The following is a 144,179-nucleotide window of genomic DNA, read 5'->3' as shown; positions in this document are numbered from 1 at the left end:
AAGTATATTTAAAAGATCAAGATAAATAAAATATAGATAAAAAGTATATATATAAAAAAAGAATAATTTACCACATTGCATGCTATTTATCTATCATTCAACATATATTTTGCTTTCACGTCACTTCAAAATAATATTTAAATGAATACAGCTACACTATAATTTTGATTAAATATTTATTTATTATAAAACTATTAAAAAAAATTTTGTAAAAAGAACTAAAATATTTTATAAAATATTTTGCATGGCTTCCTGTAGGCCCTGCACTGCTGTGGCGACAATTTGTAGCCCCTCCACTAGTTGGGTAAAGAGATCCCGAAGAAAGGGCTCTGTTTGTGTCCCGTGATCGCGATCTATAAAAAGACAAAATAAAATATGTTCTTATAATTCATTATCAATATACAATTGTTAAAACCTAATATTAACGTTTCTTACATTCTTCTCCAGCCACCTCCTCATCTGGCAGCGCCGGCGATAACGCTGGGGCAGGATCCTCCCCCAGTACTTGGTCGTCTGTCAGAGATGAAACACAAACACAAATCATTGTTAGTATGAGGAATATGTGACAAGGCCTAGATTATACACAAAATTGTTGTATAAGAAATCATACAAACATTTTAATTCTAAAAATACAATCCATTACATTAACCTGCACCCTGAAAAAACCTGTCTAAAAACTGAAGGAACCTGTCTAAAAAAAATTTTTTAATGTGAAATACTGCAAACATAGTATTATGCTTGAAAATTACCTTGGATATAAGGGACGTCCTTAATCTGTACCTGAATCATTGTCTGGATGACCCTCAAGCAGTGTCAATGGCAGCGGGGGAGAAGAGTGGTTGCTCCTAGGGGTAGCCATTGACATTGGCCTGACGTACCGGGGGATTCTTTCTCTCGGCCACATGAGATCTGTGAAAATATAAAGTAGTATGTCAACATTAGATACATGTGATATTTTTATTTTGTGTAATGTATCTGCAGCTGTAATGCATGTAGCCTTTATTTCCTCTGATGAAAATAACAACCTAGATTAATTAACATTAACTGTTTTATTGGTGGCTGACATAAAATTTGTGTCTGCCATTAAGCCACCAATCAGCAAAAACAACCCATATTTTGAAATTAAAATGGGCCTACAACTAAACTTATATTCTTGAATTTTCAAATAAACATATTAACAGAATGAAATAAAATTAATAGGATTACATTACAAAGTCGATTAAAATTAAATGCTCTATCCTGAAATAATTAAATAATTTTTTCTGCGTCATTGAAATATACATAATTTATAATACACAATATAAGAAGTGCTACTTACAGACTCTAATGAGTGATTGGAAGTCCCGGTAGCGCTCGTTTTCGCATTTCCGAAGGTCCGAAAACCTCCAGAGACAACTCCGACGCGACCCCCTTATGCCGGACACCCTTCGCATCTGCCGCATCATCTCCTAGACTATGCGGTCCCTATCCTCATGTTGGATGCCCCGGACTCCTCCTATCCTCCGCGGGAAGTAGCGGTCCATCCCGTACATCAAGATGACAAGCTCACCATCACTAAATATTGGAGGTCGCTCCATCTTGAACTCCAAAAAAAAAATGCAATCATTTTTAAGTGCGACACAACTATCCCAATTAGAGAGCAATCTGATTGGTTATTGACAGTGTTTGATTGATGGATTATATTCATCATGTGTTCATGACCATTGCTATGTAATCCACATTAAAACTGTAATCATATTATATAATATGCGTCACCACTGACTAAGTTATGAAAGCTATATCCTCTAACATCTTTATCTTTCTCCCTTGCTAATAAATCCTTTATAAAACAAATATGAAAGTATACTTAGTTACATAAGTGTATTGAATCAATGTTAACTAATTTGATTGAAGAAGTTATTGATTATATAACAATATTAAAAAAATATATTTTTTTTAAAGTTCATTTTCTAAATTACTTATCTGAACATTTAATATTATATGCGTCCAAAATGACGGATGTAATAAAATAATTGAATAACTGTCAATAAAGCTAATACTGTAACACATTTTAATTGATGATTGTCTAATTGTTAATGGCTGATTGTCTATGTACTGGCTAACTATAAAAGGGGAATGAAAAGGGAGTCTATTAAGTCCTACAAAGCTTGGGTGATAGCTGTAGTTCTTAGTGTGATTTTGCAGTGTTTTTTTCTGTTGACTTTTCTGTACTGTATTTTTGTTATTTTGATATGGCGTCTGGAAAGACAAAATCCGGGCACAATATCAAATTTACTTTTTATCAGAATCGTATTTTAGTTACCCATGATTTAGAGCACTATGATTTTATAATTGGTTCCAAAGCCCAACAGACCTCTCTCTCTCCAGAAAACAACAGATCTGGAGAGATATAGCTGACAGTGTCTCATCCAATGGTGCTTATGCCAAATTGGTGGAGCACTGTAAGAAAAGATTCTCGGACATTAAGAGAATCTTGAAGGCCAAGCTGGCCATTGAGAAACAGTCTGCACATACTACAGGCGGTGGCGTGCCGTATACAGCTGAGTTGTCTTCATACGAGCTGATGGAGAAGCTGGGGGCAAATATGACGCTCGGTCTGGATTTGGTTGGGCATGATACTGATGAGGTGGCAGGTAATTAAAGTTCTATTACATGCGTTCTTCATGTCGCAAAAGTGTTTTGAAGGGACAGTCAAGGCAAAAATAAACTTTTATCACCAATTTTGCTTTGTTCTCTTGGTATTCTTAGTTGAAAGTTTAACCTAGGAAGTTCATATGCTAATTTCTTAGACCTTGAAGCCCACCTCTTTCAGATTGCATTTTAACAGTTTTTCACCACTAGAGGGTGTTAGTTCACATATTTCATATAGATAACACTGTGCTCGTGCACGTGAAGTTATCTGGGAGCAGGCACTGATTGGCTAGACTGCAAGTCTGTCAAAAGAACTGAAAAAAGGGGCAGTTTGCAGAGGCTTAGATACAAGATAATCACAGAGGTTAAAAGTATATTATTATAACTGTGTTGGTTATGCAAAACTGGGAAATGGGTAATAAAGGGATTATCTATCTTTTAAAACAATAAAAATTCTGGTGTAGACTGTCCCTTTAAGGAAAATATAGGCCTTTTCTTTGATTGACATCATGATATACAATTATATTAGTACTCAAGTTTTTTTTTAATCTTTTTTCCAGCATCTACCAGTGCTGCTGCTGCTGCAGGTATAGCTGCTGCTGATGCTGCCACTGATGGGGATGACACACTCCCATTGGCCGTCAGTATCCATACTGAATCCAGCCACAGCTTCTCCTCGGCCGCCACACAGCCTGACATTATGTGAAGCACCCCTCATGGAGCAAGCATTGGCCGAACCACAGGTATGTTTTTAAATGTTAGATTTTGTTTAATTCAAATTCTCTTACTTGTATGATTTGAAATTGATTGTTAACTGTATATACACATTAGTTTTTTTCAGCTGAGGTCCGAAGGGCTTTGGGACACCCTCCAACATCTTTGATCTCCTCCTCAGGTAACAAAAACAAGATCAAACATTAATCTTATGTAGTGATGTCGCGAACCTAAAATTTTGCGTTCGCGAACAGCGAACGCGAACTTCCGCAAATGTTCGCGAACCGGCGAACCGGGCGAACCGCCATTGACTTCAATGGACAGCGAATTTTAAAACCCACAGGGACTCTTTCTGGCTGCAATAGTGATGGAAAAGTTGTTTCAAGGGGACTAACACCTGGACTGTGGCATGCCGGAGGGGGATCCATGGCAAAACTCCCACGGTAAATTACATAGTTGATGCAGAGTCTGTTTTTAAGCCATAAAGGGCATAAATCACCTAACATTCCTAAATTGTTTGGAATAACGTGCTTTAAAACATCAGGTATGATGTTGTATCGATCAGGTAGTGTAAGGGTTACGCCCGCTTCACAGTGACAGACTAAACTCCCCGTTTAACGCACCGCAAACAACCGCAAACAGTCCATTTGCACAACCACGAGATCGATAGATTTGATAGATAGATACATAGATTACATAGATCAATAGATGCAATATACATTTGATAGATACCAATTACATAGATCAAAAGATGCAATATACATTTGAAAGATACGAATTACATAGATCAAAAGATGCAATATACATTTGATAGATACAAATTACATGGATGAAAAGATGCAATATACAGTTGATAGATACGAATTACATCAATAGATGCAATATACATTTGATAGATATGAATTACATAGATCAAAAGATGCAATATACATTTGATAGATATGAATTACATAGATCAATAGATGCAATATACATTTGATAGATGCAAATTCCATAGATCAATAGATGGGATATACATTTGACAGATACGAATTGCATAGATCAATAGATGCAATATACATTTGATAGATACGAATTCCATAGATCAATAGATGCAATATACATTTGATAGATACGAATTGCATAGATCAATAGATGCAATATACATTTGATAGATGCGATTGATAGTTAGATAGATTTGATAGATAAATAGCTAATTTGAAAGATATATAATTTCCCAGACAGAGAATTACAAAGACGTGCGGTCTGCGACCCATGGTAAGGTTACTTCCTTTTGCACAATCGAGTATACCAGTTGCAGAGGTTCTGACCCTGCATTCTGGCTGCACCTCTCCCTGCAAGAGAGATCTGTTACAGAGTCTGTGGGCCTGAATGCAAAGAGCCTGAAAGGAGCAGCAAGGCAGATCAAAAGATGCAATATACATTTGATAGATACGAATTACATAGATCAAAGGATGCAATATACATTTGATAGATACGAATTACATAGATCAATAGATGCAATATACATTTGATTGATACGATTTACATGGATCAAAAGATGCAATATACATTTGATAGATACGAATAACATAGATCAAAAGATGCAATATACATTTGATCGATACGAATTACAGAGATCAATAGATGCAATATATATTTGATTGATACGATTGATAGTTATATAATTTCCCTGACAGAGTATAACAATAAGACATGCAGTCTGTGACCCATGGTAAGGTTACTTCCTTTTGCACATTTGAGTATACCAGTTGCAGAGGTTCTGACCCTGCATTGTGGCTGCACCTCTCCCTGCAAGAGAGATCTGTTACAGAGTCTGTGGGCCTCTATGCAAAGAGCTGGCCTGCCTGAAAGGAGCAGCAAGGCAGATCAAAAGATGCAATATACATTTGATAGATACGAATAACATAGATCAAAAGATGCAATATACATTTGATCGATACGAATTACAGAGATCAATAGATGCAATAGATATTTGATTGATACGATTGATAGTTATATCATTTCCCTGACAGAGTATAACAATAAGACATGCGGTCTGTGACCCATGGTAAGGTTACTTCCTTTTGCACATTCGAGTATACCAGTTGCAGAGGTTCTGACCCTGCATTGTGGCTGCACCTCTCCCTGCAAGAGAGATCTGTTACAGAGTCTGTGGGCCTCTATGCAAAGAACTGGCCTGCCTGAAAGGAGCAGCAAGGCAGATCAAAAGATGCAATATACATTTGATAGATACGAATAACATAGATCAAAAGATGCAATATACATTTGATCAATACGAATTACAGAGATCAATAGATGCAATATATATTTGATTGATAAGATTGATAGTTATATAATTTCCCTGACAGAGTATAACAATAAGACATGCGGTCTGTGACCCATGGTAAGGTTACTTCCTTTTGCACATTCGAGTATACCAGTTGCAGAGGTTCTGACCCTGCATTGTGGCTGCACCTCTCCCTGCAAGAGAGATCTGTTACAGAGTCTGTGGGCCTCTATGCAAAGAGCTGGCCTCCCTGAAAGGAGCAACAAGGCATATCAAAAGATGCAATATACATTTGATAGATACGAATAACATAGATCAAAAGATGCAATATACATTTGATCGATACAAATTACAGAGATCATTAGATGCAATATATATTTGATTGATAGTTATATAATTTCCCTGACAGAGTATAACAATAAGACATGCGGTCTGAGACCCATGGTAAGGTTACTTCCTTTTGCACATTCGAGTATACCAGTTGCAGAGGTTCTGACCCTGCATTGTGGCTGCACCTCTCCCTGCAAGAGAGATCTGTTACAGAGTCTGTGGGCCTCTATGCAAAGAGCTGGCCTGCCTGAAAGGAGCAGCAAGGCAGATCAAAAGATGCAATATACATTTGATAGATACGAATAACATAGATCAAAAGATACAATATACATTTGATCGATACGAATTACAGAGATCAATAGATGCAATAGATATTTGATTGATACGATTGATAGTTATATCGTTTCCCTGACAGAGTATAACAATAAGACATGCGGTCTGGGACCCGTGGTGTGTTAAGTACTAAGTAGTACTATTCTTAGCAGTTTAATACCTGTTACTCCCCCTATCGGGGGAGGTCTATATGGCCTTGAATTTCGGAACAGGGAAATGGAAGAAGATGCTTGATCTGTCCTCCTACTTCAAATTTTGCCGAAACACAAGTGGCTGTCACAAAACAGTCCGGCCACGAGATCAATAGTTATGATAGATAGATCCATAGATTACATAAATCAATAGATGCAATATACATTTGATAGATACCAATTACATAGATCAAAAGATGCAATATACATTTGATAGATACGAATTACATAGATCAAAAGATGCAATATACATTTGATAGATACGAATTACATGGATCAAAAGATGCAATATACGGCCTAGATTTGGAGTTTGGCGGTAGCCGTGAAAACCAGCGTTAGAGGCTCCTAACGCTGGTTTTAGGCTACCTCCGGTATTTGGAGTCACTCAAAAAAGGGTCTAACGCTCACTTTTCAGCCGCGACTTTTCCATACCGCAGATCCCCTTACGTCAATTGCGTATCCTATCTTTTCAATGGGATTTTTCTAACTCCGGTATTTAGAGTCGTGTCTGAAGTGAGCGTTAGAATTCTAACGACAAAACTCCAGCCGCAGAAAAAAGTCAGTAGTTAAGAGCTTTCTGGGCTAACGCCGGTTCATAAAGCTCTTAACTACTGTACCCCTAAACCGAGGCCCCCCCACATCGCCGCCACTCGATTTAATTTTTTTAACCCCTAATCTGCCGACCGCCACCTACGTTATCCTTATGTACCCCTAATCTGCTGCCCCTAACACGGCCGACCCCTATATTATATTTATTAACCCCTAACCTGCCCCCCACAACGTCGCAGCCAGCTACCTACAATAATTAACCCCTAATCTGCCGACCGCAAAGCGCCGCTACTTAAGTTATCCTTATGTACCCCTAATCTGCTGCCCCTAACACCGCCGACCCCTATATTATATTTATTAACCCCTAATCTGCCCCCCTCAACGTCGCCTCCACCTGCCTACACTTATTAACCCCTAATCTGCCGAGCGGACCGCACCGCTACTATAATAAAGTTATTAACCCCTAATCCGCCTCACTAACCCTATAATAAATAGTATTAACCCCTAATCTGCCCTCCCTAACATCGCCGACACCTAACTTCAATTATTAACCCCTAATCTGCCGACCGGAGCTCACCGCTATTCTAATAAATGTATTAACCCCTAAAGCTAAGTCTAACCCTAACACTAACACCCCCCTAACTTAAATATAATTTAAATCTAACGAAATTAATTAACTCTTATTAAATAAATTATTCCTATTTAAAGCTAAATACTTACCTGTAAAATAAATCCTGATATAGCTACAATATAAATTATAATGATATTATAGCTATTTTAGGATTAATATTTATTTTACAGGTAACTTTGTATTTATTTTAAGCAGGTACAATAGCTATTAAATAGTTAAGAACTATTTAATAGCTAAAATAGTTAAAATAATTACAAAATTACCTGTAAAATAAATCCTAACCTAAGTTACAATTAAACCTAACACTATACTATCATTAAATTAATTAAATAAAATACCTACAATTACCTACAATTAAACCTAACACTACACTATCAATACATTAATTAAATACAATACCTACAAATAACTACAATGAAATAAACTAACTAAAGTACAAAAAATAAAAAAGAACTAAGTTACAAAAAATAAAAAAATATTTACAAACATACGAAAAATATTACAACAATTTTAAACTAATTACACCTACTCTAAGCCCCCTAATAAAATAACAAAGACCCCCAAAATAAAAAATGCCCTACCCTATTCTAAATTACTAAAGTTCAAAGCTCTTTTACCTTACCAGCCCTGAACAGGACCCTTTGCAGGGCATGCCCCAAGAAGTTCAGCTCTTTTGCCTGTAAAAAAAAACATACAATACCCCCCCAACATTACAACCCACCACCCACATACCCCTAATCTAACCCAAACCCCCCTTAAATAAACCTAACACTAAGCCCCTGAAGATCATCCTACCTTGTCTTCACCTCACCGGGTATCACCGATCGGTCCTGGCTCCAAAATCTTCATCCAACCCAAGCGGGGGCTGGCGATCCATCATCCGGTGGCTGAAGAGGTCCAGAAGAGGCTCCAAAGTCTTCATCCTATCCGGGAAGAAGAGTAGATCCGGACCGGCAACCATCATCTTCCAAGCGGCATCTTCTATCTTCATCCGATGAGGACCGGCTCCATCCTGAAGACCTCCACCGCGGACCCATCTTCATCCGGCGACGTCCAACTGAAGAATGACAGTTCCTTTAAGGGACGTCATCCAAGATGGCGTCCCTTGAATTCCGATTGGCTGATAGGATTCTATCAGCCAATCGGAATTAAGGTAGGAATATTCTGATTGGCTGATGGAATCAGCCACTCAGAATCAAGTTCAATCCGATTGGCTGATCCAATCAGCCAATCAGATTGAGCTCGCATTCTATTGGCTGTTCCGATCAGCCAATAGAATGCAAGCTCAATCTGATTGGCTGATTGGATCAGCCAATCGGATTGATCTTGATTCTGATTGGCTGATTCCATCAGCCAATCAGAATATTCCTACCTTAATTCCGATTGGCTGATAGAATCCTATCAGCCAATCGGAATTTGAGGGACGCCATCTTGGATGACGTCCTTTAAAGGAACCGTCATTCGTCATTTGGACGTCGCCGGATGAAGATGGGTCCGCGGTGGAGGTCTTCAGGATGGAGCCGGTCCTCATCGGATGAAGATAGAAGATGCCGCTTGGAAGATGATGGTTGCCGGTCCGGATCTACTCTTCTTCCCGGATAGGATGAAGACTTTGGAGCCTCTTCTGGACCTCTTCAGCCACCAGATGATGGATCGCCAGCCCCCGCTTGGGTTGGATGAAGATTTTGGAGCCAGGACCGATCGGTGATACCCAGTGAGGTGAAGACAAGGTAGGATGATCTTCAGGGGCTTAGTGTTAGGTTTATTTAAGGGGGGTTTGGGTTAGATTAGGGGTATGTGGGTGGTGGGTTGTAATGTTGGGGGGGGGGTATTGTATGTTTTTTTTTACAGGCAAAAGAGCTGAACTTCTTGGGGCATGCCCCGCAAAGGGCCCTGTTCAGGGCTGGTAAAGTAAAAGAGCTTTGAACTTCAGTAATTTAGAATAGGGTAGGGCATTTTTTATTTTGGGGGTCTTTGTTCTTTTATTAGGGGGCTTAGAGTAGGTGTAATTAGTTTAAAATTGTTGTAATATTTTTCGTATGTTTGTAAATATTTTTTTATTTTTTTGTAACTTAGTTCTTTTTTATTTTTTGTACTTTAGTTAGTTTATTTCATTGTAGTTATTTGTAGGTATTGTATTTAATTAATGTATTGATAGTGTAGTGTTAGGTTTAATTGTAGGTAATAGTATGTATTTTATTTAATTCATTTAATGATAGTATAGTGTTAGGTTTAATTGTAACTTAGGTTAGGATTTATTTTACAGGTAATTTTGTAATTATTTTAACTATTTTAGCTATTAAATAGTTCTTAACTATTTAATAGCTATTGTACCTGGTTAAAATAAATACAAAGTTACCTGTAAAATAAATATTAATCCTAAAATACTTATAATATAATTATAATTTATATTGTAGCTATATTAGGATTTATTTTACAGGTAAGTATTTAGCTTTAAATAGGAATAATTTATTTAATAAGAGTTAATTAATTTTGTTAGATTTAAATTATATTTAAGTTAGGGGGGGGTGTTAGTGTTAGGGTTAGACTTAGCTTTAGGGGTTAATACATTTATTAGAAAAGCGGTGAGCTCCGGTCGGCAGATTAGGGGTTAATAATTGAAGTTAGGTGTCGGCGATGTTAGGGAGGGCAGATTAGGGGTTAATACTATTTATTATAGGGTTAGTGAGGCTGATTAATAACTTTATTATGATAGCGGTGCGGTCCGCTCGGCAGATTAGGGGTTAATAAGTGTAGGCAGGTGGAGGCGACGTTGTGGGGGGCAGATTAGGGGTTAATAAATATAATATAGGGGTCGGCGGTGTTAGGGGCAGCAGATTAGGGGTACATAAGGATAATGTAAGTAGCGGCGGTTTATGGAGCGGCAGATTAGGGGTTAAAAATAATATGCAGGGGTCAGCGATAGCGGGGGCGGCAGATTAGGGGTTAATAAGTGTAAGGCTAGGGGTGTTTAGACTCGGGGTACATGTTAGGGTGTTAGGTGCAGACGTAGGAAGTGTTTCCCCATAGCAAACAATGGGGCTGCGTTAGGAGCTGAACACGGCTTTTTTGCAGGTGTTAGGTTTTTTTTCAGCTCAAACAGCCCCATTGTTTCCTATGGGGGAATCGTGCACGAGCACGTTTTTGAGGCTGGCCGTGTTCATAAGCAACTCTGGTATCGAGAGTTGAAGCTGCGTTAAATATGCTCTACGCTCCTTTTTTGTAGCCTAACGCAGCCTTTATGTGGACTCTCAATACCAGAGTTATTTTGATGGTGCGGCCAGAAAAAACCAGCGTTAGCTACGTGGGTCGTTACCGACAAAACTCTAAATCTAGCCGTTAATTTGATAGATATGAATTACATCAATAGATGCAATATACATTTAATAGATACGAATTACATAGATCTAAAGATGCAATATACATTTGATAGATACTAATTACATAGATCAAAAGATGCAATATACATTTGATAGATACGGATTACATGGACCAAAAGATGCAATATACATTTGATAGATACGAATTACATCAATAGATGCAATATACTTTTGATAGATACGAATTACATAGATCTAAAGATGCAATATACATTTGATAGATACGAATTACATGGATCAAAAGATGCAATATACATTTGATAGATACGAATTACATCAATAGATGCAATATACATTTGATAGATACGAATTACATAGATCTAAAGATGCAATATACATTTGATAGATACGAATTACATACATCAAAAGATGCAATATACATTTGATAGATACGAATAACATAGATCAAAAGATACAATATACATTTGATAGATACGAATTACAGAGATCAATAGATGCAATATATATTTGATTGATACAATTGATAGTTATATAATTTCCCTGACAGAGTAAAACAATAAGACATGCGGGCTGTGACCCATGGTAAGGTTACTTCCTTTTGCACAATCGAATACAGGTTGGGGTCCGGGATTGCCTTTTTGTGCTGTCTGATTCTTTCAGGTATACCAGTTGCTAAGGTTCTGACCCTGCATTCTGTTACAGAGTCTGTGGGCCTGTATGCAAAGAGCTGGCCTGCCTGAAAGGAGCAGCAAGGCAGAGGGATCGATTCCTGCTTATAAGAAACCAGAGGGCATGCTACCTGCTGGAAGTGTGCAGTGAGGCAGAGGGATCTATTCCTGCCTAGAAGCAGACAGGCAGAGGGGACGCTACCTGCCTGGGAGCCCACTGAGACCAGCCCAGCTGGGGGAGATACAGCCGCTGACTTGACCCCGGTCTCAGCCACGATAGCCCTGGTCCCACTATTTGGAGGCAGAGGGATCTATTCCTGCCTAGAAGCAGACAGGCAGAGGGGACGCTACCTGCCTGGGAGCCCACTGAGACCAGCCCAGCTGGGGGAGATACAGCCACTGGCTTGACCCCGGTCTCAGCCACGATAGCCCTGGTCCCACTATTTGGAGGCAGAGGGATCTATTCCTGCCAAGAAGCAGCCTGGCAGGGGGATTTATTCCTGCCTAGAAGCAGACAGGCAGAGGGGACGATACCTGCCAAGAAAGAGCTGCAGGGCAGAGAGGACGCTACCTGACTTGGAGTCCACTGAGACGAGCCCAGCTGGGGGAGATACACCCGCTGGCTTGACCCCGGTCTCAGCAACTATATCTCTGGTCCCACTATCCGGTGGCCACCCCTGGGTTTGGACAGAGGAAGGGAGACCCCCTAGTGGAGTACCGCTACATCCGGGAGATGGAAAAAGATGCTTGGACACCCAGTACAGGTCGTTCTCCTTCAGCCTTTTTATACGAGGGTCCCCAACCCTCAACAGGCACAACAGCATGAAATACCACATATGCCATCCTTTTGCACAATAGAGTACAGGTATGGCATCGATTTTAGGAACCCGGAGATAATTTTTAGGAACCGGGAGATGGAAAAAGATGCTTGGACACCCAGTACAGGTCGTTCTCCTTCAGCCTTTTTATACGAGGGTCCCCAACCCTCAACAGAAACAACAGCATGAAACACCACATATGCCATTCTTTTGCCCAATCGAGTACAGGTATGGCATCGATTTTAGGAACCCGGAGATAATATTTAGGAACCGGGAGATGGAAAAAGATGCTTGGACACCCAGTACAGGTCGTTCTCCTTCAGCCTTTTTATACGAGGGTCCCCGACCTTCAACAGAAACAACAGCATGAAACACCACATATGCCATCCTTTTGCACAATCGAGTATAGGTATGGCATTGATTTTAGGAACCCGGAGATAATTTTTAGGAACCGGGAGATGGAAAAAGATGCTTGGACACTTAGTACAGGTCGTTCTCCTTCAGCCTTTTTATACGAGGGTCCCCGACCCTCAACAGAAACAACAGCATGAAACACCACATATGCCATCCTTTTGAACAATCCAGTACAGGTATGGCATTGATTTTAGGAACCCGGAGATAATTTTTAGGAACCGGGAGATGGAAAAAGATGCTTGGACACCCAGTACAGGTCGTTCTCCTTCAGCCTTTTTATATGAGGGTCCCCGACCCTCAACAGGCACAACAGCATGAAACACCACATATGCCATCCTTTTGCACAATAGAGTACAGGTATGGCATCGATTTTAGGAACCCGGAGATAATTTTTAGGAACCGGGAGATGGAAAAAGATGCTTGGTCAGTCCTCCTACTTCAAATTTGGGGCACTGCGCGTGCAATGTACTGTGCCACCAGATATGAGTGGTGTGTTAAGTAGTACTATTCTTAACAGTTTAATCACTGTTATGTGCCTTTTTTTTGGTTTGGGTTTTGTAGCTACAGTGCAGCACCAGAGGCCAGAAAAATTAGGCATGTAAAAATGCCTGAAAAATTAGGTATTGTTGCAGCCACTGCTGTAGCAGCAGCCAGAAAAATTGATGTTTGTTTGACAGTTGGAAAGTGCCTTAAAACATTGTGGCTTGAACCCTAGTTGTTGGCGGGTAAGTCACGCAAGTCATCCGGCATTCGAAGATAAAATACAGCAGCGTGTGTACCATTTGTAGCCCAAGGCAGCTCATCTCATCAGGCCTTTTTTACTCTAATGTATCGCACAATGTCAGTCCCTTTGGGATCCATCCCTCATTCATTTTAATAAAGGTGAGATAATCAAGACTTTTTTGACCTAGGCGACTTCTCTTCTCAGTGACAATACCTCCTGCTGCACTGAAGGTCCTTTCTGACAGGACACTTGAAGCGGGGCAGGCCAGAAGTTCGATTGCAAATTGGGATAGCTCAGGCCACAGGTCAAGCCTGCACACCCAGTAGTCAAGTGGTCCATCGCTCCTCAGAGTGTCGAGATCCGCAGTTCATGCTAGGTAGTCTGCTACCTGTCGGTTGAGTCTTTCTCTGAGGCTGGATCCCGAAGGGCTTTGGCGATGCATAGGAGATAAAAAGGTCCACATGTCCTCCATCAACAACACGTCTGAAAAGCGTCCTGTCCTTGCCGGCGTGGTCATGGGAGGAGGAGGAGGATTACTTTCATCTCTTCCCCTGTTAGATTCCCATTGTGCTGTGACATCACCCTTATACGCTGTGTAAAGCATACTTTTTAATTTATTTTTTAACTGCTCCATCCTTTCCGATCGGAATTTCCAATCGGAATTAAGGTAGGAATATTCTGATTGGCTGATGGAATCAGCCACTCAGAATCAAGTTCAATCCGATTGGCTGATCCAATCAGCCAATCAGATTGAGCTCGCATTCTATTGGCTGTTCCGATCAGCCAATAGAATGCAAGCTCAATCTGATTGGCTGATTGGATCAGCCAATCGGATTGATCTTGATTCTGATTGGCTGATTCCATCAGCCAATCAGAATATTCCTACCTTAATTCCGATTGGCTGATAGAATCCTATCAGCCAATCGGAATTTGAGGGACGCCATCTTGGATGACGTCCTTTAAAGGAACCGTCATTCTTCATTTGGACGTCGCCGGATGAAGATGGGTCCGCGGTGGAGGTCTTCAGGATGGAGCCGGTCCTCATCGGATGAAGATAGAAGATGCCGCTTGGAAGATGATGGTTGCCGGTCCGGATCTACTCTTCTTCCCGGATAGGATGAAGACTTTGGAGCCTCTTCTGGACCTCTTCAGCCACCGGATGATGGATCGCCAGCCCCCGCTTGGGTTGGATGAAGATTTTGGAGCCAGGACCGATCGGTGATACCCGGTGAGGTGAATACAAGGTAGGATGATCTTCAGGGGCTTAGTGTTAGGTTTATTTAAGGGGGGTTTGGGTTAGATTAGGGGTATGTGGGTGGTGGGTTGTAATGTTGGGGGGGGGGGTATTGTATGTTTTTTTTTACAGGCAAAAGAGCTGAACTTCTTGGGACATGCCCCGCAAAGGGCCCTGTTCAGGGCTGGTAAAGTAAAAGAGCTTTGAACTTCAGTAATTTAGAATAGGGTAGGGCATTTTTTATTTTGGGGGTCTTTGTTATTTTATTAGGGGGCTTAGAGTAGGTGTAATTAGTTTAAAATTGTTGTAATATTTTTCGTATATTTGTAAATATTTTTTTATTTTTTTGTAACTTAGTTCTTTTTTATTTTTTGTACTTTAGTTAGTTTATTTCATTGTAGTTATTTGTAGGTATTGTATTTAATTAATGTATTGATAGTGTAGTGTTAGGTTTTAATTGTAGGTAATAGTATGTATTTTATTTAATTAATTTAATGATAGTATAGTGTTAGGTTTAATTGTAACTTAGGTTAGGATTTATTTTACAGGTAATTTTGTAATTATTTTAACTATTTTAGCTATTAAATAGTTCTTAACTATTTAATAGCTATTGTACCTGGTTAAAATAAATACAAAGTTACCTGTAAAATAAATATTAATCCTAAAATAGCTATAATATAATTATAATTTATATTGTAGCTATATTAGGATTTATTTTACAGGTAAGTATTTAGCTTTAAATAGGAATAATTTATTTAATAAGAGTTAATTAATTTCGTTAGATTTAAATTATATTTAAGTTAGGGGGGTGTTAGTGTTAGGGTTAGACTTAGCTTTAGGGGTTAATACATTTATTAGAAAAGCGGTGAGCTCCGGTCGGCAGATTAGGGGTTAATAATTGAAGTTAGGTGTCGGCGATGTTAGGGAGGGCAGATTAGGGGTTAATACTATTTATTATAGGGTTAGTGAGGCTGATTAATAACTTTATTATGATAGCGGTGCGGTCCGCTCGGCAGATTAGGGGCAGCAGATTAGGGGTACATAAGGATAATGTAAGTAGCGGCGGTTTATGGAGCGGCAGATTAGGGGTTAAAAATAATATGCAGGGGTCAGCGATAGCGGGGGCGGCAGATTAGGGGTTAATAAGTGTAAGGCTAGGGGTGTTTAGACTCGGGGTACATGTTAGGGTGTTAGGTGCAGACGTAGGAAGTGTTTCCCCATAGCAAACAATGGGGCTGCGTTAGGAGCTGAACGCGGCTTTTTTGCAGGTGTTAGGTTTTTTTTCAGCTCAAACAGCCCCATTGTTTCCTATGGGGGAATCGTGCACGAGCACGTTTTTGAGGCTGGCTGTGTTCATAAGCAACTCTGGTATCGAGAGTTGAAGCTGCGTTAAATATGCTCTACGCTCCTTTTTTGTAGCCTAACGCAGCCTTTATGTGGACTCTCAATACCAGAGTTATTTTTATGGTGCGGCCAGAAAAAAACAGCGTTAGCTACGCGGGTCGTTACCGACAAAACTCTAAATCTAGCCGTTAATTTGATAGATATGAATTACATCAGTAGATGCAATATACATTTAATAGATACGAATTACATAGATCTAAAGATGCAATATACATTTGATAGATACGAATTACATAGATCAAAAGATGCAATATACATTTGATAGATACGGATTACATGGACCAAAAGATGCAATATACATTTGATAGATACGAATTACATCAATAGATGCAATATACTTTTGATATATACGAATTACATAGATCTAAAGATGCAATATACATTTGATAGATACGAATTACATAGATCAAAAGATGCAATATACATTTGATAGATACGAATTACATGGATCAAAAGATGCAATATACATTTGATAGATACGAATTACATCAATAGATGCAATATACATTTGATAGATACGAATTACATAGATCTAAAGATGCAATATACATTTGATAGATACGAATTACATACATCAAAAGATGCAATATACATTTGATAGATACGAATAACATAGATCAAAAGATACAATATACATTTGATCGATACGAATTACAGAGATCAATAGATGCAATATATATTTGATTGATACAATTGATAGTTATATAATTTCCCTGACAGAGTAAAACAATAAGACATGCGGGCTGTGACCCATGGTAAGGTTACTTCCTTTTGCACAATCGAATACAGGTTGGGGTCCGGGATTGCCTTTTTGTGCTGTCTGATTCTTTCAGGTATACCAGTTGCTAAGGTTCTGACCCTGCATTCTGTTACAGAGTCTGTGGGCCTGTATGCAAAGAGCTGGCCTGCCTGAAAGGAGCAGCAAGGCAGAGGGATCGATTCCTGCTTATAAGAAACCAGAGGGCATGCTACCTGCTGGAAGTGTGCAGTGAGGCAGAGGGATCTATTCCTGCCTAGAAGCAGACAGGCAGAGGGGACGCTACCTGCCTAGGAGCCCACTGAGACCAGCCCAGCTGGGGGAGATACAGCCGCTGGCTTGACCCCGGTCTCAGCCACGATAGCCCTGGTCCCACTATTTGGAGGCAGAGGGATCTATTCGTGCCTAGAAGCAGACAGGCAGAGGGGACGCTACCTGCCTGGGAGCCCACTGAGACCAGCCCAGCTGGGGGAGATACAGCCACTGGCTTGACCCCGGTCTCAGCCACGATAGCCCTGGTCCCACTATTTGGAGGCAGAGGGATCTATTCCTGCCAAGAAGCAGCCTGGCAGGGGGATTTATTCCTGCCTAGAAGCAGACAGGCAGAGGGGACGATACCTGCCAAGAAAGAGCTGCAGGGCAGAGAGGACGCTACCTGACTTGGAGTCCACTGAGACGAGCCCAGTTGGGGGAGATACACCCGCTGGCTTGACCCCGGTCTCAGCAACTATATCTCTGGTCCCACTATCCGGTGGCCACCCCTGGGTTTGGACAGAGGAAGGGAGACCCCCTAGTGGAGTACCGCTACATCCGGGAGATGGAAAAGATGCTTGGACACCCAGTACAGGTCGTTCTCCTTCAGCCTTTTTATACGAGGGTCCCCAACCCTCAACAGGCACAACAGCATGAAATACCACATATGCCATCCTTTTGCACAATAGAGTACAGGTATGGCATCGATTTTAGGAACCCGGAGATAATTTTTAGGACCCGGGAGATGGAAAAAGATGCTTCGACACCCAGTACAGGTCGTTCTCCTTCAGCCTTTTTATACGAGGGTCCCCAACCCTCAACAGAAACAACAGCATGAAACACCACATATGCCATTCTTTTGCACAATCGAGTACAGGTATGGCATCGATTTTAGGAACCCGGAGATAATTTTTAGGAACCGGGAGATGGAAAAAGATGCTTGGACACCCAGTACAGGTCGTTCTCCTTCAGCCTTTTTATACGAGGGTCCCCGACCTTCAACAGAAACAACAGCATGAAACACCACATATGCCATCCTTTTGCACAATCGAGTATAGGTATGGCATTGATTTTAGGAACCCGGAGATAATTTTTAGGAACCGGGAGATGGAAAAAGATGCTTGGACACCCAGTACAGGTCGTTCTCCTTCAGCCTTTTTATACGAGGGTCCGCGACCCTCAACAGAAACAACAGCATGAAACACCACATATGCCATCCTTTTGAACAATCCAGTACAGGTATGGCATTGATTTTAGGAACCCGGAGATAATTTTTAGGAACCGGGAGATGGAAAAAGATGCTTGGACACCCAGTACAGGTCGTTCTCCTTCAGCCTTTTTATATGAGGGTCCCCGACCCTCAACAGGCACAACAGCATGAAACACCACATATGCCATCCTTTTGCACAATAGAGTACAGGTATGGCATCGATTTTAGGAACCCGGAGATAATTTTTAGGAACCGGGAGATGGAAAAAGATGCTTGGTCAGTCCTCCTACTTCAAATTTGGGGCACTGCGCGTGCAATGTACTGTGCCACCAGATATGAGTGGTGTGTTAAGTAGTACTATTCTTAACAGTTTAATCACTGTTATGTGCCTTTTTTTTTGTTTGGGTTTTGTAGCTACAGTGCAGCACCAGAGGCCAGAAAAATTAGGCATGTAAAAATGCCTGAAAAATTAGGTATTGTTGCAGCCACTGCTGTAGCAGCAGCCAGAAAAATTGATGTTTGTTTGACAGTTGGAAAGTGCCTTAAAACATTGTGGCTTGAACCCTAGTTGTTGGCGGGTAAGTCACGCAAGTCATCCGGCATTCGAAGATAAAATACAGCAGCGTGTGTACCATTTGTAGCCCAAGGCAGCTCATCTCATCAGGCCTTTTTTACTCTAATGTATCGCACAATGTCAGTCCCTTCGGGATCCATCCCTCATTCATTTTAATAAAGGTGAGATAATCAAGACTTTTTTGACCTAGGCGACTTCTCTTCTCAGTGACAATACCTCCTGCTGCACTGAAGGTCCTTTCTGACAGGACACTTGAAGCGGGGCAGGCCAGAAGTTCGATTGCAAATTGGGATAGCTCAGGCCACAGGTCAAGCCTGCACACCCAGTAGTCAAGTGGTCCATCGCTCCTCAGAGTGTCGAGATCCGCAGTTCATGCTAGGTAGTCTGCTACCTGTCGGTTGAGTCTTTCTCTGAGGCTAGATCCCGAAGGGCTGTGGCGATGCATAGGAGATAAAAAGGTCCACATGTCCTCCATCAACAACACGTCTGAAAAGCGTCCTGTCCTTGCCGGCGTGGTCATGGGAGGAGGAGGAGGATTACTTTCATCTCTTCCCCTGTTAGATTCCCATTGTGCTGTGACATCACCCTTATACGCTGTGTAAAGCATACTTTTTAATTTATTTTTTAACTGCTCCATCCTTTCCGACTTGCGTGAATTCGGTAACATTTCAGTAACTTTATGCTTATACCGGGGGTCTAGTAGCGTGGACACCCAGTACAGGTCGTTCTCCTTCAGCTTTTTTATACGAGGGTCCCTCAACAGGCACAACAGCATGAAAGACCCCATTTGCACAAGGTTGGATGCCGAGCTAATCATGTCCCGTTCCTCGTCCTCACTGATCTCACTGAAGGTATCTTCTTCCCCCCAGCCACGTACAACACCACGGGTACCAGATAGGTGACAACAACGACCACCCTGGGATGCCTGTTGTGCTTGGTCTTCCTCCTCCTCCTCCTCAAAGCCACATTCCTCCTCTGACTCCTCTTCCTCACAATCCTCTTCCTGCATTGCCGCTGTTCCAGCATGCGATGCTGATAAGGCTGTTTCTGGTGGTGATGGAGACCACAACTCTTCCTCTTCACGCTCATCTACGGCCTGATCCAGCACTCTTCGCAGGGCACGCCCCAGGAAGAAAACAAATGGTATGATGTCGCTGATGGTGCCTTCGGTGCGACTGACTAGGTTTGTCACCTCCTCAAAAGGACGGATAAGCCTACAGGCATTGCGCATGAGCGTTCAGTAACGTGGCAAAAAATCCCCAGATCCCCAGAGGCTGTCCTAGCACCCCGGTCATACAAATACTCGTTAACAGCTTTTTCTTGTTGTAGCAGGCGGTCGAACATTAGGAGTGTTGAATTCCAACGTGTCGGGCTGTCGCAAATCAAGCACCTCACTGGCAGGTTGTTTTGCCGCTGGATATCTGACAAGTGCGCCATGGCTGTGTAGGAATGCCTGAAATGGCCACACACCTTCCTGGCCTGCTTCAGGACGTCCTGTAAGCCTGGGTACTTATGCACAAACTGTTGTACAATCATATTACACACATGTGCCATGCACGGCACACGTGTCAACTTGCCCAATTTCAATGCTGCCACCAAATTACTTCCATTGTCAGAAACAACTTTGCCAATCTCCAGTTGGTGCAGAGTCAGCCACTGATCCACCTGTGCATTCAGGGCGGACAGGAGTGCTGGTGCGGTGTGACTCTCGGCTTTCAGGCAAGTCAACCCCAAGACGGCGTGACACTGCCGTATCCGGGATGTTGAATAGTACCTGGGGAGCTGGGGGGGTGCCGTTGATGTGGAGCAAAACACAGCAGCAGAAGACGACTCAGCCGAGGAAGAGGTTATGGAAGAGGATGGAGTAGGAGGAGTAGAGGAGGTAGCAGCAGGCCTGCCTGCAAGTCGTGGCGGTGTCACCAACTCCTCTGCAGAGCCACGCATTCCATGCCCTGACCATGCTTTGCAGACCAGCTATCAGTGGTCAGATGGACCCTTGCCCCAATGCTGTGTGCCAGACATGCCATTACTTTCTTTTGCACAATCGAGTATAGGTTGGGGATTGCCTTTTGTGAAAAGAAATTTCAGCCGGTTTCCTTCCACTGCGGTGTCCCAATAGCAACAAATTTTTTGAACGCCTCAGACTCCACCAGCTTGTATGGTAAAAGCTGGCGGGCTAAGAGTTCAGACAAGCCAGCTGTCAGACACCGGGCAATTGGGTGACTTTGGGAAATTGGCTTCTTACACTCAAACATGTCCAGCTAAAATAGTTAAAATAATTACAAAATTACCTGTAAAATAAATCCTAACCTAAGTTACAATTAAACCTAACACTATACTATCATTAAATTAATTAAATAAAATACCTACAATTACCTACAATTAAACCTAACACTACACTATCAATACATTAATTAAATACAATACCTAAAAATAACTACAATGAAATAAACTAACTAAAGTACAAAAAATAAAAAAGAACTAAGTTACAAAAAATAAAAAAATATTTACAAACATAAGAAAAATCTTACAACAATTTTAAACTAATTACACCTACTCTAAGCCCCCTAATAAAATACCAACCCCCCCAAAATAAAAAATGCCCTACCCTATTCTAAATTACTAAAGTTCAAAGCTCTTTTACCTTACCAGCCCTGAAAAGGGCCCTTTGCGGGGCATGCCCCAAAGAATTCAGCTCTTTTGCCTGTAAAAAAAAACACATACAATACCCCCCCACAACATTACAACCCACCACCCACATACTCCTAATCTAACCCAAACCCCCCTTAAATAAACCTAACACTAAGCCCCTGAAGATCTTCCTACCTTGTCTTCACCTCACCGGGTATCACACCGATCCGTCCTGGCTCCGATATCTTCATCCAACCCAAGAGGGGGCTAGACATCCATCATCCGATGGCTGAAGAAGTCCAGAAGAGGGTCCAAAGTCTTCATCCTATCCGGGAAGAAGAGTAGATCCGGACCGGCAACCATCTTCTTCCAAGCGGCATCTTCTATCTTCATCCGATGAGGACCGGCTCCATCCTGAAGACCTCCACCGCGGACCCATCTTCATCCGGCGACGTCCAACTGAAGAATGACGGTTCCTTTAAGGGACGTCATCCAAGATGGCGTCCCTCGAATTCCGATTGGCTGATAGGATTCAATCAGCCAATCGGAATTAAGGTAGGAATATTCTGATTGGCTGATGGAATCAGCCAATCAGAATCAAGTTCAATCCGATTGGCTGATCCAATCAGCCAATCAGATTGAGCTCGCATTCTATTGGCTGATTGGAACAGCCAATAGAATGCGAGCTCAATCTGATTGGCTGATTGGATCAGCCAATCGGATTGAACTTGATTCTGATTGGCTGATTCCATCAGCCAATCAGAATATTCCTACCTTAAAGGGACATTATACACTCATTTTTTCTTTGCATAAATGTTTTGTAGATGATCTATTTATATAGCCCATAAAGTTTTTTTTAAAAAAAATGTATAATTTTGCTTATTTTTAAATAACATTGCTCTGATTTTCAGACTCCTAACCAAGCCCCAAAGTTTTATGTGAATACTGTCAGCTACCTTCTCCAGCTTGCTCCTGTTTGTGTAAAGGGTCTTTTCATATGCAAAAGAGGGGGAGGGGGGGGAGTGTCTTATTTGCCACTTGCAGTGGGCTTTCCAACTACCTTTTCAACAGAGCCAAACTGACAGCTTCTAAGTAAGTTAGATTAGGGGTATGTGGGTGGTGGGTTGTAATGTTGGGGGGGGGGTATTGTATGTTTTTTTTACAGGCAAAAGAGCTGAATTCTTTGGGGCATGCCCCGCAAAGGGCCCTGTTCAGGGCTGGTAAGGTAAAAGAGCTTTGAACTTTAGTAATTTAGAATAGGGTAGGGCATTTTTTATTCTGGGGGGCTTTGTTATTTTATTAGGGGGCTTAGAGTAGGTGTAATTAGTTTAAAATTGTTGTAAGATTTTTCTTATGTTTGTAAATATTTTTTTATTTTTTGTAACTTAGTTCTTTTTTATTTTTTGTACCTTAGTTAGTTTATTTCATTGTAGTTATTTTTAGGTATTGTATTTAATTAATGTATTGATAGTGTAGTGTTAGGTTTAATTGTAGGTAATTGTAGGTATTTTATTTAATTAATTTAATGATAGTATAGTGTTGGGTTTAATTGTAAATTAGGTTAGGATTTATTTTACAGGTAATTTTGTAATTATTTTAACTATTTTAGCTTTTAAATAGTTCTTAACTATTTAATAGCTATTGTACCTGGTTAAAATAAATACAAAGTTACCTGTAAAATAAATATTAATCCTAAAATAGCTATAATATAATTATAATTTATATTGTAGCTATATTAGGATTTATTTTACAGGTAAGTATTTAGCTTTAAATAGGAATAATTTATTTAATAAGAGTTAATTAATTTCGTTAGATAAAAATTATATTTAACTTAGGGGGGTGTTAGTGTTAGGGTTAGACTTAGCTTTAGGGGTTAATACATTTATTAGAATAGCGGTGAGCTCCAGTCGGCAGATTAGGGGTTAATAATTGAAGTTAGGTGTCGGCGATGTTAGGGAGGGCAGATTAGGGGTTAATACTATTTATTATAGGGTTAGTGAGGCGGATTAGGGGTTAATAACTTTATTATAGTAGCGCTCAGGTCCGGTCGGCAGATTAGGGGTTAATAAGTGTAGGCAGGTGGAGGCGACGTTGAGGGGGGCAGATTAGGGGTTAATAAATATAATATAGGGGTCGGCGGTGTTAGGGGCAGCAGATTAGGGGTACATAGGGATAATGTAAGTAGCGGCGGTTTACGGAGCGGCAGATTAGGGGTTAATAATAATATGCAGGGGTCAGCAATAGCGGGGGCGGCAGAATAGGGGTTAATAAGTGTAAAGTTAGGGGTGTTTAGACTCGGGGTACATGTTAGAGTGTTAGGTGCAGACGTAGGAAGTGTTTCCCCATAGGAAACAATGGTGCTGCGTTAGGAGCTGAACGCGGCTTTTTTTGCAGGTGTTAGGTTTTTTTTCAGCTCAAACAGCCCCATTGTTTCCTATGGGGGAATCGTGCACGAGCACGTTTTTGAGGCTGGCCGCGTCCGTAAGCAACTCTGGTATCGAGAGTTGAAGTTGCGTTAAATATGCTCTACGCTCCTTTTTTGGAGCCTAACGCAGCCTTTATGTGGACTCTCAATACCAGAGTTATTTTTATGGTGCAGCCAGAAAAAAGCCAGCGTTAGCTACGCGGGTCCTTACCGACAAAACTCTAAATCTAGCCGTAAGTTTGCAGCAGAGGAGAAGCCTGTCCAAATATAAAGGCATATACTACTGTGTACATAATTTATAATAAATGTACTAGTATAATTTGTATTTAAATATTTTTCTAATAAAAAAAATGTTTGAAGGTTTTTCTTACTGAAGCAGAGTGATTAGATTGGGAACATATTATTTGATGATCTTGTAAAGAGAAAAAAAAACAGCAGATATCAGTTGTGTGAATGTGATGCTTTCTAATTACACACTCATGCTGGCTGATATAAACTAACCTTAGGGGGGCATAGTGGTATTGAAAACCTGTAAAATAGTTATTGTTGGCTGCCATCACACGCTTACATTATATAGAGCTCTTTATAAAATATAATAAATAAGTCAAAACAGATTTTTTGTAAGTCAGAGCAACAATAAATTAAAGCCCCACAATGGTTAAGATGAAAGGATCACTGTGCTCCAATGTAATCTTCTGGCAAGACAGTTAGTGTGCAGGTTCCGGCAGACAGTAAATAGACGCTCTATTTAGTTTAGCATGAAGTCCCACAAGGAGCAGACAAAGCAAACAAACAGAGGGCAGGGGACAAATACTTACAGATATTTCTGCTAGTAAGTGCAGGCAGGGAGGGGTGTGATGTGACCTGTGACACTCACTAATCTGCCCCAGAATTTATAACGCGTAATGTGTTTTTTTTATCGACTGCTGGTATTTAAATGCTAATGCAGAGATTGTTCTGCTGCTTCTCTGTATAGTGGTGATGTTCCCTCAGCAGAAAGGTGACAATGAAAAAGCATTTATAAAGAAGTAGCGACATAGCACATAGGTCAAAACATAGCTTTCGAAACAAAACCCTATTTTATACATTTATGTAAAGTTCCCAAGCATAGCATGTCCCTGCAACAAGAAGGCAGCCGACTCTAAGGATAATGTATCATTATGATTAATTTATATTTCTGTTTACGTTCTAAAGCAGAAATATTCAGCAGTGGTGTCAGAACAGCAAATAGTTTTATGACAGGCATTCAGCTGAGCCTGAGCAGAAGGGAGTGAGGTTAATAGGAGAGGGCTTACCACATCTGAGATGTGCAGAGTCTGCCAGATAGCAATGCCTGTTGCCGCGGGTCCAGCACAACCAGTCAGGACTCAGAGTCTCAGAGCAAATGTGTGCGCCAAACAGCCGCAGAGTCTCAGAGCAAATGTGCGCGCCAAACAGCCGCCAGCCAATGGGAAGATCTTCCGGCTGAGCTGCACCAATGGATCTATTATTTGGTGAGCTGCGGCAACGGGCTGACTGAGACTCTGTACAGTAATCCATATGAATAGCAGGCTGAGGCAGATGAAAAAAAAATAAACAATAAAATAAAAAAAAAGTTTGTGCTCAAGGCAGCTGGAGCCCCTCTGAGGGCTGGGGCCCGGTCGCAGCCGCGACATCTGCACCAACGGTAGTTACGCCGCTGCTTCTACTCATGTGTTCATACCATCGGCGTTTGTGATGTGAGACAATGTGCCTTCGCAAAGCAGTTGTACCTAGGTGGGTGTTGGACTTCCCACAACTCAGTTTCTTTTGGCACAGGTTGCAAATGGCGTCGCTGTTGTCAGAGGCAGACACACAAAAAAATGCCACACTGCTGAGCTCTGCGATGATGGCATTCTGGTGGTGGCAACAGCATGCGTTGATTGGCGTGCTGTCTGGCTGACTCTGGGTGCCGATGCATGCTGTCTGACTGTGCCACTAGCTCCTTGCGACGACCTCCCCCTGCTTCCAACTCGTCTCCTCCTCCTCCTCTCTGTCTGCCCATCTTAACTTTCCCCCTCTTCTTCTTCTCTTCTAGCTGGCACCCACGTGACATCCACGGACGCATCATCATCAACCGCTTCACTTGTATCTGACAAATCAACAAAGGAAGCAGCAGCGGGTACAACACCACCATCATCATCACACCGTACGTCCATGTCTGTAATGCTGCCTGACTGAGACATATCACTGTTATCTACATCCTCTGTCAATGATGGTTGCGCATCACTCATTTCTTCCAACTGATGTGTCATTAACTCCTCTGACAGATCAAGTGAAGCGGCTGTGGTGCTAGTGTTGGTGGTGGCGGCAGGCGGGCGAGTGGCACTGGTCACTTGAGAGGTGCCCGCAGCTAAGCTGGAGGTAGATGGTGCGTCAAGGTTAGGAGCGGAAGCTGTAGAAGATTGGGTGTCCTGTGTTAGCCATTCAACTAGGTCCTCCTCAGAACTTTTCGCGTTCATGGCACGTGGCTTCTGAACACTGTGCATTATTGTAGGGTCAAAGGGAATCACAGCACCATGACGGCACCTGCGGGGTGGCCTGCCTCTGCCTGTCATTTTTTTTTTAAATGTAGACTTACACTACTATTAAACAAAATATGAGTGGTGCCACTGGGCAAGTGGGCACAGTATATGCTGTGAGCCTGACACAAAAAAAGCAGACTGATGTTTCACAATCCAAAAAGTTTATTTTTTTTAAATGTACACTTACACTACTATTAAACAAGATATGAGTGGTGGCACTGAGCAAGTGGGCACAGTATACGCTGTGAGCCTGACACAAAAAAGCAGACTGATGTTTCACAATACAAAAAGTTTATTTTTTTTAAATGTACACTTACACTACTATTAAACAAGATATGAGTGGTGGCACTGGGCAAGTGGGCACAGTATACACCGTGAGCCTGACACAAAAAAGCAGACTGATGTTTCACAGTCAAAAATGTTTATTTTTTAAATATTTAAACTACTGTTACAACAAATATGAGTGGTGCCACTAACTTGGCAAGTGAGCCTGGCACACACGCTGGCAGGCAGGCAAATGCAATAAGATTACAATAGTAGACTGATGTTTCACAGTCCAAAATATTTTTTTTTTAATATTTACACTACTGTTACAACAAATATGATTGGTGGCAGTAGTTGGCAAGTGGGCCTGGCACACATGCTGGCAGGCAGGCAACTTCAATTAGATTACACTAGCAGACTGATGTTTCACAGTCCAAATTTTTTTTTTTTAAATATTTACACTACTGTTATAACAAATATGATTGGTGGCACTAGTTGGAAAGTGGGCCTGGCACACACGCTGGCAGGCAGGCAGCTGCAATTAAATAACACTAGCAGACTGAAGTAAATTTTTTTTTTTTTTAAATTTACACTAATGTTACAGCAGATAGGAGTGGTAGCATTGAGGATGGAAGTAGGCACAGTATATGCTGGGAGCCTGACACACAGGCTGGCACTAGTGGCAGGCTGGCCTGGCAACTAAAATTAAATAACACTAGCAGACTGATGTAAAAGTTTTTTTAAAAAAAAGTTACACTAGACTTCCGGGCGGCGTTCCAAGATGGCCACAGACTCCTGAGGCTCCGAGTATCTAGAAGTTAAAAGTGGCTGGAACCTTCGCCATCCTTCTCTCTCTTGGCAGTGTTTGTGCCCGAGAACTTTACTGGATTGAGGCATACTATCCCTCGGCCCCCGAGAAGCAAGAAACCGTTTTGGTGTAGTGGCGAGTGATCTCCCGCCACATTGTACATAGATCCTACATAATGGAGAGGCTCATCACCAAAGAAATGTGTACGGATGCCTATGCCCTGGACGAAATAAAGGCCATTTTATTGCCCAAATTTGACCGGCTCCTCCTGTCCTGCTCTAACCTAAGCACTTTGGTGAGAGCAACAGTACAACCGCGCCGACAGGTGAAGTCTGTCTCCGAACCCACCCTACAGAGCGTGAAGGGTGGCTTAGTATCGTGCCCACAGGCAGACATCAGCTCTCTAGCCTCAGCTCCCTCACGGAAGGGAGCAGCGGTGACAATTCTAGCAGCCAAGGCATCACCTTCCCGCATGGAACGTTGGATCTCTACCATAGCACCAGCTGGGGATTCAAAATTCAACTCACTGCTACCCGCTATGACTACTGCAGCGCCAACCATAGAGCCCAGACCAAGAAGCTTAGAAATGGAGACTGGTCACAATACCGCTTACCATGCTAACAATGTGGCTGAAGTTCCTGTCGCACCACCTTTTGTTGTTCTGCCGCACTTAATTCTCACTGTGAGATTGCCTCTCTCCCCTTCGCAAAACAGTTGCACCCTTCTGATGTATGTCTGCCACGCTCCACTCCGTGTTGGGATCGGATGATCAGCTTATGGTCACAGTCCCATTTACCAGCTGACTATGCAACAAACTTCTATGTGAACAGAGGCTTTCGCCTACCCTTTGTACATCTGTGTAACTTTCAGCACATTTGATTGCCCAGATGCATTTGTTCAACACCAGCCAATACAAGAAACCAATAGACAGCGGCTACCTTATCTTGTTTTCTAAACCTGATTATGTATGTGCTTTTGTCCTATTCCATTTTATTCTCACTTACACACCACTTCTCATATGCTTAAAGAATTGAGTTCACTGTACCCACTAGCAGGCATAATTTCTTACTATGACACACGGGGGCTGAAAGCATTTATGAGCAGTAGCTGAACTATCCTATTGTTATGTATATCAACCTCTCTATTATGCTCCGGTGTTGTTTACTTGATTTGCTTTGCAGTGTTAATCAGCCTATTGATAGTGTTTTGTTTGGCTGGCACTTAACAATACGATCCTTGCTAACATCATTCTTATTAGATGTATCTTGGTGAATCAAAACGTTGCTACACACTGAGGTCTCAACATATGTATATATATAACCCCTGCTTGGAGTTTTTGTCAGACATACTTAATCATTTTAAGCAGCCTGTGTATACACTCAACTCACCCATATTTACCAAGAAACTATTAAGTAATGCCTGCAATATTAAGGCGGCCACACTGTTTAACTTATATGTGTAGCTTAGCAGCCTCATTTCATTGTTTTGTTCTGTGCTATGTGCTATATTGTTAGCTACGATTCTGAACTGTTGCATAATCATAGTGCTGTTTACTGAGAACTGCGGTGTGTTATAACTCTCATAGGCCTAGATTTAGAGTTCGGCGTTATCCGAAAAAACCAGCGTTAGAGGCTCCTAACGCGGGTTTCTTACGCACTCCGGTATTTAGAGTTTATTTACCGCCACTCAAAATACACCTAACGCTCACCTTTCTACCGCCACCTCAGACCCAGTAGTAAACATATACCGCAAAAAAAAACATCCACGAATCACAAAACAAATATTACACAAAGTACACTTACACTCATACAAACACAACACTATCTTTATTTTTCTTATTTTTTATTTTTTCGTTAAAATACAAAGGATTAAAGTTGCGAGATCTCTGGTGTTTGAAAAAAATCCACACAAATCCATTTTCCCATTGACTTACATGGACATACGGGAAAAGACCCTCATATACCTACATCTAACGAATAACATTATCACAAACATACACTCATCGATGCATACAAACAATATACACTACATGACATACACAAAATATTTATTTATTACAAAAAGAACAGGATTTATTTACTTTTTCACACAAGATCATGACGTCACTCACTTTACGAGGAAAACCAGTCTTAGAAAAAAAAAATAGAAATCTTTGGAGCCTCCATTGACTTCTATTGGGAAGACGTGCTCGTGCACGCGAAACCCTCATTTCCCTAACGCACGCAAATAGCGTAGACTGAAAAACTCCAAATACCAGCGCTAGAAAATACATGATTTCATGCGTTAGACCCAGCTATGATAAATAGATCAAGAAATGACTATTTCCCTATGGTGGACTTATGTTTTTTAATATTAAATATTCACCACACCATAAATCTTTTTAACACTTTTAGATTACATCAACTACAAATCCCCATCACTAGTAACACATTATTATTTCAATAAAATTACATTTACAATTAAAATAAAATTCAATACACATTTGTGGATTCACAAACACTACACAATGGGAAACATCTCTCATTTACCTTTATTATTGCATTTCAGTTATTCAACTCATATGCTTGCAGCAACAGCATATCTACATAGGCTTAACACATGATCAGTCATGGATGCACATACATTACGTTTAACATTCACTCATACATGTGCATTCAAATGATGGGGGAAAAACACATTACATTCTCTCTAGGAATCACAAAACACAACATATGGATTTTACTGTACTTTTAACATCATGATTCCATCACCAGAAACCATTAGGAATTACGTACAACACGAACATCATTACACCAGATTACAGATGTCACTTTATGGGAAGGAACAACAATGCCAGACCGCTATATAGAAGTCAGCATATGTGGGACACAATCACAATATATACGTACATGTACATAACACGCATCACCCATCACGCAACCACAAAGCACACATTTAGATTTTATTCAGCACACAATAACAATGTAGCACAATACAACAACACAATGAGGATTTCACAACTACATAGGCAGGTTAATAATATCATGACGTCATTACAAGATTCAACCATACACATCACAGATTCACCACTGTACCGCCCCTTTAGGAACTTTAACACTCAATACTACAATACAACATATACGTAAACCACACTTTTGAACAGCATTATTATGGAGATTTCAATGGGACAATTAAGAAATATTGTCAGATCGCAAATCAATTATATATACAATACTACAGATGGCAGCCGGAAGTTATTCAGTATTCGTGCAATTTTTATGGGACGCATACAATATTGTCAGATATAAAATCACTTATATATACAATACTACAGATGGCAGACGGGAAGTTCTGAATTATTATTGCCATTTGGAAGGGACGCATACAATATTGACAGCTCGGCAATCACTTATATATACAATACTACAGATGACAGCCGGAAGTTATTCAGTATTAGTGCCATTTTAATGGGACGCATACAATATTGACAGCTCGGCAATCACTTATATATATAATACTACAGATGGCGGACGGGAAGTTCGCAATTATTATTGCGATTTTAAAGGGACGCGTACAATATTGACAGCTCGGCAATCACTTATATATACAATACTACAGATGACAGCCGGAAGTGCTTCAGTATTAGTGCGATTTGAATGGGACGCATACAATATTGACAGCTCGGCAATCACTTATATATACAATACTACAGATGGCAGACGGGAAGTTATTCAGTATTAGTGCGATTTGAATTGGACGCATACAATATTGACATATCGGCAATCACTTATATATACAATACTACAAATGACAGCCGGAAGTTCTTCAGTATTAGTGCGATTTGAAAGGGACGCATACAATATTCACATCTCGGCAATCACTTATATACACAATACTACAGATGACAGCCGGAAGTTATTCAGTATTAGTGCCATTTGAAAGGGACGCATACAATATTGACAGCTCGGCAATCACTTATATATACAATACTACAGATGGCAGACGGAAAGTTCGGAATTATTATTGCGATTTTAAAGGGACGCGTACAATATTGACATCTCGGCAATCACTTATATATACAATACTACAGATGGCAGCTGCTACTTTATCGTTTAAAAACAATATTGCAGCAACATTGATCGATCACATTCGATGCACATTATACACAACTATGCACTTTCATTCATGTTAGCCTGGACGTGTGCTTGTTACTATAAGATCGCGTTTAATAAATATTTATTACGCATATGAACAAACATTACAAACATGCACTGTATGTGTGATATTTGACACTTTCACATTGAGAATCATTGTTTGAAACTAACATTTCAGCAAACAACAAATAAACGCCCACTGTGAAAGCATTCGCGCCGCTCACATACAAACAAGTGAATACAATTAGCAATCATTACAAACTCACTACCATTGGACTAATTGTACTATAAATCCCCCAAACAACATGGCCAATGCATCACTTGTGATCCACATCAGATCAAGTGCTTACCTTGTTACGCTGTTTTGAAAGATGGATGACGATGACATGGTAGACGCTGCTGGTGGTGCTATTGGCGAACTAGCTGTTGGTCGAATCAGGCAGCCTCGGCGGCTCAGACCGAGACGAAGGGGTCGTCTGGTTCGAGGTCCTCGTGTCTACAGGGTGAGACCAACCTTGGAAAACATGAGTGACTTTGAGGTTTTTGATAAGTATCGGCTCGATCGCGAACAGCTCATTGGCCTTTACGAGCTTCTTAAACCTCATTTGGAGCCACGTATACAAATAAGGACTGCTGTTCCCCCCATGAGTAAGATGCTAAGCTGTCTATACGTCCTGGCCTCAGGGAGTTTTCAATCCGGAGAACTGTACATGCATGGCCTGGCTCAAGGTACATTCTCTGGGGTGTTTGATAACTTTCTGAACGCCATGGTACGTATCAGTAAGCAATACATAGGATTCCCACAGAATGATGGTGATTGGAGGCGCCTGAAGCGGGAATTCTTTGATATTGCTCAATTGCCCAATGTCTTGGGAGCCATTGATTGTACCCACATTGCGCTGCGTGCTCCAATTGATGACTTGCCCTTCAGAAATCGCAAACATTTTCATAGCCTCAACGTGCAGTATGTTTGTGACGCACGGATGAGGATTATGCATGTGTATGCGAATTTTGGAGGGGCTTGTCATGATGCCCGCATCCTCTCTCTGTCGTCCCTGTGGAGACAGTTTGAGGAAAGACAAATGCCCCCTGGTTATCTCGTTGGTGAGTATTTGTGCACAACATGGTTAATTATTTTGACAATTGCCCCTGTATTTTTTAACTGTTAGCGTCATGTTCAGCTATAGGATTAAATTTAACCATTTGTTATTTACCGACGCTAATGTCTAGTTTTATTGAAAAGCAGATATGTAGCATGTCTTACCTTAAGTGTTCAGATAGAGAATGCAATGTAACCATGTAGTTAGCATTTTACACAAGGTTTGGTTTAGGAGAAATACGCATATGTAGCATGTCTTAGATGAAATGGCAAGATATTATCTCATGCAATTTAACCCTGTCATTGTCTTTTTCCGCTAATGTCTAGTTTTATAGAAATGCAGATATGTAGCATGTCTTACCTTAAGTGTTCATATAGAGAATGCAATGTAACCATGTAGTTAGCATTTTACACAAGGTTTGGTTTAGGAGAAATACGCATATGTAGCATGTCTTAGATGAAATGGCAAGATATTATCTCATGCAATTTAACCCTGTCATTGTCTTTTTCCGCTAATGTCTAGTTTTATAGAAATGCAGATATGTAGCATGTCTTACCTTAAGTGTTCAGATAGAGAATGCAATGTAACCATGTAGTTAGCATTTTACACAAGGTTTGGTTTAGGAGAAATACGCATATGTAGCATGTCTTAGATGAAATGGCAAGATATTATCTCATGCAATTTAACCCTGTCATTGTCTTTTTCTGCTAATGTCTAGTTTTATTGAAATGCAGATATGTAGCATGTCTTACCTTAAGTGTTCAGATAGAGAATGCAATGTAACCATGTAGTTAGCATTTTACACAAGGTTTGGTTTAGGAGAAATACGCATATGTAGCATGTCTTAGATGAAATGGCAAGATATTATCTCATGCAATTTAACCCTGTCATTGTCTTTTTCTGCTAATGTCTAGTTTTATTGAAATGCAGATATGTAGCATGTCTTACCTTAAGTGTTCAGATAGAGAATGCAATGTAAACATGTAGTTAGCATTTTACACAAGGTTTGGTTTAGGAGAAATACGCATATGTAGCATGTCTTAGATGAAATGGCAAGATACAGATTTATATATAAATTTATTTTTATTTTTTTATGTTCTGACAACTTTTAATATGGATTATGGTTGTTAAAAAATATATTTATACAACAATATACTAGTTTAAGTATTCTGTTTGAATTATGTTCTGTTCTAAATTTATAGGTGATTCTGGGTACATGAGCCGGCCTTGGCTCATTACCCCCTTGCGTAGCCCAACTGATGTGTCTGAGGAGCGCTACAATAGGGCTCATAAGAGAACCAGGGCGGTGGTTGAAAGGATGTTCGGGCTCCTGAAGATGAGATTCAGGTGCCTGGACCGTTCTGGAGGAGCACTCCAGTACAACCCAAAGAAGGTGGCTAAGATCGTTGTAGCCTGTAGCGTCCTGCATAATATTGCACAGCGGGCTGGGATGCTGCAGGCCGTCCCGGTGGACAGAGACCTCCTCAGAGATGAGGAGGATGATCCTGTTCTAGAGGGGGAATTCCAGGACGAGGGACTTGATGTCAGAGCAGACGTCATCAACCGCCACTTTAGACGGTAAATAATAGAAGTTACACTGGAGTATTTTCAATAGATGTGAACTCTAGGGAAATGACAAGTAGAGAATTGTGCAAACATGGTTAGTATTGATCAAATGTTAGAATAATCTTTATTTCTCATAATATAGGTGATGCTCTGGGCATTGGGTCCTATAGCGAGTCTTTGCCACCTGGTTTTTAAAGAGGACATCAGATGGTAAGTAGAAATGTATGGACTGTTGCTGGCATGATTTGTACACAAATACATCATATGGCATACATTTTTAAAAATATAACTTTGTTTACACATTACTTAAAATGTACATAATCAGAAAGGGATACTCTAGAATGACTATGGTTCAATGTCACACAGAGGTTTGTTCTGCTCAATATGACTCATCTTCACACTTGATAGAAAATAACACAGGTTCATACACAGGCTTAGTAAGCTAGTGATAGATATTTATTATGAAATGGGGGGTGGGAGAGGGGTACAGAACTGATTCACACACTTGTATGAAATCTTTATATATAATTTCTTACATTAGGGAGATGACTTAATCTAAAGACTGAAAGGGAACAATTTGAAGCCTGACAGTGAAGATTTCCAAGACTGACAGTGGGGAAAAAGCCAAGATTGAAATTGAAGTATACCAATGGGATCATGTCTGGCATTATATTTCAATTCTGCTGACCTTGAAAACCATACAAATACATGTTCACATGGTAAGTGCAAACTATTTGATAGAATAAGGCTGTGGAGACATCCTATTGGAGACACTTAGATGATTTTCTATTTTGTAGATGGTATTTCCCAGTCCTCTATTTAATGAACTGATGAATAATACACCTATTGAAGATCAACTGTTTACCCCTGAATTGACTTTCAAAGACCATGCATTGTCCAGGTTGGTGTACCAATGCATGCTAGTGAAGACTGTAGAATATTAGTAGCTTACATCCATTAGTCATATTTAGTTCTTAATTAGATATTTAGGGATCACAATCAGACACTTAGATGATTTTACTTTTTTAGATGGTATTTCCCAGTCCTCTATTTAATGAACTGATGAATAAGACACCTATTGAAGATCAACTGTTTACCCCTGAATTGACTTTCAAAGACCATGCATTGTCCAGGTTGGTGTACCAATGCATGCTAGTGAAGACTGTAGAATATTAGTAGCTTACATCCATTAGTCATATTTAGTTCTTAATTAGATATTTAGGGATCACAATCAGACACTTAGATGATTTTACTTTTTTAGATGGTATTTCCCAGTCCTCTATTTAATGAACTGATGAATAAGACACCTATTGAAGATCAACTGTTTACCCCTGAATTGACTTTCAAAGACCATGCATTGTCCAGGTTGGTGTACCAATGCATGCTAGTGAAGACAGTAGAATATTAGTAGCTTACATACATTAGTCATATTTAGTTCTTAATTAGATATTTAGGGATCACAATCAGAAAAAGGAATACATATTATAGTTGATATAGAGGTATTTGAATGGACATGAAATATTACATTTATGTTCAGCATACATATATTGTTTACATGTGATATACATTATTATGTATAATTTTAATTTCTGATATTTAAATATAATTTTTAATAAACAATATAATGGTGTATGTATTTCATTAATTTAAAATCAATGTAATGATTATCTTTAAAAAATGTTGATCAAAGTTAGAGCATAGACACCATATGATTTTAAATGTATTTTATGAATATTTTACAACGTGTGTATTAACTTTGTTCCATTTTTATTATTTGTCATTTCAGATTGGCATCTGATGACTTCCTGGAATATTTAATTATTTTCTATTAAATATATGTTTATTTTTAACAGATTCTAATATATATCAATATAATCTGTAAATAAATAAAACTTGGACTCCCATGACTGGTAGTTGGCTATTTGACAAGCACATGCATAAGAGAAAATAATGCATTAATAGTAGAAAATAAAAATCTTAAGAGAATATTAAAATATATCTTTTAACATTAATTGGGGAGTCATATTCTTCAATGCTTTTATATTGAAAAAGTATATATTAAAAATATTTAGGATATGTATTAATATTATGATTGTTTTAACATTTAATAAGGTGAAGTGGTTCAATTACATGAAAGTGACAGTGTTGTTGAATGTAAAAAGAATTGTATAAGATCATGTATCTTCCTTAGGTATCTCAAAACATTATTAGAAAATATTTTACAATTATTACATTTATAAATGGTAGGTCATTTAACTTGATATTTTTAAAACATTAGTTATTGGATGCCAGGTTAATCTATGTAATTTTCTAGTGGAGTCATTTAACTATACTTAGTAATATTATGTATTTATTACAATCTTACCTCTTGGGTTAGACATCAAATATCTATATAGAATGTAATTTCCCCTTTAGTTTATTTTGTCAATGTTAAATCAAAATACAATATGTTTGGGTCCTTAAAGGGGTCATTCAAAATGTATATTTGGTATACATTGTTACAAATATCATACAAGAATTTAAACATATTTAGAATGTACTATAGAATTACATTCAGTCTTTAAATATACTTGTTAAAATAAAAATAAATGCACATATCTTAGTCAATGATATAAGGCATCTATATGCAAACAACAATCAGCATCAAAATAGCCTATGTAGAGATGTATTTAATCCACGAATATATATAATTACAATATAATGATTGAATAACAAAACATATTAAGTTGGTCAAATATAAGATTATGATACAAAATGCATACATAACATATAGCTTAATGTCCCTCTACGCTGAAGGCTAAAAAAGACCTCATTTAATAAATATATTTCAGTCAGTGTGTAAAACAATCTAGAAGTTAATCTAAATTTGCTTTACTCATATGTTAGACTCATTTAGCAAAAGGAAGGTGCCTAGGTTTATGATATATTAAGCATTATTGTGAAATGTTTATTTAAAGGGACATGAACTCAAAATATACTTAAAGGTAGCCATTTAAAAAAACAATGATTTATACATTCTGAATGAGTATTCTATTGGAATCAACTTTAAAACTTGTCTCATATTATGAATGCTCATTGTGATGTTGCTATCATTACTTTAGAAATAAGGCAGTAAATAGCTAATTTATTTGCTTCAGTACTCTGGACAGAACTTGATTGTTTGGAATAATTGATGCAACAATCGTCAAGGACAACCCAGGTTTTTATTAAACAATTGTCCGTAATATAAAATATCATTATTGATTTGCAAAGAAACATAACAAGATAACTTAACATTTGATAATCGTATTAAATAATAAAGTTGATTAACATTTCATGCTCAATCACCAATGGTAAATTTGTTTGGACAGTGTCCCTTTAAGAGATTTAAAGAGTGTATTTACTTATCTTGCTATCTTGACATACTTTGCTTGAAAAGCATATCGAGATAGGCTCAGTAGATGAAGATTGGTGGATGCACAGAGATGCCTTATGTGATTGTCTCAACCATGTGCATTTAAATTTCTTCTGTTGAGGATATATAAATACTAAGAGAAAATGATTTACAGTTTAAAGTCTAAACAATCTTCTATCTCTACAGATCATTTGATACAATTGTTTGTTTGTAATGTCTCTTTAAAACTAAAGACGCCACTGCACAATAACATATATGAGCACTTCAGAGAAATACAAGCTCGAGGTTTATTTGCGAATAACAAAGCTGTAGTTTAACATTTATAAACAGATTATCCAAGTTACTGACATTCTAACCGGAATTTTAACATTAATAAATATTGCGTGGGAAACGCATCTTCAAACACCAGATTAGCATATTTAAACATTAGTGTAATGTCACGCAATAGCACACAATCAATGTGCATTATAAATACATTTAATAGAGCAATGTCAATACTTCACAATCAATTTATTTAAAGAACAATAAAGACATACAATATTAAATGTGTATTTGTATTAAAGAAACAGACCGTTATTAAACCGAGAAATGTCTACAACATTAATAATGTGACAGGATTAGATTTTAAAGAGTATTTAATCATTAATATTTCACGGATCCCGGATATTAAATCTGCGTCACACATATCCGCATGACAGGCCCATGAGTTACAAATAAGTCTACATGAAAAATGAAGTTACAGCACCACCAAGCGGTATGTGTAAGGAAGTTACTAAGATATGAAACATTAAGGAACGGCCAATCAGAGTTCATCACACAAACACAACTTGAGTCAGGATGGTCTCACAGACATTATAACAATATTTCAAACTTTTATCCAATCAGATGTACAGATAAATTGTCCCATGGTGCATCTCATGTTTACTTCACCATATAAAAGTCCATTACACGTTGCCATCTTTGTCAGTTCTCTAATGCCTGCAGGCAGTTTATATTATTATAATATATTTATTGGACAACCCAGCAGGCATGTCAGTTCCCAGGTTCACCAAGGAGGAGAGCGCTGCACTGGTCCACGCCGTCAAGGACTTTTATCCCCAGCTGTTTGGGAACAAGAGGAGCTCGACAGATGCGCCTGTTAAGAAGGCCCTCTGGGAGTCTATCACCAATGCGGTTAGATTGGTGTGTGACGTCCAGAGGACCCAGGATCAGATCATGAGGAGATTCGGAGATATGAGGTTGCGTTTATCGAAAAAAGTCAACCTCATAAGGGACTGGGTACAAGCCCGTAAAAGAGGGGGCCAAAGAAAGGCCCCGCGGAAACTGTACCTACTCCCTTATGAGGTGACTTTATGCGAGCTCCTCAATCTCCGGGTCCCCAAAAGATTTAGATCCTCGCCATCCTCGGCCTCCTCTTCTTCCCTCCCAGCTGCGGGATCTGAAAGTCCTGACGCGGGGGACAGGGCAGATGCTTCTCCGTCCGGTGGCCTGGGAGGAGCCGATAGAGAATCTGAACCAGGTAATTATCCAACTTCATATAATATTTATAATGTTAAAAATCAAAAATGTGTATTTAGTCAGATACTAAACCTATACAGATCTCACAACATACACTACATATGATGTTTAGATATCTGATTTTAGATTATTGACACATGAAATAGGAATGATGTTTCTTGCGCTCTACAGAATATGCGTCACAGAGCGGAAATGTAATTTCGCATCCACGTTAACATGGGTTTGCGGAAAGTGGCATTGCTTTATACATGTTGTTCAAATGACGGATGCGTAATTCCGCTTTGAATCATTGCGCAATGATCGCGAAAATGGCATTTCTCATCCACGTTAACATGGGTTTGCGGAAAGTGGCATTGCTTTATACATGTTGTTAAAAATTAAATGGAAATTCTTAGATTAGTGAAGAATACAGTATTCTTATTTTAAATATTATATCTAATAAAAAACGAATAATACTAATAAATTATAACATATGGCCATCAATTGATGATTATGTAATAACAAGCAGATATTCTTAAAGATACAGTAAACAACACAACTGATTGAAAATAAGAGTCCAGGATATATTTATCATTAATTTAATTGCGGAAACTATTAACTCATGGGACTACCAAAGGATTAATATTTTTCTATTGATTTGTTATTAATGTAAATATTTTAAACATGGCATGATTAGTATTAATGATATGCAATCCGCATTTAATATATTACAGATATGGATGTGGCTGCTGGATCCTCAAGCCAGGGCTTGTCACAGTATGGTATGTCTCATTTTAATTGACATTTGTCTTAGAAACATGGAATGAACATTACATACTAAATACACATTGTTCAATATTTATATGTAATGTCTATTTAATAGATGAAAATTATATAATTATTCGGATATCCTTAAATAACATATTTGATTTTAATTGCATGCTCAATACCATTCATTACATCAACATATGGAGTAGATAATTCATTAACAAACAACAACATTGTGGAATCTATTTAATTTTAGATTAAAGGGATACTGAGCTACAATTATTAATATTGTCTTTCACATACAGTATGCAATATTAATAAACATAACATATAATACTATCATCATATGTGACATATTCTATTGCTAAATGTAGTTTAAAATAAAGAAAGTACGTTTATGTGCATCTAAATATTTGTTGACCAACCTGGGTTTATATTGATGATTGGTGGATACCTTCAACAAACAATATTTATTGAATCCAATATTCCTTATCTGCCTTTAAGATTAATATCGAACAACATTCTAATTATAATAGGAGTCAATGTTAAATCATTTTTTACAGTTTGAACATAGAAATCAATTATTTAAATTAATCATGTCAGTGTCCCTTTAAGACAAAATAGATTCATTCATCTTTACATTATTTTTATTAAAAACTATTGATATATAAATCTAATTATCTGTTGGAGTTACTTTATAGATATCTGCATACTCTAACAGCACCATGATTACATATTTGTAATAATCAAGTTTGTTATGTATTGTGATAAATATGTGTTGTGTCCTAAACAAGATTACTGTACATTGAAAAAATGGGTCGATGTGACACATGTTTGTTTAGATTTGTCAACAGATGCTCCTCAATATGTGGTTTGTGTGTATTCTTGTAACTTCTTAAGGACATATGACGGAATTATTCCGTCATAAAACAATTGAGCAAAGTGAAAGCCGTGTCCTTAAAGGGTTAAGAACATTGATCATTGTGTATATTTAGATATGCAATAGCAGCATCTGAGATGAATTTGATGTCTAATGTAGTCTGACATTAAACATATGTTCAATACAGATATGTTTACAGAATCCACTTGATTCAATCAAGCATTTTCTGGTGTAATGACTGCTCTATTCTTCACATTTTAAAGTTGATTAATGTTAAAATTGTAGACAGATGTGATTTAGTGATATCCAAAATGTGTTTAATAATATATATCTATATCATTCATAGAGAGAGTTGGTGTGGGAAGCCCACAGGAATCCAGCAGTGACATAGAGCCGCCTTTGCGGTCTCCTGGTAAGTCCATTGACTCATTTATATGTAATTGAAGGTGTATTGCTAATCAATATTATGATCATGATTCCGATGAAGCATAACATTATAAAAAATCATAGAATTTATCTTCTGATTATATATTTATTTTTTATATTGAGCGATTAATAATTTCTACTTTATTATTCTACACATTTGTTATTCATAAGATGTCTAACATATGTTTTTTTCAATTTGTTTTTTTGACAACAGTCATCAAGTGATACACACATGAGAAATCTTAAATGTTCTATGTACTATGCTTTTATGAATTTAACATTAAGACAAACAATACATTAATATTCTGATTTATTGACAATAACAAATCTATTGTCATTTGTATGCTCCATCAAAATGATGTAAATCATAACTTTGTGTGTGTATATCTTTAATGCAACATTGATGTGCGTATTTGAGCAACAGTAACATATGTTATAATATCTGATCTTAAGGTGTACACAACATGTTATGTTTTACAGAGATTGATGTCACATGTGGGATGGAGGAGGAAGAGGCTGCCTTGGAGTCTGATGGTATGTGAAATATATCTATCATGTTTCCAACATGTTTCTTTTTTTGAAATCATTTTATTGAAGACATTCAAAGTCTACAGCTTTTTCCCTTTAAAAAGGAATATTATTTGTCTGTTCAAATACACTACTGCCCCCTTTCTATATCAGGCAGCATGAAAATCTGCTTGTATATATTTTTTTAACAATATATAATTCATGCCATCATTATGTCACATGCATATTCCATGCCAAAACACAATAATAAGTTTCACATTGTACAGACAGTCATTGAGATTCATCTGAGTGCCTATATAGATACCATATCCTCATTTCAGAATAGTTTACAGATTCAAACACACTTCGAAGTATATTGAAAACATAATCAATTTGAAATGCGTTGATTTGATGTCAGGATGTATGAGATGTTAATATATTTCTTTTACATTTTCAGATGGATCCACCACTTCTGGTCATCTGGATTCCGCCCCTGCCCAGTCACAGACCCCTCCCCGTGCACACACCCCTGACCATGGCCACACCTCTGCACACACCCAGAGCCCTTCCCATCACCAAACTCATGACCATGCCCCGACCACTGCCAGCCCTTCCCATATTTCATATCCTGTCCCTCCCAAAAAACGCCCAGACACCCCCCTTCGCCGCTCTCCCCGTATTCTGGCCCGTACAGCTGCCCAGACCCAAACTCCCCACTCCCCAGCTGTACGGCCTACCCTGGAGCAGCAGCTCACCACTCCCCAAGCCATTCCCATCCCTCCCCAAGCCAATCCCATCCCTCCCCAAGCCAATCCCATCCCTCCCCCCTGTTTAAACCTTCATTGTCCTGGGTGTCAGATTGTCCTTCCCAGGCACAGCTGTAAGTATCATTCTAAATACACTTTATAAGATACTTAAAGGTACAGTGAAGTTAAATTGGTTAAATTGTGATTCAAATCCAGCATGCAATGTTAAGCCAATGTATAATAGAATACTCTTATGAATTATTCGTCATTCTCTTTATATATTTATGGAAAACAACTTATTCCTATAATTAGTTTAAACAATAAAATAAATGTGGCCATCATTTCTTTATTGTTGGATGAATGTATCCATCAACCAGCATGCACAAACAAAGTTCATCAACAAATATTGGCTTACATAAAAACCAACATTCTTGCATTCAAAATATAGCTTGACAATTAAAACATATAATGAATATGTGTAATTTCTAAAGATTTGTCATGTCATGCTCTATCTGAATCAGTCCATTAAATATTTAGGTTCAGTGTCCCTTTAATTGGATATCACTACATATACCAAACACCACTACTTGGATCCAAAATTTTATGTCCAAATGTGGATACATTATCTCTTGTCTAACCCAGTGGGAATGTAATTTCTTCTGGTTGCTATGTTTACACAGCTTGTCCTCAATGCCAAAATGTTTAAGGATAGGTGTGCCTACCACAGTCTAAATTGAATTTTTAAATTGCTGATGTAAGTACAATGTAAATCCTTTAACAAGATTTGATACACTCAAGCTGTATAAGTGGATCATCTAAAACCAATTAAAGGGGACAACATGTTTGAGTAACATGAGCCTTTAATGATTTCTGTCTGTCTGAATAACCTAATTCATGTGTAAAGAATATATGAAAAATAATTGATGTAAATAATTATTTGTCTTTATGATGACAATGTATGTATTAAAATCTTTTATTCTGTTGTGTAATTATCCTTAATATTTAATTTTATTTTATTTTAGGCTGTGACTCAGCATGGCTCATGCTAGAAGGGATAGCAAGAGTAGAGCAGGCCGTGTTGAGGAACGCAGCTGTCCTGAGAGGGATGAACGACACCATGCAGGCCCAGCTCCGGATTCAGGACTTGACTCTGCGTGAAATTATGCAATTACGTTCAAGGCCTGAATCTGGAGCTGGACATGCACAGGACAATGAAGAGGATGACCAGTAAGTGGAGGATCTGGATATGCTCCATGGTGGCAGATAATAATCCTCCGTCCACATGTTGAATTTGTATTTATATTGTTGCCATTTGGCCTTTTTATCAGTTTTTTGTTGTGCCTGTTGCACTCTTTTACCTTGTCATGTGTCTCCAATGAGGCTATGCTGGCCCTTGGCAACTCTCTTCATGGACTGTGATGCACTGTGTTACCTTGCCATGTGTCTCCAATGGGGCTATGCTGGCCCTTGGCAACTCTCTTCATGGACTGTGATGCACTGTGTTACCTTGTCATGTGTCTCCAATGGGGCTATGCTGGCCCTTGTCAACTCTCTTCATGGACTGTGATGCACTGTGTTACCTTGCCATGTGTCTCCAGTGGGGCTATGCTGGCCCTTGGCAACTCTCTTCATGGACTGTGATGCACTGTGTTACCTTGTCATGTGTCTCCAATGGGGCTATGCTGGCCCTTGTCAACTCTCTTCATGGACTGTGATGCACTGTGTTACCTTGCCATGTGTCTCCAATGGGGCTATGCTGGCCCTTGGCAACTCTCTTCATGGACTGTGATGCACTGTGTTACCTTGTCATGTGTCTCCAATGGGGCTATGCTGGCCCTTGGCAACTCTCTTCATGGACTGTGATGCACTGTGTTACCTTGTCATGTGTCTCCAATGGGGCTATGCTGGCCCTTGGCAACTCTCTTCATGGACTGTGATGCACTGTGTTACCTTGCCATGTGTCTCCAATGGGGCTATGCTGGCCCTTGGCAACTCTCTTCATGGACTGTGATGCACTGTGTTACCTTGCCATGTGTCTCCAATGGGGCTATGCTGGCCCTTGGCAACTCTCTTCATGGACTGTGATGCACTGTGTTACCTTGCCATGTGTCTCCAATGGGGCTATGCTGGCCCTTGGCAACTCTCTTCATGGACTGTGATGCACTGTGTTACCTTGTCATATGGCTCATATATTCCTTATTTTTACAAGATTATTTATAAACGTTGTGTATGTTTTCTTACATACTAATAAAATACATTTTATTTCACAAATCTTTGTCCTCATTCTTCCTGTTATTTTTAGCAAGCTCTAGTTTATGTTGTTTATCCTTAAAGGGACCTAACAAATATATTTGTTATAATGAAATCATATATGTAAGACAATAGTAAATGACTTTAAGATTAACATCTCCAATGTAATCTTATTATTTGTGTTTATATTATTTTCTCTTAGCTCTATCATTGCCTGATTATGATTAGCAGAGTAATTTCTTTATATATGTATATATATTTTTGTATTTGTGTATATATGTATATTTAAATGTTCAGATCCATGTGTGTATTTATAAACTCTGCATGAATTGATGCACCTTTACCAAATGATCTGAGTATTGATACAATGATATAATCCCTGTAAAGTGTTCATTTTATTTAAATAGTATTGACTATGTGTATGCTCTTTTTAAAAACAAAATAATGTCCCTTTAAGTGATGTTGATCACTATTGTAAATGAATGTATTTCCATTTGTAAAGCGTTTTTGTCCTTTTTACAAGAACAAGGACATATAGTTTTATTAATAAACAATCTTATTGTAATGTTGACAGCACCTGTATTTCATTTTCCAAGCTATATTATTGTCAAAGTGTAACCAAATCAATCTCTGTGTGTAATGCAAATAATGTAGATGATGAATATTAGTTAACTAATATGTTAACAAAATACATCTCCTCCCATATATGGCTATAGGTAGGCTGACAATAATTAAACTTGAATAAATGACACGTTTAATCAATCCATGTATAACTATTGTTATTCAACAACAATCCAAACATATCTTAAAACATCAATGGCATATGTATTTCTCATGTGTATCTTTTAAATGTTAAAGATATACACCATAGCTATAGTTCAAGGGACAGTCAAGTCCGAAAAGATGATTCATGATTTGGTGACATTCCTAGATAGCAATCTACACACATACTAGTTCCTAAAATATAAATACGTTTCTTAGTGATATGCCAAGATGTCACTGAGTCCTTGTATTGTCTGCGGTTTTTCAGCGATCTCGGATGTGCCATGTTGCTTAAGACGTCACCTGCCAGGCTGTCCAATGATTCCTTGTATTGACTGACGTTCTTACGTGATCAGGAATATGCCTTTTATTGGATTGCGTTTTGACGCGATCAAGGATGCGCCTTTTTTTTTTGGGCGTTCTTACGTGATCAAGGAAGCGCCATGTTAAGACGGCACATGTAAAGGTAAAAAAACGTGTGATTGGATTGCGTAGTCCCGCAATATTTGTGCACGTTAAAAACGTTTGTGACTGCATGCAATTTTAAAAAGCTTGCGAATATGTATTATTTGCATCATGTTACATTGTTGACCCGTAGCTGATAAAGACCAACACATTCTCTTTTGCTGGATGTCTGGTTGAATCAACGAACGAAAGCAAAATGTTTTCATGCATAGGATATTTATAGGCAAGTGCAAATCTCTACAGTCCATGTTTAATATGTTTGTCAACAATGTTCCTTTTTCTGAAAAATTAATGTTGTGTTTAATGTTGAACATATCTAATTAATAAATATGCGCTATTGTGTTTGAATAAAGTAATCAATATGCATTTATCATATGCTAAATATATGATGCCGACTTCTTCTAAATGTAATTTCGTTGTATATTTTATGAAAGGTTCATTAGACACTCACATTATAAATAAAAATATTTGATTTTGTCTCTAGTTAGATAGTCCATTGTTTAACCAATAGGTTTATTTTGTCTTGTGTTGTAAGAAAATTTAAGTAATTTTCTTACTCCTCGCAAAGCCAATGAGTTTCATGTGAGTACCATCTCCAGCTTTGTCCAGTTTGTGTAAAGGGTCTTTTCATATGTTAATGATGGGGTATTGTGTTGTTTTACGGTTGTAATGGTGGTTCATCTATATTTTCAATATAGCTAACCCTATTTTATTTGCAAGTGTTTGAAGCTTTTTAATATTGATATCAGTATATGTTAATCTTGTTGTTTGTAGTAGTGTCTATTACATACAGTTATGTAAAAAATATAGGATACTGTCCCTTGAATGCAAATGTTGTTTTTTGTATCATGTATGAGATCCACATAGTTTAATCTTCAAATATATTTTTGTTAGCATATTTCCCCCCCCCCCCACTCCTAAAAGGACTTTAAACCATATTCATTGTTAAAATAAAAATATTTACAATAAAATATTAACACAATAATGTCTCTTAAAGAAAATAGACTTTATTTAACACGTCAATATAAATGTGATTTTAAAAATTATTTTTTGACAAAGTACATGTAGATATACCAACAAGCTTAAAATATGTGTTAGCATATGTAATGTTGTTAAAGGGACAGTTTAGAAAAAAATTTTTTTTTACATTATTCGAAAAGTCAATTCTGTAATAACAAGGATATCAAATGTTTCTCAACAATTGAACATTTGTCTGGGTTTATTTAAATTTGCTATCTAAACCTATGAGGTTGGTGTGCTCATTTCTTAAATCTTGAAGAGTGCTTGTAATCATTATACAATTTGAGCACTAGAGGGCATTTGGATAGCATTTGTATATGTAAAACCTTGTGCTCATACAGCATATTATTGACCATGTATTGATCATTGATATCTAAAATGTTGTTATGTCAGAACAACAAATAAGTGGTCATTTTTCATAGTCATAGATACAAGGGTAAGCACATAAGTCACACATGTATTTCTCCATGTTTTGTTGTTTCAAACTTTATAATGCGTAATACAGTGTTTTCTTTGTAATCAATAATTTTCTGACTGTCCCTTTAAGCTGTGTTATTGGCATTCAAACAGTAATATGCCATCATGGATAATTGTTATGGTAATTTAGTTAGCGATTCGGGAAACAGTTTGGACATCACATCACAGAAACCAATCAATATCATGAACAAGGATAGGTATGTGATGATGTGGTTTTCACACACTTATAACCCACACTCTGCAAAGAATCTTCCTCCATGGACCCGGTCCCATAGAAGTCGATTATATACAGAGTGTGGTCCACAAGTGTATGAAAACCACATCATCACATACCTATCCATTACACAAAAAAAAAATTTGAAGATGGAAAAAAATACTTACTTCCTCTTCCTTCCCCTCTTCCCACGGGGCTGAGGCTCTGGGAGAGGCAACTGCCGACTCCGAAGAGTCCTCCTTGGAGCTGTTGTGGGAGGAGTGGAAGGAAGAGTACTGGGACGACCAAGGTGAGGAGTAGATGGCTGAGGAGGAGGAGAAGATGGATGAGGAGGAGAAGATGGCTGAGGAGGAGGAGGAGTAGATGGCTGAGGAGGAGGAGGAGTAGATGGCTGAGGAGGAGGATGAGATGGGCCGGCAGGAGGAGATGGCCCAGCAGCAAGAGGCCCAGCAACAAGAGGCCCAGCAACAGGAGGTAGACCAGCATGCGCCTCCCGGAAAAATGTGAACATTTCCTGATGAAGATTAAACATTCTTGTTTGTCCTTCTTGTATTCTATTCAGTATACTGATTATTTCATTTTGGCCTTGAATTATTTGATTCTGCCCATCAAGTATTCTGCGTCGTCCTTCTATGTTTTCTATCCGGGAGGTACGCATCTGGTCTATGTACTCCAGTAGAACCCGCACCTCCGCTATTTCTTCTTGTTGTGCCTGTTGAACCCGTGCACGGCGGGGTGCCCGTGCACGGCGGAGTGCGGGTCTTTGAGGGACCTCGGGTTCCGCGGGTTCCGCGGGTTCAGCGGGATCCTCCTGTGCTTCCGGGGCCTCTTCATCATCTCCCGTGCGCTGTTCGTCACGGGGGGCCTCTTCCCTCCGAAGTGGGAATTCCTCACCACCACTCTCATCCCGGGGAGATGCAGGAGGCTGTGCTGCCTCGTCCCCAGACTCTGTATATAAATAAAGAAAAAAAAATATATATATATATATATATTAGCATATTTGCAAATCAAGGTTTAAATGACTTAGCTTACGATACAATTACAAATGCAGAATCATTAATCCACTTTGAAATCTAACAAACAATCAATACGATTTCCGCTTTTTCTAAACCGTGTTTGTGATATCTGGTCAATGTGAATGTTTTTGCGTTTGTTTTCAGTCTGTTTAAATGCACACCTAACCTATAGCCTAGATACTGATGTAACCGCAAAGTAATAGAATGCGTGTAAACAGCGTAATAGCATTAATCTGATCCTTAACACATGAAACCCAATGTTTTATCTTTCATGATTTAGAAGCATACATTTAGTATCAACTTTCGAATGTACTTTTCTTATCTAATTAGCTTCATTCTCTGGATATTCTTTGCTGAAAAGCATATCTAAATATGCTTATAAGATGCTGATTGTTAGCTGAATATAGCTGCCTCCTGTGATTGTTTCACCGTGTGCATGGCTATTTCTTCATTACAATATATCTCAAAAATGAATCAAATTAGGTAATATAAGTACATTTGAATGTTTTGTCAAATTGTATTCGCTACCTCAATCATGAAAGTAAATGTTTGCGTATAGTGTCCATTGAAATACATTCGTATGTGAAATTATTGTTCAATGAGCTTACCGTCAGATGAGAGTGGCAGGTTCCCGGTATCGATTCCTCCGATACCGACTACTTCCACCTCGGAGATGCTGGGCCGCAACATTTCCTCCCATCTGCAGTACTCCATTTCAAGGGCAGGGCCGCCACCGGTCCCTGCGGCATGTCGGGCCTCCAGGCTTAACTTTTTTTTAAGTTCAAGTTTACAGTCCCGGTACCGATGTTTGATAGAATCCATATCCCGGTTCCGGCCACCCACTGCATTGACTGCATTCCTAATCTCGTTCCAGAGCCTCCTCCTGTCAGTCGGGGTGGTCTTCTGGTGCTGCAGCATCCTATGCCTGGCCATATAGGCCTCTACGAGGGCCTCCTTCTCCTCCATCGTAAACCTCGCCTCCCTAGTCGCCTTGGCCTTCCCCTGTGACGATGCCCTCTGTTTCCCGGACTGTGAAGCCCTACTCTGACCGCCACTGGGCCCAGCCACTTGGTCATCTTGAACCAAGTGGCTGGGTCCACCCACCGCTTCCACCCCCGCTTCCTGCCCCCCTTCCTGCCCCCCTTCCTGCCCTGTTCCTCTCCCCCTCCCTCTACTCCCCCCTCTACCTGTCCCCTGCCTGGCCTCCATCTCCTCCCTAAACTAAACCCCAAATAATCAAACAAAAAGTGAGTGTGATGAAATGAAAGGGGGTCAAAATAAAGAACTAAAAAGACAAAAAAGGTGCTTAAAGTGTGAGGGATGTAAAAAAAACAAAGAGGGTAAGGAGTATTTAAATAAACGAAAAGAATAAGACTAAAAGGAGGATATGTAAACTAAATGTAACTAGGGGATGGGTATGGGATGGGTATGGGGTATGGGATAAGAGTAAATGGGATGAAAGGGAATGGGACTACAAGGAATGGGGTATGGAGTGTAGTATGAGGGGGTAGGGGGTATGGAGTGTATGTAGTGTTATTGATAAGTGTATGTATGTATTGAATGTGTTTGCGTGTAAATGTGTTAAGTGTACAGATAAATCACTCGCTCGCTAACTAACACTACTTCTAATTCTCAATAACAAACACTCCCACTAACGCTCACTAACTACCACTAACTGACGCTCACACTAACAACTATCACTAATAACTCCCACTAACTCACTCACGCTCCCACTAACAGACTCTCTCCCACTCCCACTAACTCCCACTAACTCACTCACTCTCTCACGCTAACACTACCAACTGACTATCTCACGCTAACACTACCAACTGACTCTCTCACGCTAACACTACCAACTGACTCTCTCACGCTAACACTAACTCACTCTCAAAAATTCGCAAACTCTCTATTCTTAAATCTCCAAAGACCCACCAGCAACACAGTCAAAGAAGCCATGCTTGTGTGGTGCTTATATACCCTGTGTAAATGTTTAATGATGTCCCAATTTCCATTGTAATTAGTGTTCAGGTGTGCTTTATTAGCAATTAATATTATTGCAATGTGTATTAGGTGTGTTAATTTGCGCATGCTCATTTAGAGTTGGTATTTGTGGAATGTGTAGAATGCGATGATGTCATAGTGTTCGTTTTCGCTTTCATTGTCCAAAAGTATTCTTTTTAAATGTGAATTTGCGATGGTGTGTTCTTCGTGAAGTGTTGTATATGTATGTTTTTCATAATATATAATGATATTGAATGCGATTTTGTTTCTAGTGTATGTATATATTTTTTAATCCTTGTTGTTATTGTGCGATTTTCCGCATCTTAAAGTATATGCGTATTCCCCGTATAAATAGTATTAAAACTTCCCCCGCTTGTGAATGTGTAATGCTTGTGTGCTTTGTTGATTGATTGTTGTTGTGACATTTGCGGCGTGTTATTGTTGTGCATGATGTGGTATGCGTCATATGACCGAGCTGTGCGTATTCTCGCGAGATCGAGTGTTAGGTTAAAAGAGGCAATTTATTTGCTTTCCCATTGATCTCTATTGGAGACTGTCTAACGCGGGCAGGATTACGCGTGTGACATACACGCGTTAGGAGCATCGTTAGATGGTCTTATATTAACTCTAAATACCGGAGTCAAACAATGACGTGCGTTAGACATAAACACGCGTGGCGTTAACAGCCCATCTACCGCCGAACTCTAAATCTAGCCGATAATATGTTAAAATCTTGACCACGCTGCTTTCTTATAAAGTACGAGTAATTACATACTTGTAATAATACGGCAGCCACATTTTTCTCAGTCAATGTTTATTAGATGATATTGGCAGGGCAATGTAATTTATAATCTATAATTTAATAGTCAATTTTCCTTGTTTAAGGAGGTTTAGTTTAGTCTTGTTAGTTTATTAAACTGAAATACTGTGTATATATTAATCTTACTTATTAAAACTGTGGGCCCTCCCCCCCCCCCTCTTTGATATATTCGCTGCATTTAGCAGTTGCACCCGTGGGCTTACTCACAATACTATATGTCTCAGCCTTTTCATTCTATGATGTAATGTCTTTTTACCCCTTTGTACTAATATGAGGGCATAACTGTGGTATTCAGCAAAACTTTTATTGTTGTGGTTCTATTGTGTCTCTGTTTAAGGAGGTTTAGCTCAGTCTTGTTAGTTTATTTTATGTTTAGTTAGATTGTGTTAGTCTACAAAAAAAAAAAAAAAACCAGCATTGTGGTACAAATGAGTACCTCTGTTAGAAAGTTATCTAGTCCATACAAGTCCTGTACAGGCCTAAATATAATTGTGAACATTTCATTTTACTGTAGCCAATGGATTATGTTATTATATCATGCTGTCTAATCGATTCTATGCCACTTTGTCGCACCCTGCGCGGTGTCTTGGATCTGTAACTTACCATTGTACCATGTGTTGGTTATAAATAAAATTAAAAAAAAAAAGTTACACTAATGTTACAACAGATATGAGTGGTGGCACTGAGGATGGAAGTAGGCACAGTATATGCTGGGAGCCTGACACACAGGCTGGCACTAGAGGCAGGCTGGCCTGGCAACTAAAATTAAATAACACTAGCAGACTGATGTAAAAGTATTTTTTTTAAAAAATTACACTAATGTTACACCAGATATGAGTGGTGGCACTGAGGCTGGCAGTAGCAGGCTGGCCTGGCAACTGCAATTAGATTACACTAGCAGACTGATGTAAACGTTTTTTATAAAAAAAATTACACTAATGTTACACCAGATATGAGTGGTGGAAAACAGAGCAATTAGGCACAGTATATGCTGTGAGCCTGACACACAGGCCTGATGGAAAATGAAATTAGATTACACTAGCAAACTGATGTAAAAGTTTTTTTTAAAAATTTACCCTAATGTTACACCAGATAGGAGTGGTGGCACAGAGCAATTAATCACAGTATATGCTGTGGGCCTGGCACACAGGACTGATGGAAAATGAAATTAGATTACACTAGCAAACTGATGTAAAAGTTTTCTTTTTTTAAATTTACACTAATGTTACACCAGATATCAGTGGTGGCACAGAGCAATTAATCACAGTATATGCTGTGGGCCTGACACACAGGCCTGATGGAAAATGAAATTAGATTACACTAGCAAACTGATGTAAAAGTTTTTTTTTTTTTAAATTTACACTAATGTTACACCAGATATCAGTGGTGGCACAGAGCAATTAATCACTCACAGTATATGCTGTGAGCCTGACACACAGGCCTGATGGAAAATGAAATTAGATTACACTAGCAAACTGATGTAAAAGTTTTTTTTTTTTTTTTAATTTACACTAATGTTACACCAGATATCAGTGGTGGCACAGAGCAATTAATCACATTATATGCTGTGGGCCTGACACACAGGTCTGATGGAAAATGAAATTAGATTACACTAGCAAACTGATGTAAAAAAAAATTTTGAAAAAAATTTACCCTAATGTTACACCAGATATGAGTGGTGGCACAGAGCAATTAATCACAGTATATGCTGTGGGCCTGGCACACAGGCCTGATGGAAAATGAAATTAGATTACACTAGCAAACTGATGTAAAAGTTTTTTTTTTTAATTTACACTAATGTTACACCAGATATCAGTGGTGGCACAGAGCAATTAATCACAGTATATGCTGTGGGCCTGACACACAGGCCTGATGGAAAATGAAATTAGATTACACTAGCAAACTGATGTAAAAGTTTTTGTTTTTTTTAAATTTACACTAATGTTACACCCGATATCAGTGGTGGCACAGAGCAATTAATCACAGTATATGCTGTGGGCCTGGCACACAGGACTGATGGAAAATGAAATTAGATTACACTAGCAAACTGATGTAAAAGTTTTTGTTTTTTTAATTTACCCTAATGTTACACCAGATAGGAGTGGTGGCACAGAGCAATTAATCACAGTATATGCTGTGAGCCTGGCACACAGAACTGATGGAAAATGAAATTAGATTACACTAGCAAACTGATGTAAAAAATGTTTTATTTAAATTTACACTAATGTTACACCAGGTGGTGGCACAGAGCAATTAATCACAGTATATGCTGTGGGCCTGACACACAGGCCTGATGGAAAATTAAATTAGATTACACTAGCAAACTGATGTAAAAGTTTTTTTTTTTTTTAATTTACACTAATGTTACACCAGATTTCAGTGGTGGCACAGAGCAATTAATCACAGTATATGCTGTGGGCCTGACACACAGGCCTGATGGAAAATGAAATTAGATTACACTAGCAAACTGATGGAAAAGTTTTTTTTTTTTAAATTTACACTAATGTTACACCAGATATCAGTGGTGGCACAGAGCAATTAATCACAGTATATGCTGTGAGCCTGACACACAGGCCTGATGGAAAATGAAATTAGATTACACTAGCAAACTGATGTAAAAGTTTTTTTTTTTTTAAATTTACCCTAATGTTACACCAGATATCAGTGGTGGCACAGAGCAATTAATCACAGTGTATGCTGTGGGCCTGGCACACAGGACTGATGGAAAATGAAATTAGATTACACTAGCAAACTGATGTAAAAGTTTTTTTTTTTTAAATTTACACTAATGTTACACCAGATTTCAGTGGTGGCACAGAGCAATTAATCACAGTATATGCTGTGGGCCTGACACACAGGCCTGATGGAAAATGAAATTAGATTACACTAGCAAACTGATGGAAAAGTTTTTTTTTTTTAAATTTACCCTAATGTTACACCAGATATCAGTGGTGGCACAGAGCAATTAATCACAGTGTATGCTGTGGGCCTGGCACACAGGACTGATGGAAAATGAAATTAGATTACACTAGCAAACTGATGTAAAAGTTTTTTTTTTTTAAATTTACACTAATGTTACACCAGATAGGAGTGGTGGCACAGAGCAATTAATCACAGTATATGCTGTGGGTCTGACACACAGGCCTGATGGAAAATGAAATTAGATTACACTAGCAAACTGATGGAAAAGTTTATTTTTTTTACATTTACACTAATGTTACACCAGATATCAGTGGTGGCACAGAGCAATTAATCACAGTATATGCTGTGGGCCTGACACACAGGTCTGATGGAAAATGAAATTAGATTACACTAGCAAACTGATGTAAAAAAAAAAATTTGAAAAAATGTTACCCTAATGTTACACCAGATAGGAGTGGTGGCACAGAGCAATTAATCACAGTATATGCTGTGGGCCTGGCACACAGGACTGATGGAAAATGAAATTAGATTACACTAGCAAACTGATGTAAAAGTTTTTTTTTTTTTTTTAATTTACCCTAATGTTACACCAGATAGGAGTGGTGGCACAGAGCAATTAATCACAGTATATGCTGTGAGCCTGGCACACAGGACTGATGGAAAATGAAATTAGATTACACTAGCAAACTTATGTAAAAAAAAAATATTTAAATTTACACTAATGTTACACCAGGTGGTGACACAGAGCAATTAATCACAGTATATGCTGTGGGCCTGACACACAGGCCTGATGGAAAATGAAATTAGATTACACTAGCAAACTGATGTAAAAGTTTTGGTTTTTTTAAATTTACACTAATGTTACACCAGATATCAGTGGTGGCACAGAGCAATTAATCACAATATATGCTGTGGGCCTGACACACAGGCCTGATGGAAAATGAAATTAGATTACACTAGCAAACTGATGTAAAAGTTTTTTTTTTTAAATTTACACTAATGTTACACCAGATAGGAGTGGTGGCACAGAGCAATTAATCACAGTATATGCTGTGGGTCTGACACACAGGCCTGATGGAAAATGAAATTAGATTACACTAGCAAACTGATGGAAAAGTTTTTTTTTTTTTACATTTACACTAATGTTACACCAGATATCAGTGGTGGCACAGAGCAATTAATCACAGTATATGCTGTGGGCCTGACACACAGGCCTGATGGAAAATGAAATTAGATTACACTAGCAAACTGATGTAAAAGTTTGTTTTTTTTAATTTACACTAATGTTACACCAGATAGGAGTGGTGGCACAGAGCAATTAATCACAGTATATGCTGTGAGCCTGACACACAGGCCTGATGGAAAATGAAATTAGATTACACTAGCAAACTGATGTAAAAGTTTTTTTTTTAAAATTTACACTAATGTTACACCAGATATTAGTGGTGGCACAGAGCAATTAATCACAGTATATGCTGTGGGCCTGACTCACAGGCCTGATGGAAAATGAAATTAGATTACACTAGCAAAATGATGTAAAAGTTTTTTTTTTTTAAATTTACACTAATGTTACACCAGATATGAGTGGTGGCACAGAGCAATTAATCACAGTATATGCTGTGAGCCTCGCACACAGGCTGACAGGCAGGCAAATGCAATTAGATTTTAAAAAAAAAAAAGGGGCTTTTTGGGCTGAAGTTCTAGCCCTAAAAAGGGCTTTTTGGGGTGCTGTCCTTACAGCAGAGATTAGATGAGTCCTTCAGGACTGTAGTGGACACTGAATACACTAGCCTAGCTATCAATTTCCCTATAAAATCACCAGCAGCAGCACTAACCCTCCTCTCACTAAGAATGCAGGATCGTAATGAATCTCAAATGGCTGCTGCCCAGGAGCTGGGAGGGTCTGGGAGGGAGTGTCTGCTGCTGATTGCAGACTGTGAGATACAGGGTCAAAGTTTCCTCAATGATGACGAATAGGGGGCAGATCGAACATCGCATATGTTCGCCCGCCGCGGCGAACGCGAACAAGCTAAGATCGCCGGGAACTGTTCTCCGGCGAACTGTTTGCGACATCACTAATCTTATGTGTGCTCACATTAGCGGGACAGTCAATGCCATAATTTTAAAGTTAAAAAGTTATTCCGGAAGAATATAAGTCTTAAACACGAATGTTAAATTACATTGATTGTCGATATAATCTGTCATTTTATAGTATTTCTAAGAATAGTATAGTCAAAAGATGATATTCCTCATTAAATAGACCATGCATTTTATCTATACATCTGAAAATGTTCATATTGTTAAATATTATTCATTCTATTTTTATCTATTTGAAAAATAATTTAAAGGGACATGAAACCCAAACCTTTACTTTGTTGATTCAGATAGATAATACAATTTTAAACAACTTTCCAATTTACTTCTATTATTTCATTTGCTTCATTGTCTTGTTATCCTTTGCTGAAATGTTTATCTTTGAAAGCTCAGGAGCAGCAAAGAACCTAGGTTCTAGCTGCTGATTGGTGGCTGCATATATATACTGATTGTCATTGGCTCACCAATGTGTTCAGTAAGCAACCAGTAGTGCATTGGTGCTCATTCATCAAAGCATACCGAGAGAATGAAACAAATTAGATAATAAAAGTAAATTAGTATATATTTATAACATTGTATTCTCTAGCTTAATCATGAAAGAACATTTTTGGGTTTCATGTCCTTTTAAACTTAGAAGGAATCAGAGGTTTGGATCATCACCTATGTATTGCTTGATGATTGTTTGCCTACATGTCAAAACTAATCATCAAGTGCTACCTATGTGCTTAACAAAAAACAGAACATCTAAGCGTACATTTAAAACAATCTGAACAGAGAAAAATGTTAATTGATTTATTTAGAAAGTTCATTCAAATTGCATGTTCTATCGCAATCATTACCCTTCTATTTTGAATAGAATATTCCTTTAACCTATATAAACATCAGCATTATGGTATATATATATATATATATATATATATATATATATATATATAAATATCTGTATATATCTATATCTATCTATCTATGCACAAATCAAAAAATAACTTTTTTCAATTGTTAACGTTTTTACATGCATGTCCATGTGGCTCAGAATAAGATATTCTCTGCGCAACAGCATTGTCAATACTGAAGGTTCTCACAGCCCCAGTGGGGCTTGTATCATGTCACAGTCTAAAAAAAAAATGTTTCTCTTAACAAGTGCTGTGTTGAAAATGCTGGGGCACTTTGAAAACTTTAATACACTTTGGAAACTGATATAGCTTTTATAATAAACACCTTTGTTCTCACATTTATATAGCAACAATTAAAATGCTGTTTTTAATAAATGAAATGCATTCATTTGTATTACAAACTTTGAGTTTTCTTTAAGATAACATTAAGTATCGGAATTGTGTATGTTAAAATACAGTGTCTTAAATGTATAATCACTATATGAATCTTGGAAGCTATATGTTTACTTCCATATGCCTTTAATCTACGTGGGATTATAATTTCTTTTATTTTTCACATTTCTTAAGATATTGGACATGGCCATAATGTTTCGGAGGAGATCGCCGGTTGTGTTCGACAGATGAGAGCTATTGTGGAGTCGGAGGAGTCCCTGGGAGAGACCCAATTTCCAGAATCCCAGGAGCAGGGAATCTCCCAGGGAACATCGGATATGGAGGCTCTTATCTGTACTGCCCCTCTTGTCCCAGAAGACCCAGCTGCACTGGACCATGGTGCCCCTCCTGCACCTGTTGCTCGTGCCCCAGCAGCTCGGTGCTGATCCTGGCCACAAACTGCCTCCCATCACTGATGATAAGGCAATTTGTCAAATGTTAAATCTGGCCAGGCAGTACAGGGATGATCACCATGAGTTGCATGGGGCATTAAGATTATCTGTCGAGCAACAGGGGAAGATATTAGGGAGGGGCATTATAGTAGATAGGTAAAGATTAGATTTAGAGAGGGAAAGATTGAGAATAGAATCAGGTAGAATAGATTTAGAGAGGGAAAGATTTGTATATGAAAAGATGAGTGATAGTGAAAGATTAGAATAAGTGAGGGATAGATTTTATTACGATAGATAGAGGGATAGTGATAGAATACATTTTGATAGGGAGATATTAGAAGTAGATAGGGCCAGAGTATCTGTAGAGCAGGGAGAACTACATTGTCGGGAGAGGGCAGACGAAGACAACCGGATTTTTAATCGTCAACAGTTTTTAATGTTTGGGAGCAGGGCAACAAGGGAGAGATCTCCCCCACTGTCTCCATCTATTATTTTTGTTTTAAATATAATTTATGCTAAATATTTTATTATGTATGTCATTATATTTATATTTTTTATTATTTAAAAAAAATATGAATAAAAATATAATTTAAACTAATAAATGTGTTTGTCTGTTATTACTTTATTCACATAATACAAATGTTACAAATGATTGTTGCTCAAATTCAATGCATGGGTAACATATACTTTCTTCTGCTTATTAAAGGGTCAATCTATGCCATATATTTTTTGGATTTAAAAAAAAAATTGTATAGTCTTGACTTTGGCATAAACAACTCACTTCTATTAAAGGTTAAATGGATCAATAATTTTAATTTCAGGAGTCATAAATAGCATGTGACTGCAAAACCTCTAAACCTATTTTTTACCATCTGGTCAACCTCACCCTAACTGTCGGCTAGATTACGAGTTTTGCGTTAGAGGCTATGTGGTGCTAACGAGCAGTTTATGCTCACCGCTCCCTTACAGACAGCGCTGGTATTACGGGTTTTTACAAACCAGACAAGAAGTGAGAGTTGAGCAAAATTTTCCTCATTACCGCACTCCAATACCAGCGCTGCTTACTTTAGCGGTGAGCTGGTGTAATGTGCTCGTGCACGATTTCCCCATAGGAATCAACGGGGAGAGCAGGCTGAAAAAAAGTCTAACACCTGCAAAAAAAGCAGCGTAAAACTCCTTAACGCAGCCCCATTGATTCCTATGGGAAAATACATTTTTATGTCTACACCTAACGCCCTAACATGAACCCCAAGTCTAAACACCCCTAATCTTACACTTATTAACCCCTAATCTGCTGCCCCCGACATCACCGATACCTACATTATTCTTATTAACCCCTAATCTGCCGCTCCGGACACTGCTGCCACCTACATTATACTTATGAACCCCTAATCTGCTGCCCCCAACATAGCCAAACCATACATTATATTTTTTAACCCCTACTCTGCCACCCCCAATGTCGCCACCACTACCTACACTTATTAACCCCTAATCTGCCGCCCCCTAACGTCGCCGCCACTATAATAAACATATTAACCCCTAAACCACCGCACTCCTAAACCCCTAAACCTAAGTATAACCCTAACCCTAACACCCCCTAACTTAAATATAATTAAAAGAAATCTAAATAAAAATTCCTATCATTAACTACATTATTCCTATTTAAAACTAAATACTTACCTATAAAAGAAACCCTAAGCTAGCTACAATATAACTAATAGTTACATTGTAGCTAGCTCAGGGTTTATTTTTATTTTACAGCCAAGTTTGTATTTATTTTAACTAGGTAGAATAATTATTAAATAGTTATTAACTATTTAATAACTACCTAGCTAAAATAAATAAAAAGTTACCTGTAAAATAAAACCTAACCTAAGTTACAAATACACCTAAACCTACACTATAATTAAATTAATTCCCTAAATTAAATACAATTAAATACAATTAAATAAAATTATCTAAAGTACAAAAACTAATTACACCTAATCTAATCCCCCTAACAAAATAAAAAGCCCCCCCAAAATAAAAAAGCCCTACCCTACACTAAATTACAAATAGCCCTTAAAAGGGCCTTTTGCGGGGCATTGCCCCAAAGTAATCAGCTCTTTACCTGTAAAAAAAATTACAAATCCCCCCAACATTAAAACCCACCACCCACACAACCAACCCTACTCTAAAACCCACCCAATCCCCCCTTAAAAAAACCTAAAACTAACTTCTTGAAGATCACCTTACCAGGAGAAGTCTTCATCCAACCGGGCCAAAGTCCTCAACGAAGCCGGGAAAATTCTTCATCCAAGTCGGGTGAAGTGGTCCTCCAGACGGGCAGAAGTCTTCATCCAGATGGCATCTTCTATCTTCATCCATCCAGCGCGGAGCGGGTCCATTTTCAAGACATCCGACATGGAGCATCCTCTTCATCCGACGGCTAAGACTGAATGAAGGTTACTTTAAATGACATCATCCAAGATGGCGTCCCTTCAATTCCCGATTGGCTGATAGAATTCTATCAGCCAATCGGAATTAAGGTAGAAAAAAATCCTATTGGCTGATGCAATTAGCCAATAGGATTGAAGTTCAATCCTATTGGCGGATGCAATCAACCAATAGGATTGAGCTGGTATTCTATTGGCTGTTCCAATCAGCCAATAGAATGCAAGCTCAATCCTATTGGCTGATTGCAAAATTAGGATTTTTTCTACCTTAATTCCGATTGGCTGATAGAATTCTTAGTGTAGGGTAGGGCTTTTTTATTTTGGGGGGCTTTTTATTTTGTTAGGGGGATTAGATTAGGTGTAATTAGTTTAAAAATCTTGTAATTTGTTTATTATTTTCTGTAATTTAGTATTTGTTTTTTTTTGGACTTTAAATAATTTTATTTATTTGTATTTAATTTAAGGAATTAATTTAATTATAGTGTAGTGTTAGGTGTAATTGTAACTTAGGTTAGGTTTTATTTTACAGGTAACTTTGTATTTATTTTAGCTAGGTAGTTATCAAATAGTTAATAACTATTTAGTAACTATTCTACCTAGTTAAAATAAATACAAACTTGCCTGTAAACTAAAAATAAAACCTAAGATTGATACAATGTAACTATTAGTTATATTGTAGCTAGCTTAGGGTTTATTTTATAGGTAAGTATTTAGTTTTAAATAGGAATTATTTAGTTAATGATAGGAATATTTATTTAGATTTATTTTAATTATATTTAACTTAGGGGTGTTAGGGTTAGGGTTAAACTTAGATTTAGGGGTTAATAACTTTAATATAGTGTTGGCGACATTGGGGTGGCAGATTAGGGGTTAATAAATGTAGGTAGGTGTCGACGATGTTAGGGACGGCAGATTAGGGGTTAATAATATTTAACTAATGTTTGCGAGGCGGGAGTGCGAAGGTGTAGGGGTTAATATATTTATTATAGTGGCAGCGATGTCCTGTTTGGCAGATTAGGGGTTAAAATTTTTATTTTAGTGTTTGCTATGTGGGAGGGCCTCGGTTTAGGGGTTAATAGGTAGTTTATGGGTGTTAGTGTACTTTTTAGCACTTTAGTTAAGAGTTTTATGCTACGGTGTTGTAGTGTAAAACTCTTAACTACTGACTTTAAAATGCGGTACCAGTCTTGACAGGAGAGGGTGTACCGCTCACTTTTTGTCAGACTCTTAATACCGGCGCTATGCAAGTCCCATTGAAAAAAGAGGATACGCAATTTACGTAAGTGGATTTGCGGTATTTCCAATTCTGGCCAAAAAAGTGAGCCGTACCTCCAAGACTCGTAATACCAGCGGGCGTTAAAAAGCAGCGTTAGGACCTCTTAACGCTGCTTTTTAAACCTAACGCACAACTCGTGATCTAGCCGTGTGCAAACATACCTATTACCTTCTGTGGAAAACCTAGGCACCTGCCTACCCCAAACAAACTACTTTAGTCAGTTCTTATAGTTAAGAGATCTTAAACATACACCAGAAGCATCTTGGGGCAATCCATCTTGATTCAGTAAACACAGTTAATGTATTACTTGTAGCGCACTTTATTTTGGGGGGTTTTAAGCAAATTGATGAATTTCTCTGGAATATTGCATTTCCACAAAACTGATCACAGGTAATTGTGATATGACTGAATGAAAAGCTTTTCATTTGTTGAAAGCAAATTAATTCCCAAAATTATGTTTCACATTTATTCCGAAAATGTTTAAACATCAAAGAGCACAGATGAGTTTCTGCCAAACACACTTTTTAGTGTTCTCAAACTAGTCTTTATTAAAGGGATAGAAAGCTCAAAATTTAAATGTCCTTGGGTGTATTTCAATTTGAAATAGAAGCATTTTTGCAATATACTTCTATTTGCAAACATGCTTCTAATAACGTACAAATAAAAAGAGAGAAGCACTCAACTTGGGAATGAACAATAACCTAATAGATTGTTTTATGGCTAGTTACCACCCTAGGAGCAGCCTATGGAATAATTTATTCAATATATGACATTTCAAGGATCAAACATTCCTCTTCCTCAGACCACTGGTGTTTGATCCCGAAATGTCACATATTGAATAAATTATTCACTTGATGCAAGTCCAGAGAGTGTGGATCCTTTGTCTTGTGTAAATATCCTACATTTCTGTAACCCTGGCATGCTGCATTGGTGAGAGTGCAAATCCTACAGCATTTTATGATACATTATATATATATATATATATATATATATATATATATATATATATATATATATATATATATATATATATATATATATATATATATATATACATACCGGTGTATATATATATATATATATATATATATACACACATACATGCATAGACATGTCTAAATATGTGTGTGTATATATATATATATATATATATATATATATATATATATATATATACTGTGTGTATATATATATATATATATATATATAAATATATATATATATATATATATATATATATATACATACCGGTGTATATATATATATATATATATATATATACACACATACATGCATAGACATGTCTAAATATGTGTGTGTATATATATATATATATATATATATATATATATATATACTGTGTGTATATATATATATATATATATATATAAATATATATATATATATATATATATATATATATATATATATATATATATATATATATATATATATATATATATATATATATATATATATATAGCAACAAACGAAAGCACTCTCAGGTCTTGTTAATAGTGGGTCATAAACCAGTGTTTATTGACGTTTCGGGGTTCACACAGACCCCTTCATCAGAATGAAAAAACAGTGTCATATCACAATCTTATATAGTGTTAAAACAATCAAACTCATAAACCAATACAAACCACCTGTGTCAGATAATTAAGTTCTTCACACACATACATACATAGATATGTCTAAATATGTGTGTGTGTGTATATGTATATATATACCGTATACATATATATATAAATATAAAAAGAGAGAGAGACGCACTCAGTTGAGACAGAACAAAAGCTAGAATAACTTCCATGCCTGTTCATTTTCAGTGCCACTCAGGGTGCGTCTCTCTCTTTACTTATTTATGCAAATTGCTCTTGGGTCTCCCTAAGAGTAAATAGGGAAGCCAGGCGTTTACTCCTTGCACACATGCCCTTAGAGAGATGCAACTGCACCTCACTGACGAGGCCCACAGAAGGCTGAAACGATCGTCTGGGGTTGTTGTTTCTCTTGTTCAGAGAAGAATTGCCTGGTATTTCAGTGCTGGACTGTCATTGGGCAGGATCAGACTGATATGCTACAGGATATTTTTTCTCTGTGAAAAGGCATAGTGTGCAAAAAGAACACGCACCCTGAGTGGCAATGAAAATGAACAGGCATGGAAGTTATTCTAGCTTTTGTTCTGTCTCAGCTGAGTGCGTCTATATCTTTTCTTATTTATTTATATATATATAAAATATTAATAAAATTGTTAAAAATTATTATACATTATGTAAAAGATATAGATATGATTATTTAGAATTTTTTTAAAATATCTATATCAATTTTTTAATATTACTATTAATATTTTCTTAATATTTTAATAACACACACAGAAGTTAGCAATACTTCATGTGCGATAACCCAACACCACGTTAGACCTAAATCGCGGACTCCAATGCGCGTTTTGCATATTTTACATTCCTATGTTTTTCACATAGAAAATAATTTAATTTGTATCATTGAATATATATTTCTATATATTTCTGATAATGTTAATGTAAAATAGATATCTATACCTATATTTCTATTTCTATAAGGAATAGATATACAGCTATAGGTATATATAGATATATTCACAAACATGTATTTACAATAAAAATTACATTGTTCTGTATGTGAAGAAAATTGGAATGTGAACTATTCATAACTCCTGTTGGGGAGAAGAAGTTAACGCTGTCACAATATTTGGTTGGCGCAAACTTTTTAATTTCAACTTCTAATACACTCGCTACCTGACACACTCGCAAAGCTTCAGTCTAGAAAAATTTTCACTCAAGCAGGAGAGCTAACTAGCACTCCACTCATTGGGGCCTATTTATTAATGTGTGAGCGGACATGATCCGATATTGCGGATCATGTCCGCTACACACCGATAAATGCCGACAGCATATGCTGTCGGCATTTATCATTGCACCAGCAGTTCTTGTGAACTGCTGGTGCAATGCCGCTCCTTGCAGATTCACAGCTAATCGGCCGCTAGCAGAGGGTGTCAATCAACCCGGGTTGATTTCCGGTGATGTCTGTCTGCTGCCTCAGAGCAGGCGGACAGGTTATGGCGCAGCATTCTTTAGACCGCTGCTTCATAACTTGTGTTTCTGGCAAGCCTGAAGGCTCGCCAGAAACATGGAGCATCAAGCTCCATACGGAGCTTGATAAATAGGCCCCATTATCTATCCGTAAATAAGAGTACAAGAGTACAATATTAAATGTATGAAATAAAGATTGTACATGTAAAAAACAATAAGGGAGAAAAATGTTCTAAGAGCATATAAAGGGTGCCTGGTAGATTGTAAAAACGTTTGGGCAAATAAAGGAGATCCCTTGAAATAAGGACCCCTAATTCAAATCCATTTGAAGTTATATGCAAAATAATCATATGTATACTTGGGTTGCTGCTTGCTGCTAATTCAATTTAAAAAACAATCTGGATTATGGTTGTTGACTTTTCTGGCTTGAGATTGGCTAAACACATATAACCATCTGTGTTAAGGATATTGTCACAGGATTCCATTGACCATCATAGCATTTTTATAGCCTTTTTGTGGACCACCATGTAAGGAAGCAATTACCAGTAAATGGGGAAAACATTGTAGTATCAAAAAAGATGATTATGTGTGTTACATTATATAAGGCTATGTTAAGGAAATGAATTGTAACTGTATAAAAGGAATTGGACAGAAAGATGGACAGGCAAGCTACACCTAAAAGTAAAAGCAATTTTTCTAATACATATTTATTTTACACACACTCTTAATAAATATGAACACATGCATCACACAAAACCACAGAATTAGTGAGGAAAGAGGAAGAGAGAAAGGTGGTGAACAGGTAGTAAGAGGGTTTAGGAGGTGGGAGTGTGTCAGATTGGGGAAAAGACTGGGAATAAGGCAGTGATAGAAGAAGTGAGTGAGTACAGATAAACAAAAATTTTTATGCAGCTCCAACATTAGGATTACACTACTCCACACAAGCTATCTGAAAATCAGGTGCAACTAGTTTCATTACCTAAGATAAGAGTCATCAGTACTAAGAAAAAAGCAAATTAAGGATGGCGTTTGTGGTGTTAGCTGTAGGAAAAAGCCCACTGAGTGCATAAAACACATATTTACTGACTGAAATATTGATATAATATGCAAGTAAGCTTTAAAAACTGGTGGCCATTCTTCTGTTAGCGTTGTGCTCAAAGAGGAAGAAGGAATGCTGAAAAACTCAATTTTAAAAAAGTGTCTGTAGTTAAACTTTCAGGGGTGTGGATACCAAGAGTGTATCATTCATCTGATAAATTACAAAAATAATTAGTTATAAACATACCGGACTGCCTTTTGTTTTCACACCATAGTATTAAAGGGACAGTCTATAATAGAATTGTTATTGTTTTAAAAGATAGATAATCCCTTTAATATCCATTCCCCAGTTTTGCATAACTAACACTGTTATATTAATACACTTTTTACCTCTGTGATTACGTGTATCTTAGAATCTTCTGACAGCCCCCTGATCATATGACATTTTATTTATTATCTTTTGACTTCCATTTAGTACTGTATTGTGCTAAATCTTAAATAGCTCCTCGGGCGTAAACACATTGAGCTAGATTACGAGTTTTGCGTTATGAGCAAAAAAGTATCATTATGCTTCATAACGATGCTTTTTCCCTAACGCCGCTATTACAAGTCTTGTCAGAATAGGTGTACCGCACACCTTTTTGGCTGTCACGCAACATCAGTACCGCACTTTTAAAAAGTCCTTTTTCAATGGGAATTCCATAGCGCTGGTATTACGAGTTTTGCGGTGATGCCAAAAAGTGAGCGGTACAGCCTAAAATGACAAGATCCATACCGCCATCTAGAGTCAGTAGTTATGAGTTTTATGCTACAAAGCTGTAACATAAAACTCATAACTAAACTGTCACAAAGTACACTAACACCCATAAACTACCTATTAACCCCTAAACCGAGGCCCTCCCGCATCGCAAACACTAAACTAAAATTAACAAAAAAAGAACTCAGCACACCTCAATTTAGCAAAAATGTAAATGCAATTTATTATAAAGTATCTAAGTACAATTCTATAGTATGAATCCACAACTTTCAGTCCATCCACACATGCAAAACACTTTCATTCATAAAACAATCAGATTCAACACAGGCGTCCCTGGAAGAATCAGCAAAGGCTCTCAAAAAACCGCTATTTATGTCTTAGAAAGTTCATTTAGATGAAAACATGGACAGTCCCCTAGATATGCAGAACTTTCACAGTTATTTTTAAATATATAATCTTTGATGCAATTTTTCAGATACAGTTGCTGTAAAAAGATTTTTTTCTCCTTGATTACAAATATATCTTCTTAGGCATGAGATTTGAATAACATTTTGAAAGATGTAATCATTCCCTTGTTCAGCATACACCTTTTCATGATAAGTATAAGCACATCTATGGGTTAGTGCAGAACAAGACAAAAGCCGTTAGTTCATCCAGCATATGTATTAAACTTAATCTTGTGTTAACACTCAGTATACTCCAAGGCTCTTTCCAAGTTCCCCTCTTTAAACCACACTTGCGGTCGGGTAATATTCAGCCCGGGTATCGGTGCTTAACTATTCTAACAGTTCATGTTATAACATATGCAAAAAGTTTCTATCACTTCCCAGCATTAGAGTGTTAGTGAATCATAGCGTCTCTAATGTGGTAGAAGCCGTGAGTTAAATCAGCATGTGTATCACCAATCATCTGTATTGCGTCTGTATTAGTATAGAAGCTGGCCAGTTAGAACATGCATGTTAATTAGCTTTATAATACTTGCGATTTCATATCCTTTTGAACAAATGGAGATGCCCCCGACTTTAATCCACTCGTGCGGACGGGAGAACAAAAACCACTTGATTCGGTCTTGTATCCTTATAGAACAACGGCTTTTTTCTGTAATCTTTTTGCATCAAAGTCCTTGTATCGACAAGCGGTTCAGTGAGCTGCCTTACACTCCGACGCGCGTTTCGGGACTCCGCCCTTTTTCAAGGAGTATACGTCATCATGGAAACGGCCTCTTTTAGAAAGGCCCAAGCGTGATTCTATTGGTGCATTCACACACACCTATCTAATGCGTCACCCATTCAACTATCATGTGTAACATAAATAGTATAACTTAAGAATATATTAAAACTAACTAAATGTGATAATCTCACTACACGAGATTGATATTTATTGATGCAGCAACGATGCAACAAAATGACAAAGTCATCACAAACCAAACGAACATATGTAAATGAAAGTTCGTTCGTAGCCTACATGTTTTTTGTTACTTAAACATGTATGGACCCGCTTATACGAATCAGGTCTCTTTATAAGGGATTAAATTCTCACTAAACTAGTTGAATATTATGTTGGATTCAATCTACCTGTATTGTTGCGAACCTAAAATAGACTCTATATCACCATTACTGTTTGCTGACTAGATTTATAAAACAAAGAGAGGGGGACAAAATAAATATCTACATGGGGATTACTTTATGCAGACTATCTAAATATTTGTTATTGTAATCTAAGATCCCATTGGATATTTAGTTACAATGGGAAAATCTTATTCATACAAAATGCCCCCAAGAGATATCTCTATTAAGGCCCCTAGGTGACAGTGTGTCCAATTTTCTTATCCATTGGGCTTCTTTCTTAAACAGTGCTTTTTGTCTATCCCCTCCTCTCCTAAAAGGAGGGACATTGTCTACTATTTGAAACCGCAATTGGCTTTTATTATGGGATGCCATTGTGAAATGATGAGATACTGGAGCATCCCAGTCTGAGTTGCCTATGGCTGCTTTATGTTGTCTGACCCTGTCACGGACACATTGGGTGGTCTCTCCCACATAGGCAAATCCACACGGACACTTAATGACATATATCACATAGCTTGAGTTGCATGTGTATGTGTTTTTAATTTCTATCTTACGTCCAGTGTGTGGATGTGTCACAATATCACCTTTTATCATGGAATTGCATTGTGCACAATTATAACAAGGGAAACAACCTTTCTTTTGTAAAGATGGAGCTGGACTTCTAGTCCCTAGATCAGCTCTAACGAGTACATCTTTCAGGTTTTTGTTTCTCTTGTATGATAAAAGGGGCGGATCTTTGAAAATTTCTGCCAATTGTGGTTCCTCTTTTAGAAGGTACCAATGTTTATTAATACAGGTTTTAAGTTTTCTACTATGGAACCCATATTGTGTTACCAGGGGTACAGAGAATTGTTTCTTTTCCTTGAATTTAGGTTCAAGGAGAGAAGTTCTCTCAATCTGATCTACTCTTTCCAAATTTTCTTGTATTACTTGATTAGGATATCCTCTTTCCCTGAATTTACTTGCCATTTCATCTAATCTAATTTGTAATTTGTTAGAATCAGATACGATTCTCTTCGTTCTGAGTAGCTGGCTATATGGTAAGCTTCTTATGGTATTAGGAGGATGAAAGCTATCAAAGCTAAGTAAATTATTGCGGTCTGTTGCTTTTGAAAATATATCACATTCTAATTTACCTTCTTCAATATATACCATTGTATCTAAGAAGCTAATTCTCTCTGTACTACTTTCCATGGTAAATTTTAGATAATCTGTTTTTGAATTAAGGGTCTCTAAAAATTGTATAAGAGTATGTTCTTCTCCTGTCCATAATAGGAATACATCGTCTATATATCTATACCAACATTTTATGTTGGTCTTAAATAGTTCCTCATTATAGACATATTGTTCCTCAAATTTTCCTACAAAAAGATTTGCGTATGTAGGAGCTACATTAGAGCCCATTGCGGTCCCTTTGGTTTGTACATAGAAGGTGTCTTCAAACATAAAGTAACTTTCATAAAGGATTATTTTAAATAAGTCAGATATTAATCTTCTTTCTGAAGGTGTAAATAGCCTTTCTTTATCAATGTAATAGAAGACACCTTCCATGCCCAATCCATGAGGAATAGAAGTGTATAAATTTGAAATGTCCATAGTAACCAAAATTGCATAGGAGGGTACCCTAATCTGTTTGATTTTATTTATGAAATCAGTAGTATCTTGTAGATAAGATGCAATACTTCCCAAGAGCGGTCTAATTAAAGTATCTAAGAATATGGCAATAGGTTGAAAAATTGAATCTGTGCCTGCCACTATTGGGCGGCCAGGAGGCTTTTTCAAGTTCTTATGAATCTTGGGTAAAATATAAAATACTGGAATAATAGGATGTTGATTAATGAGAAATTTCATTTGTTTAGATGTAATTATATTCATTTCTTTTGCCATTTCTACTATTTCCAGTATTTTATTCTGTATCCTTTTAGTTGGATCAAAATAGATCATTTTGTAATTTTCTTGTTTGGATAATTGGGACAGAATCTCATTTCTATAGTCATCACGATCCATGATGACGATAGCTCCGCCCTTGTCCGCCGATTTCAATACAATTGTATTGTCACTTTGTACCTCTGTCAATAATTTCTTCTGTTCTACTGTTAAGTTATGTTTGTGTCTAAATTTAAAGTTTCTGCGCATCTTTTCAAAATCTCTCTTTACTAGTATAATATACGCTTCAACTGCTGAATTCGTGGGAGGAGGATTAAATTTACTTTTTGGTCTAATATCCTTTAGATGGAATTGGAAGGCTGAATTGTCTCCTTCTGTGTATTCAATAGGGTTATTCGTAAAGTAACTCTTAAGTCTAATTTGTCTAAAAAATCTTTGAAGATCACATTCAATTTCAAAGAAATTTGGCTGTGTAGATGGTATAAATGATAAACCTTTTTGTAAGACTTTCAGAGTTGCCTCATCAAATTACCTTTTTGAAATATTTACCACCAGGCTCTCTTGTTCTATCGCCTGTTCTGTCTGGTTGTCATTCGATAATTGGTTTGACCTCGATTTCCTATATTTCCTCCCCCCTCTTCTCGTCCTCTTCTTCTTGTACCCCTGGTTCCACGACCCCTGATAGAAAAAAACGGAGATTGATCATTTGTATCACTTTCTGACGATGTATCTCCCAGTAACTCATTAGATCTGTATGTCCTCCTATTGTCTCTCCTAAAAGGGACGAAATCTGGATTCCTCCATCTGTATACTTTATTATTTTGATAATCTGATAAATCTCTCTGAAATTTTTTGTATTTTTTACTCTCTAATTGTTTTTTGAAATTTGACATGTCCTCATCCAATTTGGATTTCATATCTTTAAACTCAGATTCTGTTTTAACAGATCTCATGTTCCCTTCTAACATGTCAATTTCATTCTGCAATTTGGGTAATTCTTTTTGAATATACTCTATCGTCAAGATAATTATATTGTATGCACATTTGTTCAGTATGCCTTCAAATTTATCGCAATATTCATTATTTTCTCTAAATAGAGTTGGATGTAAATTGCTTCTTAATCCCCTAGGTATTCTTTTCTGTCTGTAATATTCAGCCAATGTCACTGAATGTAAATCATACATGATTCTTTGTTTAGTAATTTGTTCAAGTGTTATTGGCTCAGCATTACATTGTTCATTAGTGAGAAAATCCCTATTTCCTGTACATAATGTTGCTATCCTTGCTGCATCAAATTCAGAATAGGCAAAAAGTTTGGATCCTTCAGTGTTTTGTGTTTGTAAGAAAGCCATTATAATTACTCAATTAAGGTTGTGTGCATGTGACTCAAAGAGGTAAAAAATACTTATTTAACAAATATTAGGTTAATCACAGCACCACTAAAGCATTCTATCCACTGTCAAAAAATTAAAAATAAAGAATTATTTATATATTTAGGGTGCAAGAGTTTAGTAAAACCTCCAATTCTACCATCTACAAATAACAAAAAAAGAACTCAGCACACCTCAGTTTAGCAAAAATGTAAATGCAATTTATTATAAAGTATCTAAGTACAATTCTATAGTATGAATCCACAACTTTCAGTCCATCCACACATGCAAAACACTTTCATTCATAAAACAATCAGATTCAACACAGGCGTCCCTGGAAGAATCAGCAAAGGCTCTCAAAAAACCGCTATTTATGTCTTAGAAAGTTAATTTAGATGAAAACATGGACAGTCCCCTAGATATGCAGAACTTTCACAGTTATTTTTAAATATATAATCTTTGATGCAATTTTTCAGATACAGTTGCTGTAAAAAGATTGTTTTCTCCTTGATTACAAATATATCTTCTTAGGCATGAGATTTGAATAACATTTTGAAAGATGTAATCATTCCCTTGTTCAGCATACACCTTTTCATGATAAGTATAAGCACATCTATGGGTTAGTGCAGAACAAGACAAAAGCCGTTAGTTCATCCAGCATATGTATTAAACTTAATCTTGTGTTAACACTCAGTATACTCCAAGGCTCTTTCCAAGTTCCCCTCTTTAAACCACACTTGCGGTCGGGTAATATTCAGCCCGGGTATCGGTGCTTAACTATTCTAACAGTTCATGTTATAACATATGCAAAAAGTTTCTATCACTTCCCAGCATTAGAGTGTTAGTGAATCATAGCGTCTCTAATGTGGTAGAAGCCGTGAGTTAAATCAGCATGTGTATCACCAATCATCTGTATTGCGTCTGTATTAGTATAGAAGCTGGCCAGTTAGAACATGCATGTTAATTAGCTTTATAATACTTGCGATTTCATATCCTTTTGAACAAATGGAGATGCCCCCGACTTTAATCCACTCGTGCGGATGGGAGAACAAAAACCACTTGATTCGGTCTTGTATCCTTATAGAACAACGGCTTTTTTCTGTAATCTTTTTGCATCAAAGTCCTTGTATCGACAAGCGGTTCAGTGAGCTGCCTTACACTCCGACGCGCGTTTCGGGACTCCGCCCTTTTTCAAGGAGTATACGTCATCATGGAAACGGCCTCTTTTAGAAAGGCCCAAGCGTGATTCTATTGGTGCATTCACACACACCTATCTAATGCGTCACCCATTCAACTATCATGTGTAACATAAATAGTATAACTTAAGACTATATTAAAACTAACTAAATGTGATAATCTCACTACACGAGATTTATATTTATTGATGCAGCAACGATGCAACAAAATGACAAAGTCATCACAAACCAAACGAACATATGTAAATGAAAGTTCGTTCGTAGCCTACATGTTTTTTGTTACTTAAACATGTATGGACCCGCTTATACGAATCAGGTCTCTTTATAAGGGATTAAATTCTCACTAAACTAGTTGAATATTATGTTGGATTCAATCTACCTGTATTGTTGCGAATCTAAAATAGACTCTATATCACCATTACTGTTTGCTGACTAGATTTATAAAACAAAGAGAGGGGGACAAAATAAATATCTACATGGGGATTACTTTATGCAGACTATCTAAATATTTGTTATTGTAATCTAAGATCCCATTAGATATTTAGTTACAATGGGAAAATCTTATTCATACAAAATGCCCCCAAGAGATATCTCTATTAAGGCCCCTAGGTGACAGTGTGTCCAATTTTCTTATCCATTGGGCTTCTTTCTTAAACAGTGCTTTTTGTCTATCCCCTCCTCTCCTAAAAGGAGGGACATCGTCTACTATTTGAAACCGCAATTGGCTTTTATTATGGGATGCCATTGTGAAATGATGAGATACTGGAGCATCCCAGTCTGAGTTGCCTATGGCTGCTTTATGTTGTCTGACCCTGTCACGGACACATTGGGTGGTCTCTCCCACATAGGCAAATCCACACGGACACTTAATGACATATATCACATAGCTTGAGTTGCATGTGTATGTGTTTTTAATTTCTATCTTACGTCCAGTGTGTGGATGTGTCACAATATCACCTTTTATCATGGAATTGCATTGTGCACAATTATAACAAGGGAAACAACCTTTCTTTTGTAAAGATGGAGCTGGACTTCTAGTCCCTAGATCAGCTCTAACGAGTACATCTTTCAGGTTTTTGTTTCTCTTGTATGATAAAAGGGGCGGATCTTTGAAAATTTCTGCCAATTGTGGTTCCTCTTTTAGAAGGTACCAATGTTTATTAATACAGGTTTTAAGTTTTCTACTATGGAACCCATATTGTGTTACCAGGGGTACAGAGAATTGTTTCTTTTCCTTGAATTTAGGTTCAAGGAGAGAAGTTCTCTCAATCTGATCTACTCTTTCCAAATTTTCTTGTATTACTTGATTAGGATATCCTCTTTCCCTGAATTTACTTGCCATTTCATCTAATCTAATTTGTAATTTGTTAGAATCAGATACGATTCTCTTCGTTCTGAGTAGCTGGCTATATGGTAAGCTTCTTATGGTATTAGGAGGATGAAAGCTATCAAAGCTAAGTAAATTATTGCGGTCTGTTGCTTTTGAAAATATATCACATTCTAATTTACCTTCTTCAATATATACCATTGTATAGGGGGGAGGAAATATAGGAAATCGAGGTCAAACCAATTATCGAATGACAACCAGACAGAACAGGCGATAGAACAAGAGAGCCTGGTGGTAAATATTTCAAAAAGGTCATTTGATGAGGCAACTCTGAAAGTCTTACAAAAAGGTTTATCATTTATACCATCTACACAGCCAAATTTCTTTGAAATTGAATGTGATCTTCAAAGATTTTTTAGACAAATTAGACTTAAGAGTTACTTTGCGAATAACCCTATTGAATACACAGAAGGAGACAATTCAGCCTTCCAATTCCATCTAAAGGAAATTAGACCAAAAAGTAAATTTAATCCTCCTCCCACGAATTCAGCAGTTGAAGCGTATATTATACTAGTAAAGAGAGATTTTGAAAAGATGCGCAGAAACTTTAAATTTAGACACAAACATAACTTAACAGTAGAACAGAAGAAATTATTGACAGAGGTACAAAGTGACAATACAATTGTATTGAAATCGGCGGACAAGGGCGGAGCTATCGTCATCATGGATCGTGATGACTATAGAAATGAGATTCTGTCCCAATTATCCAAACAAGAAAATTACAAAATGATCTATTTTGATCCAACTAAAAGGATACAGAATAAAATACTGGAAATAGTAGAAATGGCAAAAGAAATGAATATAATTACATCTAAACAAATGAAATTTCTCATTAATCAACATCCTATTATTCCAGTATTTTATATCTTACCCAAGATTCATAAGAACTTGAAAAAGCCTCCTGGCCGCCCAATAGTGGCAGGCACAGATTCAATTTTTCAACCTATTGCCATATTCTTAGATACTTTAATTAGACCGCTCTTGGGAAGTATTGCATCTTATCTACAAGATACTACTGATTTCATAAATAAAATCAAACAGATTAGGGTACCCTCCTATGCAATTTTGGTTACTATGGACATTTCAAATTTATACACTTCTATTCCTCATGGATTGGGCATGGAAGGTGTCTTCTATTACATTGATAAAGAAAGGCTATTTACACCTTCAGAAAGAAGATTAATATCTGACTTATTTAAAATAATCCTTTATGAAAGTTACTTTATGTTTGAAGACACCTTCTATGTACAAACCAAAGGGACCGCAATGGGCTCTAATGTAGCTCCTACATACGCAAATCTTTTTGTAGGAAAATTTGAGGAACAATATGTCTATAATGAGGAACTATTTAAGACCAACATAAAATGTTGGTATAGATATATAGACGATGTATTCCTATTATGGACAGGAGAAGAACATACTCTTATACAATTTTTAGAGACCCTTAATTCAAAAACAGATTATCTAAAATTTACCATGGAAAGTAGTACAGAGAGAATTAGCTTCTTAGATACAATGGTATATATTGAAGAAGGTAAATTAGAATGTGATATATTTTCAAAAGCAACAGACCGCAATAATTTACTTAGCTTTGATAGCTTTCATCCTCCTAATACCATAAGAAGCTTACCATATAGCCAGCTACTCAGAACGAAGAGAATCGTATCTGATTCTAACAAATTACAAATTAGATTAGATGAAATGGCAAGTAAATTCAGGGAAAGAGGATATCCTAATCAAGTAATACAAGAAAATTTGGAAAGAGTAGATCAGATTGAGAGAACTTCTCTCCTTGAACCTAAATTCAAGGAAAAGAAACAATTCTCTGTACCCCTGGTAACACAATATGGGTTCCATAGTAGAAAACTTAAAACCTGTATTAATAAACATTGGTACCTTCTAAAAGAGGAACCACAATTGGCAGAAATTTTCAAAGATCCGCCCCTTTTATCATACAAGAGAAACAAAAACCTGAAAGATGTACTCGTTAGAGCTGATCTAGGGACTAGAAGTCCAGCTCCATCTTTACAAAAGAAAGGTTGTTTCCCTTGTTATAATTGTGCACAATGCAATTCCATGATAAAAGGTGATATTGTGACACATCCACACACTGGACGTAAGATAGAAATTAAAAACACATACACATGCAACTCAAGCTATGTGATATATGTCATTAAGTGTCCGTGTGGATTTGCCTATGTGGGAGAGACCACCCAATGTGTCCGTGACAGGGTCAGACAACATAAAGCAGCCATAGGCAACTCAGACTGGGATGCTCCAGTATCTCATCATTTCACAATGGCATCCCATAATAAAAGCCAATTGCGGTTTCAAATAGTAGACGATGTCCCTCCTTTTAGGAGAGGAGGGGATAGACAAAAAGCACTGTTTAAGAAAGAAGCCCAATGGATAAGAAAATTGGACACACTGTCACCTAGGGGCCTTAATAGGGATATCTCTTGGGGGCATTTTGTATGAATAAGATTTCCCCATTGTAACTAAATATCCAATGGGATCTTAGATTACAATAACAAATATTTAGATAGTCTGCATAAAGTAATCCCCATGTAGATATTTATTTTGTCCCCCTCTCTTTGTTTTATAAATCTAGTCAGCAAACAGTAATGGTGATATAGAGTCTATTTTAGGTTCGCAACAATACAGGTAGATTGAATCCAACATAATATTCAACTAGTTTAGTGAGAATTTAATCCCTTATAAAGAGACCTGATTCGTATAAGCGGGTCCATACATGTTTAAGTAACAAAAAACATGTAGGCTACGAACGAACTTTCATTTACATATGTTCGTTTGGTTTGTGATGACTTTGTCATTTTGTTGCATCGTTGCTGCATCAATAAATATCAATCTCGTGTAGTGAGATTATCACATTTAGTTAGTTTTAATATAGTCTTAAGTTATACTATTTATGTTACACATGATAGTTGAATGGGTGACGCATTAGATAGGTGTGTGTGAATGCACCAATAGAATCACGCTTGGGCCTTTCTAAAAGAGGCCGTTTCCATGATGACGTATACTCCTTGAAAAAGGGCGGAGTCACGAAACGCGCGTCGGAGTGTAAGGCAGCTCACTGAACCGCTTGTCGATACAAGGACTTTGATGCAAAAAGATTACAGAAAAAAGCCGTTGTTCTATAAGGATACAAGACCGAATCAAGTGGTTTTTGTTCTCCTGTCCGCACGAGTGGATTAAAGTCGGGGGCATCTCCATTTGTTCAAAAGGATATGAAATCGCAAGTATTATAAAGCTAATTAACATGCATGTTCTAACTGGCCAGCTTCTATACTAATACAGACGCAATACAGATGATTGGTGATACACATGCTGATTTAACTCACGGCTTCTACCACATTAGAGACGCTATGATTCACTAACACTCTAATGCTGGGAAGTGATAGAAACTTTTTGCATATGTTATAACATGAACTGTTAGAATAGTTAAGCACCGATACCCGGGCTGAATATTACCCGACCGCAAGTGTGGTTTAAAGAGGGGAACTTGGAAAGAGCCTTGGAGTATACTGAGTGTTAACACAAGATTAAGTTTAATACATATGCTGGATGAACTAACGGCTTTTGTCTTGTTCTGCACTAACCCATAGATGTGCTTATACTTATCATGAAAAGGTGTATGCTGAACAAGGGAATGATTACATCTTTCAAAATGTTATTCAAATCTCATGCCTAAGAAGATATATTTGTAATCAAGGAGAAAAAAATCTTTTTACAGCAACTGTATCTGAAAAATTGCATCAAAGATTATATATTTAAAAATAACTGTGAAAGTTCTGCATATCTAGGGGACTGTCCATGTTTTCATCTAAATGAACTTTCTAAGACATAAATAGCGTTTTTTTGAGAGCCTTTGCTGATTCTTCCAGGGACGCCTGTGTTGTATCTGATTGTTTTATGAATGAAAGTGTTTTGCATTTGTGGATGGACTGAAAGTTGTGGATTCATACTATAGAATTGTACTTAGATACTTTATAATAAATTGCATTTACATTTTTGCTAAATTGAGGTGTGCTGAGTTCTTTTTTTGTTATTTGTAGATGGTAGAATTGGAGGTTTTACTAAACTCTTGCACCCTAAATATATAAATAATTCTTTATTTTGAATTTTTTGACAGTGGATAGAATGCTTTAGTGGTGCTGTGATTAACCTAATATTTACTAAACTAAAATTATTAACCTCTAATCTGCTGCTCCGGACATCGCCGCCACTATTAAAATGCATTAACCCCTATTCCGCTGCTTCCCGACATCGTCACCACTATAATAAACCTATTAACCCAAAAACCGCCGCCCTCCTGCATCACAAACACTATTTAAATATTATTAACCCCTAATCGCCACTATAATAAACCTATTAACCACTAAACCTCAAGCCCCCCACAACTAAATATACTAAAATAAACTGTTTACCCCTAAACCTCTGGCCTCCCACATCATCAATAAACATCATAAATATATTAACCCCTAAACTTAACCCTAACCCTAAGCAAGCATAACCCTAACACCCCCTAACTTAGATATAATAAAAATAAATCTAAATAAAACTTACAATTATTACCTAAATAATACCTATTTAAAACTACTTACCTATAAAATAAAACCTAAGCTAGCTACAAAAAAACTAATAGTTACATTGTAGCTATCTTAGGTTTTATTTTTATTTCACAGGTAAGTTTGTATTTATTTACACTAAACTGCCAATGGCCCTTTTGCGGGTCATTGCCCCATAGAAATCAGCTGTTTTACCTGTAAAAAAAATACAAACAACCCCCCAACAGTAAAACCCACCACCCACCAAACCAAACCTCCCATATAAAAACCTATCTAAATAAACCTAAGCTAACCATTGCCCTGAAAAGGGCATTTGGATGGGCATAGCTCTTAAAAGGGCATTTAGCTCTTTTACATTGCCCAAACCCTAAGCTAAAAATAAAAACCACCCAATAAACCCTTAAAAAAAGCCTAACACTAACCCCCGACGATCCACTTACAGTTTTTGAAGACCGGACATCCATCCTGATCCAGGCGGCAGAAGTCTTCATCCAAGCGGGCAGAATTCCTCATCAAAGCCGGCAGAAGTCTTCATCCAAGCGGGCAGAAGTCTTCATCCAGACTGCACGGAGCCAGTCCATCTTCAAGACATCCAGTACGGAGTATCCTCTTCTTTCAGTGGTTGCTGTAGAATGAAGTTTCCCTTTAAGTGACGTCATCCAAGATGGCATCCCTTACATTTGGATTGGCTGATAGAATTCTATCAGCCAATAGGAATTAAAGGGGAAAAAAATCCTAATGGCTTTTGCAATCAGCCAATAGGATTGAGCTTTTATCCTATTGGCTGATCCAATCAGCCAATAGGATTGAGCACATATTCTATTGGCTATTCCAATCAGCCAATAGAAAGCAAGCTCAATCCTATTGGCTGATTGGATCTACAGGATCATATTCAGTACCTTTTGATGTTATTAAGTGATGATATTTGTATTTGATTTTTACACGATGTACTTTTTTGTGTTTGTTGTTGTCAGCTTTCCTAGATGAGATATAGTTGACTTTATCTGAAATGCATGAAATTCATGAATACATTAGATAAGTAAAATAACGACCAAGGCGCCACTAATGCATCCACTAGAGTCGCCTTGGGATCCCTGGATCTGGACCCGTAGCAAGGAATCTTGAAGTTCTGACGGGACGCCATTAGATCCATGTCTGGAATGCCCCATAATTGGGTTAACTGAGCAAAGACCTCCGGATGGAGTTCCCACTCCCCCGGATGGAAAGTCTGATGACTCAAATAGTCCGCCTCCCAGTTGTCTACTCCTGGGATGTGAATAGCAGATAGATGGCAGGAGTGATTCTCTGCCCATTGGATTATCTTGGTTACTTCCTTCATTGCTAGGGAACTCTTTGTTCCCCCCTGATGATTGATGTACGCAACAGTCGTTATGTTGTCCGACTGAAATCTTATGAACCTGGCTTCCGCTAGCTGAGGCCAAGCCAGGAGCGCATTGAATATAGCTTTTAGTTCCAAAATGTTTATCGGGAGAAGCGACTCTTCCCGCGACCATAGGCCCTGAGCTTTCAGAGAGTCCCAGACCGCTCCCCACCCCAAGAGGCTGGCGTCGGTCGTGACGATGACCCACTCCGGTCTGCGGAAACTCATTCCCTGAGACAGGTGATCCTGGGTCAACCACCAGAGAAGTGAGTCCCTGGTTACCTGGTCTACTTGAATTTGGGGAGACAAGTCTGTATAGTCCCCATTCCACTGATTGAGCATGCACAGCTGTAATGGTCTTAGATGAATTCGAGCAAAAGGAACCACATCCATTGCTGCGACCATTAGTCCTATTACTTCCATGCATTGAGCTATGGAGGGTTGAGGAATAGAGTGGAGAACTCGACAAGCTTTTAGAAGCTTTGTCTTTCTGACGTCTGTGAGATCTTCATTAACACAGAATCTATTATTGTTCCCAGAAAAGGAACCCTTGTGGACGGTGACAGTGAACTTTTTTCTATGTTCACTTTCCACCCGTGAGATCTGAGAAAAGCCAACACAATGTCTGTATGAGCCGTCGCTTTGGAAAGAGACGACGCTTGGATTAGGATGTCGTCTAGATAAGGTGCTACAGCGATGCCCCTCGGTCTTAGGACCGCTAGAAGGGACCCTAGCACCTTTGTGAAAATTCTGGGAGCGGTGGCTAAACCGAATGGAAGAGCCACAAACTGGTAATGTTTGTCCAAATGGTTTCCATCTTGAAGGATGGAACTCTGAGGAACTTGTTTAATATCTTTAAATCCAGAATTGGCCTGAAAGTTCCCTCTTTTTTGGGAACCCCAAACAGGTTTGAGTTAAACCCTAGACCTTTTTCCCCGGAGGGGACTGGGTTTATCACTCCCATCTTTGATAGGTCTCTTACACAATGTAAGAATGCCTGTTTCTTTATCTGGTCTGAAGATAAGCGAGACAGGTGGAACCTTCCCTTTGGAGGAAGTCCCTTGAATTCTAACAGGTATCCCTTGGAAACTATCTCTAGTGCCCAGGGATCCAGAACATCTCTTGCCCAAGCCTGAGCGAAGAGAGATAGTCTGCCCCCTACCAGATCCGGTCCCGGATCGGGGGCTACCCCTTCATGCTGTCTTGGTAGCAGCAGCAGGTTTCTTGGTTTGTTTACCCTTGTTCCAGCCTTGCATGGGCTTCCAAGCGGGTTTGGGCTGGGCCGCGTTACCTTCTTGTCTTGCGGCAGTGGAGTTATTAGCCGGTCCGTTCCTGAAATTGCGAAAGGAAAGAAAATTAGACTTGTTCTTAGCCTTAAAAGGCCTAGAGGGCATGGCCCTTACCCCCAGTGATGTCTGAAATAATTTCCTTCAATTCCGGCCCAAAAAGGGTCTTACCCTTGAAAGGAATATTCAGTAACTTAGTCTTGGACGACACGTCTGCCGACCAGGATTTTAGCCAAAGCGCCCTCCGCGCTACTATAGCAAAACCTGAGTTTTTTCCAAGATAACATCTTAATATCCAAAGAATGCATAGGTTCAAATGGAGCCTGTTGAAGGACTCTAAGAACCAAATTATGACTCCAAGGTGGAGTAGTAGACTTAAACACAGGCTGAATTCTAACCAAGGCCTGACAAAAAGAATGAACATCTGGCACATCCGCCAGGCGCTTCTGCAATAAAATAGATAAAGCAGAAATTTGACCCTTCAGGGTACTAGCAGATAAACCTTTCTCCAAAGCCTCCTGGAGAAAAGACAAAATCCTAGGAATCCTAACTCTACTCCACGAGTAACCTTTGAATTCATGCAAATATTTACGCCAAATCTTATAATAAATATTCCTAGTCACAGGCTTACGAGCCTGAATCATAGTCTCAATGACTAATAGAATCAGGCGTTCAATCTCCAAGCAGTCAGCTTCAGAGAAACAAGATTTGGATGAAGGAAGGGACCCTGCAGAAGAAGGTCCTTCCTTAATGGAAGAAGCCAAGGTGGAAGGGAAGACATCTCCCCCAGATCTGCAAACCAGATTCTGTGAGGCCACACCGGAGCAATGAGAATCACTGATGCCCTCTATTGTTTGACACAAGCAATGACCCAATCAAGAATAGCAAACAGAGGGAACACATATGCCAGACTGAAAATCCAAGGAACTACCAGAGCATCTATCAGAACAGCCTGAGGATCCTTTGACCTCGACCCATACCTCGGGACCTTGGAATTCTGACGATATGCCATGAGATCCAACTCCGACTGCCCCAACTGAGAATCAAGCTGGAAAATACCTCTGGATGAAGTTCCCACTCCCCCGGATGAAAAGTCTGTCTGCTCAGAAAATCTGCATCCCAATTGTCCACCCCTGGAATATAGATAGCAGACAGAAAACAGTTGTGAATCCCCGCCCACTAAATAATCTTGGCTACTTCTGTCATGGCCAAGGAACTCCAAGTTCATCCCTGATGATTGATATAAGTCACTGACGTTATGTTGTCCGACTGAAACCTGATAAACTGGGTTGAAGCTAGCTGAGACCAGGGTAGAAGAGCATTGAAAATTGCTCTCAGTTCCAAAACATTTATTGGAAGAACCAACTCCTCCCGAGTCCATAGACCCTGAGCCCTTAATGAACCCCAGACAGCACCCCAGCCCAGCAAACTGGCATCCGTGGTTACAATCACCCAGGCAGGTCTTCGAACGCAAGTTGCCTGAGAGAGAAGATTCTGAGACAACCACCATGGAAGAGAATCTCTGGAAATCTGATCTAGAACAATCTTTGGAGATAGATCCACATAATCCCCATTCCACTGCCGGAGCAAGCATAACTGCAAAGGTCTGAGATGGAACCAAGCAAACGGAATGATGTCCATGACTGAAACCATCAGACCAATAATCTCCATGCACTGAGCCACTGACGGCCGAGGAAGGGACTGAAGAGCAAGACATGTATTGAAAATCTTTGACTTTCTTGCTTCTGTCAGAATTTTTTTTTATCTCTAGAGAATCTATAATGGTCCCTAAAAATTCCACTCTTGCAGCCGGAATTAAGGAACTTTTTTCCTAAATTCACCTTCCAACAGTGGGAGCACAGAAAATACAACAACAACTTTGTGTGGGAGTTTGCTAGTTGAAAAGATGGAGCCTGAACTAGAATGTCATCCAGATAAGGAGCCACTGCAAAACCCTTTAATTGAAGCACCGCCAACAATGCTCCCAGGACGTTTGAAAAAATTCTGGGAGCTGTTGCCAGGCCAAAAGGAAGATCTACAAATTGAAAATGTTTGTCTAGAAATGCAAATCTTAGGAACCTGTGATGATCCCTGTGAATGGGAATATGCAGATACGCATCCTTTAGATCCACTGTGGTCATGAAGTGACCTTCCTGAACCAAAGGAAGAATGTAACAAATAGTTTCCATCTTGAAAGACGGAACCCTGAGAAACTTGTTTACACTCTTGAGATCTAAAATAGGTCGGAAAGTTCCCTCCTTTTTGGGAACGACGAAGAGATTGGAATAAAAACCCAGACCCTGTTCTTAAACCGGAACAGGAACTATCACTCCCATGTCGGAAAGATTCTGAACACAGCGTAAGAACGCCTCTCCTTTTATCAGGTTTACCGATAACCTGGAGAGAAGAAACCTGCCTCTGGGAGGAAAATTATTGAACTCCAGTTTGTAACCCTGGGACACAATATCTACCACCCAGGGATCCTGAACATCTCGAACCCAAGCTTGAGCATAGAAAGAGAGTCTGCCCCCCCACAAGATCCATTCCCAGATTGGGGACAGATCCTTCATGCTGATTTTGAGTCAGCAACAGGCTTCATGGACTGCTTCCCCTTATTCCAAGACTGATTTGACTTCCAAGATGGCTTGAACTGTTCCTGCTTGGAGGAACAAGAGGAAGATTTACCAGAGAAGTTATGAAAGGAATGTAAATTACTCTGCCGACCCATCTGTTTATTCTTTTATCCTAAGGAAGAGAATGCCCTCCCGTAATATCAGAAATAATCTCAGCCAAATCTGGCCCAAACAAGGTCTTACCCTTGTAAGGAATAGACAAAAGCTTAGACTTAGAACACACACCCGCAGACCAGGATTTTAACCATAAAGCTCTGCGAGCTAAAATAGCAAAACCGGAAATTTTAGCTCCCAACTTGATGACCTATAGAGAAGTATCTGCAATAAAGGAATTAGCCAACTTCAAAGCCTTGATTCTATCTTGAATTTCTTCAAGAGGAGTATCTTGCTAAATAGAATCAAACAATGCATCAAAACAATATGCCGCCCCACTAGTAACTGTAGCAATACATGCAGCCGTTGCCATTGATACCCCTGGTTTACATAAATCCTTTAAAGCAAAGCTTCCAACTTCTTATCCATAGCATCTTTAAAGGAACAGTTGTCCTCAATAGGAATAGTGGTCCTCTAGGTCAGAGTGGAAACTGCCCCCTCCACCTTAGGAACCATCTGCCAAGATTCAGCAATAGGAAACATCTTCTTAAAAATTGGAGAAGGGGAAAAAGGAATCCCAGGCTTCTCCAATTCTCGTGCAATAATATCTGAAACACGATCTGGTATAGGAAAAACTTCCACGGAGGAAGGGACATCAAAAAACGTATTAAGTTTACTAGATTTCTTAGGAATAACCATGACTGATACCTCAGATTCATCCAAGGTAGCCAAAACCTCCTTGAGTAACAAACGGAGGTGCTCCAGCTTAAACCTAAAGGAAACAACCTCAGGTTTAGAAGAAGTATTTACACTATCAGAATCCGATATCTCACCCTCAGATGCTACTGAAGTATCTTCCTCCTCAGACTTATGAGAAGAAACACTAGACACTATTGCAACAGAATCAGAAACCTTATACTTCCTCTTGCACTTCCCCTGTAACATAGGAAAAGCAGACAAAGCCTCAGATACTGCCGAGGATATATGGGTAGCCATATCCTGCAAGGAAAACCAACCTGAGATGAAATACAGGGCACTGCAGAAGATTGGGACGTATGAGGAGAAAGTTGCGGATTAGTCAGAACAGGAGACTCCTGAACAACATCCGCCCTAGATAATGAAGGCTCAGAATCAAAAAGTCTATCCTTGTAATGTAATGTTCTCTCAATAGAAGAGGAACAAAAAGGGATAGGAGGCTCAACATTAGTATTTAAACATAGAGAACAAGCAACAGATTGCAGGGCCTCTTGGTCCATCTTATTCCAAAGGAAAAAACCTTAATCAATAAAAAATTCTAAGTTCAAATCAGAATTTTAATGAAACAAAAAACGTTACTGTCCCTTTAAATTTCATACAGACTTTTTTTTGCTTTTTTTTTTTAAAAAAAACTAGAAAATCCTTAAATAAACAGCACAATAAATCTTGCAGCAACAATTTTTCACAAAATGAATGCAAAAAGAGACACAATGTTATATAACATATATATTATATATGTTAAGAGACACATGTTATAGTCCCTGAAATTCAGACAGAAACTTAAATATAAACTATAGGGTGCCGTGGTGACTGTAGTGTATAAAGAAATTTTTTTTCAACCTGATTAAAAAAACCAGGGCGGGCCGTGGACCGGACACACCGTTGGAGAAAGTAATTTATCATGTAAGCATAAATTCTGTTTTCTCCAACATTGGTGTGTCCGGTCCACGGCATCATCCATTACTTGTGGGAACCAATACCAAAGCTTTAGGACACGGATGAAGGGAGGGAGCAAATCAGGTCACCTAAACAGAAGGTACCATGGCTTGCAAAACCTTTCTCCCAAAAACAGCCTCCGAAGAAGCAAAAATATCAAATTTGTAGAATTTGGCAAAAGTGTGCAGAGAAGACCAAGTCGCTGCCTTACATATCTGGTCAACAGAAGCCTCGTTCTTATAGGCCCATGTGGAAGCCACAGCCCTAGTAGAGTGAGCTGTGATACGGTCAGGAGGCTGCCGTCCGGCAGTCTCATAAGCCAAGCGGATAATGCTTTTCAGCCAGAAAGAGAGAGAGGTAGCAGTAGCTTTTTGACCTCTCCTCTTACCAGAGTAAACGACAAACAAGGATGAGGTTTGTCTAAAATCTTTTGTTGCTTCTAAATAGAACTTTAAAGCACGAACAACATCTAAATTGTGTAATAAACGTTCCTTCTTTGAAACTGGATTCGGACACAAAGAAGGAACAACTATTTCCTGGTTGATGTTCTCGTTGGAAACAACTTTTGGAAGAAAACCAGGCTTAGTACGCAAAACAACCTTATCTGAATGGAACACCAGATAGGGTGGATCACACTGCAAAGCAGATAATTCAGAAACTCTTCTAGCAGAAGAAATAGCAACCAAAATCAGAACTTTCCAAGATAGTAACTTAATATCTATGGAATGTAAAGGTTCAAACGGAACCCCTTGAAGAACTGAAAGAACTAAATTTAGACTCCAAGGAGGAGTCATGGGTCTGTAAACAGGCTTGATTCTAACCAAAGCCTGAACAAAAGCTTGTACATCTGGCAAAGCTGCCAGTCGTTTGTGCAACAAGACGGATAATGCAGAAATCTGTCCTTTTAGAGAACTAGCTGACAATCCTTTATCCAAACCTTCTTGGAGAAAGGAGAGAATCTTTGGAATTTTAATCTTACTCCAGGAGAATCCTTTGGATTCACACCAACAGATATATTTTTTCCATATTTTATGGTAAATCCTTCTAGTCACAGGTTTTCTGGCTTGGACCAGAGTATCAATCACAGAATTTGAAAACCCACGCTTGGATAAAATCAAGCGTTCAATTTCCAAGCAGTCAGCTGCAGAGAAACTAGATTGGGATGTTCGAATGGACCTTGTACTAGAAGGTCCTGTCTCAAAGGTAGCTTCCATGGTGGAGCCGATGACATATTCACCAGGTCTGCATACCAAGTCCTGCGTGGCCACGCAGGAGCTATCAGAATCACTGAGGCCTTCTCCTGTTTGATCCTGGCTATGAGCCTGGGGAGGAGAGGAAACGGTGGAAACACATATGCTAGGTTGAACGACCAAGGCGCCACTAATGCATCCACTAGAGTCGCCTTGGGATCCCTGGATCTGGACCCGTAGCAAGGAATCTTGAAGTTCTGACGGGACGCCATTAGATCCATGTCTGGAATGCCCCATAATTGGGTTAACTGAGCAAAGACCTCCGGATGGAGTTCCCACTCCCCCGGATGGAAAGTCTGATGACTCAAATAGTCCGCCTCCCAGTTGTCTACTCCTGGGATGTGAATAGCAGATAGATGGCAGGAGTGATTCTCTGCCCATTGGATTATCTTGGTTACTTCCTTCATCGCTAGGGAACTCTTTGTTCCCCCCTGATGATTGATGTACGCAACAGTCGTTATGTTGTCCGACTGAAATCTTATGAACCTGGCTTCCGCTAGCTGAGGCCAAGCCAGGAGCGCATTGAATATAGCTCTTAGTTCCAAAATGTTTATCGGGAGAAGCGACTCTTCCCGCGACCATAGGCCCTGAGCTTTCAGAGAGTCCCAGACTGCGCCCCACCCCAAGAGGCTGGCGTCGGTCATGACGATGACCCACTCCGGTCTGCGGAAACTCATTCCCTGAGACAGGTGATCCTGGGTCAACCACCAGAGAAGTGAGTCCCTGGTTACCTGGTCTACTTGAATTTGGGGAGACAAGTCTGTATAGTCCCCATTCCACTGATTGAGCATGCACAGCTGTAATGGTCTTAGATGAATTCGAGCAAAAGGAACCACATCCATTGCTGCGACCATTAGTCCTATTACTTCCATGCATTGAGCTATGGAGGGTTGAGGAATAGAGTGAAGAACTCGACAAGCTTTTAGAAGCTTTGTCTTTCTGACGTCTGTGAGATCTTCATTAACACAGAATCTATTATTGTTCCCAGAAAAGGAACCCTTGTGGACGGTGACAGTGAACTTTTTTCTATGTTCACTTTCCACCCGTGAGATCTGAGAAAAGCCAACACAATGTCTGTATGAGCCGTCGCTTTGGAAAGAGACGACGCTTGGATTAGGATGTCGTCTAGATAAGGTGCTACAGCGATGCCCCTCGGTCTTAGGACCGCTAGAAGGGACCCTAGCACCTTTGTGAAAATTCTGGGAGCGGTGGCTAAACCGAATGGAAGAGCCACAAACTGGTAATGTTTGTCCAAATGGTTTCCATCTTGAAGGATGGAACTCTGAGGAACTTGTTTAATATCTTTAAATCCAGAATTGGCCTGAAAGTTCCCTCTTTTTTGGGAACCACAAACAGGTTTGAGTAAAACCCTAGACCTTTTTCCCCGGAGGGGACTGGGTTTATCACTCCCATCTTTGATAGGTCTCTTACACAATGTAAGAATGCCTGTTTCTTTATCTGGTCTGAAGATAAGCGAGACAGGTGGAACCTTCCCTTTGGAGGAAGTCCCTTGAATTCTAACAGGTATCCCTTGGAAACTATCTCTAGTGCCCAGGGATCCAGAACATCTCTTGCCCAAGCCTGAGCGAAGAGAGATAGTCTGCCCCCTACCAGATCCGGTCCCGGATCGGGGGCTACCCCTTCATGCTGTCTTGGTAGCAGCAGCAGGTTTCTTGGTTTGTTTACCCTTGTTCCAGCCTTGCATGGGCTTCCAAGCGGGTTTGGGCTGGGCCGCGTTACCTTCTTGTCTAGCGGCAGTGGAGTTATTAGCCGGTCCGTTCCTGAAATTGCGAAAGGAAAGAAAATTAGACTTGTTCTTAGCCTTAAAAGGCCTAGAGGGCATGGCCCTTACCCCCAGTGATGTCTGAAATAATTTCCTTCAATTCCGGCCCAAAAAGGGTCTTACCCTTGAAAGGAATATTCAGTAACTTAGTCTTGGACGACACGTCTGCCAACCAGAATTTTAGCCAAAGCGCCCTCCGCGCTACTATAGCAAAACCTGAGTTTTTTCGCCGCCAATTTCGTTATTTGAAAGGCGGCATCCAATATAAAGGAATTAGCTAAATTTAATGCGTGAATTCTGTCCATGACTTCTTCATAGGAAGTCTCTTTCTGGAGCGACCTTTCTAGTTCTTCGAACCAAAAGGACGCCGCTGAAGTGACAGTAATAACACACGTAGCTGGTTGAAGGATGAACCCTTGCTGAACAAAAATCTTTTTAAGCAATCCTTCCAATTTTTTATCCATAGGATCTTTGAAAGCGCAGCTGTCCTCTATAGGAATAGTTGTGCGCTTCGCTAGTGTTGAAACAGCTCCCTCAACCTTCGGGACCGTTTGCCATGCGTCCCTTCTAGGGTCTACTATGGGAAACATTTTCTTAAATATAGGAGGTGGAGCAAAGGGTACACCTGGCTTCTCCCACTCCTTTTCCACTATGTTCGCTACCCTCTTAGGTATTGGAAAAGCGTCGTCGTGCACTGGGACCTCTAAAAATTTGTCCAATTTGCACAACTTCTCTGGTACTACCATGGAATCACAGTCATCCAGAGTAGCTAATACCTCCTTAAGCAAAGCGCGGAGATGTTCTAGCTTAAACTTAAATGCCACTAGATCAGGTTCTGGCTGTTGAGAAACTTTTCCTGAGTCTGAAATTTCACCCTCAGACAGCCCTTCCCTCACAGCCAATTCCGATTGATGTGAGGGGAAAATAGATAAGGCATCGTCAGCGTCTGATTGTTCATCCTTTTTATCTGTATTTAAAACTGAACAATCACGCTTTCTCTGAAAAACTGGCAGTTTGGATAAAAGATTTGCTATAGAATTATCCACTACTGCTGATAATTGTTGCATAGAAATAAGCACTGGCGCGCTAGGTGTCGCCTGCACGGGCAAAGCTGGTGTAGACACAGAAGGAGAGGATGTAGAGCTATCCCCACTACCTTCATTAGATAAATCATCTTGGGCAACATTATGAAAAATAACAGAGCTGTCCTGATTTTGTTTGGACGCTATGGCGCAATTATCACAAACACTCGAAGGGGGAACCACATTTGTCTCTATACACACAGAACATAGGTTATCTGATGGAACAGACATGTTAAACAGATTTAGGCAGGCAAACAATGCAATAAAAATGATTTTAAACAAAAACGTTACTGTCTCTTTAAATAATAAAATGACATATTTATTTCTGAATGTTCAAAAAACTATGAAGGCAATATCCGATTTTTCTGAAATTTGGACCCCAGTGTCTTAATGCTTAGAAAGTATTGCACAGCAAATATGGAGACTCTAGCTCTTAAAACAAGCAAACCGGAGCTAATTGTTGGATTTAACCGTTTTTACACACCACAATCCCAGCTACAGCCTTGCTGCAGCTTTTTACCTTCCTTAGGGGTCACCATTCACAGAAAAAAGCCTTTTGGAGTCACTTTCTGAACCACAGGACCCTCTCACATGAATCTGCATGCACTGCCTTGAAATTCAACTGCACAGCTGAAGTGCCAAAATGAGGCTTCCTCCCTCAGCACACTAGAGTGAAGGGGCCTTCCTGACTAGATTTAGGTGTCTAAAACAAGCCAGATCAATAAAAAACGCTCCCAAGTGTATGTGAGCTTATAAAATATTTCAAATGGTATAATATTGTAATAAAAACCAATCGATTTAGCCCTTAACAGTGTCTACCAGCATAAAAAACAAAAAGGGGAAGCCTGTTATCTTTTTTGCTGAGGTGAAAGAAAAATGGCTTACCGTTTCCCCTGAGGGGAAAAATGACTGTCATCTAGCATTAGCCTGTGTTGTTAGAAGGAGACTAGTCATACCTGAAGCAGATGAGTCTGCAAACTGTTACCCCCAACTGAAGTTCTCTTGTTTCAAAAGTCCTGCGTGGTAACAGTAATGGATTTTAGTTACTTGTGCTAAAATCATAGCCCTCTTAAACAGAAATCTTCATCACTTTTCTGTTATAGAGTAAATAGTACAAGCCAGCACTATTTTAAAATAACAAACTCTTGATAGAAGAATAAAAAACTACAACTAACACCACAAACTCCTCGCCATCCCCGTGGTAGATGCTACTTGTTCAGAGCGGCAAGGAGAATGACTGGGGGGCGGAGCCAGAGGGGGAGCTATATGGACAGCTCTTGCTGTGTGCTCTCCTTGCCTTTCCCTGTGGGGGAGAACATTTTCCACAAGTAATGGATGACGCCGTGGACCGGACACACCAATGTTGGAGAAATCAACTTTTCTGAATTTGGCTGAATTTAGGCAAACAATATAGCCCTATACACTTCAGAATTCATCAGGCTGCTTCTGTCTTCTGTCACATCCTCAATAAATACTAGTGACCCAGTGCCATTGGAAGCCATGTGCATGCCATCACATTGTCTCCGCTGTGTTTTACAGATGACGTGGTATTCTTCAGATCATGAGCCCTTCCAAGCCTTTGCCATACTTTTTTCTTCCCATCATTCTGTTACAGGTTGATCTTAGTTCAATCAGTCCAAAGAATGTTGTTCCAGAACTGGGCTGGCTTTTTTAGATATTTTTTGGCAAAGACTAATCTGGCCTTTCTTTACTTAAAGGCTTATAAATGGTTTGCACCTTGTGGTTAACCCTCTGTATTTGTTCTTGTAAAGTCTTCTCTTTATGGTAGACTAGGATAATGATATGCCTACGTCCTAAAGTGTGTTCTTCACTTGGCTGGAAGTGAATGGTAAGGATCCTATGACCATACACAACTGTTGTCCTCCATTGACATCCAGGCCTTTTGTTGTTTCACAGCTCACCAGTGCATTCCTTTTTTCTATGAATGTACCAAACTGTTGATTAGACCAGTGATTTTTAACCTTTTTTTGCCGTGGCACACTTTTTTACATTAAAAAATCCTGTGGCACACCACCATCCCAAAATTTAAAAAAAATCACACATTGTAGCCTAATACAGCATATATATATACACATACACACAAACACACACACACTGTATGTATTCTGCTGTTATGCCATGCCTCCTACAAACTACCCCTGCACTGGGAGTAAAAAACAAGCAAGTTTAAAAAATATGTCACACTGTTGTCAGTCTGCCGTGGCACACCTGAGGATCTCTTACGGCACACTAGTGTGCCACGGCACACTGGTTGAAAAACACTGCTGTAGAGAACTCACTCTTGCCAAGCTCAGAATAAAGTGTTCCTCTAGATGCTACACCAGACAGTAAAACGTTAGCCACCAACCGAGAACATAATAGTAAAAAAAAGGCACACACACACACAGCAATGAAGAAAACATTGCTGCTAATGAAACAATACATACTTCTTCCCTCAATCTGAGCAAATTTAAACCTCATGAAGTGTCATAGGAAAAAAGTATTGGCAGCCTTTTAAACATTCAGTAAAGTCCTTAGGAAGGTTAGTTATACTTACAAAAAGCATTCAATACTCTTAAATTGGTTGTTTCATGGTCAAACAGCGGAGGATGGATCTGCAAATTCAATCTCTTCAATATGCCGTTTTCATCATGCATAATGCTGACTGCGTGTGAAAGATTACCCTTTGTCTTCAAGAAGGGGGATCATTGATTTGATGCTGTTTACAGTGATCATCGCATTACAGGCAGCAATCATTGGTAGTATATAGGAACATATGAAGGCTGTATGAGCCACATAAAAAAGCAAAAACCATAACATATGTTTTTATAGGATGCAGGGATCCTTCAGGGCTCAGTTCAGTGGCGTGTAACAAACAATACTATACTTGGGGTATACTCGTGACCCAATTATTATATAGTTCTAAAGTGGTAACAGTGAAATATATTTATTATATAGCAATAATGTTGCAATTGAATTAGACAAAATAGAAACAGAATAGCAACCAACAGTTAGCTGAGAACCGGACAACTTAGTCACTTACCAGTCTATTGTTGTCCGGTTCTCAGCTAACTGTTGGTTGCTATTCTGTTTCTATTTTGTCGAATTCAATTGCAACATTATTGCTATATAATAAATATATTTCACTGTTACCACTTTAGAACTATAGAATAATTGTGTCACAAGTATACCCCAAGAATAGTATTGTTTGTTACACGCCACTGAACTTTACTTTTTGACTATACCACCACACGGCATTAATTTATGGGATATACTTTTTATTCTTTAATAGTACATTATATGCTTTTACACATCCAACCCTCCCCCCTTCCCGCTCAGATTGCATCACCGCCATTTATATACAATTGATACACCTTCACCTCACATCCTAGACATTGTATTTTATTTAACACACTTTATTGTCACTTTATTGTTACTTTATCGTCACTTTTTATAGACTTTATATCTATACACACATTTTTACCTGGGCCATTATAAGCTATATCTAATTTTCTTAGTACCTTCTTTTTTCTTTGAGGTTGTTTCCAGTTTCTATCCTCTCTTAGGCTAGGCCACTTTTTAATACTAACTTGTCCTATGAGTGTTCTATAACATCTGACTTTCCCAATGCACAGATCCTCAGCGGCGGTCCTCAGTGGAGGTCCTCAGCGTCGGTCCTCAGCAGCGGCGGTCCTCAGCGGCGTGGAGACTCCTATTCATGCGATCATCTGTCGCACACTGAAGATTGAATGCAAGGTACCCCATATTTATATGGGTACATTGCATTCCTATTGGCTGAAATTTTGAAATTAGCCAATAGGATGAGAGCTACTGAAATCTTATTGGCTGATTTGAACAGCCAATAGGATTTCAGTAGCTCTAATCCTATTGGCTGATTTCAAAATTTCAGCCAATAGGAATGCAAGTTGCCCCAAATATAATACGGTACCTTGCATTCAATTTTCAGTGTACGCCGGAGATTGGATGAAGAGGAGCCTCCACAACACTGAGGATTGCCGCCACGGAAGACCACCACTGAGTACCGCCACTGAGAACCGCCACTGAGGACCACCGCTCCGGATTCACGCTTCGGGGAAGACCACTCCGCACCGACTTTGCTCGGGATAAAGATAGAAGATGATGGAACCGACTGGAAGAAGACCTTCACCGCCAGACTTCAGGAACGGTGAGTACCTATTTGGGTCTTAGTTTTAGGATTTTTTTTTTTTTTTAAGATTACGGATTTAATGGGCTGTAAATGAGGCAATGAATAGCTTAGGTTTTTTGAGTGTTAGGTTTTTTTATTTTGGAGGGTTGTTTGGGTGGGGGCTTTACTGTTAATTGGTATTTTTTTTAAGTAAAAGAGCTGTTTAACTTAGGACAATGCCCTACAAAAGGCCCCTTTAAGGGCTATTGGTATTTTAGTATTAGATTAGGGGGTGTTTTAATTTTAGGGGAATTTTTTTATTTTTATAGGGGTATCAGATTAGGTTTACATTTTTTATTTTGGTTAGCATTGTTTATTTTTTTCTGTAATTTAACTTTTTTTTATTTTTTGTAACTTTAGCTTAAGGGTTTGTATTTTTTAAACATAGACTGCCCTCTGGGACGGCTTAGCGCCTAGTATATTAATAAAAAGGTTTTAAAGGGTTAAAAATATGACATGTGGCAAAGTGTGTGACTAGAAAGGGCTCCAATGTATGTGCATATACATGTATATATACACAGTCAGTTGGATTGTTCCATGCATTCACTGATTTTCTCTCACTTGCCCGGTTGCCAACATCTAGATCATATAAAGAAGTTAATTAGAGAAGAAGAGGAACTAACAGGGCTTGAATATCTTCTGTTTATTATTCATTAGCTTCATTAGGTCCTAGACCAGACCTAATGAAACTGATGAATAATAAACAGAAGATTTGTTGAATATTCAGACTCTGAGTGCCTCTTCTTCTCTAATGAGATATATATATATATATATATATATATATATATATATATACACAAATATTTGTATGTTTATATATATATATATATATATATATATATATATATATATATATGGTACATGTCTACATTTATGTGCACACATACATAAACACATATATACACATGTATACACATATAAACACACACACATACTGTACATACATATACTGTATATACATATATATATATATATATATATATATATATATATATATATATATACACTTTTGAACCCTTCCTAATAAAATACCTTGAAACATGCAATATAATTTTTATTTATTTTTAATCACCTAGATTACTAGTTGTGCGTTAGGGTTAGGGATAGAATTAGGGTTAGGGTTATGTTAGGGTTAGGTTTAGGGGTTAATATAGTTTAATGTAGGTTGTTGCGATGTGGGGGGCTGGCGGTTTTGGGGTTTAATAGGTTTATTTAGTTAATAATTGTAAGTTTAATTTAGCTCTATTTTAATTATGTTAAAGTTAGGGGGTGTTAGGGTTACGTTACAGTTAGGGTTACGTTAGGATTAGGGGTTAATAGTTTAATTTAGGTTGTTGCGATGTGAGGCCAGAGGTTTAGGGGTTAATAACTTTATTTAGTTGCGGCGATGTTGGGGAGCGGCGGAATAGGGGTTAATAACTTTAATATAGTTGCGGCGATGTTGGAGTGTGGCGGAATAGGGGTTAATAACTTTAGTATAGTGGTGGCGATATCGGGAACGGAACATTAGGGGTTAATAATTTTATTTAGGTGGCAGCAATATTGGGAGCGGCAGATTAAGGATTATTAACTGTAGGCAGGCGTTGGCAATGTCAGGGGCAGCAGATTAGGGGTGTTTAGACTCAGGGTTTATGTTAGAGTGTTAGGTTTAAACTGTATTTTCTTTTTCCCCATAGACATCAATGGGGCTGAGTTACGGAGCTTTTGTTTCCGAGATCGTAGGTGTTAGACTTTTTTTTTGTCGGCTCTACCCATTGATGTCTATATGGAAAGCGTGCACGAGCATGTCAAAACACTGCTTATTTTTGGTGCGGTATGGAGCTCAAAAAATCTCCATATCGCCTGCACAAGCCAGGTTTTTTTAAACTTGTAATGGCAGCGCCATAGGGGGTTAAATAACACAACTTTTGTTGCATTCTTTACTTTCCCTATAGAGCTCAAAACTCGTAATCTAGGTGATAGTGTTTTCAATACAAATACTTGAAATCCAAATGTTTTTCAAAAATAAAAAAAAAATCTTTTTATTTTTGCCATCATTGCCCTCTATTAATATTGGCACCCTTGGTAAATATGAACAAAGAAGACTGTGAAAAATTGTCTTTATAGTTTTACCTTTTGATCAAAAAATGCCCAAAAGTAATCTGCTCTCAATGGTATCAAACAATTGCAAACACAACACAGATTTATAAAAAAATATGTTTGTTCCCATTGATTTAATACGTTTTTTTAGTACACCTGGGTGACTAGGAACAGGAAATTGTTCAACAATGACTTCCTGTTTCACAAGGGTATAAATATAAGGTAACACATAGGTAATATTCCCTTAATCTTTCATCACAATGATTAGGACCAAAAAATATAGCTGTGATGTCCGGCAAAAGGTTGTTGAGCCTCACAAAATGGGAAGTGGCTATAAGAAAATAGCAAAAGAATTGGAATGTAAATTTCCACCATCACGGCAATAATTTTATAAATCAACCTGGAACAGGACGTGTATCTATATTGTCTCAACGCACTGTGAAGCGGATGGTTTGAGTCGCCAAAATATCTCCAAGGATCACAGCTGGAGAATTGCAGAAGTTAGTTGCATCTTGGGGCCAGAAAGTCTCCAAAACTACAATCCGATGTCACCTACATCTCCACAAGTTGTTTGGAAGGGTTTCAAGAAAAAAAGCCTCTACTCTTATCCAAAAACAAACTTAAGCGTCTTCCGTTTGCCAGACACTACCGGAACTTCGAATGGGATCAGGTTCTATGTCAGATGAAACCAAAATATAACTTTTTGTCAATAAACACCAGAGTTTCGTTTGGCGCACACAGAGAGGTAGCCATATGGAAAAGTACCTCATACGGTTAAATATGGTGGTGGCATTTTAATGTTTTAGGGCTCTTTTTTCTGCCAGAGGACCTGGACATTTTGTTAGGATGCATGGCAACAGATCAACAAATATTGTATGGACACCTGACTGTCTCTGTTAGAAAGCTTAAAATGGGCCATGGTTGGATCTTCTAGCAGGACAATGATCCAAAACATACATAAACTTAAACACAAAAATGGTTACTGACCACAAAATCAAGGTCCTGCCATGGCCATCCCAGTCCACTGGCTTGAACCCCATAGAAAACCTGTGGAATGAACTGAAGAGGAGCATTCACCAAGCATCAACCTCCAAATTTGAAGCACCTGTAGAGATTCTGTATGGAGAAATGGTCTCAGATCCCTTGCCATATATTCTCCAACCTCATCTGGCATTATAGGAGAAGACTCAGAGCTGTTATCTTGGCAAAGGGAGGTAGCACAAAGTTCTTGTTTGATATTCATGAGAGCAGAGTCATTTTTATTGACACCCCCTGCTAGTGGGCGAGTGGCCAGAACTGCTTGTGCAATGATAAATGGCATTTATCGATGCTCTACATCATATCATGTCCGCTCGCACTATGATAAATTGACTCCAAATTCTCACAGCCTTCTTTACTCATATGTACAAAGGGTGCTAATATTAGTGGTGGACACTGTATGTGCGTGAATATATATATATATATATATATATATATATATATACACTATAAATGTATAAAACTATACCTATAAATATTCCTATAAAATATGTGAAGAACATTGGAATAAAAATATCCTTAACTAGCTTCATGTTTAGTGCAGTTGGTCTAAAGCGGTGTCGGGAACTGTTATTATTATTTTTTTACAGCGCACCCCATTGGGAGAAATTACCACAGTTGCGGCTTTCAAAGTCTAAACTGTCATTGCTGCACCCATAGAGTAATACTATTTTTATTGCAATGTTCTTCACATATTTTATATGAATATTTATAGATATAGTTTTATACATATATATATATATTTATAGTATATATATATATATATATATATATATGTTATTTATAGTATATATATACATACACTATAAATATATATATAAATGTATAAAACTATATCTATAAATATTCCTATAAAATATGTAAAGAACATTGGAATAAAAATATCCTTAACTAGCTTCATGTTTAGCTCAGTTGGTCTAACGTGGTGTCGGGAACTGTTATTATTATTTTTTTACAGTGCCAAAATACAGCGCCAGTACCAAATATTGGTACCTTTGCATTTTAAAGTATTGATAGCGTTACATTTTAAGAGACAAACACAAAAAAGGCCTGACTGGACTTTGCCAAAATGCATGTTGACAAGCCAAAGTCCTTCTAGGAGAATGTCCTTTGGACAAACAAAACAAAAGTAGATCTTTTTTACAAATCCCAACAACTCGGATGTTTTGGGGTTGCTTTGCAGTCTCTGGCACTCAGTGCCTATAATCTGTGCAGGGCACAATGAAATCAGAAGACATCTGGGAGTATATGATTTGGAAGTTGACTACCTCAATCTACACCAATTTATGGTCCTTAGGTCCTACTACATTTTCTGAAACTCATCACATGCTGAGGCACTCCTTTGGATCTCACAGTCTCAAAAAAAATGTCAATATACTCCTGTATGTCTCCAGAACCAATGATCCTTAAGCAACATTTGTAGATAGACTAGCTTTTTCTTTGAACTTTCACCAAGCATACATCTTGTATTATATTATGTTTGTATCCAGAGTTCTGCACAAGATTAGGCAAGATCATCAACGCTCAGTTCTCATTTGCCCTCTATGGCCTTAAACAACTTTGCAGATCTTATGACACTATTTATTGGTTCCTTCATCTACCTTTCCCTGCACTTAGATCACAAGTTCTGTTTCCCTGCAATGGCTTACCAGACTTAGATCTAGTGAGATTGTTTTGAACCACTTAATTGTGTCTTCAATTATTTTCTGAGATTATCTTGCAAACCTTTCTATGCTTTTTTCTTTAGTCCTCACTCTGGTTCCAGATAGCTATTTTTTTAGATGCTCACCCATCTTCACCCTTTTCTTTGGACTTGATTCCTCCATAAGGGCTTAATTCTAGGGTTATTCATATCTCCTTTCAGTATGTCCTGCCACTGTACATTATGCATCTTGCTCACCTTGAAGACACTATTCTTGGTGATCATATATTCAACAGCTACAGTTCCTTATTCTTATCTCATGCTTCATTGAAATAGGGTGGATGTCACGATGCGCTGCTCTAGCCGTTGCTAGGGGCGTGCCGTCTCCTTCCCTGCTTGTTGCCATGGGCAGTTTTGGCTCCGGATGCGTGCGGCACTGACATCATCGCCGCACGCTCTGGATACCGGTCGGAGCTCAGTGGCGCGAATCTGCGCCTATTTAAATGTTTTTAGAACGATCTGTCACTGCCCAAGTATAGGTGATACTTTGTGTGCTCCTGGGTGTGACAGATCTTTCTTTCTTGTGCCTAATATCGTTACTGAACCTGCCTGCCTGACTACTCTACCTGCCTTAACCCTTAATCTGCTGGATTGATCAATGTTGCTGAACCTGCCTGTCTGACTACTCTACCTGCCTTAACCCTTACACTGCTGGATTAATCAATGTTGCTGCCTGTCTGACTACTCTACCTGCCTTAACCCTTAAACTGCTGGACTGCTCTACTGTTGCCAAACCCTGCCTGCCTGACCATCCTAGTAGTGTGCCTTTGGACTGCTTTACTGTTACCAAACCCTGCCTGCCTGACTATTCTATTGGTTTATCCATGGACTGCTTTGCTGTTGCCAGACCCTGCCTGCCTGACCATTCTAGTGGTTCATCCTTGGACTGCTCTGATGTTGCCGTTGGGGACTGTCCTGCCTGTGGTGAGTGCCGCCTTCCTCATCTCACTAACTTTCTCTGCTCTGGGATATTCCCTACCATTTCGGCTAAACGCCGGAATAACAAGACTACTGGCCGAGTTTGGTCTGATAGAGGAGTATCCCATGAGCGTTACAGTGGATTTGCATTTCTACTTTCTTTGTGACAACCTTGCGGGCAACTTGTCATATTTTTTTAGGAATAGTTGTAAAAAGGGGCCACAATGTCTTTACATACTGTACCTTTATTTTAGTTATTTCTCCAACATTGCCTCAACAAAGATTTAGTTGCCAGGTAACTTTATTTTTTAGCATAGTTGAATGGAACCATAGCCATATTTGTTGCTAGTAGTTCTCCTTTGTTGTGTGAGATATCATGCATTGAGTCACTTAATGGCAGGACTGCCCACTAGAAACTCTAAAAGAAAAGATAGGTGAAGTATGATCTTGCCTAATGAGCGTACATCAATCTGGTCTATTGTGACATATTTTGAATAGACACCGCTTCAGTTTGCAAAGGGTTATTTGTCAAAAAATAATTTAAAGTGAAGTTAAAAAACTGGTGTAAATTAATGTCACTTTCTATGTTCATCTGTGCAGCCTCTTAAAAAATGCAATTTCCTGTCCTAACTAGGGGAAAGAAATTGAGATAGAGAATTATTTAATGCAGCTTTTTAATATGGCTTTAATGTATTTGATACATAATCCCAATAGCTATTTACTGTCAATTAGTTGTATTGTAGTTCTGTTTAATAGTAACAAATTGTGCTCTTCATTGAAAGCTGCTGAGTGCAAAACATAATTTGAATACTAATATGTTCCTACATCAGTAATTTGAATGAACAATTAACATAACATTTTTAACTTGTATAAAGTAATTCTCTTATAACTCTTTATTCAAATTCAAAACATGCTCTTTATATTTGTAATAAAGTTTAACAGCTAAATAATTAGAAATGATATCTTTATCAGCAAACAAGTCTAAAGATTTTCCGTGCACACTTAAGATTTCATCAAAATTAATTTTGCTTAATGTACTAAGCCAAGAATTACCACGGCAACCAAATTATTCAAGAACCCTTTGTACAGTGGGTTGTTTCTCAGAAAATATTCAAAGTTTTTATCGGTTGGTAACAGTATAAAATAACTTCACATGCAGCCATAACTAAGTGCTACTATACAAAGAATATAAAAACTTGCTCTCAGTAGGGCTTATGAAGAACGCCTGTGTGTAGATAAAGAGAATGTGAGTATGAAAGCTTCTAAAACAGTTACCATGCTGCTATTGTTAGTGTTCTACATCCTTTCTTAACCAAATTGTACTTGAGTTCTCTTTGTGTGATTGTTTTAAACTTTTCCCAACACCAGTAACATTAAGACATCAGCTACTAACTGTGCCTGAAATATATTTGGTTGCATGACATAAGATTTTCTATTGCAACAGCATATCCAGAGATTGAAGAACTCCTTTCAGAGCTTGATAATTTGGCCCTTTAAAGTTCATATGAGCATGTTAAACTCATAGATGTGAAAGACCACTATACAAACATTCTAAAATATATAAACATATATTACATGAAAAAGTTAAGTTACAGCTGTTTTGATTTTGAAACAAACTTCAAGTGCATGTCTATACATCGCTGGTCAGTGACATAGGAACTCAGTGGTTACAAAGGAAGACTCTAATCTATTGGCAGATAGTGACAGGCATCATAACCATATGAAAAAATGTCCACTTTCAATGCAGCAAATTAATTATGTCCCTAAAATACACTAGTGTTCAATAGTTTGAGGTCACTTAGACATTTCATTGTTTTGAAAGAAAAGCAATTTTTATTGTCCATTAAAATAACATCATAACAAATTGATCAGAAATATGTTGTAGATATTGTTAATGTAAATGACTACTGTAGCTGGAAACGGCTGATTTTTAATGGATTATCTACACAGGCGTACAGAGTCCCATTACCAGCAACCATCTGTCCTATGTTCCAATGGTGCATTGTGTTAGCTAATCCAAGTTTATCATTTAAAATAGACATGTGCGATTCGGTTCGGTCCGAATCGAAATTCGGACGAAGTTGTCGAATTCAGAGATTCGGATCGATTTGAATTTCTGAATTGCGATAGTGCCAAATCTACTGAATAAATCCGAATCGATTCGAATTTATTCGGTAGATTCGGATGGATTCGGATGGCCATGTATTACACTACACTGTGTGCAGAATTATTAGGCAAATGAGTATTTTGACCACATCATCCTCTTTATGCATGTTGTCTTACTCCAAGCTGTATAGGCTCGAAAGCCTACTACCAATTAAGCATATTAGGTGATGTGCATCTCTGTAATGAGAAGGGGTGTGGTCTAATGACATCAACACCCTATATCAGGTGTGCATAATTATTAGGCAACTTCCTTTCCTTTGGCAAAATGGGTCAAAAGAAGGACTTGACAGGCTCAGAAAAGTCAAAAATAGTGAGATATCTTGCAGAGGGATGCAGCACTCTTAAAATTGCAAAGCTTCTGAAGCGTGATCATCGAACAATCAAACGTTTCATTCAAAATAGTCAACAGGGTCGCAAGAAGCGTGTGGAAAAACCAAGGCGCAAAATAACTGCCCATGAACTGAGAAAAGTCAAGCGTGCAGCTGCCAAGATGCCCCTTGCCACCAGTTTGGCCATATTTCAGAGCTGCAACATCACTGGAGTGCCCAAAAGCACAAGGTGTGCAATACTCAGAGACATGGCCAAGGTAAGAAGGCTGAAAGACGACCACCACTGAACAAGACACACAAGCTGAAACGTCAAGACTGGGCCAAGAAATATCTCAAGACTGATTTTTCTAAGGTTTTATGGACTGATGAAATGAGAGTGAGTCTTGATGGGCCAGATGGATGGGCCCGTGGCTGGATTGGTAAAGGGCAGAGAGCTCCAGTCCGACTCCCGCCAGCAAGGTGGAGGTGGAGTACTGGTTTTGGCTGGTATCATCAAAGATGAGCTTGTGGGGCCTTTTCGGGTTGAGGATGGAGTCAAGCTCAACTCCCAGTCCTACTGCCAGTTTCTGGAAGACACCTTCTTCAAGCAGTGGTACAGGAAGAAGCCTGCATCCTTCAAGAAAAACATGATTTTCATGCAGGACAATGCTCCATCACACGCGTCCAAGTACTCCACAGCGTGGCTGGCAAGAAAGGGTATAAAAGAAGAAAATCTAATGACATGGCCTCCTTGTTCACCTGATCTGAACCCCATTGAGAACCTGTGGTCCATCATCAAATGTGAGATTTACAAGGAGGGAAAACAGTACACCTCTCTGAACAGTGTCTGGGAGGCTGTGGTTGCTGCTGCACGCAATGTTGATGGTGAACAGATCAAAACACTGACAGAATCCATGGATGGCAGGCTTTTGAGTGTCCTTGCAAAGAAAGGTGGCTATATTGGTCACTGATTTGTTTTTGTTTTGTTTTTGAATGTCAGAAATGTATATTTGTGAATGTTGAGATGTTATATTGGTTTCACTAGTAAAAATAAATAATTGAAATGGGTATATATTTGTTTTTTGTTAAGTTGCCTAATAATTATGCACAGTAATAGTCACCTGCACACACAGATATCCCCCTAAAATAGCTATAACTAAAAACAAACTAAAAACTACTTCCAAAACTATTCAGCTTTGATATTAATGAGTTTTTTGGGTTCATTGAGAACATGGTTGTTGTTCAATAATAAAATTAATCCTCAAAAATACAACTTGCCTAATAATTCTGCACTCCCTGTAGTATTGTACAGTATACTATTGTAATACACAGCACATCCCACTTAACACTGACCGAAATTCCAAAATTCCGAATCGATTCGAACCGAATCGAACCGAACCGAATTTCCCACGAATCCGAAATAATCCGAATGAATCCGAAACGAATTCATTCGATTTCTACCGAATTCGAATCGGTCCGAACCGAAATTCGAATCGGTCCGAATCGATCCGAACCGAACCAAATTTTTCAACGCTGCACATATCTAATTTAAAAAGGCTAATTGATCATTAGAAAACCCTTGTGCAATCATTTTAGCACACATGAAAACTGTTTTGCTGATTAAAGAAGCAATAAAACTGGCTTTCATTAGACTTGTTGAGTATCTGGAGCCATGGCCGAACTGGGAATAAAATGCAGCCCTGGAAAAATATGAACACCAGTCCTATTTTCTGTTGAGTCAGTAGAATGCACATGCACCATATTTTTTCTGGCTAGGGAACCTGTCTACCCACATTCAAGAAACACAGGCAGTGGCCAGGCAGCATTTGCTCATTTAATTTATTTTTGTAAAAGAAACTACTGATGCACTGTCGCCCCTGCTCAATCACCCAGGATAGACAGTTTTGGTATGTTTAAAGGGACAGTAAACCTTAAAAATAATGTTATATAATTCTGCACATAGTGCAGAATTATATAACATTATATTAGCCAAACTTTGTAATACATAATATTCCCTTTTAATTTTTTTAAAAAATGGCTGTTTTACAGACCTGCTCTCTGTGCTCTTCTGAGCGGGTCTGTTTGCTTCACACAGCGCATCGGGCCAGCTGTATAGTCACAGCCCGGCCCGACCACGCCATAACACTAAGTGCAGCTCGCTCCTGCTGTCAGACAGAGCAAGAGCGAGCTGCACTGTGTATAATGGCGCGGTCGGGCCAGGCTGTGACTATACAGCTGGCCTGATGCGCTGTGTGAAACAAACAGACCCGCTCAGAAGAGCACAGAGAGCGGGTCTGTAAAGGGCTTCAATGTATATATATATATATATATATATATATATATATATATATATATATATATATATATATATATATTGACTGTGCTTGATAAATATAAAAAGAGTGCTGAATTCCCTTTCTTTTTTTGGGAGGAATTAATTATCCTCCTATACATCTTCTTTTAAAAATAATAAAAAATATATATTATTTTTTTTATTATTTTTAAAAGAAGATGTATAGGAGGATAATTAATTCCTCCCAAAAAAAGAAAAGGAATTCAGCACTCTTTTTATATTTATCAAGCACAGTCAATTTTATTTATAATCAAATCTAAATCCAAGAAATCTCTGTGTGACACCACCATTAAAAGATATACATTGAATCTATGTTGCACATTCCTTAAATGTGTGTAGCCATACAGCTAAAACTAGCTCCCATCTTAGGCTACATATTACACAAATACACATGAGTTATATACCACAGACATAATATTAGAGCACATAAATTCATACAGAGTTAGTTTGCTATATATTGCTCAAATTAATAACAATTCGATACAAAGTCCAGAGTAAACGTTCCGGTATAGCTTATTGCACATATCCTAAGTCAACAATTGAGTGCAAAATCCAGAATACACCTTTCGGTATGTGACTGCGACTCTCGCCGCACTCTAGGTCATACTGGACTGAAAAGTTAGTCATTAATGAAGAAATGCAAAATCAATGCCAACAAGCAATTGTGCTTACGTGATCCTGTGTGAGAAGCGGCTTACATTCCCCTCCTGGAACGCCCTTTTGCGAGAGCTTGTGTACAAAAGAGTAGCATCATTGCATGTGTTAAGCCCTCCTGCTCCTCTGACGTCACTGGGTTCACTTCTATAACACAGGAATAGTATTAGTAAAACCTGTAACGTATCTCTATTTTATGGGGTGCTTTGTTTCAGGGAAAGAGCGTCCTACTCCTTACCCCCAGACTTTTCCTCCCCAGACACTTTCAAAGCGATATTCATCAAACTCTAAACACAGCTGTGTATTTCAGATACCGGAGCCAACTTAGGACAGCCCTGACGAAGCCCCAGCATGAGATTGCCTGAGGGGTGAAACACATATGTTGTCGGCAAAGGTTTTTTTTGTTATGCTCTACAAAACAGACGCAGTCTGGACATTTTAATACATTTTCTATGCTGCACTTGACATCCATGAGTTATAGGTACACAGTTTGTGATCCTAAGTTGGCTCCGGTATCTGAAATACACAGCTGTGTTTGGAGTTGGTTGAATATCGCTTTGAAAGTGTCTGGGGAGGAAAAGTCTGGGGGTAGATGGCCACTCTTTCCCTGAAACAAAGCACCCCATAAAATCGTGATACGTTACAGTTTTTACTAATACTATAAAAGAAGATGAAAGTAAGTGTATACAATACATACTCCCCTCTGGATAGAACCACTGCCTTCCAACATTCTCTCTCAAAGGCTGTTAAATCTGTATAGGTTGCAGAAAGAGGCGCTGGTTCATAGGGGTTTTCAGAAGGTTCCTCTCTGTGTTCCACGATTTCTCCAAAAGAGCTGTGTCTGTATCTGTTTAGAGAATATCACATTGGCGTAGTGTTTCCAAACACCTTGCAAATAAGTGTAGAATACTCACAGAATGGCATTAAAATAACGGCTCCACAAAGTGGCTCCACGAATGGTCAGGAAAGAAAAAACGAATTTCTTTGAATAAAAGATGACATTTTATTTGGCTCATCACGTTTCAACGGGTATACCGTCTTTCTCAAGAGCAGTTAAAACATAGTATGGCTTACAAACATTATGACTTGTTTGTAAGCCATACTATGTTTTAACTGCTCTTGAGAAAGACGGTATACCCGTTGAAACTCGTTGAGTCAAATAAAACAACATCTTTTATTCAAAGAAATTCGTTTTTTTCTTTCCTGACCATTCGTGGAGCCACTTGTGGTGCTCTCGCAAGAGGGAGTCCCAGGAGGAGAATGTAAGCTGCTTCTCACACAGGATCACGTAAGCACAATTGCTTGTTGGCATTGATTTTGCATTTCTTCATTAATGACTAACTTTTCAGTCCGGTCTGACCTAGAGTGCGGCGAGAGTCTCGGTCATATATCCCGGAAGGTGTATTCTGGATTTTGCACTCAATTGTTGGCTTTCCAAACTAAAATGAGGATATGTGCAATAAGCTATACTGGAAAGTTTACTCTGTACTTTGTATCGAATTGTTATTAATTTTAGGAATATATTGAAAACTAACGGCTAGATTACGAGTTTTGCGCTATGAGTAAAAAAGCAGCATTAAGGCTCATAACGCTGCTTTTTTACTACCGCTGCTAGTACGAGTCTTGTAGGTACAGCTGTCCCGCGCACTTTTTTGGCCGTACCGCAAATTCACTTACGCAATTTTCGTAAAGTCTTTTTTCAATGGGACTTCCATTACGCCGGTATTCCAAGCTTTTTTTTTTTTTAGGCCAAAAAGTGAGCGGTATAGCCTATCCCGCAAGATTCATAACGCATTCTAAAGTCAGTAGTTATGAGTTTTACACTACAGAGCTGTAGTATAAAACTCATAACTAAAGTGCTAAAAAGTACACTAACACCCATAAACTACCTATTAAGCCCTAAACCAAGGCCCTCCCGCATTGCAAACACTAAAATAACATTATTAACCCCTAATCTGCTGCTCCCAACATCACCGCCACTAGAATAAACATATTAACCCCTAAACCGCCGCACTCCCGCCTCGCAAACATTAGTTAAATATTATTAACCCCTAATCTGCTGTCCCTAACCGCCGCCACCTATCTACATTTATTAACCACTAATCTGCTGCCCCCAACGTTGCCGCCACTATACTAACGTTATTAACCCCTAAACCTAAGTCTAAGCCTAACTCTAACACCCACTAACTTAATTATAATTAACATAAATCTAAATAAAACCTACTATTAATAACTAAATAATTCCTATTTAAAACTAAATACTTACCTTTAAAATAAACGCTAAGCTAGCTACAATATAACTAATAGTTACATTGTATCTAACTACGTTTTATTTTTATTTTACAGGCAAATTTGTATTTATTTTATCTAGGTAGAATAGTTACTAAATAGTTATTAAAGGGACAGTATACACTCATTTTCATATAACTGCATGTAATAGACACTACTATAAAGAATAATATGCACAGATACTGATATAAAAATCCAGTATAAAACTGTTTAAAAACTTACTTAGAAGCTGTCAGTTTGGCTCTGTTGAAAAGGTAGCTGGAAAGCCCACTGCAAGTGACAAATAAGACACTCCCCCCCTCCCCCTTCTTTTGCATATGAAAAGACCCTTTACACAAACAGGAGCAAGCTGGAGAAGGTAGTCGAGCGTATTCACATAAAACTTTGGGGCTTGGTTAGGAGTCTGAAAATCAGAGCAATGTTATTTAAAAATAAGCAAAACTATACATTAATTTAAAAAATAAACTTTATGGGCTATATAAATAGATTATCTACAAAACATTTATGCAAAGAAAAAATGAGTGTATAATGTCCCTTTAACTATTTACTAACTACCTAGCTAGGATTGAGCTCGCATTCTATTTGCTGATTGGAACAGCCAATAGAATGCAAGCTCAATCCTATTGGCTGATTGGATCAGCCAATAGGATTGAAGTTCAATCCTATTGGCTGATTGGATCAGCCAATCGGAATCTAAGGGATGCCATCTTAGATGACGTCACTTAGAGGAACCTTCATTCATCGGGTAGTCGTCAGAATAAGAGGATGCTCCGCGCTGGATGTCTTGAAGATGGAGCCGCTCCATGCCGGATGGATGAAGATAGAAGTTGCCGTCTGGATGAAGACTTCTGCCCCTCTGGAGGACCACTTCTCCCGACTTTGTTGAGGACTTCTTGCCACTTCATTGAGGACTTCTCCCAGCTTCGTTGAGGATGGATGTCGGCTCTTCAAAACTGTAAGTGGCTCTTCAGGGGTTAGTGTTAGTTTTTTTTAAGGGTTTATTGGGTGGGTTTTAGTTTTAGATTAGGGGTTGGGCAGCAATAGAGCTAAATGCCCTTTTAAGGGCAATGGGGAGCTTAGGTTTTTATAGTTAGGGTTTTATTTGGGGGGTTGGTTGTGTTGGTGGTGGGTTTTACTGTTGGGGGGGTTGTTTGTATTTTTTTTAACAGGTAAAAGAGCTGATTTATTTGGGGCAATGCCCCGTAAAAGGCCCTTTTAATGGCTATTGGTAGTTTAGTTTAGGCTAGGGTTTTTTTTTAATTGGGGGGGGGGGCTTTTTTATTTTGATAGGGCTATTAGATTAGATGTAATTAGTTTAAATATCTTGTAATTTGTTTTTTATTTTGTGTAATTTAGTGGGGGTTTTTTGTAATTTAGATATTTGTCTTTAATTTAGTTAAAGGGACACTAAACCCAATTTTTTTCTTTTGTGATTCAGACAGAGCATGCAATGTTAAGCAACTTTCTAATTTACTCCTATTATCAAATTTTCTTCATTCTCTTGGTATCTTTATTTGAAATGCAAGAATGTAAGTTTAGATGCCAGCCCATTTTTGATGAATAACCTGGGTTATTCTTGCTGATTGGTGGATAAATTAATCTACCAATAAAAAAGTGCTGTCCATAGTGCTGAACTAAAAAAGAAGCTTAGATGCCTTCTTTTTCAAATAAAGATAGCAAGTGACCAAAGAAAAATTTATAATAGGAGTAAATTAGAAAGTTGCTTAAAATTGCATGCTCTATCTGAATCATGAAAGAAAAAACTTGGGTTCAGTGTCCCTTTAATTGTATTTAATTTAGGTAATTGATTTAATTGTAGTGTAAGGTTAGGTGTTAGTGTAAGACAGGTTAGGTTTTATTTTACAGGTAAATTTGTATTTATTTTAGCAAGGTAGTTAGTAAATAGTTAATAACTATTTAGTAACTATTCTACCTAGTTAAAATAAATACAAACGTGCCTGTAAAATAAAAATAAAACCTAAGCTAGATACAATGTAACTATTAGTTATATTGTAGCTAGCTTAGGGTTTATTTTATAGGTAAGTATTTAGTTTAAAATAGGAATTATTTAGTTATTAATAGTAGGTTTTATTTAGATTTCTATGGGGAAATTGTGCACGAGCACGTACAACCAGCTCACCGCTGACTTAAGCAGCGCTGGTTTTGGAGTGCGGTATGGAGCTCAATTTTGCTTTACGCTCACTTCTTGTCTTTTAACGCCGGGTTTATGAAAATTTGTAATACCAGCGCTGTAGGTAAGTGAGCGGTTACAATAACGTGCAAGTTAGCACCGCACCCCTCATAACGCAAAACTCGTAATCTAGCCGTAACTCTGTATGAATTTATGTGCTCTAATATTATGTCTGTGGTATATAACTCATGTGTATTTGTGTAATATGTGGCCTAAGATGGGAGCTAGTTTTAGCTGTATGGTTACACACTTTTAAGGAATGTGCAACATAGATTCAATTTGTATCTTTTAATGGTGGTGTCACACAGAGATTTCTTGGATTTAGATTTGATTATAAATAAAATTGACTGTGCTTGATAAATATAAAAAGAGTGCTGAATTCCCTTTCTTTTTTTGGGAGGAAGTAATTATCCTCCTATACATCTTCTTTTAAAAATAATTTAAAATTCTACACAAAGGGTCTGCACCATTACCTTTAAAAAGGTTTTAAAATGGCACAAATACCACCTTATGCTTATGAATCCTGGTTTGGGATAAAGTTTTTTCTCTCTCTTTTTAAATATATATATTTAAATATATATATATATATATATATATATATATATATATATATATATATATATGTGTGTGTGTGTGTGTGTGTGTGTGTACATATTTATTTATGTGTTTATATGTGTATTTATGTCTTTAAATACACATATAAATACATAAATACATATGTATGTAAATGCATATATATATATATAAATAAATATATATATATATATATATATATATATATATATATATATGTAGATACATACATATACATCTCTAGACATGTATGTTTGTCTATGTTAAAGCACTTTGCCTGCCTTTTTTCCCTCTAACATCTGAGATCTTATATCTTTAAAACCTTATCACTTTTGTATGCAATATTTTTTTAATAATTTTTGTTAGATAGTGTTATTATGAGTGTAACTGTACTTTGTAATGTTTTTTAGATGTGGTTTGTGACACGTTTTTGTTTCTAGCATAAATTGCAATTGCGTTGACTTTCAACTCTTAATATGAGCTGTAAATCCCCTATCGCTCGGGTGCAAGCATTTGTGCTCCACTTTTAATCTGACAATAAATACATATTATAAGCATAGTATTGAGATTATCTCCCACCTCCCTTAAGTCAGAGTGCCGCTATGTTGAAATCTAGCTTTTACAACATTCCAGTGCTGAGGTGTTTGCAAATGTGCAGTAACTAGACATGTGCATGGCGAAAAACATTTGGTTCGGTTCGGATCGATTCGGATGTTTGCGAATTTCGGTTCGGATCGATTCGAATTCGGAAAAATTCAAATCAATTCGTTTCGGATTTATTCGGATTCGAATAAATTCGTCCGGATTGGGTTCGATTCGGTTCGGTTCGGAAATTCAGAATTTCGGTATGTGTTAGGTGGGATGTGCTGTGTATTAGACTAGTATTATGTACTGTATATTAGGTGTAACCCATAGCAGAGTGATATAACCTAATATACTGTACAATACTAGTGTAATCCATGGCCATCCAAAGCTACCGAATAAATCCGAACTAATTCGTATTTATTCGGTAGATTCGGCACTATTTCAATTCGGAAATTCGAATCAATCCGAATCTCCGAATTTAACGAATTCGGCCGAATTTCTGAATCGATCCGAAACGAATCGCACATTTCTAGCAGATACCTGCAGTTTAACCTAGTTGTTTCCATAATGGCCGCACTCATGATTAGACGGAAGTGCATGAAATGGATCAGTGTTTTCTATCCCTTAAGAATATGACGAGAAAACATGAATTCATATAGGACAGAAAAATTAGTTGTTCAAAGAAAAAAACAGAAACCATTTTGAAATCCCCTTTATTGGATGAAACAAATTAAAAGAAAAAAAAAATACAACAATGTCCCTTTAAGAACTGCTTCTCTTGCACTTTCAAATTTTATTTTGCTGACATTCTTCTAGAAATTGCAAAAAAAAAATGGCCATTTGTTACCTTTTTATTAAAATGAACTTGTATTATGTAAAAATATGTTCTGATCAGACATTATTGTGGCTTCAATGGTGCAGTATTATACAGAAAATGTAATGCCTCAGGCCTGTTTTTGAAAACTGCAATATCGAAATTGAGTTCTGCACAGAAATGGAAAGTTCAGGAGGTTTTTGAAAAGCTGCAGGCATCTACTACAAGTGGATCCTTATATCAAGGATGTTATAACTGAGGGTAATTTAAATAACCTACATAACCTTCATAATTGTAAAATGTAGAAGAAAGGTATAATACTCATACCACGGAACCTTGTTGCTAATTCAATACACATTGTGTTCTGATTTATTTGTACAAACTGAGCATATTGATTTAAAAAGACGCAGGGAACAGACCTAAATGCAGTCATGTTCAAAGAAACACAAATGATATTACAGATGCATAAACAAAACTGTGGATGGCAAGAACATTCAAGTTTACAAAATAAAATACTCAATTTCATTAAATCATCTATTTTAAAAAAATGCCAGTTCTACACTGTGTTTAACTTCTGCAAAGATGTTAAAAAAAAACACATAATTGATTCCTTCATGTGGGGGTTCAGGTGCTTAAATAAGAATGAAGTTACAAAGTTAAAACTTACTGGAAACATGAAATCACACGATCAACAATGTCATCACGTGATTTCAAAGCTGGGATTGGATCATGGGGGACTGCCTACGATGCTAGTCATGCTTCCCAGTCTGAGTTTCCATTTTTCTCAAAGGAGGAGGCTACAGGACGGCTTGTAAGGTACAACATTCCATGGAACGTCCTAACAACGTCAAGGGGTTAAGGCAAGATATCAACTTTGATCTGTGGATATATACATATACTTCAAGGCTTTGCTCCTGTGAGTGCAACATTAACTACTTGTTTAACATCTTAACGGGATCAAAAACCCTTTAAATGGACATTAAACACCAAATACACAAAGAGATTGGGTCATATTTATTATCCAGCACAGAAGAGCTGGCATTAACTCTTTTGTTTAAAAATAACTCAGGTGGCATCAATTTGGTCCTAAGTAACTACCCCTTGCAAAGATGTTGAGAGGTCCAGGCTGCTATCATTCAGCAGTGCATGGCTACCATGCTAACAGACTGAGGCAAACACACAGAGGAGCTCTTCGGACCACTGAATACTAAAGAGGAGCGGCGGTGTCTGGGGATATTGCTCCTCCTGCCATCCTCCCTGTCATCATTCAACCCTCCCTTTCTGCAGCCTGGGCTTAGATTAACCACCTAAACTAGGATGTAAAATTTAAACCAAGCTCCAAATTAGTATGTCCAGGTCAGCGGGACGTACAGCATGCTGTAACCCAGGAGAGCAAAAACTACCATTCTACTACTTTCAGAGACAGGTTGACTAGCCCTCTTTAGGCCCCAGACAATCTAAGGACTTCTTCAGGAAGGCCTCACCGATTGCTGCCCCTTCAACAAATAACAGGGTGTTAATCTTCTGGAGTCTAGAAGAAAAGAGTCTGAACTTGCAACTTATTCCAAATAGGTAAAAAAAAAAACACCTCCCTTATAGCAGAAAAGTTGCAAATCACACTAAAACACTTATGGCTACATTACAAGTTTTTCGTTAGGGTAAAAAAGCAGCGTTAAGAGGTCCTAACGCTGCATTTTTACGCCCGCTGGTATTACGAGTCTTGCAGGTTTAGGGGCACCGCATACTTCTTTGGCCTTACCGCAAAACGACTAACGTAAACTTCGTAAGTCTTTTTTCTATGGGACTTCCATAGCGCCGGTATTATGAGTCTGTCTTGGGAGGCCAAAATGTGAGCGGTACACCCTGTCCTGTCAAGAGTCCTACCGCATTTAAAAGTCAGTAGTTATGAGTTTTACACTACAACGCCGTAACATAAAACTCATAACTAAAGTGTTAAAAAGTACACTAACACCCATAAACTACCTATTAACCACTAAACCGAGGCCCTCCCGCATCGCAAACACTAAAATAAAATTATTAACCCCTAATCTGCCGCTCCGGACATCGCCGACACTAGAATAAACATATTAACCCCTAAACCGCCGCACTCCCGCCACGCAAACTCTAGTTAAATATTATTAAACCCTAATCTGCCGTCCCTAACATCGCCGCCACCTACCTACATTTATTAACCCTTAATCTGCCTCTCCGGACATCGCCGCCAACTACATTATATTTATGAACCCCTAATCTGCTGCCCCCAATGTCGCCGAAACCTACCTACACTTTTTAACCCCTAATCTCCAGCCCCCAACGTCGCCACCACTATATTAAAGTTATTAACCCCTAAACCTAAGTCTAACCCTAAAACCTAACACCCACTAACTTAAATATAATTTAAATAAATCTAAATAAATATTCCTATCATTAACTACATTATTCCTATTTAAAACTAAATACTTACCTATAACATAAACCCTAAGCTAGCTACAATATAACTAATAGTTACATTGTAGCTATTTTAGGATTTATTTTTATTTTACAGGCAAGTTTGTATTTATTTTAACTAGGTAGAATAGTTATTAAATAGTTATTAACTATTTAATAACTACCTAGCTAAAATAAATACAAAAGTACCTGTAAAATAAAACCTGACCTAAGTTACACTAACACCTAACACTACAATATAATTAAATAAATTAACTAAATTAAATACAATTACCTAAATTAAATTAGCTAAAGTACAAAAACAAACAAACACTAAATTACAGAAAATAATAAACAAATTACAGATATTTAAACTAATTACACCTAATCTAATAGCCCTATTAAAATAAAAAAATCGCCCTTAAAAAAAACCTAACACTAACCCCCTGAAGATCGACTTACCAGGAGACGTATTCATCCAAGCCGGGTCGAAGTCCTCAACGAAGCCGAGAGAAGCCTTAATCCAAGCCAGGTGAAGTGGTCCTCCAGACGGGCAGAAGTCTTCATCCAGACGGCATCTTCTATCTTCATCCATCCTGTGCGGAGCGGGTCCATCTTCAAGACATCCGACGCGGAGCATCCTCTTCTGGCGACGACTAAAGCTGAATGAAGGTACCTTTAAGTGACGTCATCCAAGATGGCGTCCCTTAGATTCCGATTGGCTGATAGAATTCTATCAGCCAATCGGAATTAAGGTAGAAAAAATCCTATTGGCTGATGCAATGCTGTTCCAATCAGCCAATAGAATGCAAGCTCAATCCTATTGGCTGATTGGATCAGCCAATAGGATTGAACCTTAATCCTATTGGCTGATTGCATCAGCCAATAGGATTTTTTCTACCTTAATTCCGATTGGCTGATAGAATTCTATCAGCCAATCGGAATCTAAGGGCACCATCTTGGATGACGTCACTTAAAGGTACCTTGATTCAGCTTTAGTCGTCGCCAGAAGAGGATGCTCCGCGTCGGATGTCTTGAAGACGGACCCGCTCCGCGCCGGATGGATGAAGATAGAAGATGCCGTCTGGATGAAGACTTCTGCCCGTCTGGAGGACCACTTCCCCCGGCTTGGATGAAGATTTCTCCCGTCTTTGTTGATGACTTCGGCTCGGCTTGGATGAAGACATCTCCCGGTAAGTTGATCTTCAGGGGGTTAGTGTTAGGTTTTTTTAAGGGTGTATTGGGTGGGGGTTCTTTTAGGTTAGGGTTTGGGCGGCAAAAGAGCTAACTGCCCTTTTAAAGGCAATGCCCATCCAAATGCCCTTTTTATTTTCTTTTAGATAGTATTTTATTTGGGGGGTTGGTTGTGTGGGTGGTGGGTTTTACTGTTGGGGGGGTTGTTTGTATTTTTTTGTTACAGATAAAAGAGCTGATTTCTTTCGGGCAATGCCCAGCAAAAGGCCCTTTTAAGGGCTATTGGCAGTTTAGTTTAGGCTAGGGTTTTTTTATTTTGGGGGGGCTTTTTTATTTTGATAGGACTATTAGATTAGGTGTAATTAGTTTAAATATTTGATCATTTATTTTTTATTTTTTGTAATTTAGTGTTTATTTTTTTTTTGCAATTTAGTTAATTGTATTTAATTAATGTAATTTATTTAATTTTAGTGTAATGTTAGGTGTTAGTGTAAGGCAGGTTAGGTTTTATTTTACAAGTAAATTTGTATTTATTTTAACTAGGTAGTTAGTAAATAGTTAATAACTACTAACTAATCTACCTAGTTAAAATAAATACAAACTTAGCTGTGAAATAAAAATAATACCTAAGATAGCTACAATGTAACTATTAGTTATATTGTAGCTATCTTAGGGTTTATTTTATAGGTAAGTATTTAATTTTAAATAGGAATTAGTTAGGTAATGATAGTAAGTTTTATTTAGATTTATTTTAATTATAGTAAAGTTAGGGTTAGACTTAGGGTTAGGTTTAGGGGTTAATATATTTATTTAGTGTTAGCGATGTGAGAGGCCAGAGGTTTAGGGGTTAATAACTTTAATATAGTGGCGGCAGCGACATTGGGGGCGGCAGATTAGGGGTTAATAAATTTATGTAGGTGGCGGCGACATTGGGGGCGGCAGATTAGGGGTTAATAAGTGTAATGTAGATAGCGACGACCTTGGGGCAGCAGATTAGGGGTTAATAAGTGTAATGTAGGTAGCGGCGATGTCGGAGGCGGCAGATTAGGGGTTAATAAGTGTAATGTAGGTGACGGCGATGTCAGGGGCAGCAGATTAGGGGTGTTTAGACTCAGGGTTTATGTTAGGGTGTTAGGTGTAAACATACATTTTCTTTCCCCATAGGAATCAATGGGGCTGCGTTACGGAGCTTTACGCTTCTTTATTGCAGGTGTTAGGATTTTTTTTTAGCCGGCTCTCCCCATTGATGTCTATGGGGAAATTGTGCACGAGCACGTAAAACCAACTCAAAGCAGCACTGGTATTTGTGTGCGGTATGGTGCACAACCAACCATATTGCCTGCTAACGCAGGTTTTTGGAAAACCTGTAATAGCAGCGCTATTAAAGGTGAGCGGTGGAAATAATTTGCAAGTTTTTACTGAGCCGCTCATAACTCAAAACTCATAATCTGGCCGTATATTAGCTATGTCGATACATGTATATACAATGTTTAAAAGATAAGCATTTCCTGTATAATGCATATTAAAGTGAAGGTAAAGTTTTTGCAATTTGAAGACATCAATGCAATTACTAATCTTACCAAAAGCAAATCGCTAAGTTATTTTCTCTATTTATTTTCAATTGTTCTAAATATATATAGATAAAAATACCTACAGTTCCAATGATGACTCCTCCCAACCCCTATTTCCTCATTTTATGGTCTCTGATGTATAGAGCGGTCCCACCCGCTATCTACATCTGTCAAAAGCACGTTTACGATGCTCCGTTGAAGTGCGCATGCACATGATTTTTTTGAAGCTTCATAAATTGATTTAAAACACTAGTAACTACATTTACAAGCAAATTGAGAAAAAAATGATGAAAAAAAGTCATATTTATTTAGAGGAAATAATTATATAGTGGCTCGACATCAAAGTAACTTTACCTTCACTTTAATTTAAGTATTGCATAGATTTTAAACATGTTTTTTTATGAACACAGGGATAAAAAACACGTTTAAAATGTATACAATACTTAAATTAATATGCATTATACATAAAAATGCATATAAATTAAACTATTAACCCCTTATGCACCCTCACCCCAAGTGCATCCTAACTCTGCTATAATATTTAGCCCTAATCTTCCATAACCTATTATTAACCTAACCACCTTTTAATCCTTAAACTTCCAGAAACCACCAATACCTCATTGCAAACACCCCTAACCTTTTAACCCCTAGACCGCCAAAATCCCCCAATGCAAACTAGCCCTACACTACTTAACTACCTAAGCTTACCCCCCCCCCGACCTCTAACCTAAGCTACAATTTTAAACAACTTTCTAATTTACTTATATTATCTTATTTTACTTGTTCTCTTGGTATCTTTTGTTAAAAAGCAGGAATGTATGTTCAGGAGCATGCACGTGTCTAGAGCACTAGAGCACTATATGACAACACTATTTCCTGCCAGAAATCGATCTCATGGCTTCTCACCTAAATCACAAATTACCATGGTACAGCTCGAGGTTGAGGGATTCTCAAGCCGAGTTGATAGACGCACTTACTGCTCCTTGGAGGTTCAATCTAGTGTATCTGTTCTATCTGATTGTGCTGCTTCTACGGCTTGTGGCTCAGCTGAAGCAGGAGCGTGTTCTGGCTATTCTCATATCTTCAACATGGCCTTGCAGAACTTGATACGCAGATCTGGTGAGGATGTCCAGTGATCCTCATTGGCATCTACCTCTAAGATCGGATCTTCTGTCTCAGGGGCCATTCTTTTATCAGGATCTTCAGTCTCTCAATTTAACTGCTTGGAGATTGAACGATTAATACTTTTTCAGAGAGGATTCTCTGACTCAGTGACAGATACTTTGATTGAGAATTGTAAGCCTGTTACTAGAAAATTGACCATAAAGTATACAAACCGTATTTCTATTGGTGTTCTAAATGAGGGTACTCGTGGTATTCGGTGCTAATTCCCAAAATTCTTCAGTTTTTACCAGACTGTCTAAATAAGGGACTTCCAGCTAGTTCCTTAAAAGACTTTACACAAAATTAGACCAGTGATTAAGTCTTCTTCTCCTCCGTTGAGTTTGAATTTGGTGTTAAAGGTTTTTCAACATCCACCTTTTGAACCTATGCATAGACTGGATATCAATCTTCTTTTGTGGAAGGTTCTTTTTTTGTTGGCTGTTTCTTCTGCCTGCAGGGTTTCAAAATTGTCAGAGCTTTCTTGTGAATTTCCTTATTTGGTCTTTCATCAGGATAAGACTGTCTTAAGGATTAAAGATAGTTTTCTTCCTAAGGTAGTGTCTACAGATAATAATCAGAAAACTGTGTCCTAATCCAAAGTATCCTCAGGAGAGGCTTTTATATCATTTGGATGTATTGAGTGCATTGAAATGTTATCTTCAGACTACTAAGGAGTTTCGTCAGTCTTTTAGTCTATTTGTTTTATTTTATGATAAGCGTAAGGGACAAAAGGCCATGGCTGTGTCTTTATCCTTTTGGTTGAGGAGCATAATTCACAGAGTTTACTTGGAAGCTGGCCAAGATCTGGTCAGAATTACTGCTAATTCCACTTGTTCAGTTGCTACTTCTTGGTCTTTCAAGAACAAGGCCTCTGTCGAACAGATTTGAAGGGCGCGTCTTGGTCTCCTCTTCACACTTTTACAAAATGTTATCATTTAAATGTGTTTGCCTCAGCGAAGGCTGCATTTGGCAAGAAGGTTCTTTGGGCAGTGGTGCCTAGTTCTTAGGTGCCTGCCTTACATTTATTATAAATAAGTAACCAGCGCCTAGGACTGATATCTGCTCACTATAATGAAGACCCCCTAATAGCTCTAAAAAACAGAACACAGATAATAGGATATATAGGAGCGCCGCTGGCTAAGATATACCACAGGAGTAAAAATGTTTTAAAATCAAATAATTGTACAAATATTTAATAAAATCTACATAGATATAAAAATAAAAATAACAAAAATTAACAAAAATGGTAAGATCAGATTATTTGACCAAAATAGTGAACTCACTGGAGTACAAATCCTAGGGATAATAACCCTTTGATTCCTAATGTATGAATATATCTAATAATAAATTGGTACAGCTCATATGTTTAAAAAATTAAGATAGTGAACAATATGTGTCAAACCAAAAAATTAAAAAATTAAAAAAATTAATAAAGGATTTCCTTCATGCAAGACCCCTGGTTGTGGGTCTAAAGTGTAATATTACTAATAGATATAAATAAAAAAAAAATATATAAAAATAAAAAATAAAAAATAAAAAATGGCATATAATTGTGAAGATAAGAATCCAATAAAGGATTAATTTCTTAGTGAAAGACCCGTATTATGAGTCTGAAATGATAATTTTCTTATCAAATGTAAATAAACTGTGATAGAAAATATATTATGAGAACAAATCAAATTCCTTATAATATATAATACTCCTGTGCATAATGTGCAATAATACAATCAAAGATGAGTGGATTTTACCACTTATAGACCTAAAACTCAACTAAACTGGTACCAGCTACAATTCATAAACTTAGTATTTCAATCAACTTATGGACACAACGATCCATTCTAATAATTGGACTTTCCGATAATTAACTCCAATATGAGATATATATCTAGTTATAAAATCATATTGTGTGACAATTTATAAAACAATCAAGAAATAAGACAATTTAAAACATTTTTGTAATCGATGTAAACAATTGAAAAACAGATGAATAAAAGAGTCCAAAATCTATCAAATCCTGATGAAATGTAAATAGTAATTTCTTCCTTGAAATGTCTAATTTGAATAAAATCCTTGAGTGTATTGAGGTCCAAAGTCCTAGTCCTTAAATAGAGGTATATATATAGAAACCTAAAAAGAAAAGAGAAAAAAGTGCACTAAACAAATGTGCTTCTAGGGTATGGACTATTGAAAATAGTCTTACCATTTAAAGCCCAGTCCTGGATATGATTAGCCTCTAAATCTTTGTTATTGGATAGTCGTCTACGTGTTTCGGCCCTCTAAATGGGGCCTTTTTCAAGACATGTGGAGGCTTAAAGGGACATTATACACTCATTTTTTCTTTGCATAAATGTTTTGTAGATAATCTATTTATATAGCCCATAAAGTTTTTTTTTTTTAATTAATGTATAGTTTTGCTTATTTTTAAATAACATTGCTCTGATTTTCAGACTCCTAACCAAGCCCCAAAGTTTTATGTGAATACGCTCGACTACCTACTCCAGCTTGCTCCTGTTTGTGTAAAGGGTCTTTTCATATGCAAAAGAAGGGGGAGGGGGGGAGTGTCTTATTTGCCACTTGCAGTGGGCTTTCCAGCTACCTTTTCAACAAAGCCAAAGTGACAGCTTCTAAGTAAGTTTTTAAACAGTTTTATACTGGATTTTTATATCAGTATCTGTGCATATTATTCTTTATAGTAGTGTCTATTACATGCAGTTATATGAAAATGAGTGTATACTGTCCCTTTAATCAGTACTGACCTTTTATATTTTTGGAATGGGCGTTTGTTTGTCACAATTGCGCCAAAAAAATTGCGCCAAACAAATCGCGCCAAAAATTGGGTCCGATATTGCCAGATTGTTTGTTGCCGCTTGTGCCACTATACCGCACTTCCGCTAGACAGCCGGATGTCTATGTGTTTAGCACTTCCGGTTTCTTTACCACTTCCGGTTTCGCGGAACCATTTTGTGAAAGGGCAAGAAGGAACAACAAATTGTCGGCAAGACCGGATATCAATATGTACGGTGCTTCCGGTTTAACGAAACCATTTTGGAAAAGGGCAAATTTGTATTATGGTTTAATGGAGGGTAGATTTCCATTGTTTTATTTCTTATGTGGTTGTTTTAATCTATTTTCTAGTGATTAATTATGAATAGCACTGATATTGGGCTAATATATCCAGGACTTACAATGTTTATAACATACATTTATTTCCATTACAATTCCATGATAATAGTGACTCTATTTCTAGTTGTACTATTCTGTATCTCATATGTGATAAACTTAAATACATACAAAGTTGCGAATGAAATAAACATAAGAAAAATTAACATAAGAAAAATTAGAAGATTGCTGATACAAAATTCCAACAATAAATAAAGTAAAAAAGTAAAAAATTAAAAAATAAAAAATAAAAGAATTACAAAAAATTGTAAAAATTTTTTTAAAAAAATTGCAAAAAATTGCAAATGCAAATATTATAATCTTAGATGGATTTGATACAAGATGTTCTTTGTATTTAATTCTTAACATATCTTAATCTAGACATATGTTCCCTAATCTTGTGCTGGATTGGTACAAGATACATCTTGTATTAGGAATTTTTTACTTGTGTTTTCCTAATTTTGTTTGTCATCGTTGTTTAATAAGTTAGCAACATATTTTCTTTGTTATTAGATGATCAGGTGTATTTTATCTCAAAGGGGATACTGAGACCTATCGTATAAATTTCTTTGGATTGCCTAATATAGATTGCTTTTGATATATTCGAATTATTATAGCAAGTTGAATTTAAACTGAGGTTCAAGAAATAAATAAGAGAGATCAGAGATATTGAGATTTGTTAGAAGAGGTGGACGATCTCAAAATCAGCATTGAGACCTTTTGGATGGATACAGTCTAAGTTGAAATTCCATTTGGATTCTGTTTTCAATAATTTTGATTCCATATCTCCTCCTCCCCGAGGATATTTGCATTTGCAATTTTTTGCAATTTTTGAGAAAAAAAATTTTTACAATTTTTTGTAATTCTTTAATTTTTTATTTTTTAATTTTTTACTTTTTTACTTTTTTACTTTATTTATTGTTGGAATTTTGTATCAGCAATCTTCTAATTTTTCTTATGTTAATTTTTCTTATGTTTATTTCATTCGCAACTTTGTATGTATTTAAGTTTATCACATATGAAATACAGAATAGTACAACTACAGGGAGTGCAGAATTATTAGGCAAGTTGTATTTTTGAGGATTCATTTTATTATTGAACAACAACCATGTTCTCAATGAACCCAAAAAACTCATTAATATCAAAGCTGAATAGTTTTGGAAGTAGTTTTTAGTTTGTTTTTAGTTATAGCTATTTTAGGGGGATATCTTTGTGTGCAGGTGACTATTACTGTGCATAATTATTAGGCAACTTAACAAAAAACAAATATATACCCATTTCAATTATTTATTTTTACCAGTGAAACCAATATAACATCTCAACATTCACAAATATACATTTCTGACATTCAAAAACAAAACAAAAACAAATCAGTGACCAATATAGCCACCTTTCTTTGCAAGGACACTCAAAAGCCTGCCATCCATGGATTCTGTCAGTGTTTTGATCTGTTCACCATCAACATTGCGTGCAGCAGCAACCACAGCCTCCCAGACACTGTTCAGAGAGGTGTACTGTTTTCCCTCCTTGTAAATCTCACATTTGATGATGGACCACAGGTTCTCAATGGGGTTCAGATCAGGTGAACAAGGAGGCCATGTCATTAGATTTTCTTCTTTTATACCCTTTCTTGCCAGCCACGCTGTGGAGTACTTGGACGCGTGTGATGGAGCATTGTCCTGCATGAAAATCATGTTTTTCTTGAAGGATGCAGACTTCTTCCTGTACCACTGCTTGAAGAAGGTGTCTTCCAGAAACTGGCAGTAGGACTGGGAGTTGAGCTTGACTCCATCCTCAACCCGAAAAGGCCCCACAAGCTCATCTTTGATGATACCAGCCCAAACCAGTACTCCACCTCCACCTTGCTGGCGTCTGAGTCGGACTGGAGCTCTCTGCCCTTTACCAATCCAGCCACGGGCCCATCCATCTGGCCCATCAAGACTCACTCTCATTTCATCAGTCCATAAAACCTTAGAAAAATCAGTCTTCAGATATTTCTTGGCCCAGTCTTGACGTTTCAGCTTGTGTGTCTTGTTCAGTGGTGGTCGTCTTTCAGCCTTTCTTACCTTGGCCATGTCTCTGAATATTGCACACCTTGTGCTTTTGGGCACTCCAGTGATGTTGCAGTTCTGAAATATGGCCAAACTGGTGGCAAGTGACATCTTGGCAGCTGCACGCTTGACTTTTCTCAGTTCATGGGCAGTTATTTTGCGCCTTGGTTTTTCCACACGCTTCTTGCGACCCTGTTGACTATTTTGAATGAAACGCTTGATTGTTCGATGGTCACGCTTCAGAAGCTTTGCAATTTTAAGAGTGCTGCATCCCTCTGCAAGATATCTCACTATTTTTGACTTTTCTGAGCCTGTCAAGTCCTTCTTTTGACCCATTTTGCCAAAGGAAAGGAAGTTGCCTAATAATTATGCACACCTGATATAGGGTGTTGATGTCATTAGACCACACCCCTTCTCATTACAGAGATGCACATCACCTAATATGCTTAATTGGTAGTAGGCTTTCGAGCCTATACAGCTTGGAGTAAGACAACATGCATAAAGAGGATGATGTGGTCAAAATACTCATTTGCCTAATAATTCTGCACTCCCTGTAGAAATAGAGCCACTATTATCATGGAATTGTAATGAAAATAAATGTATGTTATAAACATTGTAAGTCCTGGATATATTAGCCCAATATCAGTGATATTCATAATTAATCACTAGAAAATAGATTAAAACAACCACATAAGAAATAAAACAATGGAAATCTACCCTCCATTAAACCATAATACAAATTTGCCCTTTTCCAAAATGGTTTCGTTAAACCGGAAGCACCGTACATATTGATATCCAGTCTTGCCGACAATTTGTTGTTCCTTCTTGCCCTTTCGCAAAATGGTTCCGCGAAACCAGAAGTGGTAAAGAAACCGGAAGTGCTAAACACATAGACATCCGGCTGTCTAACGGAAGTGCAGTATAGTGGCACAAGCGGCAACAAACAATCTGGCAATATCGGACCCAATTTTTGGCGCAATTTTTTTGCCGCAATTGTGACAAACAAACGCCCATTCCAAAAATATAAAAGGTCAGTACTGATTAAGCCTCCACATGTCTTGAAAAAGGCCCCATTTAGAGGGCCGAAACGCGTAGACGACTATCCAATAACAAAGATTTAGAGGCTAATCATATCCAGGACCGGGCTTTAAATGGTAAGACTATTTTCAATAGTCCATACCCTAGAAGCACATTTGTTTAGTGCACTTTTTTCTCTTTTCTTTTTAGGTTTCTATATATATATACCTCTATTTAAGGACTAGGACTTTGGACCTCAATACACTCAAGGATTTTATTCAAATTAGAAATTTCAAGGAAGAAATTACTATTTACATTTCATCAGGATTTGATAGATTTTGGACTCTTTTATTCATCTGTTTTTCAATTGTTTACATCGATTACAAAAATGTTTTAAATTGTCTTATTTCTTGATTGTTTTATAAATTGTCACACAATATGATTTTATAACTAGATATATATCTCATATTGGAGTTAATTATTGGAAAGTCCAATTATTAGAATGGATCGTTGTGTCCATAAGTTGATTGAAATACTAAGTTTATGAATTGTAGCTGGTACCAGTTTAGTTGAGTTTTAGGTCTATAAGTGGTAAAATCCACTCATCTTTGATTGTATTATTGCACATTATGCACAGGAGTATTATATATTATAAGGAATTTGATTTGTTCTCATAATATATTTTCTATCACAATTTATTTACATTTGATAAGAAAATTATCATTTCAGACTCATAATACGGGTCCACTAAGAAATTAATCCTTTATTGGATTCTTATCTTCACAATTATATGCCATTTTTTTAATTTTAATTTTTAATTTTTATATATTTTTTTTTTATTTATATCTATTAGTAATATTACACTTTAGACCCACAACCAGGGGTCTTGCACGAAGGAAATCCTTTATTAATTTTTTTAATTTTTTAATTTATTGGTTTGACACATATTGTTTACTATCTTAATTTTTAAACATATGAGCTGTACCAATTTATTATTAGATATATTCATACATTAGGAATCAAAGGGATATTATCCCTAGGATTTTTTACTCCAGTGAGTTCACTATTTTGGTCAAATAATCTGATCTTACCATTTTTGTTAATTTTTGTTATTTTTGTTTTTATATCTATGTAGATTTTATTAAATATTTGTACAATTATTTGATTTTAAAACATTTTGACTCCTGTGGTATATCTTAGCCAGCGGCGCTCCTATATATCCTATTATCTGCCTTACATTTATTCCCACCCATTTTTATTTTGTGGACTTCTCAGCTTGGGTATTGGTTCCCAAGTGTAAGGATCGTGTACTCTCACTACTATTAGAATGAAAAGATAATTTATTCTTACCTGATAAATTATTTTCTTTCTTGGTAGTGAGATTTCACGAACCCACCCAAAAAAATGTAGTACATGGTGATGGCAGTCCTAGTTTGCCCCTTTTTGCCCTACTGTCATTCTTACTTTCTTCTTTCCTCTTCTTTAAATACTACTGAGAGAGAAGGGGAAGTAGGAGGGATACATAAAGCTCTGTGGTGTCTTTGCCTCTTCCTGGTAGCCAGGTGATGTAATGACAAGTGTAAGGATCATGGACTCTCACTACCAAGAAAGAAATGAATTTATCAGGTAAGAATAAATTATGTTATATATATTTATATAAAGGTTTAGATATATATTTTACAAAAAAATCAGATATATATGGAAATATTTATTTAAGAATAAAAAGAACATATTCTTCTACGTGAAGAATATTGTAATTTGAAATATTCATATTTCATGTTGGGTTGAGCACAATTGGTTAAACGAAATTGGGTTAGTGTGCGAGTATGGGTTTTATGGAGGAACACGTTAACGCATTCACGATATTCAAATTTCCACTTTTTTGCATGTGTCAGGTTAGCACTTGTGTGCAGACTTTTTACTTTCAACTCAATATAACTCTGGATAAACACGTGTCACTTGATCAAATTCAGGATACTTCATAAATATTGAGGGGGTGGTAAAAGGAAATCTGTTGAAAATGTGTTATGTATACAGGCATGTGAAAATATTTACCTACAATGAAAGCCAAACAGTTAAAACTGTTGCTATGATAAAACTGTTACTGTTGTTATCCTTACTTTAAAACTAAAGGGATATGAAACCCCAAAAACGCCCCAAAAATATTTTGTCAGACAGAGGCCTCTAGTTATCAAGCCGTCAACCTCAAATACGCTGGAATTCCGCAGCGTATTTGTGGCGAGGCTGATTCGCCTAAGTTATCAAGCCCTACACACCGTCAAAAGTAGAATTTAGTGACGTAAGCTTCGATCCGCCGGACTCAGTCCGACACAGATCGATTCTTACGTCACTCCAGATGTTCTGAACACAAGTTTGGCACAATCTGACTACTTTTGGTAGTTATCAAACTACTAGCAGGTACGCTCTGCACTTTTCCGGCCCAGCGTACCTGGTTTTCAATCCGCCGCCCTGGAGGTGGCAGATCCCATAGGAATCAATGGGAGTCTGACCATAGTGAAAGTTCGTATTCGCTGCTGCCCGATATCCCATTGATTCCTATAGGAAGTGTGTACACCTAACACCCTAACATGTACCCCAAGTCTAAACACCCCTAATCTTCCCCCCCCCTACACCGCCGCAACTAAATAAATGTATTACCCCCTAAACCGCCGCTCCCGGACCCCGCCGCAACTATAATAAATGTATTAACCCCTAAACCGCCGCTCCCGGACCCTGCCGCCACTATAATAAATATATTAACCCCTAAACCGCCACTCCCGGACCCCGCCGCCACCTACATAATACCTATTAACCCCTATCCTGCCCCCCCTATACCGCCACCCCCTATATTAAATTTATTAACCCCTATCCTGCGGATCCCGGACCCCGCCGCAACTAAATAAATTGTTTAACCCCTAAACCGCCGCTCCCGGACCCCGCCACCACCTATATTAAACTTATTAACCCCTAATCTGCCCCCCCTACACTGTCTCAAACTATAATACATGTATCAACCCCTATCCTGCCCCCTACCCCGCCGCAACCTATAATAAAATTATTAACCCCTAAACCTAAGTCTAACACTAACCCTAACACCCCCCTATCTTAAATATTAATTAAATAAATCTAAATAAATATAACTCTTATTAAATTAATTATTCCTATTTAAAACTAAATACTTACCTATAAAATAAACCCTAATATAGCTACAATATTACTAATAATTATATTGTAGCTATTTTAGGATTTATTTTTATTTTACAGGCAAATTTAAATTTATTTTAACTAGGTACAATAGCTATTAAATAGTTATTAACTATTTAATAGCTACCTAAATAAAATAAAGACAAATTTACCTGTAAAATAAAAACTAACCTAAGTTTCAATTACACCTAACACTACACTATCAATAAATAAATTATTCCTATTTAAAAATAAATACTTACCTGTAAAATAAACCCTAAGATAGCTACAATGTAATTAATAATTACATTGTAGCTATCTTAGGATTTACATTTATTTTACAGGCAACTTTGTATTTCTTTTAACTAGGTAGAATAGTTATTAAATAGTTATTAACTATTTAATAACTACCTAGCTAAAAGAAATACACAATTACCTGTAAAATAAATCCTAACCTAAGTTACAATTAAACCTAACACTACACTATCATTAAATTAATTAACTACAAGTAGCTACAATTAAATACAATTAAATAAACTAACTAAAGTACAAAAATAAAAAAAACTAAGTTACAAAAAATAAAAAAATATTACAAGATTTTTAATCTAATTACACCTAATCTAAGCCCCCAAATAAAATAACAAAGCCCCCCAAAATAAAAAAAATCCCTACCCTATTCTAAATTACAAAAGTTAACAGCTCTATTACCTTACCTGCCCTTAAAAGGGCCTTTTGCGGGGCATACCCCAAAGAAATCAGCTCTTTTGCATGTTAAAAAAAACACAATACCACCCCCAACATTACAACCCACCACCCACATACCCCTACTCTAACCCAAACCCCCCTTAAATAAACCTAACACTACCCCCCTGAAGATCTCCCTACCTTGAGTTGTCTTCACCCAACCGGGCACCGATGGATCAAAAGAGGGCATCCGACCGGCAGACATCTTCATCCAAGCGGCATCTTCTATCTTCATCCATCCAACGAGGAGCGGCTCCATCTTCAAGACCTCCGGCGTGGAACATCCTCCTTGACCGACGACTAGACGACGAATGAAGGTTCCTTTAAGTGACGTCATCCAAGATGGCGTCCCTCGAATTCCGATTGGCTGATAGGATTCTATCATCCAATCGGAATTAAGGTAGGAAAAATCTGATTGGCTGATTGAATCAGCCAATCATATTCAAGTTCAATCGGATTGGCTGATCCAATCAGCCAATCAGATTGAGCTTGCATTCTATTGGCTGTTCCGATCAAAGTTACCTGTAAAATAAATATAAATCCTAAAATAGCTACAATGTAATTATTAATTACATTGTAGCTAGCTTAGGGTTTATTTTACAGGTAAGTATTTATTTTTAAATAGGAATAATTTAGTTAATGATAGTGTAGTGTTAGGTGTAATTGTAACTTACGTTAGTTTTTATTTTACAGGTAAATTTGTCTTTATTTCAACTATGTAGCTATTAAATAGTTATTAACTATTTAATAGCTATTGTACCTAGTTAAAATAAATTTAAATTTGCCTGTAAAATAAAAATAAATCCTAAAATAGCTACAATATAATTATTAGTAATATTGTAGCTATATTAGGGTTTATTTTATAGGTAAGTATTTAGTTTTAAATAGGATTAATTTAGTTAATAAGAGTAATTTTTATTTAGATTTATTAAAATAATATTTAAGTTAGGGGGGGGTGTTAGGGTTAGTGTTAGACTTATGTTTAGGGGTTAATTAGTTTAATATAGATGGCGGCGGTATATGGGGGGGCAGGATAGGGGTTAATAAATTTATTATAGGTGGCGACGGTGTAGGGGGGGCAGATTAGGGGTTAATAAGTTTAATATAGGTGGCGGCGGGGTCCGGGAGCGGCGGTTTAGGGGTTAAACAATTTATTTCGTTGAGGCAGGGTACGGGATCGGCAGGATAGGGGTTAATACATTTATTATAGGTGGCGGCGGTATAGGGAGCAGGATAGGGGTTAATAGGTATTATGTAGGTGGCGGCGGGATCCAGAAGCGGCGGTTTAGGGGTTAATCAGTTTATTAGAGTGGCGGTGGGCTCTGGGAGCAGCGGTTTAGGGGTTAATACATTTATCATAGTTGCGGCGGGGTCTAGGAGCGGCGGTTTAGGGGTTAATAACTTTATTTAGTTGTGGGGGGCTCCATTGGCGCCGGTATAGGGGGTAGAACAGTGTAGTTTAGTGTGGGTGCTTAGTGACAGCTTATCAATAAAGCTGGGAAAAAGCCGAAGAGCAGCGAGATCGGATGAGTGATAACTATCACAGTCCGCTGCTCATCGCCCCGTACTTGGTGCACGGCTTTTTGACAGCTTTTTTGATAACTTTGGCGAGCGTATTCAGGTCCGCTGCGGCGATGTGAGGCGAGCTTAGGCGGGCGTATTGGGGCCGGCGAAGGCAGGTAAGTAGACACGTTGATAACTAGAGGCCAGAGCATACACTTTTAAAAAAATGTTTCCAGTTTACTTCTATTGTCAAATTTCCTTTGTTCCCATGATATTCTTTGTTGAAGAGATACCTAGGTAGGTGTCTGGAGCACTACATGCAGGAAGTAGCGCTGCTATCTAACGCTCTTGCAAATGGATAACATTCATACAAAACTGCTGCCATATAGTGCTCCAGACACATGTACGTTCCTGAGCTTACGTCACTGTTTTAAACAAAGGATACCAAGAGAAAGAAGAAAAATAAGATAATAAAAGTAAATTAGAAAGTTGTTTAAAATTGCATTCTCCATCTGAATCATGAACCTCACACCCACACACACACACAACAACTAACCCACCCTCACACACACACCCTCACACACATACCCTCACACACACACACCCTCACACACACACACCCTCACACACAAATCCTCACACACACACCCTCACACACACACCCTCACACACATACCCTCACACACACCCTCACACACACACACCCTCACACACAAATCCTCACACACACACCCTCACACACACACCCTTACACACAAATCCTCACACACATACACACTCACTCACACACACACACATCTTCAGACACACACACCCTCACACACAAATCCTCACACACACACCCTCACACACACACCCTTACACACAAATCCTCACACACATACACACTCACTCACACACACACACACACATCTTCACACACACACACACACCCTCACACACACACACCCTCACACACAAATCCTCACACACACACACCCTCACACACACACCCTTACACACAAATCCTCACACACATACACACTCACTCACACACATCTTCACACACACATCTTCACACACACACACACACATCCTCACACACACACACACACATCCTCACACACACACACCCTCACACACAAATCCTCACACACACACACACCTTCACACACACACACCCTCACACACATACACACACACATCTTCACACACACATACACACACACATTCACTCACTCACACACACACACACACACACACAAATCCTCACACACACACACCCTCACACACAAATCCTCACACACATACACACTCACTCACACACACATCTTCACACACACACACACACACTCACTCTCACACACACACATCCTCACACACACCCTCACACACAAATCCTCACACACACACACCCTCACACACAAATCTTCACACACACACATCCTCACACACACCATCACACACACACATCCTCACACACACACACCATCACACACACACACATCCTCACACACCATCACACCATCACACACTCATCCTCACACACACACACACATCCACACACCCTCACACACACATCCTCACACACCATCACACACACCATCACACACACACACCCTCACACACACACACACACCATCACACACCCTAACAAACACACACACACACCCTCACACACAAATCCTCACACACATACACACTCACATCTTCACACACACACATCCTCACACACACCCTCACACACAAATCCTCACACACACACACACACCCTCACACACAAATCTTCACACACACACACACACATCCTCACACACACCATCACAGACACACATCCTCACACACACACATCCTCACACACACACACACCATCACACACACCATCACACACACACATCCTCTCACACACACACACACACACACACCCTCACACACACATCCTTACACACACCCTCACACACACATCCTCACACACCATCACACACACACATCTTCACACACACACACACACACACACACCATCACACACCCACACCCTCACACACACATCCTCACAAACACACGCATCCTCACACACACAAACACACACTCACTCTCACATCCTCACACACACAAATCCTCACACACACACACCCTCACACACAAATCCTCTCTCACACACATTCTCTCTCACACACATCCTCACACACACCATCACACACACACCATCACACACACACACCCTCACATCCTCACAAACACACACACACCCTCACACACAAACACAGACTCACTCTCACATCCTCACACACACCCTCACACACAAATCCTCTCACACACACATCCTCCTACACACACATCCTCACACACCGTCACACACACACCCTCGCACACACACATCCTTACACACACCATCACACACACACATCCTAACACACACCATCACACAGACACCCTCACACACACACATCCTTACACACACCATCACACACACACACCCTCACACATACACATCCTCACACACACACACACTCACTCACACACACATCCTTACACTCACACACACACATACACACCCTCACACACACACAATCACTCACTCACACACACACACCCTCGCACACACACATCTTCACACACACACCCTCACACACACCATCACACACACGCACACATCCTCACACACACACACACACACTCACACATCCTCACACACAAACACCCTCACACACACATCCTCACGCACACCCTCACACCCGTGACCCACACACCTTCACACACACCCTCACACACACACACTCACTCACACCAACATCCTCACACACACATCCTCACACACACACACCCTCACAAACACATTCTTACACACACACACTCACACACACACACTCACACTCACACACACATCCTCACACACACACACCCTCAGACACACACACACACATCCTCATACACACCATCACACACAATTATTTTACTCTTTTAACCCAACATTAAATTGCATAAAATGTTGTAAAAAAAAAAAGTATTTGTTTTAGCAGAAAGGGGGACTGGTAAGTTGAAAAGCCATCCAGCAATGGAAACAAATTAATTATTGTAAAAGCCATTCATGGAAATTAATTATGTCTTCACCATTGAGAGAATATGGGCAAAATGGGCCTAATATGGGATCTGAACTGCTGTCAAAATCTGTTTCTATTATAGTCATGTAAAATTCTCTGCGTGAAGTATTCTTGTAGTAATTGCCCCCAGATATAATCCCCAAATCACCAGCACTTTCTCTGTGACCAAATACATGTATGTGGGGGGGAGTTCTGTCATTGTCCCACATATTTATACAAAGTGCCCTAACTGTCATTGTCCCATGATGCATATTTAAATAAATTGCTCTGTTGCTGTTCAAAACCAAAGCTGTCTCTGTATACAAAGCACTGGTTGTATTTCTGCTGTGTCTCGAATATGAATGGCTCCATGCCATTTTATTTCAGCAGGTGCAAATGGTCTCTTATCTGCTGTAAGTGATTGTGTTTGCCACTGTGGTTAGTACAGCCTGGGTCTCTAGTACCATTTTATCCCACATTCAGAGTTTTTTGTTCAGCCAGTCCCATACACACAGGCGCTAAGGCGAGAACGTGGAATGGGGGACTTTCCCACGTGCACATGGAATGGGAAGTGGATGGGAGGAACTCTAACACTCACCTCACAGCCGTTACTATGTCGACTTTGTACAAAATTTGCAGAATATTCCCCTCACATTGTCCCTCAACCTTGCTGAACCATGGCAGCTTGTCGTTAGGTTAAAAGTGGTTGTGGCAGTGGTTCAGTAGGGATGTGGGACAATGAGAAGGGCATACTCTAAAAATTCAGGATAATCTGGGACACCAGAAAAATTCAGGACTGTCCTGTAAAATTCAGGATGGATGGTCACCTTATCAAATCCTACATATAAGTATGTCTTTTACTTGAACTCTTTACTTCAGAGATTGAGGGATATAAAAAACATTTGTTAGACATACTTATATGAGATTTTAAACAAGGATATAAAAAATTTGCCATGTGATAAAAGGGCTATACCTAGTTTGGCTAGGATGAGATTAATATATTTTCTTTTGTTTAGCAGTTTTGGCTACTTAAAGGTATTGCTGGCAGACTGACTTACTGTAGATTTTCAAACGTACTAGGCTGTTTCCTGACAAAAACAATTGTGTGATGTATGTTTTGCATTTTATCTGATTATACACCTTCTATGACACCTTGTGCTTACAATCTTAGGCCTAGATTTGGAGTTTGGCGTTAGCTGTGAAAACCAGCGTTAGAGGCTCCTAACGCTGGTTTTCGGCTAACTCCGGTATTTGGAGTCACTCAAAAAAGGGTCTAACGCTCACTTTTCAGCCGCAACTTTTCCATACCGGAGATCCCCTTACGTCAATTGCGTATCCTATCTTTTCAATGGGATCTTTCTAACTCCGGTATTTAGAGTCGTGTCTGAAGTGAGCGTTAGAAATCTAACGACAAAACTCCAGCCGCAGAAAAAAGTCAGTAGTTAAGAGCTCCTAACTACTGTACTCTAAAGTACACTAACACCCATAAACTACCTATGTACCCCTAAACCGAGGTCCCCCCACATCGCCGCCACTCGATTAATTTTTTTTAACCCCTAATCTGCCGACCGCCACCTACGTTATACTTATGTACCCCTAATCTGCTGCCCCTAACACCGCCGACCCCTGTATTATATTTATTAACCCCTAATCTGCCCCCCACAACGTCGCCGCAAACTACTTACAATAATTAACCCCTAATCTGCCGACCGCAAAGCGCCGCTACTTAAGTTATCCTTATGTACCCCTAATCTGCTGCCCCTAACACCGCCGACCCCTATATTATATTTATTAACCCCTAATCTGCCCCCCACAACGTCGCCGCTACCTACCTACACTTATTAACCCCTAATCTGCCGAGCGCACCGCACCGCTACTATAATAAAGTTATTAACCCCTAATCTGCCTCACTAACCCTATAATAAATAGTATTAACCCCTAATCTGCCCTCCCTAACATCGCCGACACCTAACTTCAATTATTAACCCCTAATCTGCCGACCGGAGCTCACCGCTATTCTAATAAATGTATTAACCCCTAAAGCTAAGTCTAACCCTAACACTAACACCCCCCTAAATTAAATATAATTTTAATCTAACGAAATTAATTAACTCTTATTAAATAAATTATTCCTATTTAAAGCTAAATACTTACCTGTAAAATAAATCCTAATATAGCTACAATATAAATTATAATTACATTGTAGCTATTTTAGGATTAATATTTATTTTACAGGCAACTTTGTAATTTTTTTTAACCAGGTACAATAGCTATTAAATAGTTAAGAACTATTTAATAGTTACCTAGTTAAAATAATTACAAAATTACCTGTAAAATAAATCCTAACCTAAGTTACAATTAAACCTAACACTAGACTATCATTAAATTAATTAAATAAAATATCTACAATTACCTACAATTAAACCTAACACTACACTATCAATACATTAATTAAATAAAATACCTACAAATAACTACAATGAAATAAACTAACTAAAGTACAAAAAATAAAAAAGAACTAAGTTACAAAAAATAAAAAAATATTTACAAACATAAGAAAAATCTTACAACAATTTTAAACTAATTACACCTACTCTAAGCCCCCTAATAAAATAACAAAGCCCACCAAAATAAAAAAATGCCCTACCCTATTCTAAATTACTAAAGTTCAAAGCTCTTTTACCTTACCAGCCCTGAACAGGGCCTTTTGCGGGGCATGCCCCAAGAAGTTCAGCTCTTTTGACTGTAAAAACAAACATACAATACCCCCCCCCAACATTACAACCCACATACCCCTAATCTAACCCAAACCCCCCTTAAATAAACCTAACACTAAGCCCCTGAAGATCTTCCTACCTTGTCTTCACCCTGCCAGGTTCACCGATCGGTCAAGAAGAGCTCCTCCGATGTCCTGATCCAAGCCCAAGCGGGGGGCTGAAGATGTCCATGATCCGGTCGAAGTCTTCATCCAAGCGGGGCAGAAGAGGTCTTCCATCCGATTGAAGTCTTCATCCAGGCGGCATCTTCTATCGTCATCCATCCGGAGCGAAGCGGCAGCATCCTGAAGACCTCCGACGCGGAACATCCATCCTGGCCGACGACTGAACGACGAATGACGGTTCCTTTAAATGACTTCATCCAAGATGGCGTCCCTCGAATTCCGATTGGCTGATAGGATTCTATCAGCCAATCGGAATTAAGGTAGGAATATTCTGATTGGCTGATGGAATCAGCCAATCAGAATCAAGTTCAATCCGATTGGCTGATCCAATATTCCTACCTTAATTCCGATTGGCTGATAGAATCCTATCAGCCAATCGGAATTCGAGGGACGCCATCTTGGATGACGTCATTTAAAGGAACCGTCATTCGTCGTTCAGTCGTCGGCCGGGATGGATGTTCCGCGTCGGAGGTCTTCAGGATGCTGCCGCTTCGCTCCGGATGGATGACGATAGAAGATGCCGCCTGGATGAAGACTTCAATCGGATGGAAGACCTCTTCTGCCCCGCTTGGATGAAGACTTCGACCGGATCATGGACATCTTCAGCCCCCCGCTTGGGCTTGGATCAGGACATCGGAGGAGCTCTTCTGGACCGATCGGTGAACCTGGCAGGGTGAAGACAAGGTAGGAAGATCTTCAGGGGCTTAGTGTTAGGTTTATTTAAGGGGGGTTTGGGTTAGATTAGGGGTATGTGGGTGGTGGGTTGTAATGTTGGGGGGGGTATTGTATAGTTGTTTTTACAGGCAAAAGAGCTGAACTTCTTGGGGCATGCCCCGCAAAGGGCCCTGTTCAGGACTGGTAAGGTAAAAGAGCTTTGAACTTTGGTAATTTAGAATAGGGTCCGTAAGCAACTCTGGTATGGAGAGATGAAGTTGCGTTAAAAATGCTCTACGCTCCTTTTTTGGAGCCTAACGCAGCCTTTATGTGGACTCTCAATACCAGAGTTATTTTTATGGTGCGGCCAGAAAAAAGCCGGCGTTAGCTACGCGGGTCCTTACCGACAAAACTCTAAATCTAGCCGTGATATTGTTCTATCTCCAGCTCATACAGGGTTTTATATTTATTAGTTTACCTTTATTTGTTTTGTTAACTTTTATAAATAGATCATATCTGTTAAATCTGTTATTTATTTTGAGAAATTCAAGAAAATAAAGTTTAACTGTTTTTTTTTTACTAGAACACACTTTCTTTATTTGTCTTTTATTTGTGGTTTATTTCTTAAAGGCACCTAAACCCAACATTTTTCTTTCATTATTCAGATAGAGCATGCAATTTTCCAATTTACTTATATTATCTAATTTGTTTTGTTTTCTCTGTATCCTTTGTTGAAAAGTATACCTAGCTAGACTCAGGAGCTGCTGATTGGTGGCTGCTTATATATGCTTCATATTATTGGCTCACCTAATGCATTCAGCTAGCGCCCAGTAGTGCATTGTTGCTTCTTTAACAAAGGATATCAAGATAAGGAAGCAAATAAGATAAAATAAGTCAATTGAACTTTATTTAAAATGTTATTCTGTATCTGAATCATGGAAGAAAAACTTTGGGTTTCGTGTCCCTTTAGGAAATAAACCACATGTGCCTTGCAAATAAAACACAAATAAGAAAGTGTGTTCTAGAAAAAAAATAGTTAAATAACATACGCCTAGATTACGAGTTTTGCTCTACACCGTGTGCGTAAATAACGCAATATAATGAGCGGTATCACATTTTCCATAGCGCTGCCTTTACGAGTTACTGAAAAACCTTCTTGTGCTGTGCGGTACGGTGCGTTAAGCTCCATACCACACAAAACCCAAGGCCTGACTTGACGTGCACGCTTTCCCACATAGACATCAATGGGGAGAAAGTGTTAGAAAAAAACTAACACCTGCGATCGCAGAATGACAAGTCGCCAGAACGCAACCACATTGATGTCTATGGAGAAAAGAAAGTTACGTTTAAACCTAACACCCTAACATAAACCCCTAGTCTAAATACCCCTAGTCCGCCGCCCCCTGACATCGCTGACACTAAATGAAGTGATTAACCCCTAAACCGCCGCCCCCCAACATTGCTGACACCTAAATAAAGTTATTAACCCCTAATCCGCCGTTCCCCGATATCACAACGCTTAATAAAGTGATTAACCCCTATCGCAGACACTAAATAAACCTATTAACCCCTAAAATGCCAGCCCCCCACATTGACAACACTATATAAACCTATTAACCCCTAAAACGCCGGCCCTCCACATCGCCAACATTAAATAAATTTAGTAACCCCTTAACCGCCGGCCCCCCACATCGCAACTAATAAACTAAACCTATTAACCCCTAAACCGCCAGCCCCCCACATCACAAAACATTACTATTCTAATAAAAAAACTACCAATTAAAATACCTAAATTACAAATTTAAATAAACCTAATACTACGAAAAAAATTAAAAAATCTAACATTACAAAAAATAATAAACACTAAAAATATACGAAAAATAAAAAACAAAATAATAAACGAAATTATCAAAAATAAAACCAATTACACCTAATCTAATAGCCCTATAAAAATAAAAAAGCCCCCCCAAAATAAAAACACCCCCTAACCTAACAATAAACTACCAATAGCTCTTAAAAGGGCCTTTTGTAGGGCATTGCCCTAATTTAAACAGCTCTTTTACATTAAGAAATCCTCCCTAAAAGTAAAAAAACCCCACCCAACCAACCACCAAAATAAAAAACCAAAGTCTATAAAAGTCCTTAAATACCCATTGCCCCTATAATACCCCTATAAAACAAAAAAGCCCCCCCAAATAAAAATACCCCCTAACCTAGCAATAAACTACCAATAGCCCTTAAAAGGGCCTTTTGTAGGGCATTGCCCTAAGTTAAACAGCTCTTTTACATTAAAAAATCCCCCCTAAAAGTAAAAAAACCCCACCTAACCAACCCCCAAAATAAAAAACCTTAGTCTAAAAAAATCCTAAAATACCCATTGCCCCTAAGAGAGTATTTGTATGGGCATTGCCCTTAAAAGGACATTCAACTCTTTTACTGCCCTTAAAAGGGCATTCAGCTCTTTTACTGCCCAAAGCCCTAATGTAAAAAAATAAAAACACCATAAACAAATGAAAAAAAAAAATAACACTAACCCCAGAATATCTACTCATGGTTCCTGAAGTCCTGTCATCCATCCTCTTTCAGGCGGCGAGAAGTCTTCATCCAGGCGGTGACATATTCCTCCATCACGGGACCATCTTCTATCTTCATCTCGGAGGCACAGAGCTGTGGAGGCGTGGAGCGGAGCTGTCCAGGTCCGGCGATGACATCCAGCGTGGAGCGTCCTCTTCATACAATCACCGCCGTACACTGAAGCTTGAATGCAAGGTACCCGTTTAAAAATGGGGTACCTTGCATTCCTATTGGCCCACAACACAAAGTATTAATCTAATCACTAAACCCCTAACCTAACACCCCCTAAGTTCTCCCCCAATACATAAAATAAAAAAGACTATTAAACTAATAAATTATTTTAAATACCAAAATTAAAACTCCTAACCTAAAATTAAAATAAAAATCTTAACATTACATTAAAAATATAACCTAAGATTTAATTTAATTTCACAGAAAAAAAAATAAAAAAATCAAAGATTACATAAAAAATAAACGAAATTATCCAAAATAAAAAAAATTAAACCTAATCTAATACCCCTATAAAAACAAAAAAGCCACCCCAAAATAAAAACACTCCCTAATCTAAGACTAAACTACAAATAGCCCTTAAAAGGGCCTTTTGTAGGGCATTGCCCTGAAGCAATCAACTATTTTACCTAAAAAGAAATACAAATTAACCCCTAACAGTAAACCCCCCCCACCCACGCAACCCCCCAAAATGAAAAAAACAAAGTCTATAAAAACCTAAGCTACGCGTTGGCCCTAAAGGGGCATTTGTATGGGCATTGCCCTTAAAAGGGCAATCAGCTCTTTTGCTGCCCATTAAAAAAATCCCTAATCTAACAAAAAAAACACCCAAAAAATAAAATAAAAAACCTAACACTAACCCCAAAAAATGTACTCACCATTCCTGAAGTCCGGTCATCCATCTTCATCTAGGCAGCAACAAATCTTCATCCAGGCGTGTGATATGTGTGAATAAATTTGTCTCACAAACTTTAGAGAAAAATAAAATAAAGGGAATGTAGCTCTTTTCTTGTAAACAGCAAATATATATAACTTAATATACTCGCATGCACAAGGTGAGCATTTACTTTAGTAATTGAAATGAAAGTATATACTATACCTCTATGAATGTAAATAATAATACTTATGTGAGAAGCTTATATAGCTTCTACAATATAAACAATGATTCGTTTATGATCAAAGAAAAAATGAGAAAAATTTCCTTTAAATTCAGGATATGAAATAAATTGATAAAGTTCAAATCTTAGTAAAGTAATGTTCAAATAACTTTCCTTTAGTTTCACGCACTCACACAAACACTCTAAAATATATATACAATGATCCAACACACACGCAATATTGAGCAGCAAGGAGGAGGTTAATTCAGTGAAAATACAGCTCAGGTAAGTAATGACACTTAGCGTTATATTTGTAAACCTTAAACTTTGTATACATTACGATACCAATACCAGCGTGGTGATAAGACCAGATTTCCCCAGAAACGATGGTGAAGCGTGGAGAGCGGTATTAGCAGCAGAGTATATACTAAACCGGAGAAATTTAGAAAGCGGCGTCCGGTAGCAGCATGTGTGAGTGCGGCTTCAGCTGTGAGTGATAGAGTTCCGGAAGCGTAGGAATATGATTAGAAGTAACGGTCCCAAAAAAGGAATCAGGAAAGAAGTGCAGCAAACTTTCAGTACAAACAGCCTTCAAAAATTATTAAATACTTTAGACTTGAAAGGGAAAATAAATTGCTTGAAATGAGCAATAGCAAAGGATGAGAGAATCCACTTTAATTTTCAGGCACTGAGTAATGGAGAAGCACTTCCTTAAATAGGAGGAAGTGCTGACAGTCAGAAAGTCTTAAAGGGATATCACATCCCCCCCTTCTCAGGGAATCACCCCCGGGGATTCCAGACCAGGTTTAAGGGGGTAACGATGATGGAATGACTTCACCAGACGAGGGGCATGAACTTCCGAATGAAGATGCCAGGAATCATCCTCTGGACCATAACCCTTCCATCTGATAAGATATTCTAATCTTTGTCGTCGAATCCTAGAATCCAATATAGATTCAACTTCAAATTCCTCTGGAAGATCCACTGAGATAGGAGGTGGAAGATCAACTGTCGTACGTGTCATTGAATCAAAAGGTTTTAGTAATGAAATATGAAAAGTGGGATGAAACTTGTAGTCCTTGGGTAACGTGAGTTTGACCACATTGGGATTTATTACCTGCTCCACAGGGTAAGGTCCCAGAAATTGGTTAGCCAATTTCTTGCTAGGGACCTGAAGTTTGAGGTTTTTAGTAGAGAGTAATACTAGGTCACCTATTTTATATTCAGGTCCAATTGAATGTTTCCGATCATAGTATTACTTTTGGTATTCCTTAGCTTCAGCTAGATGTTTTTTCAATACTCTTAATCGATCTTGAAGCTTGGAAGAGAAATCTAAAGCTGAAGGGGAATTTACTGTTTTGTGGGACAAGGTTATAGTATTAGGATGGTACCCATAAGTTGCGAAGAAGGGGGATGTTTTGGTTGAAGAACAAAATGAATTATTATGAGTAAATTCAGCCATAGGAAGGTAAATTAGCCAGTCATCTTGTAAATGTGAAATATAAGAACGTAGAAAGTGTTCAATAGTCTGGTTGAGTCTTTCTGTCAAGCCATTTGTCTGAGGATGAAAAGCAGTAGTGTAGCGATGATCAATTTTCAGTAATTTACACAAAGATCTCCAGAACGAAGAGGTGAATTGGGTACCCCTGTCAGTAATAATATTAGAGGGTAAACCATGTAGTCTTACAACCTGATCAAGAAATACTTTAGCTGTAGTCATGGCAGTTGGTAATCCCTTAAGTGGAATAAAATGAGCCAGTCTTGTTAAATGGTCGACTACTACCATGATAGTGTTATATTGTTGTGATGCAGGTAACTCAACTATAAAATCCATGGCAATAGTACTCCATGGTTTATCTGGAATGGGCAGAGGCCTAAGTAACCCTATGGGTTTTTTATGTTCAATTTTATTTCTAGCACAATTCTCACACCTAGAGACATAATCATAAATGTATTTATTCATTCCTGGCCACCAAAACTTACGACGGGTAAGTTCAATGGTTTTCTGTATCCCTGGGTGACCAGAAACGGTGTCATCATGGGTATGTGTGAGAATGGAAGATCTTATTTTCTCAGGTATGTATAACTTTTCTTCATGATAAAAAAGACCTGTAGTAGGATCTTTGGAACAATTTTGTAATGGTATTGAATCATGTTTTAGAGCGTTGTAAATCTCTTCTTCTAAAGGTGTTAAAGTACCTATTATCTTTTCTGGTGGAATAGTGAAGTTAGGTTGTTCATGTGGAAGTAACTCATAAATACGTGAAAGTGCATCTGCCTTTGTGTTTTGACTCCCAGGTTTATAAGTTATTAGAAAGTTAAAGCGATCTAGAAAGAGTGACCATCTTGCTTGCCTTGCTGTTAAAGTCTTATTCTTTTTTAAGTATTCTAAATTTTTATGATCAGTATATATAAGGAATGGAATTACTGATCCTTCTAGTAGGTGTCTCCATTGTTCTAGAGAACACTTAATAGCAAGGAGTTGTTTGTCTCCAACACTATAGTTAGCTTCAGCACAAGTCAACGTTCTTGAATAGAACGCAATGGGATGAACTTCACCTGTCTCCTTATTTTGTTGGGAAAGAACAGCCCCTATGCCTGTATTAGATGCATCAACTTCCAACAGGAACTGTTGATCAAATTTAGGCAGTGTTAGTATTGGAGCTGTTGTGAACATTTCCTTAAGACTATCAAAAGTCTTCTGGGCTTGTTCAGACCACTTAAATCGCTGTTTTATGCTAGTAAATTGTGTTAATGGTTTTATCACTGAGGAGAAGTTTTTTATAAATTTACGGTAATAATTTGCGAAACCAATAAATCGCTGTAATGCTTTTACTGTAGTGGGTTTAGGCCAGTCTTTAATAGCGGATACTTTTTCAGGATCCATTTCTATTTTGTTTGGGGTAATTATATAACCCAAAAATTTTATTTTTGAGACATGAAAAACACATTTTTCTAGCTTAGCATATAACTTATGCTCCTTGAGTCGAGTAAGAACCCACCTAACATGTTTTTCATGTTCTATGGGAGATTTCGAATAAATCAGAATATCATCTAGATATATGATGACACAGATATCCATTAGATCATGAAAAATCTCGTTGATAAAATGTTGGAAGGTTGCGGGAGCATTGCTCAAACCAAAGGGCATTACGTTATACTGGAAAAGACCATAGCGGGTTCTGAACGCGGTTTTCCATTCGTGCCCTTCCTTTATGCGAATAAGATTATAAGCGCCCTTTAGATCTAATTTCGAGTAGATCGTGGCCTCATTTAATCTTTCGAGTAACTCTGGTATGAGAGGTAAAGGATACCTATTTTTAATTGTTATTTCATTCAATGCCCTGTAGTCTATAATGGGTCTTATTGTCCCATCCTTGTTGCGTACTAAAAATAATCCTGCAGCAGCAGGGGATGTTGAGTGTGAGATGAACCCTTTTCGCAAATTTTCATCTAAATATGATCTTAGATATACCAATTCTTCTTGCGAAAGAGGGTAAATCTTACCATGTGGTATCTGAGATCCCGGTATTAAATCAATGGGACAGTCAAATTCCCTATGTGGTGGGAGGTTTTCTGCCTCCTTGAGGTCAAATACCTCTGCCAGGTCCTGATAAATTTGTGGTAGCTCATGTTCTATAGTAGAGATTACCTGATAGGGAAAACAAGTCTTTATACAATAATCAGAGTCAAA

This window comes from Bombina bombina, chromosome 4 (genome assembly GCF_027579735.1).
Source record: "Bombina bombina isolate aBomBom1 chromosome 4, aBomBom1.pri, whole genome shotgun sequence".
In the NCBI taxonomy this organism is placed as follows: Eukaryota; Metazoa; Chordata; class Amphibia; order Anura; family Bombinatoridae; genus Bombina; species Bombina bombina.
The sequence above is the reverse complement of the archived record's forward strand: the minus strand, read 5'-3'. Positions refer to the sequence as shown.